Source organism: Salvelinus fontinalis, chromosome 34 (genome assembly GCF_029448725.1).
Source record: "Salvelinus fontinalis isolate EN_2023a chromosome 34, ASM2944872v1, whole genome shotgun sequence".
Lineage (NCBI taxonomy): Eukaryota > Metazoa > Chordata > Actinopteri > Salmoniformes > Salmonidae > Salvelinus > Salvelinus fontinalis.
The window spans coordinates 2591139-2735317 of record NC_074698.1 but is presented as its reverse complement, the minus strand read 5'-3'; the positions used below and the strand labels follow the sequence as shown (position 1 = coordinate 2735317).

General features: G+C 42.3%; 5 protein-coding genes, 1 long non-coding RNA gene and 2 pseudogenes across 6 annotated transcripts; 5 read left to right on the top strand and 3 right to left on the bottom strand.

Annotated features, from left to right (window-relative positions):
- Positions 1–19923: 19923 nt before the first annotated feature.
- On the top strand, positions 19924–34435 carry LOC129833899 (mitochondrial dynamics protein MID51-like; annotated as a pseudogene).
- Positions 34436–38081: 3646 nt separating this feature from the next.
- LOC129832862 (cathepsin D-like) lies at positions 38082–45788 on the bottom strand. The gene is made up of 9 exons (XM_055896933.1): positions 45592–45788; positions 45025–45193; positions 44600–44723; positions 41236–41354; positions 40802–41001; positions 39938–40060; positions 39482–39626; positions 39172–39270; positions 38082–38942 (listed from the first exon to the last, which is right to left on the bottom strand). Exons 1-9 carry the CDS (start codon positions 45699–45701, stop codon positions 38781–38783), a joined length of 1251 nt encoding a protein of 416 aa, XP_055752908.1. The 5' UTR covers positions 45702–45788; the 3' UTR covers positions 38082–38780.
- Positions 45789–61822: 16034 nt separating this feature from the next.
- Positions 61823–64952, top strand: LOC129832861 (cyclic AMP-dependent transcription factor ATF-4-like). Its single transcript, XM_055896931.1, has 3 exons — positions 61823–62002; positions 62903–63286; positions 63605–64952. The coding sequence occupies exons 2-3, from the start codon at positions 62992–62994 to the stop codon at positions 64567–64569; spliced, it is 1260 nt and encodes a 419-aa protein (XP_055752906.1). The 5' UTR covers positions 61823–62002; positions 62903–62991; the 3' UTR covers positions 64570–64952.
- Positions 64953–75251: 10299 nt separating this feature from the next.
- LOC129832860 (GTPase IMAP family member 8-like) lies at positions 75252–92286 on the bottom strand. Its single transcript, XM_055896930.1, has 3 exons — positions 90763–92286; positions 89811–90395; positions 75252–77384 (listed from the first exon to the last, which is right to left on the bottom strand). Exons 1-3 carry the CDS (start codon positions 91559–91561, stop codon positions 77308–77310), a joined length of 1461 nt encoding a protein of 486 aa, XP_055752905.1. The 5' UTR covers positions 91562–92286; the 3' UTR covers positions 75252–77307.
- A 10210-nt stretch (positions 92287–102496) lies between these two features.
- On the top strand, positions 102497–117914 carry LOC129832857 (adenylosuccinate lyase-like). The gene is made up of 11 exons (XM_055896928.1): positions 102497–102719; positions 105185–105388; positions 107125–107169; positions 107352–107431; positions 110036–110254; positions 110387–110477; positions 110614–110683; positions 111059–111297; positions 115367–115456; positions 117224–117400; positions 117608–117914. Exons 1-11 carry the CDS (start codon positions 102573–102575, stop codon positions 117692–117694), a joined length of 1449 nt encoding a protein of 482 aa, XP_055752903.1. The 5' UTR covers positions 102497–102572; the 3' UTR covers positions 117695–117914.
- A 76-nt stretch (positions 117915–117990) lies between these two features.
- On the top strand, positions 117991–125988 carry LOC129832858 (modulator of macroautophagy TMEM150B-like). The gene is made up of 7 exons (XM_055896929.1): positions 117991–119405; positions 120369–120452; positions 122270–122329; positions 123698–123765; positions 123840–123967; positions 124606–124783; positions 125068–125988. The coding sequence occupies exons 2-7, from the start codon at positions 120388–120390 to the stop codon at positions 125262–125264; spliced, it is 696 nt and encodes a 231-aa protein (XP_055752904.1). The 5' UTR covers positions 117991–119405; positions 120369–120387; the 3' UTR covers positions 125265–125988.
- Positions 125989–127456: 1468 nt separating this feature from the next.
- Positions 127457–129877, top strand: LOC129833898 (modulator of macroautophagy TMEM150B-like; annotated as a pseudogene).
- Positions 129878–130651: 774 nt separating this feature from the next.
- On the bottom strand, positions 130652–137719 carry LOC129832859 (uncharacterized). The gene is made up of 4 exons (XR_008756012.1): positions 136791–137719; positions 136121–136177; positions 132379–135799; positions 130652–132057 (listed from the first exon to the last, which is right to left on the bottom strand). It is a non-coding gene; the product is annotated as an uncharacterized LOC129832859 (long non-coding RNA).
- Between the last annotated feature and the right edge of the window lie 6460 nt (positions 137720–144179).

The window sequence follows — 144179 nt, the reverse complement described above, 5'->3', positions numbered from 1 at the left end:
ATTAAGCATGTTCAAAAGAATTATCATACAAGACAAATGTCTAGCTGGTGACATGTAAGCCATTTATTGTTCTAACAACAGTATGGATACTGCATGTGGAACTTTTAAAGTCAAATCATATTAAAGCACAACGATGCCGAGTCCTCAACTGCCTGGGCTGCTGCCACCACAGACTGTAAACATAGTAGCATAACTTGAGCTATTTCATCTAAACGGGAGGAGTAGTAAGCAATAGGCTTATATTTTCCACCGTGTTTTTGAGTTAGCACTGACGTCATGAACCTCTCCCTACAATCCACTGTTTGTATAAAGGGCCTATCATATCTGGGAAACGCTAAGACTGTACTAGATATTAACAGTTTCTTAATACTCATAAACTGTTCTTCTGCTTCCCTAATCCATTCTATCTTGTCTCTGGCTGCCATAGCTTTACCATATATCAACTCACTGAGCTTTCCGGTATGCAATACAAAGTGAGGTATCCACGCACGACAATAGTTAATCATTCCAAGAAAACTCATCATCTGTTTCTTATCGAGTGGTTTAGGTACTTCTAAAATGGCTGTTTTTCTGGTAGAGTTAAGTGTTCTCCCTTCCTGAGTAATAGTAAATATAACTAAATATTATCTATACTAAATAGATAACCTCTTCCTGTCAGAGTTGCAACTTCCTCTTACTTACTTTATGACCTTGTTCTGCTAAAAACACTAACAGGGCCAGTGTATGAGCTTTACAGCCCTCCTGGGAGGGATTCGACACCAATATATCATCTACATATATCAAAATTTGGCACCCTCTTGGAGGGTCAAACTTCCTAAACTACTCCTAATTACTCGTACTAAAAAAATCATATAATGCCCTCGTATATATCCATTTCCTCCCTTAAAAGGTAAAGCCAAACCAACCTTGGCTATCAGGATATACTACTTATACTAAAATAAAAATGCATTAACCAAATCTATCACAGTAAAACCAGTTTTCTCTAGTTTTAATTATGGTTTCTGTTTCCAATTATTGACTAACTGTCTCCCCGTCTCCCTGTTTGCGCTCACGTTTTTTTTTTGAAAAATCAACATGTCTATGGTAGTAATCTCTAAGATTATTACATAGTTAATTAAATTTATCTCGATACTCTCAATGATCCTGGATCACCACAGATGCCATATATCCCTGTCAACTTTCTACTATTTCAATAAAAATCTTCTAATAATTAAATAAAGCCAAAACGAACGCTAAACATAACATATGTTTTCTGTACTAATGAAATCTCTCCTTCGGAAGTCCACAGTATTTTATCTAATAATAACATGGGTTAATGCTAAATCAGTCCCATCAATACTTTAATATATGTTGCATAGTGTGGGATCCATTATCTACAGTAATTTACCATCCCTAAGAACTGCAACATATTTCCTTTCATAATTAATTTTAACGCTTTTAAAATCACTGTTTTTCTTTCTCTATCTATTTCACTGCCCTGTTGGCTTAGAATATGTCCTAAATACTTAACATAAGTCTACCATTGTCAAAACGTACTATTTTATTTATTTAACCAGGTAGGCAAGTTGAGAACACGTTCTCATTTACAATTGCGACCTGGCCAAGATAAAGCAAAGCAGTTCGACACATACAACACAGAGTTACACATGGAGTAAAACAAACATTACATACAGTAGAAAAATAAGTCTATATACAATGTGAGCAAGTGAGGTGAGGCAAAAAAATAAGGGATAAGGGATAAAAATAAGGGATAAAAATAAGGGATAAGGGAGGTAAAGGCAAAAAAAGGCCATGGTGGCGAAGTAAATACAATATAGCAAGTAAAACACTGGAATGGTGGATTTGCAGTGGAAGAATGTGCAAAGTAGAGATAGAAATAATGGGGTGCAAAGGAGCAAAATAAATAAATACAGTAGGGAAAGAGGTAGTTGTTTGGGCTAAATTATAGATGGGCTATGTACAGGTGCAGTAATCTATGAGCTGCTCTGACAGCTGGTGCTTAAAGCTAGTGAGAGAGATAAGTGTTTCCAGTTCCAGAGATTTTTGTAGTTCGTTCCAGTCATTGGCAGCAGAAAACTGGAAGGAGAGGCGGCCAAAGGAAGAATTTGTTTTGGGGGTGACCAGAGAGATATACCTGCTGGAGCGCGTGCTACAGGTGGGTGCTGCTATGGTGACCAGCGAGCTGAGATAAGGGGGGACTTTACCTAGCAGGGTCTTGTAGATGACCTGGAGCCAGTGGGTTTGGCGACGAGTCTGAAGCGAGGGCCAGCCAACGAGAGTGTACAGGTCGCAGTGGTGGGTAGTACATGGGGCTTTGGTGACAAAATGGATGGCACTGTGATAGACTGCATCCAATTTATTGAGTAGGGTATTGGAGGCTATTTTGTAAATGACATCACCGAAGTCGAGGATTGGTAGGATGGTCAGTTTTACACAGGTATGTTTGGCAGCATGAGTGAAGGATGCTTTGTTGCGGAATTGGAAGCCAATTCTAGATTTAACTTTGGATTGCAGATGTTTGATGTGAGTCTGGAAGGAGAGTTTACAGTCTAACCAGACACTTAGAATATGTGGACAACTACAAATACCAAAGTCAGAGCCGTCCAGAGTAGTGATGTTGGACAGGCGGGCAGGTGCAGGCAGCGATCGGTTGAAGAGCATGCATTTAGTTTTACTTGTATTTAAGAGGAATTGGAGGCCACGGAAGGAGAGTTGTATGGCATTGAAGCTCGCCTGGAGGGTTGTTAACACAGTGTCCAAAGAAGGGCCAGAAGTATACAGAATGGTGTCGTCTGCGTAGAGGTGGATCAGAAACTCACCAGCAGCAAGAGTGACATCATTGATGTATACAGAGAAGAGAGTCGGTCCAAGAATTTAACCCTATGGCACCCCCATAGAGACTGCCAGAGGCCCGGACAACAGACCCTCCGATTTGACACACTGAATTCTATCAGAGAAGTAGTTGGTGAACCAGGCGAGGCAATCATTTGAGAAACCAAGGCTGTCGAGTCTGCCAATGAGGATGTGGTGATTGACAGAGTCGAAAGCCTTGGCCAGGTCAATGAATACGGCTGCACAGTATTGTTTCTTATCGTTGGCGGTTAAGATATCGTTTAGGACCTTGAGCGTGGCTGAGGTGCACCCATGACCAGCTCTGAAACCAGATTGCATAGCGGAGAAGGTATGGTGGGGATTCGAAATGGTCGGTAATCTGTTTGTTGACTTGGCTCTCGAAGACCTTAGAAAGGCAGGGTAGGATAGATATAGGTCTGTAGCAGTTTGGGTCAAGAGTGTCCCTCCCTTTGAAGAGGGAGATGACCGCAGCTGCTTTCCAATCTTTGGGAATCTCAGACGACACGAAAGAGAGGTTGAACAGGCTAGTAATAGGGGTGGCAACAATTTAAGCAGATAATTTTAGAAAGGGTCCAGATTATCTAGCCCGGCTGATTTGTAGGGGTCCAGATTTTGCAGCTCTTTCAGAACATCAGCTGACTGGATTTGGGAGAAGGAGAAATGGGGAAGGCTTGGGCGAGTAGCTGGGTGGGGTGCAGTGCTGTTGACCGGGGTAGTGGTAGCCAGGTGGAAAGCATGGCCAGCCATAGAAAAATGCTTATTGAAATTCTCAATTATAGTGGATTTGTCAGTGGTGACAGTGTTTTCTATCTTCAGTGCAGTGGGCAGCTGGGAGGAGATGTTCTTATTCTTCATGGACTTTACAGTGTCCCAGAACTTTTTGGGGTTTGTGTTGCAGGAAGCAAATTTCTGCTTGAAAAAGCTAGCCTTGGCTTTTCTAACTGCCTGTGTATATTGGTTTCTAGCTTCCCTGAAAAGTTGCATATCACGGGGGCTGTTCGATGTTAATGCAGAACGCCATAGGATGTTTTTGTGTTGGTTAAGGGCAGTTAGGTCTGGAGAGAACCAAGGGCTATATCTCTTCCTGGTTCTACATTTCTTGAATTGGGCATGCTTATTTAAGATGGTGAGGAAGGCATTTTTTTTTAAATAACCAGGCATCCTCTACTGACGGGATGAGATCAATATCCTTCCAGGATACCCCGGCCAGGTCGATTAGAAATGCCTGCTCGCTGAAGTGTTTCAGGGAGCGTTTGACAGTGATGAGTGGAGGTCGTTTGACCGCTGACCCATTACGGATGCAGGCAATGAGGCAGTGATCGCTGAGATCTTGGTTGAAAACAGCAGAGGTGTATTTAGAGGGCAAGTTGGTTAGGATGATATCTATGAGGGTGCCCGTGTTTATGGCTTTGGGGTGGTACCTGGTAGGTTCATTTATAATTTGTGTGAGATTGAGGGCATCAAGCTTAGATTGTAGGATGGCTGGGGTGTTAAGCATGTTCCAGTTCAGGTCACCTAGCAGCACGAGCTCTGAAGATAGATGGGGGGCAATCAGTTCACATATGGTGTCCAGAGCACAGCTGGGGGCAGAGGGTGGTCTATAAGCAGGCGGCAACGGTGAAAGACTTGTTTTTAGAGAGGTGGTGTCACGTTCCTGACCTTATTTTCCTTTGTTTAGCTTTGTTTAGTTGGTCAGGACGTGAGCTGGGTGGGCAGTCTATGTTATGTGTTTCTATGTTTAGGTTCATTGGTAATTAGCCTTATATGGTCCTCAATCAGGGACAGGTGTTTGACGTTTCCTCTGATTGAGAACCATATAAAGGTAGGCTGTTCACACCGTTTGTTTGTGGGTGATTGTCTTCCGTGTCAGTGTTGTTACCACACGGGACTGTTTAGTTTGTTTTAGTCGGTTCCTGTTCGTGCGTTCTTTGTGTTCTATAAGTTCTCATGTTCAGGTCTGTTTACGTTGTTTATTGTTTTGTAGTTTGTTAACTTTTACTTGGTACTCATCCCGGATCCGGGAGCACCCTCATCAGTAAAAAAGCTGACTAGCATAGCCTAGCATAGCGCCACAAGTAAATACTAGCATCTAAATATCATGAAATCACAAGTCCAAGACACCAGACGAAAGATACACATCTTGTGAATCCAGCCATCATTTCTGATTTTTAAAATGTTTTACAGGGAAGACACAATATGTATTTCTATTAGCTAACCACGATAGCAAAAGACACAGCTTTTTTTCCCAACATTTTTTTTACTGCATAGGTAGCTATCACAAATTCGACCAAATAAAGATATAAATAGTCACTAACCAAGAAACAACTTCATAAGATGACAGTCTGATAACATATTTATTGTATAGAATATGTTTTGTTCGAAAAATTTGCATATTTCAGGTATAAATCATAGTTTTACATTGCAGCCACCATCACACAATCTCACCAAAGCAGCTAGAATAACTACAGAGACCAACGTGAATTACCTAAATACTCATCATAAAACATTTATGAAAAATACACAGCGTACAGCAAATGAAAGACAAACATCTTGTGAATCTAGCCAATTTTTCAGATTTTTTAAGTGTTTTACGGCGAAATCACAATATAGCATTATATTAGTTTACTACAATAGCTAACCACACAGCAGCATTGATTCATGCACGTTAGCGATAGCGAATAAACCAGCAAAAGATATGACATTTTTCACTAACCTTCTCAAAACTTCATCAGATGACAGTCCTATAACATCGTATTACACAATAGATATATGTTTGTTTGAAAATGTGCATATTTAGCGGCACAAATCGTGGTTATACAATGAGAATAGTAGCCAAACTGCAAACAAAATGTCGGGAGAAATCTTGGGAGAGGCACCTAATCTAATCAATAACTAATCATAAACTTGACTAAAAAATACAGGTTGGACAGCAAATGAAAGATACATTAGTTCTTAACCTGTTTGGTGTGCAAGCCCGACGTCGGTACACTTATGACAACAGCCAGCTCAAAGTGCAGGGCGCGAAATTCAAAAGATATTTTTTTGAAATATTTAACTTTCACACATTAGCAAGTCCAATACAGCATATGAAAGGGACACATCTTGTGAATCCAGCCAACATGTCCGATTTTTAAAATGTTTTACAGGGAAGACAAAATATGTAAATCTATTAGCTAACCACGTTAGCAAAAGACACCACTTTTTTTACTATAACAGTTTTTTACTCCATCAGTAGCTATCACAAATTCGACCAAATACATATATAAATAGCCACTAACCAAGAAACAACTTCATCAAATGACAGTCTGATAACATATTTATTGTATAGCATATGTTTTGTTCCAAAAATTGCATATTTCAGGTATAAATCATAGTTTACATTTCAGCTACAATCAGAAATTGCACCGAAAGCAGCCATAATATTTACAGACACCAACGTCAAATATTTAATTACTCATCATAAAACATTTCTGAAAAATACATAGTGTACAGCAATTGAAAGACAGGCATCTTGTGATTCCAGACAATATTTCCGATTTATTAAATGTTTTACAGCGAAAACAAAATGTAGCGTTATATTAGCGTAGCCACAATAGCCAGAAACACTTGGGCGCCGACGACCAGTTCACATGCACGACAGATATTAGAAATAGCATCATAAAATGTTTCTTACTTTTGGTGATCTTCCGTCAGAATGTTGGACAAGGTGTCTTTTGTCCAGAACAGTCGTTGTTTGGATCTGGAACGGCAAATTTCCCTCTTCATTTAGCATGGGCACTTGCCAAGTGGCACGGATCTCTCCAACGTCAACAAAGTCAGAGAACGGAACACGGCAAAACTCCTGAAAAAAATTCAATAATCTGATTAAAGTATATTGAAAAAACATACTTTACGATGATATGGTCACATGTATCAAATAAAATCGAACCGGAGATAGTAGTCGTCCATAACGGCAGCTAAACAGAAGGCAATCCCACTGTCCAACTGGCGCTGCCAAGAGTACCGGAAATGAGGGACACGTCATACAAAGAGCTTGTATTCCAATTCAGAACAAGATGAACACAACATTTCTTCTCTCACAGCCTCTTGACAACCAGGGGAAGGTCTATGAAGTGTACGTAGACTCTTACGTTTCATGCCCATGTATAGGCAGGAAGTTGAACAGAGCATCGATTTCAGACATTCCACTTCCTGGTCAGGAAATGTACTGCAGAAAGAGTTCTGTTTCACTCAGAGAAATAATTCAAACGGTTTTAGAAACTAGAGAGTGTTTTCTATCCAATAGTAATAATAATATGCATATTGGACGAGCAAGAATTGAGTACGAGGCCGTTTGAAATGGGCATCTATTATCTGGCTACTCAATCCTGCCCCTTGCAGCCATAAGAAGTTAATGCAGCCGCTGTGTTAGATTTTTAAAATTAACGTTACTACGACATACAGCGTGCGTTAAAGCGAGACCGCACCGAAATTAATGGCGAAATAATAGTTTAACATTTTTCAACAGAAATACGAATTAACATCATAAATAGTTCTTACTATTTGATGAGCTTCCATCAGAATCTTGTGCAAGTTGTCCTTTGTCCAGAATAACCGTTGCTCGGTTGTAGATTGTCGTCTTCAACTTTGGAATTAGCAGCAAACATTAGCCATGTGGCGAAGATGTGTCCAACTCACCATAACGCAGCACAAATAAAATACCGAAAATTGCAATATACTGATATAAACTGATATAACTCGGTTTAAAATAACTACATTATGATGTTTTTAACACCTATATCGAATAAAATCAGAGCCGGATATATCTAACGCCTATAACGAGAGCTTTTCAGAATGCAATCCTAAGGTCTGTCTTGCGCCATGACGAACGTTGAAAAGACTGCACACCCTGTTCCAAGAGCTTTTGTACGTCCTCAGATCTACCTAGACACCCCATTCCAATTCTCACTGCTTACTGACATCTAGGGGAAGGCGTATGCAGTGCATGTCGACCCATAGATTACATGCAAATTAATAAACTGACCCTGGAACAGAGTGTCCGATATCAGATTTCTCACTTCATGACAGGATGTTTGCTGCAAAATGAGTTCTGTTTTACTCACAGATATAATTCAAACGGTTTTAGAAACTAGAGAGTGTTTTCTATCCAATAGTAATAATAACATGCATATTGTACGAGCAAGAATTGAGTACGAGGCCGTTTAATTTGGGAACAAATTTTTCAAAGTCGAAATGGCGCCCCCCTATTGAGAAAAGTTTCAGTTTTTTCGTGTTCGTCTTTCTTTAAATGAATCATTATGTCTTCCGTGTCAGTGTTGTTACCACATGGGACTGTTTCGTTTGTTTTAGTCGGTTCCTGTTCGTGCGTTCTTTGTGTTCTATAAGTTCTCATGTTCAGGTCTGTCTACGTCGTTCTGTTGTTTTGTAGTTATTCAAGTGTGCTTCGTGTACGTCTTGTTTAATAAATCAACATGTATTCATCACCAGCTGCGTTTTGGTCCAATCCATGCTCCTCCTCAGACGAGGAGGAGAACAACCGTTACAGGTGGATTTTTAAAAGTAGAAGTTCGAATTGTTTGGGAACAGACCTGGATAGTAGGACAGAACTCTGCAGGCTATCTTTGCAGTAGATTGCAACACCGCCCCCTTTGGCCGTTCTATCTTGTCTGAAAATATTGTAGTTAGGGATGAAAATGTCAGCATTTCTGGTGGTCTTCCTAAGCCAGGATTCAGACACGGCTAAAACACCCGGGTTAAAAGAGTGTGCTAAAGCAGTGAATTAAACAAACTTAGGGAGGAGGCTTCTAATGTTAACATGCCTGAAAAATTGAAGCCAACTTTATAACCTTAGTCAACAAAGACAATATAATAATACTATTATATCAATTTTACAGACTTGTTGTGTTAAATTCCTCACAAAAAATATAATCTACATACAACAACAGCTAATTGCCTAAGGGAAAATAAAACTTAGCTAGTAAACATTACTTAAGCAAAAGTAGTGGGAGTTTCATAAAAATCTTTTATAAACCCACCTTTGCCCCAAAAATAAAATCCAAACCTCAAAGGACCGTATCCTCCCCCATGTTTAACACTTTACTGTCACATTCTGACCAAAGTTCTTTTGTGTTGGTCAGGACGTGAGCTGAGTGGGCAATCTATGTTGTGTGTCTAGTTTTCCCGTTTCTATGTTTGGCCTGATATTGTTCTCAATCAGAGGCAGGTGTTAGTCATTGTCTCTGATTGGGAACCAAATTTAGGTAGCCTGTTTTGTGGTGGGTTTTGTGGGTGGTTATTTTCAGTCTTTGTGTGTCTGCACCAGATAGAACTGTTTTCGGTTGTTTCTTTGTTATTTTGTTATTCAGTGTTCTGTTTTGATGATTATTAAACATCATGTACACTTACCACGCTGCACCTTGGTCCTCACCTTCTTCCACCGACGACAGCCGTTACAATAACTCTCCATGACAGTAATGTATAAAAAAAACACTACTACTGGTCAAAGGATAAAACTACATTTCAAATAACAATAACATAATCAAATTAAAATCACTATTCTGAAAAACTCCACAAAGAAAAATGATTGTACTCTTATGGCCATAAAAGAATAGACTTAAGGAAGCCTACCCTTAGTCAAAGGCTATGCCCTTTCTTTCTTCTCATTGGTTCAATTTACACATATGTCTAAGAACTTTAAACTCCATCATAATTATCAATTACAAAAATGACCTTAAAATCAGTATTACAAATGACCTTAAACCTGTTGAGGACAGAGGGCGCTGTTTTCACTTTGGGGGAAAAATCGTGCCCAATTTAAACGGCCTCGTACTCAATTCTTGCTCGTACAATATGCATATTATTATTACTATTGGATAGAAAACACTCTCTAGTTTCTAAAACCGTTTGAATTATATCTGTGAGTAAAACATAACTCATTTTGCAGCAAACTTCCTGACAGGAAGTGGAAAATCTGAAATCGATGCTCTGTTCTAGGGCCTGCCTATAAATGTCCTTGATATTTATTAGTATACATGCACTTCATACGTCTTCCACTAGATGTCGACAGGCAGTGAGAGAATAAATGGAGTGTATAACTTGATCTGGGGTCGAATAAAAGCTCTTTGTATGACGTGTCACCAGTTTCCTGTTTTCTGGAGCGCGCGCGAAGGGACCTGGTATTGCCTTCTGAAAGGCTGTCGTAATAGACGACTAATATCTCCGGCTTTGATTTTATTTGATAAATGTGACAATATCATCGTAAAGTATGTTTTTTCAATATAGTTTTATTAGATTATTGAAATTTATTCGGGACGTTAGGTGTGTTGCGTTGTGTGCCTTTGTTCAGGAAGGAGAGCTTTGCGCTACTTTGCTAGCTTTCCGTGCTAATTGACTGGAGAAGAGGACATTCTAAATCCAAACAACGATTGTTCTGGACAAAGGACCCCTTGTACAACATTCTGATGGAAGATCATCAAAAGTAGGACCCATTTTATGATGCTATTTCATATATCTGTCGAACATGTTGTACTAGTAGTTTCTACCCAGATTTTGGGCACGCTCTCGCTATAACTAAGCTGGATGTCGTAATGAAGTTATTTTTAGAATTCTAACACGGTGATTGCATTAAGAACTAGTGTATCTATCATTTCCTATACAACATGTATTTTCTAGTAACGTTTATGAATAGTTATTTGGTCAGAATAGTTGGAGTGTCATAAAAATATCCCCACATTCTGGGAAAAAGATGCTACGTTAGCACAATGTATAACCACTGATTTCAGATCTGATGAAGGTTTATGAAGGTTAGTGAAAATTAATATCTTTTGCTGGTTTATTTCCTATCGCTAACGTGCCTATTGCTATCGCTAACGTGCCTTGATGAATGAATGCGGTAGTGTGGTAGGCTATTGTAGTAAGCTAATATAATGCTATATTGTGTTTGCTGTAAAACACTTTAAAAAAATCGGAAATATTGGCTGGATTCACAAGATGTTTGTCTTTAATTTGCTGTACACCAATCGATTTTTCAGAAATGTTTTATGATGAGTATTTAGGTATTTGACTTTGGTGTCTGTAATTACTCTGGCTGCTTCAGTGCTATTTCTGACGGTAGCTGTGATGGTAGCTGCAATGTAAAATTGATTTATACCTCAAATATGCACATTTTTCGAACAAAACATAGATTTATTGTATAACATGTTATAAGACTGTCATCTGAGGAAGTTGATTCTTGGTTAGTTAGGTTGGCTTTGTGCATGCTACCTGTGCTGTGAAAAATGTCTGTCCTTTTTTGTATTTGGTGGTGAGCTAACATAAATATATGTGGTGTTTTCGCTGTAAAACATTTAAAAAATCGGACATGTTGACTGGATTCACAAGATGTGTATCTTTCATTTGCTGTATTGGACTTGTTAACCTGTTGAGGATGGGGGCGCTGTTGTCACTATTTATGCTAATCGTGTAATTTTTGAAACGGCTTCCCACAAAATTCTTGATCGTACAATATGCATATTATTATTATTATTGGATAGAAAACAGTCTATAGTTTCTATTGGAGTTGAAATTTTGTCTCTAAGTGGAACAGAACCCATTCTACAGCAATTTCCCTGACATGGAGTCAGATTTCAGAAATGTTGGCCCCTGATCTGGAGTCAGTTAAAAGGTCACAGTTATTGCTATGAGTATACGGACACTGCTTACGTCTTCCCCTGGATGCCTTTACGTGATGACGATTTGAATGGGGTCGATTGCGCGTTCACAGGCACTACAAATTAAAAAACCCTGTAGCTAGGAACTCTTTTCTTGCTGCGTAATGCGCCTGGAGGACATCGACCCGCACTTGTTCCAAGCATTAGTGGAGGGAGTAATATTACTCTGGTCATGTTTCTACTCGTTATGGGAGTTAAAAACATCATAAGGTAGTTAATTGAAAGCGTTTTATAGCAATTTATATCCGTTTAGTGCGATTTTGGGACATTTATTTCTTTAACGCTGTGAATAGCTGGGCACGCTTTCAGTTCATCCCGAACGCAGTTGGCATTTCCACATGGAAAGAGGACAGCTTTCCACCAAAAGACGATTACTCCCAAGAAAGGATCCTTTGCCCAAGATACTGATGGAAGAACAGCTCAAGGTAGGACATTTTTATTATGATAAATCGTGTTTCTGTCGAAACATTTTAGTGGCTTAGGACGCCATGTTTTTTGACGTAGCTTCGCTTGGCGCAAACTGTATTGAAAAGTAAGGATAAATTAAAAAATGTAATAACGCAATTGTATTAAGAATTAAATTGTCTATCAATCCCTGTCCACCCTATATTTTTTAGTCACGTTTATGAGTATTTATGTATAAGAGTAGATCACTGTCTAAGTGGCGCAAGGACATTTTCTGACCAGCTTGTCTACATTTCACATTGTCTAACCATGATTTTGGTGGCTAAATATAAACATTTGCGATCAAACTCTATATGGATTGTGTAATATGATGTTACAGGAGTGTCATCGGAAGAATTCTGAGAAGGTTAGTGAAAAAATTAATATCTTTTGGCGATGTTGACTTTTATCGCTCACTTTGGCTAGAATCAATGCTGGGCTGCTATGTGCTATGTGCTATGCTAATATAACGATTTATTGTGTTTTCGCTGTAAGACACTTAGAAAATCTGAAATATTGTCTGTATTCACAGGATCTGTGTCTTTTGATTCGTGTATGCTGTGTATTTTTACGAAATGTTTGATGATTAGTAAGTAGGTAAACACGTTGCTCTATGTAGTTTTTCTATTCCATTTGTGACGGTGGGTGCAATTGTAACCTATGCCATCTACCTGAAATATGCACTTTTTTCTAACAAAACCTATCCCATACCATAAATATGTTATCAGACTGTCATCTAATGAGTTTTTTTGTTGGTTAGGGGCTATAAATATCTTAGTTTAGCCGAATTGGTGATGGCTACTGGTGTTGGTGGACAAATAAAAGATGGTGGATTATGCTAATGTGTTTTTAGGTAATAGATGTACATCTTTACATATTGTGTCTTCCCTGTAAAACATTTTAAAAATCGGACATGTTGACTGGATTCACAAGATCTGTGTCTTTCATTAGCTGTATTGGACTTTAATGTGTGAAAGTTAAATATTTAAAAAAAATATTTTTTTTGAATTTCGCGGCACTGGTTTTTCAGTGGGGGGGGGGGGGGTGTGCCGCTAGCGCCACGCTGATCCTAGACAGGTTAAATAAACCCTATGTGGGTTATGAATGTCTTATGAACATGTCTTCAATGACAATCCATCAAGCCACTATGAGGTCTACCTGTGTTGATTCTAAGCTTCCTGGAGCAACCGGAAGTGATAAAATCACCCTAAAAGTGTTTTACCCAACCAGCAGTTTGTGATATATAGTGCATTCAACCCTGTGTAAATCAGTCAGTTCTTAACGTATAGACTTAAAGCTCATTATTCTGTAAAAGCATACCCCGATCAGGATAAGTCTTTACTTATAGCTTCCTGTGCCAACCGGAAGTGCCTTAAAATGGGGACATAGGTGCTGTTTCAAAGGCTTAAAAAGGTCAGATCTTTCCAAAACGTTAAGTGTGTGATTAGGCAACCTTCATGAACTGTAAATCAGTCATTTCTCTAAACAGATGTCAAAGAAAAGCTCTCACACACACACACACAGCAGGGATGGAGTGAAAAAGTACGGTGCTTAAAGACACACAAAGCCCGCAATGGCATTACAATTATCTCCAGGCCGTGCCGAGTTCAACGAGATGCCCCGCTTGACCGTAGCTCGCTCGGTCTGAGCACAGCGACCGTTACAAGAAGACGGACACGAATGACCCTTTGACCTCAATGTCAATTTTATTTGCTTTTGGGACACAGAGAGAGAACCGTTAAGGTTAGAAACCCAATTTGACCTCAGGGATGTTCTTAAGGTCCTCCCGATCTGTGCAAGCCTAACCTTGACCTTGTGGCATTAACCATTGACAGTTAAAAGAAGGTGTTTACATCAAACAGTTTACAATGACATGTCTCCCCATTGGAATACATTGACTGCACCTCTAAATTCAACCTGAGGCCTATGTGGGTTATGAATGTCTTATGAACCTGTCTTTGATGTCAGTCCATCAGGCCACTCTGAGGTCTACCTGTGTTGATTCTAAGCTTCCTGGAGCAACCGGAAGTGATAAAATCACCCTAAAAGTGTTTTGCCATAGCCAACCAGCAGTTTGTGATATATAGTGCTATCAACCCTATGTAAATCAGTCAGTTCTTTAACGTATAGACTTAAAACTCAGGATTCTGTAAGAGCATACCCCGATCAGGATAGGTGTTTACTTATAGCTTCCTGTGCCAACCGGAAGTGCCTTAAAATGGGGTCATAAGGGTTAAAAAAAGTCAGATCTTTCCAAAACTTTAAGTGTGTGATTAGGCAACCCTCATGAAGTGTAAATCAGTCATTTCTCTAAACAGATGTCAAAGAAAAGCTCACACACACACACACACAGACACACACAGCAAGGATAGAATGAAAAAGTATGGTGCTTAAAGACACACAGAGCCTTAAATGCTTTTAGGGGGGATCCAGACTTCCATACCCGCTTGGGAGCACTATACTACGGGCAAAAAACAATGGGTGCCGGCCTGAGTGATTTATGGAGGTTTTCAAAAAAAGTCAGAAAATATTCTGTTTTTTCTTCTGGAATTTTTGTTTTGTTTTTTCTTCTCGAGTCAATGGGGGTCCGGCCTGAGTGATTTAAGGAGGTTTCCAAAAAAAGTCAAAAAATATTCTATGTTTCATGTTTTGGGTTACCAGGCGTCATTTTTCAAAACGGTTTTAAATGCTTCATTTTGGCCATTTAAAAACAAAATGCTTTTTTTGACTATGAAATCCAAAAAGCACTTTTTTAAAGGGGTTGATAAGTTTTTTCTAATTTATTCACATTTTTGACTTCATATTCAATCAGATTGCAAATGCACAAAACATATTCCTTAAGTACAAGTAAACATTTCAAAAAAAATTATGATAATAAAATGTGACTAAAGTATCTTCATACAGTTCTTATACATGTGTAATTGACCTAAAAATCTAAAGAATTTCCAAAAACGGTCCAGAAAGCACTTTTTTAAAGGAGGTTATACGTTTTTTCCAAATTTTTGACATTTTTGACTTTTGACTTCCTATGAAATCACATTCCAAATGCAAAAAACATATTCCTTAAGTACAAGTAAACATTTCAAAAAAATTTATGATAATAAAATGTGACTAAAGTATCTTCATATAGTTCTTATACATGTGTAATTGACCTAAAAATCGAAAGAATTTCGAAAAACGGTCCAGAAAGCACTTTTTTAAGGGGGTGATACGTTTTTTCCAAATTTTTGACTTTTGACTTTTGACTTCCTATGAAATCACATTGCAAATGCACAAAACATATACCTTAAGTTCAAAAAAAAAATTCTAAAAAAATTATGTTAATAAAATTTGAAAAAAGTATTTTCATATAGTTCTTACACATGTGTAATTGACATAAAACTCGAAAGAATTTCAAAAAACGGTCCAGAAAGCACTTTTTTAAGGGGGTGATAAGTTTTTGCCAAAACTTTCAAAATCTCCAAATTTTACTCTTGGGTCTTGACTTGCGTTACATAAGGCCTATGAAAAATTAGCATAGAACGCACTCGCCCACTATAGGAATTTTGGAGTGTTACACAGCTCATTTGCAGTATGGCATTTGCCATCAACTTTGGATGAAACACCGCCAGAAGTAGTGTACTTGTCCGCTCGGTGCCAATAACTTGCCATGTTATTTTGTACAATTGGGGGGGAGACTTCCCTTACACAGGTTTCATGCATCTGTTTTATTATAACCTCCAGCTTGTCCACATCTAGACGCCCCATAAACCCGTATTTCTTTCTCCATTTCGGACCATAATACACATTCCTCTTAACCTCAGACTCCATATACCTCTCGTCCCCGGTTAATTCCGGGACCTCCTTTGAGGATTTACCACCCATGTTTATTCAAATACTGTTATGCTTACTCAATTACTATATTTATTTTCTAATATGTATTCTCACTTTCTACGGGTGTAACCTCCTTCCTCCTGTTTGGAATAATCAGACGTATTTTGCGCGTCTCCGGTAGATCTCGACGATCCCCTCCAATTTATTTAGACAGGCGATCTATATTCATACAAATTATGTCCCTGACTTACTTTATTATTTTTATTATTATATTTTGCCTTCTATATTACGTTTTCCGCCTAATATATGATGACCAGTTATCGTTTAGGTCTCAATATTGGCTCCAATTCTCAAAATCTATGTGTGTGTTTCTATAATCTGTTATTTTTGTATCGGCTCTCGTTGGTGGTATGAAGAGTGGACCAAGGTGCAGCGTGGTAAGTGTTCATGATTCCTTTATTTCAAAAACACTCAAACAAAATAACAAACGTGAAAACGAAAGCGCACAGTTCTGTCAGGCAGAAAACACGAAACAGAAAACAAGATCCCACAAAACCCAAAAGGAAAATGACAACTTATATATGATCCCCAATCAGAGACAACGATAGACAGCTGCCTCTGATTGGGAACCGCACAGGGCCAAAAACAAAGAAACATAAAACATAGACTTTCCCACCCGAGTCACACCCTGACCTAACCAAGCATAAAAAATAATAAGGAACTCTAAGGTCAGGGCGTGACAATTATACTTAAATCTCACAATCTATGTGTGTGCTCTACTGTTATCATACTTAAGAACTAGTATATCTATCATTTCCTATACAACATGTATTTTTTAGTTATGTTTATGAATAGTTATTTGGTCAGAATATGTGAGTGCCAGAAAAATATCCGGACGTTGTGGGAAAAAGATGCTACGTTAGCACAATGTATAACCACTGATTTCAGCTCTAAATATGCACATTTTTGAACAAAACATAAGTGTATGTATAACCTGATGTTATAGGACTGTCATCTGATGAAGTTTATCAAGGTTAGTCAAAAATTATATATCTTTTGCTGGTTTGTTACGATCGCTAGCTTGTGTTTCTGGCTATTGTGGTAAGCTAATATAATGCTATATTGTGTTTTCGCTGTAACACACTTAATCTCACTTACTCAAGTTAGTCCTAGACTAATGTAACTTACTTTACTTCATTTCGCCTTCTATATTATATTTTCCGGATACTGTATATCAACCAGTTTTACTTTTAGGTCTTACAGTTAGATAGTTTACATTGGTAATGGCCATAGATACCTTGGATCATTACGGACCCAAACTTACTTACTTCGAAATTTCTTACTTAGATCTGTGACCCAACACTAACATACATACTTTTGTCTTAAACTTTCTCCCCATTAGATTATATGGACGGTATACCCGATACAAATCTTACTTACTGTTAGTTTTACAGCTAAAATCCTCCCTCACATTAAATTTTTTTGTAAATTTAGAATTTAACCTCAAACTAATAAATAAAGATTACTGACCTTATCTTGCAGCTGACAATTCAATGTAGGTTGGATCTCGTCGCCGCCTCTGTCGTGTATCAGTTCACCACTGGCCTGAAGCAGACCCTCAATCTTAGAGGTCAGGTCTTTGTCTTACGGATCAGTGATCCGCCCGTGCATTGTTTTCAGCAGTTCCTTGGGACGACAGAGGCAAGTATTGAGATCCGGCTCGAAGGACCAAGTTGTCACGAAAATGTCTAGTTCCAATGATATTAACTCAAAACTCACTATATACTTTGACCAGTTCCCCGGAGGCTGTAAGGCCCCAGCTAATAGAATAATTTGACAAAGTCCCAGAAGTCTGCAAAAGGTAAATGCTTTATTCAGAGAGCTCTGAATATCATACAATGCTCCTCGCCTTATATACCTCAAATTAATTACTTAAAAATCATACAATGAGATTTTCTGGATTTTTGTTTTAGATTCAGTCTCTCACAGTTGAAGTGAACCTATGATAAAAATTACAGACCTCTACATGCTTTGGAAGTAGGAAAACCTGCAAAATTGGCAGTGTATCAAATACTAGTTCTCCCCACTGTATGTTAATGCAACCGCTGTGTCAGATTTTTTAAAAACTTTACGGAAAAAGCATACCATGCAATAATCTGAGACGGCGCTCAGAAATACACAACATTTCTCCGCCATGTTGGAGTCAACAGAAATACGAAATTACATCATAAATATTCCCTTACCTTTGATGAGTTTTCATCAGAATGCAGTGCCAGGAATCCTAGTTCCACAATAAATCGTTGTTTTGTTCGATGATATCCCTTACTAGTGTCCAATTAGCTACTTTTGCTAGCAAAAAAACTATCAGGTCTGTGAGATCCCGAATTCTTACTGGTTGGTAGGTGATCAAATACTTATGTCATGCAATAAAATGCAAATTAATTACTTAAAAATCATACAATGTGATTTTCTGGATTTTTGTTTTAGATTCCGTCTCTCACAGTTGAAGTGTACCCATGATAAAAAATTACAGACCTCTACATGCTTTGTAAGTAGGAAAACCTGCAAAATCGGCAGTGTATCGCAAAGAAGTTGTTTTAGTTGTCTGGGAGCAAGACGTTGACGTCTGCGATGGGGATGGTTTTCTTTTTGTAGTCAGTGATTATCTTTAGACCCTGCCACATACGTCTCGTGTTTGTGCTGTTGAATTGCGACTCCACTTTGTCTCTATACTGACGCTTTGCTTGTTTGATGACCTTACGGAGGTAATAACTACCCTGTTTGTATTCGGTCATATTTCCAGTCGCCTTGCCATGATTAAATGCGGTGGTACGCGCTTTCAGTTTTGCGAGAATGCTGCCATCAATCCACGGTTTCTGGTTAGGTGTCACGGCCGTTGTAAGAAGAAGTAGACCAAGGTGCAGCGTGGTCAGCGTACATTTTCCTTTTTTTATTAAAAATGACGCCGAACAAAACAATAAACACTACCAAAACAAACCGTGAAGCTAAAGGCGATGTGCCCTACACAAAGTCAACTTCCCACAAAGACAAGTTAGAAAAAGGGCTACCTAAGTATGGTTCTCAATCTGTTATTATTGTAACGGCTCTCTTTGGTGGTATGAAGAGTGGACCAAGGCGCAGCGTGGGAAGTGTTCATGACTCCTTTATTTCAAAAACACTCAAACAAAATAACAAACGTGAAAACAAAAGCTCACAGTTCTGTCAGGCAGAAAACAGAAAACAAGATCCCACAAAACCCAAAAGGAAAATGAAAACTTATATATGATCCCAAATCAGAGACAATGATAGACAGCTGCCTCTGATTGAGAACCACAACCGGCCAAGCACAAAGAAATAGAAAACATAGAAATAAAGAAACTAGAATGCCCACCCTAGTCACACCCTGGCCTAACCAAAATAGAGAATAAAAGCCTCTCTATGACCAGGGTGTAGCAGAACCCTAGTAGCGGAACCCAGACTGGGCACCCTCGTTGCGGGCCCCGGACTGGGCACCCTCGTTGCGGGCCCCGGACTGGGCACCCTCGTTGCGGGCCCCGGACTGGGCACCCTCGTTGCGGGCCCCGGACTGGGCACCCTCGTTGCGGGCCCCGGACTGGGCGCCGTCGCTGGAGGCCCCGGACTGGGCGCCGTCGCTGGAGGCTCCGGACTGGAGGCCGTCGCTGGAGGCTCCGGACTGGAGGCCGTCGCTGGAGACTCCGGACTGGAGACCGTCTCTGGAGGCTCTGGACAGGAGGCCTTCGTTCCATGGATCATCACTGGAAGCTTAGTGCCATGGATCATTATGCAAGGGTAGTATTCGGTTTGATTTTCGAACACTGTCGCCTAGGCATCTGCCACTGGTGAAGCAGAGGGACAACATGGACCAAGTTAGGCTATACTAATCCTGAACAGTAACTTCAACTAATTGGTGGCAAGATAGCCCAGAAAACCTTAAGTGTTACTACATACAGCTGGGAAAAACTATTGGATATCAGACTTACTAGCACAACCAGTACTACGACTAGGAATACGACTTTCCCAAAGCGGATCCTTTGTCTGCACCTCCCAGGGCATTTGAACTGATTCCAGAGGCCAACCCAAAACCATGCCGTCGGAGGAGAAAGTGCCAGAGAGGTCTTCTAGTGAGGCTTGCTTCAGAGTATATTACTCGCTAATGTCCAGTCCCTAGTTAACAAAGTAAACGAAATTAGAGCAAAAGTTGTTTTCCAAAGGGATATCAGGGATTGTAACACTCTGTTTCACGGAGACAAGGCTAGCTGGGGACTTGTTGTCGGAGTCCATACAGCCAACGAGATTTTCAGTCCACCGCGTCAGTGCATGGGGTCGGAGGAGCTGCCATGCTTGGCATTGCAACACTAGCAGTCAAAAGAGTAAGTGGGACATTCTTTAAGCAATTATTTTCTTGTAAATGTTATTATGTACGTTATTTGTCCCTTGTGCCAGTTCAGTTGTAGGCTAAATGTGATCACCTCTCACTATTTGGCATCTGATCTCTACATCAGTAATTTTACTGTTTTTAACCACGAGTGGAAGACATGTCCATTTCATGAAACATTCTAATGGACAATAAAGCTTTTCAATTCAATCTCCTTTCAGATGTATGACCGTGCCATAAGTGCTCCGACCAGCCCAACTAAGATGGAACCATCAGGGAAAAGGAGCTGGGAGGAGCCCAGCTGGATGTGCTCGTCACAACGGGTACATAGCCATGACATGAAGCCAACAGTGAGCAGGTCACTGCAGACTCTACCCACCTCCTCCAACTCCTTTGAATCAGGTAAGGTACGCTAATGTATTTAGGATGTCACACACAATAATGTTATTCCGCATTACAACTATCAACATTGCTCATATAACAGTTACAATTGTGTCGTTAGCTCACCTCACAGCGTGAAAAGTTGCTAATGGCGCTACCAAATTGGTACTTTTTCAGTGGTGCCACTGGTTAGTACATTGTCAAGAAGGATGGTTATGTGTGTTGGCAGGGCAGAGGATGTGAGATCAAGTACCGGTAAGGATTGGTGAGCAAGGAATCTATACTGCTAAGCAGCACAGGGACGCCTGTTACACTCACACTCGTACACATTGCCTATCTGTGTTCAGAGTGAGGCCTGAATGGTAAAACTTGGGATTGATGTAGTAGCAGGTGGTCACAGTGGGTTAGTAGTGTGTTTCAGATGGTTTGACCTCATCTCTGTGCAGTGTTTTCTAATCCTTGGCTGTGTCTATTGACGACAGGATGGCTGATGGCAGGATGGCTGTACTTGCTCTATTGTGAGTGATGCTACTGACTCTCAGTGCTTGTTGTAGGAAGCTAGAGGGTCGTTCCATTTGATTTCAATCAGTTTTTGACCGCACCTCTTTTGATTTGAACTAAACTTTCCGTACATATTTGCCCATGGTTGAAGTGATCAGAAAATTACTTTTTGGACCTGAATACTAAAACATGCACGAGATAGAGGTGCTCGAAGTTGACCCATTTTTGCATACCCCACCACACCATGAGACGCCCATGTATTCATCACTTGAAAAGATTAACGGTTAAGTTTGATATAATTTAAAAGCTTGAAAACAGGGTTGCCAAACTATGTTATAAATTGCATAAAAAAATACTTAATTGATCTAATGTACACTCAGATTTATTTTCATTTTTGCATATGTTGACGCTTAGACCCTAATGTATATCATCTGAGGTGTACTGTATGTGTTGTGCCTGCCATTGGTTGAGACACAGCACACTCTTGAATACTGGGTAGGTGTCATTATAATCATAGAAATATAATTCATAGAATGGACCCATCCCTTCGGACAGCTGCAATTTAGCTGGTACACCTTTGAAATTAATTAAATTGAAATTTGACATTCCAATTATTACTGCAAAGATGACCGCCGGTCCACCCACCGTCGAATGTCAATTTAAAGGGAATGTCTATTCTATTATCTATATTTAAATTATTTCAGTAGGTTTCTTATGGAAGATTGACATAGTAATTTTAAAACAACTGATATTCCCATTCAAGTCAATATTTTCTGTGTGGACCTCTGTTAGCAGTTGATGTTACTCTTCAATAACACAGACCCCAGAGCAAATTAGGGGGAGGAAAATAGGTTTATTCTTATTCAAAGAGGACGAATCATGCAGGAAGGTAGATGGTAGAGATCATGCTCCCCTGTCCTCAGTGATTCTCCCCAATGATTCTCTCCACAGAACAAAGGGACAAGATGTCGTTTTTTATAACCCAGCCCTAGCCTGTGGTTAACCAATTAGAATTCCTTGCGATAAAACTGGGCCAATGGCCAAATAACAAGTATCCAATCTCAGGTTGGACCAATGAGAACGTGCCACACGTAGCTATAGTTTCAGGACCGACATTCCTAACAGATGTTGAACTGAAAACCAACTATTTCCATTGATAATTCCCTATTGACCGTTAGTACTCTATTGACTTTCAGTACTTTTGACCTCTCGTCCTCTGCGTCGTGTATTTATCTTCGACATATTCATACACCTCCAATCATCTTGAAATGTTGAAATGTCAATGTCATTCCCATTTTAGTGCATTCATTAGCCAAAACATTACACCCACTCTGTATTCAAATGCATGCTGTGTCTCAACCGATGGCGGTCTCAACATAAACCTCGGATGTAAAATAGGATCTAAGCTACAACATATGCGAAAATCTGAGTTCACACATTTTTAGATAATTGAGCTTAGATCCTATTTTACATCCGAGGTTTATGTTGAGACCGCCATCGGTTGAGACACAGCATGCATTTGAATACAGAGTGGGTCTAATGTTTAAAAAAAAAGGTAAAAAAAAAAAAAAAAAGCAATTTTTATTTCCTTTTTTGTTTTAAAGAAATGACCAAATAGTTTGACAATCCTGTTTGTAAGCTTTTAAATGATATCAAACTGAGCCATTTATCTTTTCAAGAGATAAAGACATACAGTGGATGTCCCATGGTATGGTGGGGTGTGCAACATGAATCACATTTTGGGCACCTCTCTCCTGAATGTTTTGCCATTCAGGTCCAAAAATTCCCTTTCTGACCACTTCTACCATGGGCAAACATGTATGGAAAGTTTTGTTCAAATTAAAAGGGGTGCGGTCAAAGCTATTGAAATCGAATGGAATAACCCTATAGTTTTGTTAGTAGAAGCCCCACTAAATATACTCATATGGTTAGTTTCTATTGAGCTCCATTAGATATTTTTTTCATAAGGTAAAAAAAAAATACCTCAAAGTCTGTGGTATTTTGGATGGTTCTCTTATGCCGGGTGTACACTACACAACTTACAAAATCCTAACATTGCTGAGCCTCTAAGATAGTACTGAGGTGTACCACACTGGTTGTAAAGGAAGTCCAGTGGACTTGTCCACCTCCAAAACAAATGGCAACAATAATCATTCTTTGCCATGTGTAGGTTCAAATACAATACAACTAGTAAAATGCTCCAATCATGTGTTCCGGTAGTATAATATTTCAGAATAAATCGGTAGGATAACTGGTCCCTTTGAGTACCAATACCAGCAAGTCAGTCCAGCTACAATCAGTAAGAAGGTTAGAGACCTAACCAATAAAATTACCCTTGACAATAGCGACATACAGTGGGGCAAAAAAGTATTTAGTTAGCCACCAATTGTGCAAGTTCTCCCACTTAAAAAGATGAGAGAGGCCTGTAATTTTCATCATAGGTACACTTCAACTATGACAAACAAAATTTGAAAAGAAAATCCAGAAAATCTCATTGTAGGATTTTTTATTAATTTATTTGCAAATTATGGTGGAAAATAAGTATTTGGTCACCTACAAACAAGCAAGATTTCTGGCTCTCACAGACCTGTAACTTCTTCTTTAAGAGGCTCCTCTGTCCTCCACTCGTTACCTGTATTAATGGCACCTGTTTGAACTTGTTATCAGTATAAAAGACACCTGTCCACAACCTCAAACAGTCACACTCCAAACTCCACTATGGCCAAGACCAAAGAGCTGTCAAAGGACACCAGAAACTAAATTGTAGACCTGCACCAGGCTGGGAAATCAAACCATCGTTTGTAAACCCAATGGTAAAGCAGCCTCTCTCGTGGTACTTGTTCCCATTAGTTGGGTTTGATTTCCTGTCGTCACCTAATATCCATTTTACATTTGTTCTTATTTACCTCCCATGCCCTTTCAACATACTTTAATAATTAAATAAATATATCAAATGTCTTGCATTATCAGAATGTCCAGCCCACATGGACTTATATACACTGTATATGCCGATTTTATTATTATTTTACCCATACCTGCACATTCCTAACATCTGCCTGTCGTGGCTGTATCCCCCTCAGACTGCATACGGAGGGCGACGGGGCGGGGACGTAGCGCTGCAGGGGAGACCGTCCTCCTCTGGGTCAGGATGCGCCTCTCCTTACAGGAGAAACTGTGGGAGTTCTATCAGGAGCGAGTGGCCATCCCCGCTGAGGAGCAGAACACAGCCCGCCGGGCCGCCCTGGAAATCTGCGCTGAGCTGAGGATGTTCCTGCACTGCAAGCTGCCCTACATGCCCCTCCGAGAGACCACTATGATCAACAACACAAGCATTCACAGATACATGGCTCTTACATTACACTCTGTAATTAGTCTACACATAAATATATTAAGTTGTGTTATTCCTACAGCTGTTGTTTGTACGTGTATAAGCTCATAAAATTTAATTTATAAAAGTAGAAACTAGTTACCTCAATACCGAATACACTTCAAGATATGCCCGCTCCGTATGATGCAGCGATAGTCAGTGAACAGCAAGTTTTGTTGTACCACACAAACAAGGCTTGGCTATAATATGTACCTAGTGATTCCAATTAAGGAATTACATTTCCTGTCTCTCAATAGACACTGGGTGAATCTGAGGCAGCCTCTCACTGCAAATACTCTCCCTAATGGAATGGCCAATGTCAATGTTCAACAAACGTTGGAACTCTTTTTGAAGGTTTTTCCTTGGTATTCTTGATTATGATCAATAGTATCCAGTTCTGAAATATTGGAATAGCTCAGTGAATATTTTACTTATCTTATCCCGAGGGCTCCCGAGCGGTCTAAGGCTCTGCTTCTCAGTGCTAGAGGCGTCACTACAGACCCTGGTTTGATTCCAGGCTGTATCACAACCGACCGTGATTTGGAGTACCATTGGGCGGCACACAATTGGCCCAGCATCGTTAGGGTTTGGACGGGGTAGGCTGTCATTGTAAGTCAGAATTTGTTCCTAACTGACTTGCCTAGTTAAATAAAAATCCCTATTTTAGCAAATTGCCAAAAAATGTCCATACCTCCAGTCAAAGTGTCAAATATGTGTGATGAGCCTCCTGAGGTTTCAAACCTATATTTATACTCTGATGCATGTTTTTTCTTATTGTGTACATAGTAAAACCCATGCCTTGTTTCCCTTTCCCCCTTAGTGGGAACTGTTCTTAACATATGGGTCTGGCCAATGTAGTTTCACTTTCAAAACTGGTGCTTTACCAAATCTCACTGACCACACCTACCCGAAGCCCCCTGAACTCAGCTGCCAGAAACCCCCCTGACCTCTGACCTCAGTTGCTTGAGACTCCCTGACCGAAGAAGGCCTCACCAGCCTTAGACAGACACACCTTAGACAGGACTGTGCTGTACATTTTTATTGTAAATCAAATACAATTCTAGACATTTTTTAAAACCTTTTTTTACTTTAGACATATAGTATTCAACATGCCTCCTTTTGTCAGTCTTTCTAATTGGAGTTGTGCTTTTCACAAAGGCACCTAGCCAAAACGTGGGGCATTGGTTTCTGTTTGTTTAAGATTATGATTTTTTGAAAGAATATAATTAATTGTAAGCCTTTGGATAAGATTGCTGACAACGCAGATTATTGAGCCTCACTTTCACTAAGGGTAATTTAGCAGACAAAGTACTCAGACATTCTTAATGGAGACAAACAGTATGTGATTGTTTGCGAGCTGCTAGTTGTGAGATTTCACCACTTAATGGCGTTTGGTTCCCCAATCTCAGAAACAACTTTGATTAGTTATGTGTAATTCCTAAGTAGCTGTTTCTTCAATTACACAACAATAAGAATGTAAGAATATTTATGATAACAATAAAAACAAAATGTTTGTATTTTTTTATTAGTTATATTTATTTGATATTGAATACTGCACTGTTGGGTAGGGAAAGGGCAAGTTAAGCATTTCAGTGTACTTGGGCATGTGACAAATAAAACTTGAAACCACCAGCAACATGGTGCCCAGCCCGTATAGCCATATAAGACATGATTTCAAGTGTCACGTATGTGTGCACCAAACACAAAACAAAATGTTACATTAAACAAATGGAATGCATTTAACATTTAAATGCATAATTAGCCATCATAACAAAGTACAGTTTTCACCTTGTCTCTCTACACAAACAATACACTTCTCCTTCTCTAGCCCAGGAAAATAAATGGTGCAATTTCTGAGAAAGAACTTCATCCTGTCGTTGAACACTTCACGAGTGAGCACCAACAATTTTACTAAATAGAACATGTCTCAAGTCATCATACAGAGGGCAATTAAACACAAAATGGGCTTCACTTTCTATCAACCCAAGATCACATTATACACACATTTTTCTTCTTCGGGGACTCTGTTGAATCTACCCATCTCTGGTGCCAGAGGGAGTGTGCCGTATCTTAGCTGCTCACAAACTGACCAATACATATTAATATGAGTTTGTTTTATTATATGTGTTACATTTATCCTAGTCGTGTCCTTAAGTAATCAGTGATAATGATAGAGGTGATAAAACAATTTCCCAAGTTGGGATCAATAAAGTAATACTCCACTCTCCTCCAGCCTACTCTGGTCTACTCTACTCATATAGTCCTATTATTACTTTGGCTTATGATCTTATTCACATATGTTTCTTATACGACTTCTTTATAAAATTGCTTTATTCCATCATAGAAATGTGTAGGTTTGTAGTCTAAATAAGATTGAGTGCTGTAATCTCACATTTCTCAACCATAAAAATACTTCAAACCGGATGTAGTAACTCCAGTGCAAAAATAGGTAGCCAATATCTTCCTGTTTGTCATGCTGACCCCGGCGTGGGGGGAACTTTGTCTGTTGTACTTTTAAGGATAAACCTTTGAAATAGTTTCTCAAACGTAAGTTCAGCGTTCTATCTTGACAATGTAAAATGTTGTCCTGTCAATATTCTATATTTTTATTTAATTGATTGTGAGTATCAGTTTCTCAGTGTGTAAGGTCAGCGTCGTTCAGCTTTGTTCCCTTTGATTGGCTAGTAGCTAAAAGTATATATTTTTAAAGCAGTTAAGGTTAGTTAGCTTTTTACTGTAGTACTAACGTGATTTTTTTATGTATACTATTAGCCAATTAAAGGGAACAATGCTCATGCTACTGGTTTTGCTATTCTAGTAACGTTATCAAGCTAATTGTTAGCTCACTTATCGTACTGTCTATACGGACAACGGGGCAAAAGCAACTAACGTTTGCTCGCTAAATTGTTAACGTGTGTTCGTTTGGGCTAGTGCTATCGTAAACTATATAGCTAACTAATGTCCGATTTAAGGGGTTAGCTAGCTCTGTATCTTTGGTGTATTTCATGTGTTGCTCTGGTCTGACACTAAATTCAACTCACGATTTCAAGTTGAGTTTAATCGGCTAGGCTGCATGCAGACTAGACAGGCGTAACATAGCTAATGTTAGCTAGTTTGCAAATTAACTTGATGACTTGCTGCTAGCTAGTAGTGCCACTAATCGGTACAACGACCACTGAATCTACAGCAGCAAATGACCAGTTTCATCTCTTATCTTATCATCATTCACAATGGTTATCTAGCTAAATTTGCCCAATCAAATTTTATTGGTCACACACACATCGTTAGCAGATGTTATTGCGAGTGTAGCAAAATGCTTATGATTCTAGACCCGACAGTGCAGCAGTATCTAACAGTTAAAGTTAATATCTAACAATTCCACAACAAAATCTAACACACACAATCTAGTAAAGGAATGGGATGAGAATATATAAGTATAAAATATATAGATGAGCTGTGACAGAGCAGCTAAGATGCAATGAGAATATATAAGTATAAAATATATAGATGAGCTGTGACAGAGCAGCTAAGATGCAATAGATAGTGAAGGATACAGTATATACATATGAGATGATAATGCGAGATCTGTAAACATTATTAAAGTGATTAGTGTTCCATTAATTAAAGTGGCCAATGGTATCAAGTCTGTAGGTAGTGCTAGTGGTGGCTGTTTATCCATCTGATGGCCTTGAGATAGAAGCTGTTTTTCAATCTCTCTGTCCCAGCTTTGATACACCTGTACTGACCTCGTCTTCTGGATGGAAGCAGGATGAACAGGTAGTGGCTCGGGTGGTTATTTTCCTTTTTTTTTTTTTGCCTTCCTGTGACATTGGGTGTTGTAGATGTCCTGGAGGGCAAGTAGTTTGCCCCCAGTGATGCGTTGTGCAGACTGCACCACCCTCTGGCGAGCCCTGCAGTTGTGGGCGGTGCAGTTGCCATACCAGACGGTGATACAGCCAGACGGGATGCTCTCAATTGTGCACCTGTAAAAGTTAGTGCGGGTTTTTGGTGACAAGCCACATTTTTTTCAGCCTCCTGAGGTTGAAGAGGCGTTGTTGCCTTCTTCACCACACTGTCTGTGTGCATGGACCATTTCAGTTTGTCCGTTATATCTACACCGAGGAACTTAAAACGTTCCACCTCCACTTTAATGATGAGTTTGGAGGGTACTGTGGTGTTGAATGCTGAGCTGTATTCAATTAACAGCATTCTTACAAAGGTATTCCTCTTGTCCAGATGGGATAGGGCAGTGTGGTGGCGATTGCATCGTCTGTGGACCTATTGGGGTGGTAAGCAAATTTGAGTGGGTCTTGGGTAGGGTGGAGGTGATATGATCCTTGACTAGCCTCTCAAAGCACTTCATGATGACAGAAGTGAGTGCAATGGGGTGATAGTCATTTCAGTTACCTTAGCTTTCTTGCAAACAGGAACAATGGTGGCCATCTTGAAGCATGTGGGGACAGCAGACTGGGGTAGGGCTGGATTGAATATGTCCGTAAACACACCAGCCAGCTGGTTTGCGCATACTTTGAGGACGCGACTAGGGATGCCGTCTGGCGAGCGTTAACTTGTTAAAATGTTTTACTCATGTCGGCCACGGAGACGGAGAGCCCACAGTCTTTTGTAGTGGGCTGTGTTGGTGGCACTGTATTGTCCTCAAAGCGCGCAAAGAAGTTGTTTTAATTTGTCTGGGAGCAAGACATCGGCGTCTGCAACGGGGATGGTTTTCTTTTTGTAGTCATTGATTATCTTTAGGCCCTGCCACATACGTCTTGTGTTTGTGCCATTGAATTGCGACTCCACTTTGTCTCTATACTGACGCTTTGCTTGTTTGATTGCCTTACGGAGGGAATAACTACACTTTGTAGTTATTCAACAGTTATTCAATACAACTACAGTTTGTATTCGGTCATATTTCCAGTCGCCTTGCCATGATTAAATGCGGTGGTTCGCGCTTTCAGTTTTGCGAGAATGCTGCCATCAATCCACGGTTTCTGGTTAGGGAAGGTTTTTATAGTCACAGTGGGAACAACATCTCCTATACACTTCCTTATAAACTTGCTCACCGAGTTAGCGTATACGTCAATGTTATTGTCTGAGGCTACCCGGAACATATCCCAGTCCACGTGATCGAAGCAATCTTGAAGCGTGGAATCCGATTGGTCAGACCAGTGTTGGATGGACGTAAGCATGGGCGCTTCCTGTTTTAGGTTTTTGCCTATAGGAGGGGATCAACAAGATGGAGTTATGGTCAGATTTGCCAAAATGAGGGTGGGGGAGGGCCTTGTATGCATCGCAGAGTAGCAGTTGTCGAGTGTGTTATTTGTTCGTGTACTGCAATCGATATGCTGATAGAATTTAGGTAGCCTTGTTCTCTGATTAGCTTTGTTAAAATCCCCAGCTACAATAAATGCAACCACGGGATACATGGTTTCCAATTTGCGTGAAGTTCCTTGATGAACGTCTTGGTATCCGCTTGCGGGGGGATATGCACGGCTGTGACGATAACTGAGGAGAGTTCCCTTGGGAGATAATACGGTCGGCATTTGATTGTGAGGAATTCTAGGTTAGGTGAACAAAAGGACTTCAGTTCTTGTATGTTACAATTACACCATGAGTCGTTAATCATGAAACATACACCCCGCCCTTCTTACCAGAGAGCTCTTTGCTTCTGTCGGCGCGATGCACTGAATTTTTTTTTTGCATTAAAGAATATTTAATTGTTCTAAAAACATATAAACTCAGATTTACGTGCCACACGTAGCTATAGTTTCAGGACTGACATTCCTAACAGATGTTGAACTGAACCAACTATTTCCATTGATAATTTCCTATTGACCGTTAGTACTCTATTGACTTTCAGTACTTTTGACCTCTCGTCCTCTGCGTCGTGTATTTATCTTCGACATATTCATACACCTCCAATCATCTTTGTGGTTGGAAAGTTGAAATGTCAATGCCATTCCCAATGTAGTACATTCATCAGCCAAAACATTACACCCACTCTGTATTCAAGTGCATGCTGTGTCTCAACCGATGGCGGTCTCAACATAAACCTCAGATGTAAAATAGGATATAAGCTACAACATATGCAAAAATCTGAGTACACACATTTTTAGATAATTGACGTTAAAGGTTAAAACAAAATTTTAAAAGGGCAATTTTTATTTCCTTTTTTGTTTTCAAGAAATTACCAAATAGTTTGACAATCCTGTTTGTAAGCTTTTAAATGATATCAAACTGAGCCATTTTTCTTTTCAAGTGGATGTCCCATGGTATGGTGGGGTATGCAACATGAATCACATTTTGGCCACCTCTCTCCTGAATGTTTTGCCATTCAGGTCCAAAAATTCCCTTTCTGACCACTTCTACCATGGGCAAACATGTATGGAAAGTTTTGTTCAAATTAAAAGGGGTGCGGTCAAAGCTATTGAAATCGAATGGAATGACCCTATAGTTTTGTTAGTAGAAGCCCCACTAAATATACTCATATGGTTAGTTTCTATTGAGCTCCATTAGATTTTTTTTTTATAAGGTAAAAAAAAAATACCTCAAAGTCTGTGGTATTTTGGATGGTTCTCTTATGCCGGGTGTACACTACACAACTTACACAACTTTCAAAATCCTAACATTGCTGAGCCTCTCACATTTAACGACTATCTTTCGTGTCGTTTCTTTGTCTTCCCAACATATTGGTGCTCACGCTAAACAATGTGGCACAAACCAGGAGGGGTCACACACTACAAGATTCTCCACTTGGTCGTGAGGATTCTCAATACGGTCTGATCTCAACTAAAGAAATGGTGTAGCGTATTCCCGGCTTTAGTAGTAGGTTACTCTCTGTAGGAGAGGATCGTTTGTAAACCCAATGGTAAAGCGGCCTCTCTCGTGGTACTTTTTCCCATTAGTCGGGTTTGATTTCCTGTCGTCACCCAATATCCTTCTTACTTTCGTTCTTATTTACCTCCCATGCCATTTCAACATATTTGATTTATTTATTTCATTACTAAAGTGTCTGGCATTATCAGAATGTCCAGCCCACATGGACTTATATACACTGTATATGCCGATTTTATTATTATTTTACCCATACCTGCACATTCCTAACATCTGCCTGTCGTGGCTGTATCCCCCTCAGACCGCATGCGGAGGGCGACGGGGCGGGGACGTAGCGCTGCAGTGGATTCCGACCTCCTCCGGGCCAGGATGCGCCTCTCCTACAGGAGAAACTGTGGGAGTTCTACTAGGAGAGAGTGGCCATCCTCGCTGAGGAGCAGGACACAGCCTGCCGGGCTGCTCTGGAAATCTGCGCTGAGCTCAGAATCTTCCTGCGCGGCAAGCTGCCCAACATGCCCCTTCGAGAGATGTACCTCAGCGGCAGCCTCTACGATGACCTGCAGGTAATTAGAGGGTAGTAGTAGAACAATTGTAATATCCCCCCGGGGGAAGGGGATTAAGGATAAAGATATCACTTCACAGGCTTAGGAGTGTTGTGACCACAATGCTTTTTATCTCCGTGCTTTTCTCTGGGTTTGAAATGTTGTGGTTTACAAGAATAACACGATTTGCTTTCTCTGACTCTTTCTCTCCCACTCTTTCTCAGGTGGTGACAGCGGATCACGCTCAGCTCATGGTCCCTCTGACCCTGGAGAAGAACCTGTGGTCGTCAGTCCCCGGTGAGGACACCATTATGAATGTTCCCGGCTTCTGGCTGATTCGCAGGGAGAACCTAGAATACTTCCCCCGAGGCAGCAGCTATTGGGACCGCTGCATGGTAAGAGGCTACCTCTCCCCCAAGTCTGTCCTGGAGGTGTTTGAGAAGCTGGTGGCGGGCTCCATCAACTGGCCGGCCATCAGCAGCGTTCTGGACTACGTGATCCGGCCGGTGGTTCCCTCAGAGACGCTCACCCTGGAGGTCCAGTACAAGACGGACCACCATCTTTATGTGGACTTCCTGCCTCTGCTGGTGATGGACGACGGCGCCTCGCTGATCGCCAAACCACACAGGCTGGCCGCCGAGCGCCACAAAAACCTTTGGCGGCAGAGCTTCCGCGTGGCGGAGACTGTGCGCCTGCGGGCGCTGGACCAGGAGGACCGGGGCTGCCGCTGCGCCTGCCTCAAGGTGACTAAAGCTGTGTGCAACTGAACCCCGCCCTGGCGCGCCTGTCGGCCAGTCAGCTCACCAGCGCCGTACTGCTGCTGAGTGAGAAGGAGGGCGACTGGACCCAGGAGGCGCTGGCTGACCGCTTTCTGCAGTTGCTCCGCTCGCGGGACACCTAGAGGCCGGGAGGTTCCCCTGTGCCCTGATCCCCAAGGTCAACCTGTTCTGTGAGCTGACGCCAGTGGAGGTGGATGATCTAGGGTATACCCTTTTACTGTTCCCTCTCTGACCCAGAGGGACTCCTAAGGACTCCTCATTCTGACTGAGTCTGGTCATGGGTTCTAGGGTTTAGGACAGATGGTATATAATTCAAACTAAGGTTCCATAGATTCCATACTGCAGAAAAGGATATAATATGTAATTCATATGTGTTTCAGACATGTCCCCTATGACCACGTTGCTGTGTGATCGATTCAATATTACGTTAATATGGAGTCGCTGTTTCGTCAATCAATATGTTTCTCTTGTACTTTTTTTTATTTGCGTAATTATGTTTGTGATCAAGTAGAAATTCAAAATCAACCACTTTAGTTTGGGGGTTTAACATATTTTTGACATGCAAGCCATATCTGCTAAATTCAAATACAGCATCATCCAAATACCAGTTAAACCTCAGATGATGAAACCAGTCTCTTCATAATGGTGCACGTAAGCCGTTTTATAAATGGTACTGTTCAGAGGGGTATACTACAAAGCATGATCAAGGAGTTAGCCAGCTAACTTGCCTAGATATCCTAAAAAAATATATGTAAAAAAATGTTGAAAGATAATCTTCAAATGGGCTTGGTCTAAGTTAAGCTTTCTTAATGAAACAAAAAATGTTACAATTATTTCTGGTTTATCAAAGTTGAACCTGCTTCATAGTATACCCCTTGGGTTAGGGCTCAGTGTTTGTTGAATTGTGGATTGCTTCATTGGCTAATATTTTGTTACCATAATATTATGTAACCAATTTGGAATGAATGGTGTAGGAAAAATATATTTATTAAATTATATTTATTAAATTATAATTTATGTGGGAATGGAAATTGGGGTCTATTTGAAATACATTTTGTTAGCGCCATCCTCAGATTGCAGGTCTTTCAAATGGTGAGATTATGATGGGTAACATTAGTCTAATGCTAGTTAATATCATGTCTGAACAGGGGCATGAAAAATTTCTGTCAAATGAACAAGCCTCAATAATCGGCTCTAGCATTATTGGTCTCTACATACACTACTGGTCAAAAGTTTTAGAACACCTACTCATTCAAGGGTTTTTCTTTTCTTTTTTATTATTTTCTACATTTTAGAATATTAGTGAAGACCTCAAAACTATGAAATAACACATATGGAATCATGTAGTAACCAAAAAATTGTGAAACGAATCAAAATGCATTTTGTATTTGAGATACTTCAAATAGCTACGCTTTGCCTTGATGACAGCTTTGCACACGCTTGGCATTCTCTCAACCAGCTTCACCTGGAATGCTTTTACAACAGTCTTGGAGTTCCCACATATGCTGAGCACTTGTTGGCTGCTTTTCCTTCACTCTGCGGTCTGACTCATCCCAAACCATCTCAGTTGGGTTGAGGTGATTGTGGAGGCCAAGTCATCTGATGCAGCACTCCATCACTCTCCTTGGTAAAATAGCCTTTACACACCCTGGAGGTGTGTTAGGTCATTGTTCTGTTGAAAAACAAATGATAGTCCCACTAAGCCCAAACCAGATGGGATGGTGTATCGCTGCAGAATGCTGTCGTAGCCACACTGGTTAAGTGTGCCTTGATTTCTAAATAAATCACAGACATTGTCAACAGCAAAGCACCCCCACACCCACACCCTACGCTACCACTGTGTAAATGGATAGAATGTAATATTGACCATGTGAGCTGGCCCTAAAGCAAATAAATGATTGTGTAACGACTGAAATCTTGACATTCTTGGGTTAAAAAAAAGATGTTTGTTGCCCCACTTTTTTTTTTGTATAGTTCTTGAAGTGAGTGTTTTGGTTCAATTCAGTTCAACTTGCAGTTATTTCTGAAATTGTAGCAAACTTTGCAAGGTTGGAAACCAGTGGAGGCTGCTGAGGGGAGGACGGCTCAATAATGGCCGGAATGGAGTGAAGGGTATCAAACACATTCATGTGTTTTGATTCCATTCACTGCATTCTAGCCATTATTGAGCCGTCCTCCCCTCTGCGGCCTCCACTGGTGGAAGCACCCACTATAAGGCCTATTGTATAAATCACAGAGGTTTCTATCTTCACGGGATTTAAGTTGCGGATGATTTGTGTGTTTTCTAGGACTCCTCCCACAAAGTTGTTGAATGAAAGAAGGTTGAGAAATAAGAATATATACTTTCACGTTAGGTAGGTTTGCCGTTTGCATGAGTAAGAATACCAATGTAGAAAGTTAATCATACATTGAGTTATTGTTATACACCATCTTTGTACTGATGAAATGCTTGACCTATATGTTCATTCATAGGTCTTTGTTAGGTAAAACTGGTTGTTGCATACCTTGTGTGAAAATTCTGCCATGACTTTCTCTTACTCATAACACAAAATGGTTGGTGTGCATTTGCAAATTAAACTTTGTGATAGTTGGGATGTTAAGCTGAGAGCAAATTTATCAAAAGCAGAAGCACCTCTGTCGGTCGCTGTGGGGGGGAAAAATTGTTTACAGTTGCACATAGTGTTTGGCTTTCGGGTCTGAACTTGCTTCAGTGGCCCCTACTGGTATAAGGTAACTCTTGCTCAGTCATGATACAGTGTCTTCAGAAAGCAATCATACCTCTTGACTTCTTCCACATTTTGTTGTGTTATAGCCTCAATTCAAAATGTATTACATATATATTTTTCTCACCCATCTACAGACAATACCTCAAATGACAAAGTGAAAACATGTTTTAGAATGTTTTTGCAAATGTATTGAAAATGAAATACAGAAATATATAATTTACGTAAATATTCACACCCCTTAGTCAATACATGTTAGAATCCGTTGGCAGCGATTACAGCTGTGTCTTTTCTAGGTAAGTCTAAGCACTTTGCACACCAGGATTGAACATTTATCTGCACTTTTTGTTTTTTATTCTTCAAGCTCTGTCAAGTTGGTTGTTAATTATTGCTAGACAGCCATTTTCAAGTCTTGCGATAGATCTTCAAGACGATTTTTAAGTCAACTGTAACTAGGCCACTCAGGAACATTCAATGTCGTCTTTGGCCTTGTTTTTTAGGTTATTGTTCTGCTGAATGGTGAATTTGTCTCTCAGTGTCTGTTGGAAAGCAGACTGAAACAGGTTTTCCTCTAGGATTTTGCCTTTGCTTAGCTCTGTTTATTTTTCTTTATAAAAAAAAAACTCCCTAGGCCTTGCCGATGACAAGCAGACCCATAACATGATGCAGCCACCGCCATGCTTGAATATATGAAGAGTGGTACTGTGTGATGTTTGATTTGCCCCAAATATAACGCTTTGTATTCAGGACATAAAGTTGATTTATTTGCCAAAGTTCTTGCAGTTTTTATTCAGTGATTATTGCAAACAGGATGCATGTTCTGGAATATTTTCTGTACAAGCTTTCTTCTTTTCACTCTGTCATGTAGGTTAGTATTGTGGAGTTACTACAATGTTGTTGATCCATCCTCAGTTTTCTCCTATCGCAGCCTTTAAACTCTGACTTTTAAATACACCATTGATAAACCATCCAAAGTGTAATTAATAACTTCACCATGCTCAAAAGGGATATTCAATGTCTGCTTTTTTTTTTACCCATCTACCAATAGATGCCTTTCTTTGCGAGGCATTGGTGGTCTCTGGTCTTTGGGGTTGAATCTGTGTTTGAAGTTCACATCTTGACTGAGGGACCTTGCAGATAATTGTGTGTGGATTACAGAGATGAGGTAGTCGTTCAAAATGTTAAACACTATTCTGCATAGAGTCCATGCAACTTATGTGACTTGTTAAGCACATTTTACTCGTGAATTTATTTAGGCTTTCCATAACTAAGGAGTTGAATACTTATTGACTCAAGACATTTCAACTTTTCATTTGTGGAAAAAGTCTAGGGTTATGAATACTTTCTGAAGGCACTGTATATGTGGCTCATTTCTCAAAGAGCTACCTTGGCTGAGGACACGTGGGCTATATTCCAATATCCACTTCATCATACCACTTATTTGGAATGCATGCCCAACCCTATACATTGCTTCATTCTTAGTGGTATGTTCGTGTGGATATTGGAACAAAGGCGTGTTCAGTTGGGAGAGACATTTCCCTTATGATAGTTCCATTAACTTTACACTTAGACACAAGGTATTTATCTTAGTGCTCACTGTGTGCATTTAAGGGCTCTGGTAAACCCACATTGAAAGACAGCCAGGGTTAATCTGGTGTTGACCGAGTTCATGTCCAGCAGACAGGGATTTAAACCGGGTCAGGTGGCAGCTATAACCATCCCATGCTAAGATGTCCAGTGTTCAATCACAAGCCTTATAGATTGTTATGCAAATATGCATCATTATTCCTAAATTATCACTTTGCTCCTCTGTGATTGATTTTTATTACCACAATATTGTCTCACACAGGTAGTCTCCTGCTAGGAGTGGAGGGTGTGCTTTGGTACAGTAGTGCATTATACAAGAAAATCTTTGACATGTAGAGTTTAGTATTTTACTACTTATTGTACATTTGTAACCAAAAAAAAGTGTTTTGCAATGCTACCACCACAGTAGTGTTCTGAAGTGCTTCATTCTGGATGTACTGAATTCAAGGGACTTTCTAGAAATAGAGGATGTGTGTGTGCAGATTTGTCTTTGTTTGCAGACCTGACTTCAACTATCATTTCTGTGCTGTTGGGGTCATTTTGCCATGCACGTTGTTACATCTTATGAAGACCAAAGTAGACTACATCTACCTTGTGGATTTCAGCCTAGCGACGATGTATGTTTTTATTTGACGGTTTATTTAATTTTAGGTCTGGAACTGAATAGTACACAGCACTTTGTACTCTGATAAATGTTGCAGCAGATGTGGTTTTTCTGTGGAATTTATATTTAGTAATTTATTTCAAATCATGAGACTTGTAGGGAAAATAATCTTTGGGTAGGATACAGCATCAGGTAGCTAGCTGGCTGCAGGCAAAGATGGAAATTAAGCTAGCACTTTTCAGACCAAGCTAGTAGTAAATGTTCAACTAATTGGCAAGTAAAATTTTGTCTAGTCAAAAATGGCATGGCAAAGATTTTGAAACCGGCTAGTAAATCTGGCCTACTAACTCAGTTGACCAGTGCTTAAAATCATACATTTTAATCCCTACACCTGTAATATGGAAAAGGGTGGGGTTGTGACATTTGGTTGGGTCAATTTCCTTCCAAGTACTTAACACACTTCTTTAAGGGCACTTAAACTCTAAGGTTGTCTGCCGAAGCATACAGCCATAAGCAAAACAAATAAAGATACAGTTCATTCTGGAAAAGGCTTGATTTGTATTTAATAAATGCACTTATTTCAATCGGTTAGAATCACCTGATGCTGTCATGCATGAATTTTTAGGCTATAACAGAAGCATTGTGGTCTTGGGGGTCGACATAGAGTAAGTGTACACATGACATTGTTTCACAACCCTTGATAGTATTACTGGACCCTGGACATCAGTTTTGTTAAATCAACAATGATATGCATGCCGTCTTCTGCTTCATCTACAAAGGACATGTATTTTGAGTAAAGACATGCATTCAGTAATCTGCTTTCCAAAAACAAAGTGGTTACGTTGTCAGACAGGAGATAGTGTATCTTTGCTGCAATGTTGCATCACTTTGTCTCCATACAAAACACCAAGCTGAACTGCCTACAGCAGCTCGTATCAGTCTCGTTCTGCAACTATTTATTAATCATTCACCGAACTCACATGAACACCTATTGGTCTTAGAAGAACATTTTAACCCCCCCCCCCACTCAAAAAAAAGGGCCCACAAGAAGCAAAACAGACAAGGAACAACAAAGGTGCCCCTTTGGAGTTTGTTCATTTTGGTGGTGTGCTTTTCCTCATTCAGCGTGATCTGTGGGAACTCGATAGGTACTAGCTCCACCTTGGTTTCATAAGCCCACTATATTGCTTATACTCAAATCCTTTCAAATCTCCACAAGTGGCTAGGGGCTGTTTTTTCTCCCTTCTACTTCACGGGGGCGAACCCCATGCGGTCTGCGTCCCTGTCAAACACGCTGTAGTAGCGTCCAATGAACACATCTCCCAGGATCCACAGCGGTCCAGCTGGAGGAGGGATGTCCATTGCCATGAAGCCGGACAGACAGATTTTAAGACCCATCTGGGACTCCTGCAGCACATAGGGGAGAAGCTTTGAATGATTTGTCACTTCAACCTATCTACACGTATGTCCACAGAATGAAATAGATTCTAATACATTTTCTAGACGTAATAAAAACACCTCTATGCACGCGAACTGTGATTAACCGTTTAATTCATGCTGATTGATGTCAAATTTCACAGACCGTTTTCTCCGGCAGGCAGGCCACAGTGAACACCGGTCAGAAGGTGGAATTTACCTTCAGGATATAGTCATCTCCAGTCAAGTTGAACATCTTCCCTCCCAGGTTGAACGCGATGACGGGGAGAGATGGAACCTTCTTACAGTCAATCCAATACTGAGAGGAAGTGAAAGTAGGTTACAAGTAAATCGCATGTACTTCACAAATCAACACGTAACTTCTGCCAGTACAATACACAAACAACTGAGGTTACAAGAAAATAGAGCCTTACCAAGCATGATTGAAATCTTTAGTTGACCATTCAGGAGAACTAAAACAGAGGTTGGAACAACAGGTAGACATTTAGCCTACAGACTCCTCTACCTACCTCTCCCATCAGTAGAGGCAAGGCTCCGATGGCCTTGTGCAGCGCCCTCACCTCCTCTACAGGCCCGATGATGAGGGACGTTCCCGTGTCAACAATCGCCTGGCAACCGGCCTTGCACAGCGTCAGCTGGTTGCCCACTTCCACACTGCAGAGCACCAATTAGCTGTGACCACTCAAGACTAAATTATCCTTATAACTTCTGCGTGCGGTTTTATAAAACGGTTCAAGGACATGCATCTGGTGTAATAGAAGCAATTATTGTTACCATGATTGTCTTTGATTATTTATATTTTATTTACATGAAGATTGCTATTTTTCCATTGGGACCCTGCTTTCTGGAAACAACATGCAGTACCCAGTCAGCCTTGAACCTCATGGCTTCAATGAGGGGGCAGTTCTCCTCTTGAATGGATATTATAATAGAGCCTCTGTGTAGATGAGAACCAAGTTGCTTACCTGCTCATCTCGATCTGCCAATAAGCCTTGCGTGTGACGTTAACATAGTGCAGGTCTCCAGTGTAGTACAGTGGGTCCGTGCCTCCCAGCATCAGCTCTCCTCCTACAGCAGCCAATGGATCTCTAAGGAACAGGATATCGAAGGGGTTACAAGGTATTAGTTCATTGGATAAATCTACTAGTGCACTGGACGAGGGTCTTGATCATCAATCTAATATCAGATGATAAAATGTATTGCCTCAACCCCATTGAAGCTAGTGACAACAAGAATATAAGGTTGTACAAGTTATGAAAATGAATTACCCTGTGGTGTTCATAGACTTCACCCACAATAAGGAAGCCATTTCAAAGGTGCAATATGTAACTTTTTGGGTGACCCAACCAAATTCACATGTAAATGTGAGTTATAGATCTGTTATTCTCATTGCAAGCAAGTCTAAGCAGTAGATATGTTCTATGTGCACTATTTCTATGCTTCCATTAAGTTGTTGCATCTTACTTTGTTTTGTACACCAAACAGCTGAAAATACAATATTTTTGGTAAAATGGAAAAATTGTTGGACAGCGGTTTAGATGGTACAATGATTCACACTAACGTGCTTGTTGTCACAAACTGAAATTAGGTTAACTATTTCACTTCCTTGTTTCTGAGGAAATATGACAGCAAATGTTTAAAAAATAAAAATCTGGATAACAGGAACTCAAAATATCCCAGTTCAAATACAAGAAACTCCTTTCAGGTGACCTCCAACAGTGAACAGGACATAAGTTTTTAAACAAATCACAAGTCAACAAACCACACATTGACCTAGGGCCCTCAGTAAGAATATATTCAAAAAGATAAAATCCCTAAAACCAACCAACCTGCTAATATAGAAGGAAAATATGTTCTGAGGCAACAGCTTGGCAGCCATGGCGGTGTCAAACACAGGGGTTATTTTGTTGACAGATATGGTAGGGTAGCCCATGCCCAGCACCCCGTCAAAGCGTGCCACTGCAAACGTGATGCCAGGTTGCTTTACGGCCTCACCAAACTGTTGACCAGTGACCTGCATGCCAGCCAACTGAGAGGGATGGAAGGAAGAACAGGAAGTGTGATGTACAAAGCAGACTGTTCTTGAACACTAAAACAGTGAGGTTTACAGACAATACACAGTAAGGAATGTTATGCAGACTATAGTCCACATTCAGTTACTTAAAATCGACAGTGGTAAAATTACACAAAAATGCTGTGGATTTGCCCACTTAAATGAGAGGAATGCAAATGAACAATGGACAACAGAGAACAGTCCACTTACAGAGACAGTGTCTCCACTGATGAACCCAGACAAGCTGCCTCTGCCATACTGGATGGAGAACTTGGTGCCATTCTGAACGTACGTGCTCGACTTCTTGGAGTTATAACGATGGTGGAGCCCTAAGCAGAGGTGTAGAAAAAGTTCACACAATTTCTCAGGTTGGATAAATGGCATTCATTTGCATAAAAAAACAGACAGGTCCTTCACGATGCCTTAACAAGATGAATATGACTTCCAATGCCAAAGCATGGCTGAGCAAACCAGGTATTTGCAACTTTAGCTTTTGCCCCATCTCATGATTATATGATAGGAGACTCAGCAGGTAGTAAAGCCATAATGTTATGAGTGAAGTGCATAGCCACGGGAAGTAGTTTGGGGGTGGGGAAGCTGCATTGACAGGATGCAAAAAAAAAAAAAAAAAAAAAAAAACCTGCGCTGTAGACATCTATATTGTCCACTAATACAGGACTAGTGAAGGCCCAGTGCACTAGTGTAAAAATTCTCTCAACTAAATGTATTTGTATTTCCGTGTTCACAAGCATTTGTAACATGAGTCCGATAATTATCTGTACAAAACAGTTAATCTGATAAAATGGCGCTGACGGAGACGGCAGCATAGTAGCTAGCTCTTAGCAAACTTTGCAGTATTTTTTATTTATGTACTATTTTTTTTACATTATTAGCTCAGGAAATGTTTTGTGTCATTACATACAGCCTGGAAGAACTAATGGATTAGAGCAGCGGTAACTCACCAGAACTACCAGCATTACAAACAGGAATACGACTTCCCTGGATTAGATCTTTGTTCACTCTCCCCAGAGAAATTGAACTTATTCCAGAGGCCGACCCAACACGTCGCCGGCGGAGGAGAAGTACTCAAGGTGACCTGCTGGTTCAACTTAGGAGGCGCACACACCACCCACCGCTTCCAAGTATATTACTCGCTAATGTTCAGTCTTTGGATAACAAAGTTGATGAGCTTAGAACAAGGATTTCTTTCCAGAGACATCTGGGCCTGTAACAAACTTTGTTTCACTGAAACATTTCTCTCTCGGGATACTCAGTCAGAGTCGGTAAAGCCAGCAGGATTCTCACTACGTCGCGCAGACAGGAATAAAAGCTCTCTCCGGGAAACAGAAGGGCAGAGGGGTGTTTAATGATTAACGACTCCTGATGTAATTCTAGGAACATACAGGAACTCAAGTCCTTTTGTTCACCCGACCTCAATTAAATAGAGTACCTCGATTAAATGCTGACTATAATATCTCCTAAGAGAATTATCCTCCGTCATTGCCACGACTGTTTACATCCCATCTCCTCAACAGCCATCAAATAACTTCCCTGGACTTTATGCAAACCACATATCCTGAAGGTGCATTTATTGTAGCTGGTGATTTTAACCAAGTAAATCTGAGGACTAGGCTGCCGAAGTTCTATCAACATATCGACTGTACTACTCGCGCTGCTAAGACTCTCGACCATTGCTATTCAAACTTCCCGGAATTCTTACAAGGCCCTCACCCGCCCTCTTTTCTGCAAATCTGACCACGACTCCATCTTGCTCCTCCCGTCCTATAGGCAGAAACTCAAACAGGAAGTACTCGTGCTTCGAACTATTCAATGCTGGTCTGACTAATCGGAATCCACGCTTCAGGATTGTTTTGGCCGACATGTTTTACTCATGTCAGCCACGGAGAAGGAGAGCCCTCGGTAGCGAGCCGCGTCTGTGGCACTGTATTATCCTCAAAGCGTGCGAAGAATGTGTTTAGCCTGTCCGGAAGCAAGACGTCGGTTTCGGCGATGTGGCTGGTTTTCCTTTTGTAGTCCCTGCCACATACAACTCCACTTTCTCTATACTGACGTTTAGCTTGTTTCATTACTTTGCGGAGTGAATAACTATACTGTATATTTTCTGCCATATTCCCAGTCACCTTGCCATGGTTAAATGCGATGGTTCGCGTGCACATACATAATGAACAAAAATATAAAACGCAAAATGTAGTGTTGGTCCCATGTTTCATGAGCTGAAATAAAAATATCCCATATGCTCAAAAAACGAATTTAACTCAGATTTTGGGCACCAATTTGTTTAAATCCCTGTTAGTGAACATTTCTCCTTTGCCAAGATAATCCATCCACCTGACAGGTGTGGCATTTAAAGCTGATTAAACAGCATGATCATTACATATGTGCACCTTGTGCTGGGGACAATAAAATGCCACTCAAATGTGCAGTTGTGTCAAGTTGAGGGAGAGTACAATTGGCATGCTGGCTGCAGGAATTAATCTTAATTTTCTACCATAAGCCACCTTCAACATTCTTTTAGAAAATTTGGCAGTCCGTCCAACCGGCTTCACAACCGCATACCCAGTGTAACCACACCAGCCCAGGACCTCCGCATCCAGCTTCTTCACCTGCAGGACCATCTGAGACCAGCCACTGGGATTTTCTGATGAAACTATGGGTTTGCACAAAGAATTCCAGCAAATTGTCAGAAACCATCTCAGGGAAGCTCATCTGCATGCTCACCGTCCTCACCAGGGCCTTGACCTGACTGCAGTTCGGCATCGTAACCGACTTCAGTGGGCAAATGTTCACTGGCACGCTGGAGAAGTGTGCTCTTCACAGATTAATCTCGGCTCCAACTGTAGCGGGCAAATGGCAGATAGCGTGTATGGCATTGTGTGGGTGAGCGGTTTGCTGATGTCAACATTGTGAACAGAGTGCCCCATGGTGGCGGGGAAGTTATGGTCTGGGCAGGCATAAGCTACAGACAACGAACACAATTGCATTTTATGGATGGCAGTTTGAATGCACAGCGATAGCGTGACGAGATCCTGAGGTCCATTGCCATGCATTCATCCGCCACCATGTTTCAGCATAATGCACGGCCCCATGTCGAAAGGATCTGTACACAATTCCTGGAAGCTGAACATTTCCCAGTTCTTCCATGGCCTGCATAGTACATTGAGCATGTTTGGGATGCTCTGGATCGACATGTACAAAAGTGTGTTCCAATTCCCACCAATATCTTCACACAGCCATTGAAGAGGAGTGGGACAACATGTCACAGGCCACAAACAGCCTGGTCAACTCGATTTGAAGGAGATGCTGCATGATGCAAATTGTGGTAACACCAAATACTGACTGGTTTTCTGATCCACGCCCCTACCTGTGACCAACAGATGCATATCTGTATTCCCAGTGATGTGAAAGCCATAGATTAGGGCCTAATTTGATTATTTAAATGTACTGATTTCCTTATATGAACTGTAACATCCTTAATTGTTGCATTTTTTCCCCAGGACCCCTACTTCCTGCGGCTATGGTGAAGTGCAGTGAATGCAATAATAGACTGACTCACAGCATGCGACATCCAGGAAGGAGCAGTGAATGGAGGGTACCCACAGGTTGGAGGAGCCAGTGTCAAACAGCACAGTAAAATCCTGGGGTGGTGTGCCTATGCTGATCACCCCATAGTACTGAGCCTGTAGAGATTTGAAACAAACATTCTTATGATAAATACACATGCCTAAGTCTATACTACAGTTCTCTTCTCACTCCTAGGGAGAGAGATTCTGAATGTGCAAGCTTTTATTCAAACAAATATATATACACACTACATGATCATCAATCTGGGCCTTGATTAGAAGACTGGGCATGTCATGAAGTGTTAGACCAAAAGCCTGCACGCCCAACTCCTGGAGAACCCTGGCTTTACTTATTATTGCTTCAGTCAGCCTAGAACAAGCTCGAGTTAACCCAGGCCTAGTGACAATATCCACTTACATCCATGAAGTTGGTGAGTCTCTCAACTGGCACTTTCGGGCTCGGAGTGTTTATTGGTACGTTAGTTCCTGCACCACCAACGGTCTTGGCCATGTCCTGGAGTTGTTCAAAACTCATCCCATTGTCACTCATCAGGCGGCGCATACTGCGCGTCTTGTGGAGGGGAATTCTAGGGGCAAATATGTATGATAAGGAAAATAGAGACAGTTTTTGTCGTAATTTGTTTAACGAATAATTCAGAACTCGTGCGCGCTACTTCCTGTTTTATACAAGTGTTCTACTGCTGACCCCGTTCATTTACGAGCAGCTTGGTTCTTTAAAAAAAAAAGTACAATCTATGTTAAACTCAATACAAACTAGATGTCATGGACATGCCAGCGTTATGTAAACGTTCTACGTGTGCACCAAAATCTGAACTACATGTGCCTAAACAAACATGCATGTAATAATAATTGCATAATGTCAGGAAATTAAACTACCCCAGATATAGCTTATTCTCACAGGATGGCGTGAGAGTAATTCCTTGAGTTATTCAAAAGTTTCCCAAACAGAAGATAAATATTTTACCTTATAATAGCCGAGCTGTGCGCTATCAACAGCGTGATGGTTATATACAATATTTTAAGACACGTCATATTCTGTCTTTGATAAACCAACTGGATGGTAAGTTCTTTCATTTTAGCCAAGAATCTTCGACGTCCAAACCGCCTATCCACAGAAGACCGAGCACTATCAAATCTACGCACTAAACCCAGTTATATCCGTATGTCTTTCGGTGATTTCCGTACACACTCGGCTTTCTTCACTCGGCCCAACCCTGATTGGAGAGAGCACATAATTTAGACGGTCTTAATTGGCTAGTAAAGTGTACATCCTTTTAAATTGGTCAGTGCAATCGGGGATCCTTTGGACGTCCGGAGTGGACGTTTATTTGTTTTATTTATATTGCACAGTTGATTCAAATTATAAAAGCTTGGTGGGATCCCGGATAGCACCGAACATTTTAAATCAGACACCATACTGCGCACTTGACAAGTCGTTGTCTCAGGATCACGATGGTGATACATGGTGAGGGGTCTGATTGCGGCCCGCAATTCGGGGCGTTGCTGCATCTGCAAGAACCCCTCTTAAAGACCGACTGCCATTAAAAAGCAACGCATCATTTTTAAAACAGCCTATCAGACATCGACAGGAGTCGTAAAAAGTTATTATAGTGTCAAAATTTACTACAAAGTGTAAATATAATAATTTTGGTCATAAATCCAGTCTTGTCTAAAACGGAGTTTCGAACATCCGTTTGTCACAACATGAAGGTTGGGTTTTGATTTGAAGATGTCCATTTTCCCACTAAAATGATAATAATTTGTCAATTTGTAATAATTTGTAAATAATAAATTAAACAAAAAAAATGAATAAAAACAATCCAAAACAACACAGGCAACGATCAAAGCTATAGGTGTCGCCAGATCCGGAGAACATGAGAACAGAATTAGCAAGGTCTTGAGCTGTGCCTTAATTAAAGGAGGACAGATTCTTCAGCCCTAATAGTGTGGGTGAGGACACGTGGAGCAAAGTTTTGGCCATATTGTAGCCAGTTTAGGCACTTGGCAGATGCGCCAACAAAAATTACATTACAATAGTCCCGTCGGGATGAAATAAAGTGGATGAGTTGCTCAGCTGCAGGTTTAATATTTATTTAACCAGATAGGCCAGTTGAGAATCAGTTCTCATTTACAACCGCAACCTGGACGAAGTAAAGACAGTTTCAGGTTGGATATTCGAAAGATATTCGTCTGTAGTCTTCCTTACGTCCACCAACAGCAGTTAGGGACCGTCAACATAGTGACAAATCAAATTTTTCACATTTCAATAGCTATTTAACCATTACTCCTAAAACTTTCAAAACTGGTTCTAGCTAACCTGATGGCATAGACACACATTGCACACATTTATTTTTAGTCTATTTACATCTCACACTATTTTAAATTAGTTATTTACATTTTTGAATTTCAAAGCTCTTTGGTCATGTGACCAACTGGACTCAAACAAGGTTCCGAATGTTCACTGACTACCCTTCTATATTGCACACCCTTTAGTTTGTCCATTTTCATCTCACAAGATCTTACATGAACTTTTCTAAATGTAAAATTTCAATAGCTCCTTGGTCATGTGACCTAATGACTTCAAACAAGGTTCAGAATGTCCACTGACTACCCTTCTATATTGCACACTCTTTAGTTTGTCCATTTTCATCTCACAAGATTTTACATGAATTCTTCTCAATTTAAAATGTCAATAGCTCCTTGGTCATGTGACCTACTAACCTCAAACAAGGTTCAGAATGTCGACTGGCTATACCTTCATATCGCACACTCTGATGTTTGTCTACTTTCTTATCATGCTATTAGACTTAAATCTGTAAGCTTTGCGGGCCTTCATTTCACATGGGTGTTAAAAAAAATGTTTTGAAGTTAACAAATGTTCCAGCCTCGCAATAACTATCTTTCACATGGACACTGAAAAGATCCGCAAATGGCTGTATGTGGAATGGATGAAGGACAGGAGAGGTGTTCAAACAGAGGTGCTTAATTAAAGGAAGGCACACAGGTAGGCCTCATGAAAAACAATGTTTCATGTGTTCTTTTTATTCACGGTAATAGGCAGTGATTTGTCAGTCAGAGTGAGCTTGATAAGGTGAAAGAATCCTTTTCATAGCATCACTTTCATATACTGTACATTAAGACAAACCCTTCTACGTTGAGTATTAGAACGCAGTTTCCATAACCTGATAATGACTTGATATTTGAGTGCATTCACAACAAGCCACCTGCAGACAACTTACAAAATGCAATAGTGCATTTGAGGGTTCGTTTTTCTGATGAAAATAGTTATTTGATGCATGGCCTACTATTTCTAACTGGAAAAATACATTCCTACATCTTTTGTGAGTAAAATCCTTTTTCCAAAATTGATTTAGGTACATTTTTGTGAAGAGGTATGAGGGTTGTGATATGGGTCATTTAATAGTAAAATAATTTAAGGGATCAATACATTTCTATATTGCTTCCCCAGTATCTGCATGAGCCATCAGGCCCAAGTGTTTTTGGTTGACCCTGCTGGACAGAAAGAGAAGGAGGAATCGGAACACGCTGCATTCAAATTCAGGTCTTAGTTATTCCATTGTACTGGATCTAATACATATTAGCATTTTACCTACATTCATAAGTGTAATAATTTTTTATGGCATACTGTGAAAAACTCTCTTGGCTGCTGGCTCTGTCACTTTCAGACATGCGCAGAGCAGACTGAAAGGGGAAGGGTAGCTCTTGACTTGAACCACAGGGGTTCTCTGTAAAGAGTGAGTCATCCAAAAGGCAGACACACCCCTTGACATTCAATTGGCACCGTTGACCTGTATGTATTCTCTCCTGATTGGCTCTGTGGTGCACAGTCTGGCAGTCTGACTAAAGTGCCAGAGGTATGAGGAGAGATATCCTCCTTTGTATTTATGGGAACAAATATTTCCTACCACTTTGGATCCTATTCTTGGACAGTTAGAAGACACAATGCATCAATGCAAAAAAAAATGACTAATTACTATCCATGAGTAACCTCAACCTTGTAAGTCTGTGGGTGTTTGGGCCAATAAAGTGCCAACTCAATTCTACCAGAGACGAGTCTTTCATGCTCCTATGAACGGGGACACATGGCAATAGTTTTTTACTGGAGTACACTAACCCCTATTTGGGGCTCTCTTCTTGACACATAGTAGCAGTTTACCAGATAAGAAGTCAAAAATATCAAAAAGTAGATTGTTGTATTACGTCCTGTGCTGGCCACATTGTCATATCCATTCTGGATTATGAGTGGTAAAATCATAGCTGGAAAATGCCTCTATGAATGTGTATACATTTTCCCCCAAGACAGAACTGCCGAAGGGGGTGGAGTTGCAATCTACTGCAGGGTTCTGTCATGCTATCCAGGTCTGTGCCCAAACAGTTTGAGCTTCTACTTCTAAAAACCCACCTTTTCAGAAATAAGTCTCTCACTGTTGCCAATTGTTACAGACCCCCCTCAGCCCCCAGCTGCGCCCTGGACACCATATGTGAATTAATTGCCCCCCATTTATCTTCAGAGTTTGTACTGTTAGGTGACCTAAACTGGGATATGCTTATCACTCCGGCCGTCCTACAATCTAAGCTAGATGCCCTCAACCTCACCCAAATTATGAAATTTACCAGGTACAACCCCAAATCCGTAAACTCGGGCACCCTCATAGATATCATCCTGACCAACCTGTCCTCTAAATACACCTCTGCTGTCTTCAACCAGGATCTCAGTGATCACTGCCTCATTGCCTGCGTCCGTAATGGGTCCGCGGTCAAACAACCACCCCTCATCACAGTCAAACACTCACAAAAACACTTCAGCGAGTAGGCCTTTCTAATCAACCTGGCCCGTGTATCCTGGAAAGAAATTGACCTCATTCCGTCAGTAGAGGATGACTGGTTACTCTTTAAAAGTGCTTTCATCACCATCTTAAATAAGCATGCCCCATTCAAAAAATGTAGAACCAGGAAAAGATATAGCCCTTGGTTCACTCCAGACCTGACTGCCCTTGACCAGCACAAAAACATCCTGTGGCGTACTGCATTAGCATCTAATAGCCCTCGCGATATGCAACTTTTCAGGGTTAGGAACTTATCGGCAGACTCAACAGCCTTGGTTTCTCAAATGACTGCCTCGCCTGGTTCACCAACTAATTCTCTGATAGAGTTCAGTGTGGCAAATCGGAGGGCTTGATGTCTGGACCTCTGGCAGTCTATGGGGGTGCTACAGGGTTCAATTCTCGGGTCGACTCTTTTCTCTGTATACATCAATGATGTCGCTCTTGCTGCTGGTGATTCTCTGATCCACTTTTACGCAGACAACACCATTCTGTATACTTCTGGTCCTTCTTTGGACACTGTTAACTAACCATACAACACTCCTTCCGTGGCCTCCAACTGCTCTTAAATGCAAGTAAAACTAAACACATGCTCTTCAACCGATCGCTGCCCGCACCTGCCCGCCCGCCTAGCATCACTACTCTGGACGTTCTGACTTAGAATATGTGGACAACTACAAATACCTAGGTGTCTGGCTAGACTGTAATCCTTCCAGACTCATATTAAGCATCTCCAATCCAAAATGTAATCTAGAATTGGCTTCCTATTTTGCAGCAAAGCATCCTTCACTCATGCATCCAAACATACCCTCGTAAAACTGACTATTCTACCGATCCTTGACAAAATAGCCTACAATACTCTAGTCAGCAAATTGGATGCGTCACCAAAGCCCCATATACTACCCACCACTGTGACCACTGCGACCTGTATGTTCTCGTTGGCTGGCCCTCGCTTCATATTCGTCGCCAAACCCACTGGCTCCAGGTCATCTATAAGTCCTTGCTAGGTAAAGCCCCGTCTTATCTCAGCTCACTGGTCACTATAGCAGCACCCACCCATAGCACGCGCTCCAGCAGGTATATTTCACTGGTCACCCCAAAAGCCAATTCCTCGTTTGGCTGCCTTTCCTTCCAGTTCTCTGCTGCCAATGACTGGAACGACTTGAAAAATCACTGATGCTGGAGACTCATATCTCCCTCACTACCTTTAAGTATCAGCTATCAGAGCAGCTTACAGATCATTGCACCTGTACATAGCCCATCTGTAAATAGCCCATCCAAATACCTCATCCCCATATTGTTATTTTATTATATTTATTTATTATATATATTTTCATTTTGCTCCTTTGCACCCCAGTATCTCTACTTGCATCTTGCATCTTCTGCACACCTATCACTCCAGTGTTTATTTGCGTAATTGTATTTATTTTGCCACTACGGCCTATTTATTGCCTTTACCTCCCTAATCTTACTTCATTTGCACACACTGTATATAGACTTTTCTATTGTGTTATTGGCTGTACGTTTGTTTATTCCCTGTGTAACTCTGCCTTGTTGTTTGTGTCACACTGCTTTGCTTTATCTTGGCCAGGTCGCAGTTGTAAATGAGAACTTGTTCTCAACTTTCTTACCTGGTTGAATAAAGGTGAAATAAAAAAATACTGTATGTGGGAATGTCTTATGTCCGTTCTACATGTAGTGTTGGTACTTGGAATATTCCTCAACTGCATATATCATAATACTTCTATTTGCAATAGCAATTTATGTACAACAACTGACATTTTCAGATATTATTTTGACAAACACACTTTGGTGCTTACAATTCATTCTCCATTGTCATAGATTTGGTGGGCACTGTCATCTGTGATCTTTGTGATATAACTTTCTTTAAGCACGTACTGATGAAACTGTCCCTTCATCTTTGTTTCTTAAAGTCTACAAACGCTTGGCCCTGTCCGGGGATATCATCGGATGGGGCCACAGTGTCTCCTGACCCCTCCTGTCTCAGCCTCCAGTATTTATGCTGCATTAGTTTATGTGTCGGGGGGCTAGGGTCAGTTTGTTATATCTGGAGTACTTCTGTCTTATCCGGTGTCCTGTGTGAATTTAAGTATGCTCTCTCTAATTCTCTCTTTCTCTCTTTCTTTCTCTCTCTCGGAGGACCTGAGCCCTAGGACCATGCCTCAGGACGACCTGACATGATGACTCCTTGCTGTCCCCAGTCCACCTGGCCGTGCTGCTGCTCCAATTTCAACTGTTCTGCCTGCGGCTATGGAACCCTGACCTGTTCACTGGACGTGCTACCTATCCCAGACCTGCTGTTTTCAACTCTCTAGAGACCGCAGGAGCGGTAGAGATACTCTTAATGATCGGCTATGAAAAGCCAACTGACATTTACTCCTGAGGTGCTGACTTGCTGCACCCTCGACTACTACTGTGATTATTATTATTTGACCATGCTGGTCATTTATGAACATTTGAACATCTTGGCCATGTTCTGTTATAATCTCCACCCGGCACAGCCAGAAGAGGACTGGCCACCGCTCATAGCCTGGTTCCTCTCTAGGTTTCTTCCTAGGTTTTGGCCTTTCTAGGGAGTTTTTCCTAGCCACCGTGCTTCCACACCTGCATTGCTTGCTGTTTGGGGTTTTAGGCTGGGTTTCTGTACAGCACTTTGTGATATCAGCTGATGTACGAAGGGCTATATAAATACGTTTGATTTGATTTGCTAACATAATTGCAAAAGTTATTTTTTGCCTTTTAAAATGATAAACTTGGATTAGCTAACACAACTTGCCATTGGAACACAGGAGTGATGGTTGCTGATAATAGTACGCCTATGTAGATATTCCATAAAAAAATCTGACATTCCAGCTAAGTCATTTACAACATTAACCATGTCTACACTGTATTTCTGATCAATTTGATGGTATTTTAATGGACAAAAAAACGTGTTTTTCTTTCAAAAACAAGGACATTTCTAAGTGACCCCAAACTTTTGAATGGTAGTGTATATCGCCCTACCATTTCCAAAAGGGAATGTTGTGAAAATGATATGGTCGGATATCCTATTCATTGGTTGGTTGTTGTGTTATCATTAAAACAGTGTCCACTTTCAGTGTGAAACTAAAGCCTTAACGCACATTATGGTATTAAAAGTATTTGTCATTGCTCATAGTTAGATGTAATCTTGTATTTCTGAGTCTTGGATCTTCCTCACACAGTAGACTTGATATCAGGGGGGAAGTGCAACATTTCAAAACAAAGCTCTCACTGGAGATTTGCCATGTAAAAAGACAAGCGAGAGTTTGCAGTGATTTGATGTAGTTGTTTCCCATCATTCTGCCCCTAGCCTCCTATACCCCCCAGGAAGTCATTCTTGGTGAAGTCGTCCACGGCCATCGGGTCCTATGACCTCCCATCCTTACAGGTGGATTCAGACAGCCAAGAGGAAAACGCATCAACGGTAAGGATGATGCCAGAAGGAAAATTGCCCATTTTTCAAATCCTTCTTTGACAGTGTTAAAGATTTTTGAATTGCGTTTGATAGAATTATAGGTACAATGGAAGCCCATGGAATAGCCAGACACCAGGGTCTGCCAGGTCAAGGAGCCGGTCTCCCTTTCGGCCAAACTTTGTGACTGCTGGTGACTAACGGCCTCAGATGTCAGAGCCCCAGGTGAGTAGAAGCCAAGTGAGATCAAATGCAGGACAGCACTAAAAATGTATGATTTAAAGACATGAAGAAATGCACCTTATACTGTCGTGCGCAGGAGACCTGGGTTTCAAAACTCTGGTTGGTCACAATAGCTATATTATAATTTCATGAATCCTAATGGGCTGTAACAGTAAAGTACTTATTATTCATATTATAATAATACTACTAATTTGGGGGGGGGGGGGTGCTTATATTTGCCCTGTTACACAAAAGCGTGTAATGGGAATGTATTTATTATTTTTGGCATATCCCAACTTCCCCTGAGACATCCGCAGAGAGTAGGGTCACCATTGTACAGCGTCCCTGGAGCAATTAGGGTTAAGTGCCTTGCTCAAGGGCACTGCGACAAGTATATATATTTTTTCCCCCCCTTGTCGTCTCAGGTATTCAAACCAGTAACCTTTCCGTTACTGGCCCAAAGCTCTATGACACCACAACAGTCTATATACCGTTTAACTGCACATAATCGTGACTTTGTGATTTGTGTCTCAGCTAAGTCTAACAGGAAGAAGTCAATCTGTGTACCAAATCTAGACTCAGCCAGCATTACCCCAGTCTATGTCCCACTCAGAGCCCCTGGACAAGAAACAGAACTCAGGCTTCCCAGGCCTCTCCCCAAGCTACAGCAATGTGATGGATACCCAGGTGAGTCAACAACACCCTCTTCTCGTGTTTCATTACATCTAGGTTCTTCTAATCAGTTTTCCTGTCAGAACCAGCATAGAAGATACACTCACTGCTGTGCAGAGGCCGGGGGCCTCTTCCTCTTTTCCCCTCTCATTCTTCCCTTTCTAGTCTGGCTCACTGTCTCTTGCGGTTAATGTTCCAATTGTTGTTGCTAAATGATTGATGAACTGTTTTGACTGACCTCCAATCAGACTGGCTCCCTAACAGCCTATCAGAGCCCCTGTTTGAACCCCCGTCCTGTTCGCCGCCCTCCAGTTCCTCCCAAGACCTATTGCACTCTTCTGAGGCCCTCTCCATCTGCAGGTGGGGGCTATAATGATAGATCTAAACTTGGAATGACTGAGAAGGTAAACCAAGAGAACCACTGAATGAGCCAGTATATAGTGTATACAGTAAGATAGGTTGAATAAAACAAATCAACCCACTACTCTTCGCTGAGGTTTAACACAGGCCTTCGACGGGTATAGCAAAAATAAGCCTTCCCCTCCTCCTCTCCCATGGCCTGTGAGACCCCCTCGGTCCCCCATGATGTCCCGCTCCTCTTCAGCCTCTTCAGAGTATGAGAGGACGCTACCAGAAATGCACCTACTACAACCTCAGGTGAGAGAGAGTACTTCATATTCATTGCAAAGAAGAAAAGACATCAACGTTCACTGTTTTATCAGTGTAACTTTACTTTCTGTCAATAAGACATCTTTGCTTTCTTTGTATTGGTATAGGATTCCATAGAACGAAAGCACAGTCAGTCCCCTTGCCCTGTTCGACCCCCAGCTCCACCCAAATCTGAACCCCTGTCCTTGTATGGGGACTATGACGTCAATAGATCCCAGAGTCCGGCGGTAAGCACCACTCAATACCAGCATCACTCAAGTTACTTTTTAGGCCGTTATGTCAATTCACAACTAACATCGCTTCTGGGATTTTTCATGTTCAATAGCCCTCAAACACAGACAATGAGAGGTTACCTCACCCATCACGGTCCCCCACCATGGCCGGGAGGGCCCCCCTTCCACACCCTGTCTCGTTCCCCCTCAGGGATTGGCCACACAACTCCAACCCCTGCTGCAGGTGAGAGCCGTACATGCCCCTGTCTCCAACTGGTACAGAAGCACAAACACAGCTCACGACTGACTATACATACACACATTGTGCCGTTCAAAGGATATAGTACAACATTTATTTATTACATTTTACATTTTTACATTTTAGTCATTTAGCAGACGCTCTTATCCAGAGCGACTTACAGTAGAGTGCATACATTTTATTACATTTTTTTATTTATTTTTTACATACTGAGACACTGATAAAACAGCCAATCCCTCCCTAACCCCTAACCCGGACGATGCTATGCCAATTGTGCGTCGTCCCACGGACCTCCCGGTTGCGGCCGGCTGCAACAGAGCCTGGGCGTTAACCCAGAGACTCTGGTGGCGCAGCTAGCACTGCGATGCAGTGCCCTAGACCACTGCGCCACCCGGGAGACACATGAAAGCATATTGTGATATGCTTTCATTGCTTTCATCTGAGGTGAAACAGATACTGTATGTGTGTGACAGAGACAGGGAAGTGTTCACAGTGAAATATAACCACCTCTATTTATGTTCCTTCCTTCCTGAAACTCAAAAAGTCCCCTCATGGTTATTAAATGTACTTGTGTCTTGTTGATTTGTTGTTATTGTTCACATGTGAAAACATGTGTTTTTGGGACACTTCACATGTGCAAGTGAAATCATTTGCAAACATGTTTTTGGAACATTTCACGAGACCATGTTTTCACATGTTGTCGCGTGTTTAGTTTCATGTTAATACATGTTGCTTTTGTGGAAGGACCAGCAGGCGGCAGCCTGGTCCCACGGATAGTAGCCCAGCCCGGTGAGTAAAGGTGATCAAAGGCAGTTAAGCACAGCTGACTGTACTAATCACCTATTTCTATCCCCCTACAAGAGAGAGGAGGGAACCAGCAGTCTGGAGAAAAAGAAATGGTGATTGATTCTCCGAAGGAGAGGATTTACCTGATGAAAGGGAGAAGAAGAGGACAAACTACCTCTTGGGAATGGCAACCACCGATCCGCACCACCACCCCGAAAGGAGCTCTCCACGAATGGATAGTTGAGGCAGTGACACACCCGTGATTTGTGTTATAGTTAAAAGTTACTCACCTGGTGTTCCTTATCCTTGTAAAGAAGAAGATGTGTGTTATCCTTGTGAGATCCTTGATTGTGTGGGATTGTTTGAGAAGAAAGAAAATAGAGAAAAATAGAGAACTTTGTTCAATGTAAGAAAACCTGCTCCCGGCTCGTTTATTCCACCTTTCCGCTTTCGAGCAACCTAAAATTACTTGGTCCACTCACACTTTACATGTTGTCACATTAACATAGCTTAAACACGTGATCAGGTGAAATTCATGTGGTTTTCCGTAATGGGGTGAGGACCATGTTAGGATGTTTGTGAAATGTTCTCAAGACATTTGTTTTACCAGTTGTCAGGACGTCACATGATGGTCCCAGATGATCCCAAACCATTATTAATAAAGTAATGGTATGGTGGTTTTAAAGTAATGGTATGGTGGTTTTAAAGTAATGGTATGGTGGTTTTAAAGTAATGGTATGGTGGTTTTAAAGTAATGGTATGGTGGTTTTAAAGTAATGGTATGGTGGTTTTAAAGTAATGGTATGGTGGTTTTAAAGTAAGTGGTACGCTGTTCAGCTGGAACATGACCCCACCTGGGATTTGAAGTCTGATCTGCACTGATCTTTCTGCTGCACCACAAAGTATGTAGCATTGCCCTTCACATTCATTACCTACAATAAGTCTCTGCACTTAGCAAAAGAGTGCCTTCTGCACTGCTATTTTAGTCATCAGTTAATCTGACTTATCTCAACAATTTGAGGTTTTACTGTTGTCTAATGTTGGTGGGGCATATTATTGTGTTTTAATGTTACTCTGAAATCACTATGATAAATATAATAGTTTTTATTGAGTGTATTATGCAAAGATGAGATTTACTTTGAAATCCAAAATGTAGTAATGCAGGTGAAATCTGACTGTGCTTTTTAGGCTCTCAGTTCACACAGACATTTAATAGAACAGAAATGTCTTACTGTTTAGTGAAGTATATAATCGTCATAGCCAACAAATCAGGTAAATATGTCATTTTTCTATCACAGATACTATGTCAGATATTGAAGTTGCAGCAATAGTTGCTAGTGTCTGTAAAACAAAACTAAATTCATTACATAGCCCACCAACGCAAAAGGAGGCTCTCTGCATGCTCGTCCTCAACTCCCTACCCCACCACCACCACCACCACCTGTAAATAGACCATCTCTGTCGTATCAACCTACCACCATCTTCCACTCAGCGTCAGTCTACAGCGAGATCAGCGAGGTTCAGGACCAATTACCTTCTCTAGAAGTACTGCCTGATGAGAACACATTCCAGGTGAGATACACACACACACAATTTCTCACATTCACGGACACACACACACAAATGCATGCACACACTCGCATGCCACACCGTACCTGACAATAAGTGATATAGTCTATACCTACATTGTGTTCGATTAAAAAAAAAATGTAACAATGGTTTTTGAATCTCTATCATTTCAGTTCAACCCATCTAGCAGCGTCTACAAAACACAGGCAGCACCACAGTTCCAACCTGGTAACCATTATCAGAACTGTGGATTCAATGAGGAAGCAGAGTGATGTCTGATCTGATGGATTTGTATTGTAATGATTGGGGGAATTTTGTTTCCTTCTTTTGTACTGATGTATGTAGTACGTTCTATTCTCAGTGCCTAAGCCAAAACCAGGCTTCACATGAGGTTTCCCCTTTCTGATGCTGTTCACCTGCATTATTAGATTATGCATCATTTCAATTTGATCTAAAAACCTGTGTGTACCTATTTTTGTTTTTCAGCAGGAATTTGAAAATCGAATGAGATGGATGAAGACAGTGGGATGTGAGTTAAACATTACCACAGATCTACAGTACCAGTCAAAAGTTAGGACACACCTACTCATTTCAGGGTTTTTCTTTACTTTTACTATTTACTACATTGTAGAATAATAGTGAAGACATCATAACTATGAAATGACACATATGGAATCATGTAGTAACCAAAAAAAGTGTTTAAAAAATCTAAATATATTATATTTTAGATTCTTCGAAGTAGCCACCCTTTGCCTTGATGACAGCTTTGCACACTCTTGGCATTCTCTCAATCAGCTTCATGAGGTAGTCACCTGGAATGCATTTCACTTAACAGGTGTCCCTTGAAAAAAGTTAATTTGTGGAATTTCTTTCTTAATGCGTTTGAGCCAATCAGTTGTGTTGTGACAAGGTACGGATGGTATACAGAAGATGGCCCTATTTGGTAAAAGTCCATATTATGGCAAGAACATCTCAAATAAGCGAAGAGAAACGACAGTCCATCATTACTTTAAGACATGAAGGTCAGTCATTTGAAAGTTTCTTCAAGTGCAGTCGCAAAAACCATCAAGCGCTATGATGAAACTGGCTCTCATGAGGACCGCCACAGGAAAGGAAGACCCAGAGTCACCTCTGCTGTAGAGGATAAGTTCGTTACAGTTACCACCCTCAGAAATTGCAGCCCAAATAAATGCTTTACAGAGTTCAAGTAACGGACAACATCAACTGTTCAGAGGAGAATACGTGAATCAGGCCTTCATGGTCGAATTGCTGCAAAGAAACCATTGCTAAAGGACACCGATAATAAAAAGAGACGACATCCCATCTGGTTTGCACTTAGTGGGACTATCATTTGTTTTTCAACAGGACAATGATCGAACACACCTCCAGGGTGTGTAAGGGCTATTTGAGCAAAAACGAGAGTGATGGAGTGCTGCATCAGATGAGTTGGCCTGCACAATCACCTCACCTCAACTCAAATGAGATGGTTTGAGATGAGTTGGATTGCAGAGTGAAGGAAAAGCAGACAAAAAGTGCTCAGCATATGTGGGAACTCCAATCAATCAAATGTATTTATGAAGACATTTTTACATCCGCAGATGTCACAAAGTGCTATACAGAAACCCAGCCTAAAACCAGAAACGGCAAGCAACGCAGATGTAGAAGCATGGTGGCTAGGAAAAGACTCATGGGAAAACATTCCAGGTGAAGCTGGTTGAGAGAATACCCAGAGTGTGCAAAGCTGTCATCAAGGCAAAGGGTGGCTACTTTGAAGAATCTAAAATATATTTTGATTTAACGCTTTTTGTTACTACACGATTCTGTATGTGTTATTTCATAGTCTTCACCATATGTGTTATGTCAATGTCTTCACTATTATTTTACAATGTAGAAAATAGTAAAAATAAAGAAAAACCTTAAAATGAGTAGGTGTGTCCAAACGGTTGACTGGTACTGTATATCGCATTATTTGACACTACATTACATTGTATTTAATTCATTTTTAAGGATGAAAGAGTCTTCTGTAAAAAAGTATTCTGTAAAAAAATAATAATAATAAAAATACTGTTCTCAGCTGTTAGGATTCAATATATGACCATAGATTACTGAGGGATAATACATTTGGTTTGTAATTGTGTATGTGTCTTTCAGGCTGGGAAAACATGCCTCCTTCATTTTATGGCCTCAGTCTAGAGGATGAAACCAGGTGAGACCTGGCTAACCTCTTCCTGTACACATGTGGTTAATACACAATTTCAAGGATAGAGGTTTGATCTTACATCTATTACAGGCAGGCATACAATTTAATCAGCCCTCTGTCTTTTATTAAATCTGTCTTTCTATCCCACCAGGGAGTTCAGCCAGAGGTGCCTCTATGTGAAAAATGGCTTCTGTCTGTTCAACTGCCTGCTAATGAAGCGTAATGATACCCTGCGAGGCCACTTCACAGAGCTCAACGACCTCGCCGAGAAGCTGGACAACGTGCAAAAGAAAAACAAAACCATGGCTATCGCAGAGGGCACCAGGGACGCCATGGGAGGGACGGTGGCCGTTGTGGGCACATGACCATGGGTTCCTCCCTCATAGCCACAGCAATTTGGCGGGCATTGTGGCGTCGGGTAGTGGGATAGGCATCAAAGCGGCCATTTATTTTATTTATTTATTTTACCGTTATTTTACCAGGTAAGTTGACTGAGAACACGTTCTCATTTGCAGCAACGACCTGGGGAATAGTTACAGGGGAGAGGAGGGGGATGAATGAGCCAATTGTAAACTGGCCATGGGCAACAACAAAATCAAATCTGTGGACCGGAAGAGGCTGGAGGAGGTGGTGCAGAAGTACAAAGCCGCGAGAGCAGATTTGGAGTTGTGTCTTTGTTTCATTCACAGTGGCATGGCTGAGCGAGGCGGTACAATTTCCGCAGGCTCCATCATGCTGATCCTGAGGCCCTGCGGATGGCCAGGGGGCTGGAGGCAGTGCATCCTGGGTGTAATAAGTCCCAACAGTTGGGCATGAAGTCTGAGATGATCCTAAAGGGTTTGCCAGAGACATGGACCTGTATTATACCGACAAGGATGGCCAGAGGCTGAAAAGGGCTCTGAGACTAAGTTTGCAACCAGGATTTGTGGTGTGACCCAAGAGCTACAGGAGGAGCTCAATGAACTGTACCAAGTATGGCAGACTCTCTCTAGCAGCCAGTAGATTTTGAGGTGTGTGTGTGTGTCGTCGTTAATGCAGTAAAGGTCTGGTAATGTTTTGGACACATACAAGATATTGTTTTTTGGGGGGGAGGCCGGAGGGAGGTGCTCATTTTTGAAGTGGGTTGCCCTAATGAAGCCCACATGAAGCCAGCCTTTGCTGACAAGTTACTGCAATTTCAGCCCCGGTGAACAGCCTTGGTTCAAACTTGCAGTGCTAATATTTGGGAGACTCAGCCATGTACATAGGCTGACAGTATGTGGCTTTCAGATTGCAGGCCTGAATAGGACAAAGGCAAAGCAGCGGTACTGCTCTGTGTCAGCTGTTTGGGCAGCCTTGGTGCTTTCTGTATCCATAAGTCTCCATATATCCATGAACTTTTAAATGTTTGAATCCTCTCAACTGTAATGTGATTTGTGGATTCAAATAAAGTATTTAAAATATACGAGTGTAAATGTGAAATGTTTTACTACGCAGTGTGTACTGCTGAGAATATCCACAAGACATGTTTATCTATATCCTATTTGTGAATTATCTGAATACTAAAAAGGACATGCAATTAAATTTATTGAAAAGTTGTTTGCTCTCATAAATTATGTGAATAGTATAAGACATCACAGGATGATTTCTAAAACTGGCCCCTGTTAACCCCCAATGTGCGGAATGATACGGTTTCCACTAGCTTCTATAGCCACAAAGTCAGATTCCACAGATTTTTTTTGTTTTGGTCTTAATTTAAATTTAGGGGTTAGGCATGTTAGCAGTGTGGTTAGGGTTAATATCACATTTTAAGAAGAGAATTTGTAGAAATGGGTGGGGTTTATGACTTTGTGGCTATAGAAGCTAGTGAGGACCTGTGGAAGGATATCCTAGGTCTGCGTCAGCGATGTATATAAACCCTTGAATGCTATGTATTGGCCATTTAGAGGCTTTGAAGCCACTGGTCGGACATATTGGCACTCCCCGGTAGGCGCAGTCCTCCATACATTTCACTTAAATGTTTCAAGGACAAAATTACATGTATTTAAGTATTTGTTGCGGTAGTGGGGACAGTAACATCAGAAGCCTCAAAGAATCTGACTATTTTTTCACTTTATGTTTATCTCACATAATATAATTTCAAAGTATGCAGTAAGGTGTCTGTAATAGTATAAACGTGACAAAAATGAATGTAGACATTAAATGCTTTTCCATAACTTCCAAAATGTGTTTTACAATGGGGGGGCAAGATGGAAGCACGGTGGCTTCAACACAAAGCCTCCTATAAGTCATCTAGTGTGTATATATACCTCGTTGGTCTTTTTGAGAGTTGTTTATTACGCTGCGCCCTCAGCATGCGTCATTTTCAACCAGCACACAGCAACATTCAAGTGACACCGCTTTCTTGGGCGAAATGGCAGTTTAACGGTTCGCGGCGGTCCTAGCAGCAGCAAATCCAACAGTGCATCAATCCAGTGCACTGCTTCAACTTCATATTTGTCAAAATGACGTAAGTATATATTTGTAGGCAAGTGGCTAGCTAACGTGAATCTGTGACAGGTCAATGACGACAATGAGCTCTAACCTCAATTTGTGAAGCTATTAGCCTGCTTATGTTGTGTAGCGAAGTATTTTTATAAATGCATATAGTATATCTTGCCGTAAGGTTGCCATTCGCCAGACAAATCCTTGGAATGACATTGGATGCAGATGTCACAAGTCAGATCAGAGAATGTTACATTGTATCTCTTTCGGGCAAAATGGTCAGTGAACTGTTAATATAACAGCCCGCGACATTGTCACCAAATTGGTAAAAAATAAAATAATAATAATAATATGGGTGATACGATTTTATTCCAGGAATGCCAACCTGGAACAAAATGGTTCGTGTTCTTTTTCCGAACAAAATGGCGATATAATCAGTGTTTAAGGCGGGAGGGTGAACACAAGCGTGGCTGTTAGGGAGGCAGAAGCAGCCATCTCATTCGCTAGACACACTTCCATCACAGATCGAACAATGTTTAGTTAAACAAATCTTTGCTTCCATTCTGACGATGGTTGCTGTGGAAACTGACTGACCTCATTTGGCGCGTGTGCGAGTCACAAGACAAAGACAGGGAGGGTATTCAGTGCCAGTGCAAGGAGGTGCGTTGTAAAATAGTAGGGGCAGTGTTGTGCACAAAACGCATTACAGATATAAACATAAGTTCAAACTTACAATTTTTTTTTGCCACCCAATTAAAAATGTGCGCAGACAAATTACATTACTCAATCACAACATAACATGACTGACCATGACAAAATATAGAATTAACATAAAGGAGAAAAGGCCATTTCTTTAGGCTACATTATGAGCTTCGGTTTACATTATTCCATGAACTCATCATGTCTTCTCCGATCTCTTTCCCAGGTCCCTTGTGGAAACCCTTAGCACTGCTGTAGTTGACAGCATAAAAGAACCGCTCGACCTCCTACTGCAGTACCCACCGTCTCAGATCTATGACCATGATGAGCTCACCGTTTGGCCTGGACGATATGGAGGCCCTACTCAGTGGGCCTTCCTCTCTCATGGCTGACCCCATGGGATCGCTGCTCAACCATGATGAAGTTACCTTGATAGAGGGGGGGGCGTCACCCCTCTCGTCATCTTCTCCAATTCTCCTTCTATCCCCTCCCTCTCCGCCTTCGCTGCTCCTCCAGGAAGAGAAGGCTGAGGCATACTTGCTGTCCTTCCCTTGGCTATCTGCTGATGTGCTAGGCCACACCCATCACATTGGTGCAGATAATGGGAAAGGTGAGGACCACCACATCCTAAGTCCTCCACACGTATGTTCATACTGGTCGACAGTGTGTAGAAATCCATAGCAATTTATATTTTATTCCCATGATCTGTTTTTTTGCAGTATAGAAAAGGTCATAGGTTTTCAAATCCAATTTTATTTGTCACATGCGCCAAATACAACAGGTGTAGTAGACCTTACAGTGAAATACTTTTATCACAAATATAAAAACTTAGACTTCCATTTTGACATTCATGATCACCACTTGTAATGTGAATATTTGTATTTTAATATTACTTTAGCTATTAACCCGCTTTCTTTGTCCTCCACAGAAGATGCGTTTTCTGGCATGGACTGGATGGCTAAGAAGGTCGACCTCAGTGAGTTTGACCTGGACTCACTTATATGTTCCTGCAGCCCAGACGGTTCCCCCAGCTCCCCTGAAGACCTCATTCCTTCCTTTGAGTGTCCCATGGAGCTGGACTCACTGCCCCTCCCAACTCTCCCTACTCCCACGGACCTCTCCACCACCACTGATCCACTCCTGCCCCCGACCGTCTCACAGCCCCAGGAACACCCTCAGGAGGAGGTCCATTCACCTCCCCCCTGCGTCCCCGATGCCCAGGAGGAGCTGGAGATCAAATCAGAGCCCCAGTCCCCAGCCCCCTCTCTTCTTCCATCTCCCACCTTCACCTTAAAGTTGGGTAGTGAGGTGGATGCCTCGGCGAGTGTCAGCGAGAAGCTGCTTCACCTGGAGGTTCCCCAGCCGGTCCCCAGCATCGTGCTGTCTCTCTCCCCGACCCGCATCGTTGTCCTCCTGGCCCCTAAACACGAGGTTGGCGTGACAACCCCCACCGTCACCATCCCAGAGATCCTCTCCTCTGACAGTGACGGCAGCTTAAGCTCCTCCGGTCAGCTCAACTGGCCCTCCATCGCCACAACTCAGTCAAGGTTCCAAAACAGGAGAAACCCGTACCCAACAACCCCCAAGTCTAGGCCACAACATCCAGACCAGCCCACCACCACATCGAGTGGGACAATGAAGTCCTCCACTGGAGGACCCCCGAAGGAGAAGAAGCTCAAGAAGATGGCGCAGAACAAGACGGCGGCCACGCGCTACCGCCAGAAGAAGAAGACCGCGCAGGAGGACCTGAGCGCGGAGTGCGACAAGCTGGAGCAAAGGAACCACAAGCTGGCGGAGAAAGCAGACTCCATCGCCAATGGGATCCAGTATCTCAAGGACCTCATGGAGGAGGTGCGCCAAGCGACGAGCAAGAAGGGACTCGGAGACCTCTAACCGTAGTGTAACCCACCAGGTATCCTACTATCTATAATGCTTTTTAAATGCATGTATTGAGACTCCCAAAGCTCAAGTTCTATTGACCTTCCTGACTGTCTCCTCCTTTGAGTTTAAAGAGACTGTTCTTGTAGCTTGAGTTTGATGTAGTCCCTGATCTCTTGTATAAAAACCTTAAGTATTTTCCGAACAGTATATTGACTTGTGTAATTAGTCTGATCTTCTGTAGTCTGTGTCATTGTTTATTCTTATCAAGACATGTCTATTTCTGTAGAAGCATGTAGTCTTAAATAGGTTTTGAATCCTATTATTCATATGTATTTTTACTGTTGTCTGAATCGTATCTAATTGTAAACCTTTTATCTATTAAAAAGTAAAATCCATTTGGTTTTGTGCAATTCATTTAGCAAACTCTGGGAATATACAGTATGATCATAATACACTCGTGGCCAAAAAGTTTTGAGAATGACACAAATATTAATGTTCACAAAGTCTGCTGCCTCAGTTTGTATGATGGCAATTTGCATATACTCCAGAATGTTATGAAGAGTGAACAGATGAATTGCAATTAATTGCAAAGTCCCTCTATGCCATGCAAATGAACTGAATCCCCCAAAAACATTTCCATTGCATTTCAGCCCTGCCACAAAAGGACCAGCTGACATCATGTCAGTGATTCTCTCATTAACACAGGTGTGAGTGTTGACGAGGACAAGGCTGGAGATCACTCTGTCATGCTGATTGAGTTTGAATAACAGACTGGAAGCTTCAAAAGGAGGGTGGTGCTTGGAATCATTGTTCTTCCTCTGTGAACCATGGTTACCTGCAAGGAAACACGTGCCGTCATCATTGCTTTGCACAAAAAGGGCTTCACAGGCAAGGAGAGTGGTTCAATTGTTGTGAAGAAGGCTTCAGGGCGTCCAAGAAAGTCCAGCAAGCGCTGGGACCGTCTCCTAAAGTTGATTCAACTGCGGGATTGGGGCACCACCAGTACAGAGCTTGCTCAGGAATGGCAGCAGGCAGGTGTGAGTGCATCTGCACGCACAGTGAGGCGAAGACTTTTGGAGGATGGCCTGGTGTCAAGAAGGGCAGCAAAGAAGCCACTTCTCTCCAGGAAAAACATCAGGGACAGACTAATATTCTGCAAAAGGTACAGGGTACCAGGCAACAGGTACAGGTACAGACTACTGAGGACTGGGGTAAAGTCATTTTCTCTGATGAATCCCCTTTCCGATTGTTTGGGGCATCCGGAAAAAAGCTTGTCCAGAGAAGACAAGGTGATCGCTACCATCAGTCCTGTGTCATGCCAACAGTAAAGCATCCTGAGACCATTCATGTGTGGGGTTGCTTCTCAGCCAAGGGAGTGGGCTCACTCACAATTTTGCCTAAGAACACAGCTGTGAATAAAGAATGGTACCAATACATCCTCCGAGAGCAACTTCTCCCAACCATCCAGGAACAGTTTGGTGATGAACAATGCCTTTTCCGGCATGTTGGAGCACCTTGCCATAAGGCAAAAGTGATAACTAAGTGGCTCAGGGAACAAAACATTGATATTTTGGGTCCATGGCTAGGAAACTCCCCAGACCTTCATCCCATTGAGAACGTGTGGTCAATCCTCAAGAGGCGGGTGGACAAACAAAACCCCACAAATTCTGACAAACTCCAAGCATTGATTATGCAAGAATGGGCTGCCATCAGTCAGGATGGCTAGGGTGGATTGCAGAGGTCTTGAAAAAGAAGGGTGAACACTGCAAATATTGATTCTTTGCATCAACTTCATGTAATTGTCAATAAAAGCCTTTGACACTTATGAAATGCTTGTAATTATACTTCAGTATTCCATAGTAACACCTGACAAAATATCTAAAGACACTGAAGCAGCAAACTTTGTGGAAATTAATATTGTGTCATTCTCAAAAAATTTGGCCATGACTACAGTGAAGACAAAGTATATTATTGGGACCAATTTTGCCATTTTACTGCATCTCAAATAAGTATTGAGATTTCAAAATAGTAATTTCAAAATAGGGTCCTCGGCCTCATTTAGCTAATACCGGTGTGAATGTGTTCAGAAGTGCGTAGGCCAGTTGTTTGAATATAGCCCAGATTTGACCTGCTCGAGTGCCCTCCTGAGCCATACGAAAACCGGTTCCTTGGAGGAACATTATCAGTATGTTCTGGCTCAACATAAAACCATTTACCCAGATAAGGGTTAGGTTTAACAATTGCACCATTTCCCCTATATAGTTAATTTATGTCGTTTTAGTTCATTGTGGGATACTACAGGAACCGGGATACATCCAAGTTCCAACTAATTTAGTATTTTCTGATCATCCTGTGTTGGACACAGTTTACAGCTACCTCACTGACCTGCTCTCTACAGTATATTGTGTGTGATAGACAGAGAGTGTGTTTGTGTGCTGACCTAGGGACTGCTTAAATAATGGAGGTTGACCACAGAGACACTGCCCTGTATTCAACCTAAAACTGGGACTAGGGTTCTCGCACACTTTTTTTTGCTTTGGGGCGTTTGTCCAGATAGCTTGGGGGAAATTCTCTATTTGGGATTGTGCCAAACCATAAGTGTTGATGAGGCACAATGTATGGCTCTCTGAAACCATTCACAAGCTCCCTAAAGATGCTTTGTATTCAGTGAGAAGCACAACCAGTTCCGTAGGACAATTAAACCTAATTTACCACAACTTATGCTAACTCTTGATGTTACAACTGGTCTGTCTGATAGCTAACTTTTAATTCCAACCCTTATGTTGCATAATTTAATAATGGATAATAACTTTCACCGCAAAGCAGGAAGTCTCCTGGCTCCAGGAGTGTCATGCGATTCAATCTTCCTTGGGAACCTCATGCTAAATCCATAGCGGACATGTTACTGGCCAATCTTGGCCAATCCGTTCTTGACCCTTGACTGAAACAGTAACAAGCTGTGGGTTCTGTTGATTCCCCAGTTGCGTTTGGTGTCAGCAACACTTAAAGTTTATATTCAGTTCACAGACATCTTTTAAATATGGGAAGACGTGCAATAGGCCTACATTGGACATATAGACCTACAAAATATCTTTGGATGTTATTTGAATGGTATTGTAAAAAACGATCAATGTTTGTTAAACACAGTTCAGTGGAATAAGCACCTCATTTGTTTTTTCTTCTAAGTTTTCCTTATTTAATACTGAAAAAGGATAGAAAAGTAAAGTATTTCCTTGATTAGCCCCTTGGATCCCTGTTATAATTTTTTAAAATTAGATTGAATAGGAATGGTCTTAAAACTGTCCCTTAAGGCGCTGTTTCTGACCGTTTGAGCAGACACATGCACATTTGTGGCCTGCTGGAGGTCAGTTTGCAGGGCTCTGGCAGTGCACCTCCTTGCACTAAGGCGGAGGTAGCGGTCCTGCTGCTGGGTTGTTGCCCTCCTACGGCCTGCTCCACGTCTCCTGAAGTACTGGCCTGTCTCCTGGTAGCGCCTCCATGCTCTGGACACTACGCTGACAGACACAGCAAACCTTTTTGCCACAGCTCGCATTGATGTGCCATCTTGGATGAACTGCACTACCTGAGCCACTTGTGTGGGTTGTAGACTCCGTCTCATGCTACCACTAGAGTGAAAGCACTGCCAGCATTCAAAAGTGACCAAAACATCAGCCAGGAAGCATAGGAAGAGAAGTGGTCTGTGGTCACCACCTGAAAAAACATTCCGTTTTTGGGGGTGTCTTGCTAATTGCCTATAATTTCCACCTTTTGTCTATTCCATTTGCACAACAGCATGTGAAATTTATTGTCAATCAGTGTTGCTTCCTATGTGGACAGTTTGATTTCACAGAAGTGTGATTGACTTGGAGTTACATTGTGTTGTTTAAGTGTTCCCTTTATTTTTTGGAGCAGTTTATATTAGTCTCAGTCAAAAGACTGGACACACCTACTCATTCAAGGGTTTTTCTCTATTTTTACTATTTTCTACATTGTAGAATTACAGTATAATGGTAAATAATAATTCAACTTCCGACAGTTGAAGTCGGAAGTTAACATACACTTTGGTTGGAGTCATTAAAACTTGTTTACTACCACTCCACAAATTTCTTGTTAACAAACTATAGTTTTGGCAAGTCGGTTAGGAAATCTACTTTGTGCATGACAGAAGTAATTTTTCCAAAAATTGTTTACAGACAGATTATTTCACTTATAATTCACTGTATCAAAATTACAGTGGGTCAGAAGTTTACATACACTAAGCTGACTATGCCTTTAAACAAAAAATGATGTCATGGCTTTAGAAGCTTCTGATAGGCTAATTGACATCATTTTTGTCAATTGGAGGTGTACATCAAATCAAATTGTATTTGTCACATACACATGGTTAGCAGATGTTAATGCGAGTGTAGCGAAATGCTTGTGCTTCTAGTTCCGACAATGCAGTAATAACCAACAAGTAATCTAACCTAACAATTCCACAACTACTATCTTATACACACAAATGTAAAGGGATAAATAATATGTACATAAAGATATATTAATGAGTGATGGTACAAAACGGCATAGGCAAGATGCAGTAGATGGTATAGAGTACAGTATATACATATGAGATGAGTAATGTAGGGTATATAAACATAAAGTGGCATAGTTTAAAGTGGCTAGTGATACATGTATTACATAAAGATGGCAAGATGCAGTAGATGATATAGAGTACAGTATATACATATACATATGAGATGAGTAATGTAGGGTATGTAAACATTATATTAAGTGGCATTGTTTAAAGTGGCTAGTGATACATTTTTACATACATTTCCATCGATTCCCATTATTAAAGTGGCTGGAGTTGAGTCAGTATGTTGGCAGCAGCCACTAAATGTTAGTGGTGGCTGTTTAACAGTCTGATGGCCTTGAGATAGAAGCTGTTTTTCAGTCTCTCGGTCCCTGCTTTGATCTACCTGTACTGACCTCGCCTTCTGGATGATTGCGGGGTGAACAGGCAGTGGCTCGGGTGGTTGTTGTCCTTGATGATCTTTAAGGCCTTCCTGTGACATTGGGTGGTGTAGGTGTCCTGGAGGGCAGGTAGTTTGCCCCCGGTGATGCGTTGTGCAGACCACACTACCCTCTGGAGAGCCTTACGGTTGTGGGCGGAGCAGTTGCCGTACCAGTCGGTGATACAGCCCGACAGGATGCTCTCGATTGTGCATCTGTAGAAGTTTGTGAGTGCTTTTGGTGACAAGCCGAATTTCTTCACCTAAAATAGGTGCCTCTATTTGAGTAAGTACAGTTGTCATGTGAATTGTATATGCTTTCCAATTGGTCTGTTTGAATGAATTGTTTGAGTGTTCTGATTGGTGACAGAAGTGGCTCAGCAGAAAGCACCTCCACCTGTTCTTGCAAAATGGTGGTTTATTTCCTGGAGTGGCAGAAGGGAAAGAGTTGTTGCTGTTTCACATTAGACCTATGGTAGCTTGCTAACATCCATCACGGAGGACATCTTCTATATAGTCTCTGTGTTAGCTGTAAGCATCTGGAGTACACTTGTTTGGCTGTGTAGACTTGCAGGCAGCCAGCGAGGTAATTCTTGTGTTTTGTATGTATTGCTACGTTTAAGGGGCTTACCTATTTATTGCATGTGCACTTTAGTCTGAAGCCCTTTTGATATTTAATCCTTATTGAATACAGGGTGTGCTTTGCTGTGTTTTACACTATGATCTGCTTTGCGTTGTTTTCCACCAGTTTGCTGTGCATACCAGCCATGGTTGTCCTTAACCAGCTCCGCTGCCTTCTCCCGCAGCTCCTGAACCTGTGTCTTCACTGTATTGTCATCTCTACTCTGCTCTGTGTTATGATCCAGGCCATGGTATATGTTACCACACCTCTCCACCAGCCACTGAAGGGGCTCCCCAGCTGTGCTGAACTCATCCACAAATGTTCCTTCCGGTAGCTCGTCGACCCCAGTGAAGAGCACCATGGTGGACCTCCAGGCCCCTCCTCCTAGATGACCCATCTGCTTCTCTGCAGCCTTAATGTGGCCCTCTGAAGGGCTGCGACATGGAGACCCCCAGAAGAAGCGTGTGGGGCCCTGGGGGACAGAGGGTGGCACTGACACACAGTCCCTCCTCGCTCGCCTGCTCTGGTGGTGCCCCGGTGGCATTATTCGCTGAGTCATGGGGTGTAATCCAGGCTGGGTGATCCGCCTTCCGCAGACTTCCTTGTGGCCAACGGTGCTGTGGACAGTCTCTAGGATGGTATTCCCTGTAGATCTACTCTCAGCTCCTGCACCCCCCCCCCCCTCCTGGAGCCGGCTTACCAGGAGATGGGTTCTCTTGACGGAGACAATGCCAACAACCACCGACTGCTGTTTTGACTCTTCCTTTGTGCTCTCCACAACAGGAAGTTAGTCAGGTAAAAGGGACAGTTTCCTGTTTTTAGTTTATATGCTGTGATAAAGTTGACAGCAGATGCTGGGATTGTGCAAGAAGGAGTGCGCATGGATACCTGCCATTCAGAAACTAAACTCAATTACGGTTACCAGATTCAGAGCCAGAGAAGACTGTAGCCATTTTGACTCTAGCCTCTTGTTATCTTTCTTTCTCACTCCCCACCTCCCTTCTACTCCCAGTCCTTCAGGGGATAGTCTCAGTCTGTTAGACTATGTGAACAGAGAGAGAGCTCCACAAGATGCGGGCAGTCCTCTTCTTCTTGGCTCTCATCTCTATCGCAAAACATTTTACTTTATCCCATCTCTGACTCCCTTCCTCTTTATTCCTCCCTCTCTAATGGTCTTTCCCTCACATTCCCAGTATCTCGTCATATTCAGCCTTAAAGAGAGCAGGTTCTACACAATGCAGACGGGAAGTCAACACAGTGCAGCACATCTCTGGAAAGGGACTTATGATTCAGATGAAGCATATTAGGGAGCTGCTCCCACACAGAAAATAACATGTTGCTGAAGATGGTGGGGACTGGCTGGAGCAGGACTGGACTGAAGTTACAATGGTTTTCTGTTGTTAGTCCTGGTATATTTGACAGGTTCTTCATTGAGCATGCAATAGTCCAATTACTAGGCTCAATCTGTGTCCTGGAAACATGAGTGAAAGAGGCTTTGTTGCGAAATAGGAAGCCGATTCTAGATGTCATTTTGGATGGGATGTGCTTAATGTGAGCCTGGAAGGGGAGTTTACAGTAGGTATTTGTAGTTGTCCACATATTCTGAGTCAGAACCACAGTAGTGATGCTAGACAGGTGGGCAGCGATCGGTTGAAGAGCATGCATTTAGTTTTACTTGCATTTAAGAACAGTTGGAGGCCACGGAAAGGAGAGTTGTATGGTTAGTTAACAGTGTCCAAAGAAGGGCCAGAAGTATACAGAATGGTGTTGTCTGCGTAGAGGTGGATCAGAGAATCACCAGCAGCAAGAGCGGCATCATTGATGTATACAGAGAAAAGAGTTGGCCCGAGAATTGAACCCTGTGGCACCCCCATCGGAGAATCCGATTTGACACACTGAACTCTGTCTGAGAGGTAGTTGGTGAACCAGGCGAGACATTTGAGAAACCAAGGCTGTTGAGTCTGCCGATAAGAATGTGGTGATTGACAGAGTCAAAAGCCTTGGCCAGGTCGATGACTACGGCTGCACAGTATTGTCTTTTATCGATGGCGGTTATGATATCGTTTAGGACCTTGAGCGTGGCTGAGGTGCACCCGCGACCAGCTTGGAAACCAGATTGCAGAGTGGAGAAGGTACTGTGGGAATCGAAATGTTTGGTGATCTGTTTGTTAACTTGGCTTTCGAAGACCTTAGAAAGGCAGGGTAGGATAGATATAGATCTGTAACCGTTTGGGTCTAGCGTGTCAGCTTTCCAATCTTTGGGGATCTCAGACGATATGAAAGCGAGGTTTAACAGGCTAGTAATAGGCGTTGCAACAATTGCGGCGGATAAAGAGAGGGTCCAGATTGTCTAGCCCAGCTGATTTGTAGTGGTCCAGATTTTGCCGCTCTTTCAGAACATCAGCTATCTGGATTTGGGTGACGGAAAAATGGGGGAGGCTTGGGCAAGTTGCTGTGTGGGGTGCAGAGCTGTTGACCGTGGTAGGGGTAGCCAGGTGGAAAGTATGGCCAGCCGTAGAAAAATGCTTATTGAAATTCTCAATTATCGTGATTTATCGGTGGTGACAGTGTTTCCTAGCTTCAGTGCAGTGGGCAGCCGGGAGGAGGTGCTCTTATTCTCCATGGACTTTAGTGTCCCAAAACTTTTTGGAATTAGTGCTGCAGGATGCAAATTTCGGTTTGAAAAAGCAAGCCTTTGCTTTTCTAACTGCCTGTGTATATTGGTTCCTAACTTACCTGAAAAGTTGCATATCGCGGGGGCTATTCGATGCTAATGCAGTACGCCACAGGATGTTTTTGTGCTGGTCAAGGGCAGTCAGGTCTGGAGTGAACCAAGGGCTATATCTGTTCCTGGTGGTTATACATTTTTTGAATGGGGCATGCTTTTTTAAGATGGTGAGGAAAGCACTTTTAAAGAATAACCAGGCATCCTCTACTGACGGAATGAGGTCAATATCCTTCCAGGATACCTTGGCCAGGTCAATTAGAAAGGCCTACTCGCTGAAGCGTGCGTTTGACAGTGATGAGGGGTGGTCGTTGGACCGCGGACCCATTACGGACGCAGACAATGAGGCAGTGATCACTGAGATCCTGGTTGAAGACAGCAGAGGTGTATTTAGAGGGCAGGTTGGTCAGGATGATATCTATGAGGGTGCCCGAGTTTACGGATTTGGGGTTGTACCTGGTAGGTTCCACCGCGTTGGTGAAAATAGATCAAATGATTAGTAGCCCATGTGCCCACCCTAATCATTTGATCTATTTTCACCAACGCGGTGGAACCTACCAGGTACTACACAGCATATACTTAGTATACTATTTCTTAGCTACAGTATACATATCTCCCTTGCATATTACATCATTTATGCTGCAGCATTCAATACATTTTTGGACTCACCTTGTGAAAGTGCCACGGCGGTCTTTTTTTTTTCTTTTTTTTTTTTTTCTTTAATAAATTTTATCCCCTTTTCTCCCCAATTTTCGTGGTATCCAATCGCTAGTAATTACTATCTTGTCTCATCGCTACAACTCCCGTACGGGCTCGGGAGAGATGAAGGTCGAAAGCCATGCGTCCTCCGAAGCACAACCCAACCAAGCCGCACTGCTTCTTTAACACAGCGCGCCTCCAACCCGGAAGCCAGCCGCACCAATGTGTCGGAGGAAACACCGTGCACCTGGCCCCCTTGGTTAGCGCGCACTGCGCCCAGCCCGCCACAGGAGTCGCTGGAGCGCGATGAGACAAGGATATCCCTGCCGGCCAAACCCTCCCTAACCCGGACGACGCTAGCCCAATTGTGCGTCGCCCCACGGACCGCGCGGTCGCGGCCGGCTGCGACAGAGCCTGAGCGCGAACCCAGAGACTCTGGTGCTGCAGTTAGCACTGCGATGCAGTGCTCTAGACCACTGCGCCACCCGGGAGGCCCCCACGGCGGTCTTTTGTGGGCAAATTTTGTCATCAAAGTCTGGCATTCTCTGGATTTATGGTGGGAACTCGGGGGTGGAAAAAGCACAGCCACTCCATTGAATAGCAGGCTAACGTTAGTGGTTGCTTTGCAATGCTTGCAGTTAGCCACTGATTCCTTCCAAACGACTCATTGTTGAATTTGCGATTTCCAACTTGTTGTGTAATCTTTATGTCCTATGGCCGATGAGTACTGATACGTTTTATCTATAATTTCTCTTCATTATTTCTCTTCATATGACAATGATTAAAAATGATTTGCCAGTAGATTGTCGACTTGATTCATGATGATGACTGCTAGCTAAGACGTTGACATATTCATTCCAATCAAAGCTACATATAAGGTGATTTGACGCCATTTTATCAGTGGCCAATGACCTTGAGTCTTCTTGGAAGGGCACTTGTAATATAACTCTATGGCAGGACCCAAAGGGCTGAAATGTTGGATGTTGTCACGTTCCTGACCTTATTTCCCGTTGTTTTACTTTGTTTAGTTGGTCAGGACGTGAGCTGGGTGGGTAGTCTATGTTATGTGTTTCTATGTTTAGGTTCATTGGTAATTAGCCTTATATGGTTCTCAATCAGGGACAGATGTTTGACGTTTCCTCTGATTGAGAACCATATAAAGGTAGGCTGTTCACATTGTTTGTTTGTGGGTGATTGTCTTCCGTGTTTGTGTCTGTGCACCACACGGGACTGTTTCGTTTGTTCGTTCGTTTGTGTAGTCTGTACCTGTTCGTGCGTTCTTCGTGTATATGTAAGTTCTCTAGTTCAGGTCTGTCTACGTTCGTTTTGTTGTTTTGTATTTTCCGAGTGTTTTCCGTATTCATTTTTTCCTTAATAAATATTCATCATGTCTGCATACAACGCTGCATTTTGGTCCGACCCTTACTCCTTCTCCTCATCTGAGGAGGAGGAATTAGACAGCCGTTACAGATGTCTACCCTTACTAAGGACTACAACTTGGCGATGACTTACTGTCCCCATGAGTGACAGAACACAGAGCCAATCACGGCGCAAATGCTCCTATTTTCTGCTGGCTCGCCCCACCAACACAGAAAGCACTGAGCTAGGCTGAAACACCTGCATTTTGGAGCTGCCTTCCTCAAGAAAACAAAAAAGAGACCATGCGTGTATGCAGCTTTATTAACGAATGATATATGTATTTTTTACATTGTTTGCAAACTGATATGTAACACGTATTAATACCAAAATAACATGCAAAACAGGGAAGACCCCAAAAAAGTATTAATATATTTTGCCACATGTTGTTTCCATGAATTTCAGTGCAATTAAACATTAAAATAACATCATGTGCATGTATGTTTAAGTATGTGTTCTGCAATGCACTACTGTATAAAACATTCAGTAAAGCATTAGAAGTGTCAGAGTTGCGATATTTCAACTAAAAAGTTAATGTTAGATTTCAATAATACACGGCAGTGTTGTCTCACAGAACATCCATTACTACAGTCCAGTTAAGTATTGTTCTGACGACACAAGCCAAAGTCTGGTAAAATGATTCGATTGATGTGATTGTTTTAAGAGTGCCTTTTATCTTTAGGATGCCCAGCACACATGCATTTCTAAGACAATGTATTCATAATGTGTAGTTGCATTTATAATTACCATAACTCCTTGAGGGAAACAATGACAACTGGGTCGTTCTTGAATTGCTGTGGCATTTGGGGATTTTGGAAACGTCCATTCTCTAGATATTAATTATTTAAATGTATTTGGGTACACCTTCCCATTTCAAATCAACTTTTATGGCAGCTTAATGACTTTAAATCATTTCTACCATTATGATAGAATTGTGCCACCAGTAGGAGCAGTAACACCAATGACGGTAACACCAATGACAGATTTTAGGTAAATTAAGTCTTTAACACTTTAAAAATAATTGACTAAAGTTATATGATGAATAATTTTGCTCACACAATGTAACTGTCCTTCATTTACATTTCAATTGAGGTGACCACATCAGGTGAGGTAACCCCATATCACAGTCATAGTAAGTATGCCACATTCTATGCAATAAAGCCAACATGTATGTAACTATATTTGGAAGTTGAGTTGCTAATTGTTTACATAAAAATGTAACTTGAATGTTGGCTGTATGGTATATATGAGGGAGGTGTGCCCCTTCCTGTCCAATGAGGTCCTTAATGGATTTTTAATGGGGGGGGAAAATCCGCAAGTAAAAAAATGGTCACACACATATTGAGGTACTATGCCCTTGTTAGTACCACATTGAGACATTTTCTTGTGTAACTTGCTATTTATTAACAATAACTATTACTTTATTATAGCTTATGAGGTTATTAAGGATTGGCCAGTATTACATGCCTTATAATGTTTGAATAACAAATCACTTAATTAAGCCTTATGTATGGCTAATAACACAATAAAGGCCTTATAAGCTACTTATATACATACTTATAAACTAGAAATTAGTGGCTAACATGTGTACCTTCAAATAAAGTGTTACCCTTGTTTGAATTGTTGTTACTAATTGGCCCAAGGCTGTATCATTCGTGGGGGGACAACATGTTTACTGTTACCTTGTATAACTTTGTAATGAGTAATGAGATCAGCTTTAATATTGCAGATAGTGTGGCTTCTATCAATGTAATTATCGGCATCATTTCCAATCCCCCATATATTTTGGTGTAAATATAAATTTTTATTATATACATTATTTTCCTTCTTTTAATAGCCTTTGTTTGTTTGTTTTCATTGAACTGTACAATCTAGCATTCAAAATAATAGATATCTCTGAATGCCCAAATTATGTCACTACAACTCTATACTGGGTCGATGTGCTTGCCCTAACTATTGCATGCAGTATAAAGGTCTTGCATTATGTTTTATCATTGATAAACAGTTCAATATATACAAAAACATGAATGATGTACAATTATTTGTGTTTTTCATGATCGCAAATGCCACAGAAATTCAAGAATGACCCAACTACTTTGAATACATGTACAGTGCTTTCAGAAAATCTTCACACCCTTGACATTTTCCATTGAAAAAAGTCAAGTTGTGTGAATAGTTGTGTTCTTTCATTTCATTTCCAGTGTAGTTCTACACCAGGTCACTTTAAAATGTGAATGTTTTGGCTTGGGGTGCGGGAACGTGTCCACCTTACGGTAGGTAAGCATGTGCCCTTGTCACTACTGGAGCTGGCATCCTCTGCTACAGTCCTCTTCGGGGCTGTTGTTCTCAGACGACTCAGGGCTTTCTTCATCCACTGTCAAACACAAAAGATCCCAATTATCTCAAAACTTATCCTCGGGGGGGGGGGGGGGGGGGGGTTAGAATGTTAAAATAATTTGATAAAATATTGAATTTGGCCTTTAGTACTACAGCCCATAGGAACACATTGAATAACACATTCATGAATGGCAAAAAAGACTGGCAAAAAAATAAATCATAAGGAATAAGGTTTTGAAGTGTGTCATTTTTAAGAAACCTCAGGAAATATGTTTGTTTCTTCAACTTATATTTACCCTTTTATTTTTGTTGGCACAAAACTACCTCCATACTTCCAATTGTTTGTACGGGTTACCTTCAGACGAGTCCCGTGACACTTGTGGGGGTCGTAGAGAAAAAACAGAGGACACCATCGGGTTTACAAGAGTCTCCCCCTTCCATACGGTGGTCATAATAGTTAGGTCAAACTCGCTCGGATGCCACAGACGTTTATGGGAGAAGACCGATTTCCGGGATGTCTCATGGTCTGACAAATACCGCTGTAGCTCGGCTACCTTCCACCGCAGATGCGGAAGGCCGACATAGGCAGAAGCGGTGGATTGAGACACATCCCTTGCAAAACAAACTGATATTTCTAGCTTAAACTGACAGATTTTGATGGGATTTTTTTATATGGGTGTGTCAATAGGCTCTTAAGGATTTTAAAGGGCAACTATGCCACTTTTCAACCTCATATTCATTACCTCCGGCAGTGTCTACATATAGTGCTTTCGGAAAGTTTTTCAGACACCTTGACTTTTTCCACATTGTCACGGCTCCTCCTCTGCAGTGCAGGGGGCGGTTCCTCCTGCAGGCAGAGGAGGGTCGTTAAGTGATTGGAGCCACCTGGGCTCAGGGTATAAAACTGCTTACTAATCACCTCTGTCTCTCTTGCTCTCTCTCTCTCTCTGCTCCTCCAGGTATGCTCATGATTTGTTTGTTCCTTTTTAGTTTTGCATAGGTTCCACTCAGTCATGTTCACACACACATATTCATGCACCCATGCACTTTACATACACCTTACATTATGATACATCCACACCTCATTCCTTTTTCTTAGTTTAAGTTCATAGTTTGTTTATAATAAAGAACACTTTTAAATTGGCCTATACCTGTTGTTCGTGTCCCCTCATTTTTGTCACAGGCTATGAGCCGGCTTGTGACAAGTGGGGGCTCATCCGGGATAGTAGTTAACTTGGGTTAGTTTAGTTCAGATGGACAATTTTTTTTGTTTGAGTGGATGTTTTGGTTGGGCCAATTTTGTTTAAGAGAGAGTTGAGAGCCATGTGTTCTTTTGGTTCAGTTAGCTTGGTAGCTAAGCAATTCACTCTGTGTTTTTCTGGGTTTGTTCAGGTGGGAGTCCTCTCCTGTTCAGGCATATCAGCAAGTGTCAATAGGAGGCTTGTGGTGTTTTTGTTTTAGGTGGCAGTGAACGTGGGTAGAGCATCCCTTTCCCTTTTCCCCTACATCGGCTCGGGAGCACCTCCGTGGTTATGGGAGGGCCGCCAGTTTCTGGTTGTCTTTTCCACTCCACTGGTTTTGTGTGCATAAAACCCCACCACATGTGACTGCACGAAGACCAGGGCCAGTTAGTTAGTAGTTTTTGGAGGATAGTGGGGTGTGGCTCCTGTCCTTGAACCCAGACTGACAGCAGGTGAGTTGTGTTTTTTTGAGCATTTGTTATAGTTGTATTGGTTGAGGAAAATGTCTTCCATTTTGAGTAGTTTTGTTCAAGCTCCTTCAGAGGTAGCCTTAGAGTTGTGTACTAAGGAGCAGTTAATTGAAATTGCTGAACATTATCAGATTGAGATTGTTGATAAAAAAATTAAAGAGACTGTTAAAACTAGCTTAAAGCAGGGTCTTAGGGAAATGGGTGTTTTTGGCGGTCAGTCTGCTAGTAGTGAGGGTGCAAATTTTCAGTCTAGCCCTTCATTAACTTTTGAGCAGCAGAGGGAACTGTTGCAAATGCAATTAGAGATGGAGCGATTGAGAAATGCTAATAGACCGGAAAGACTACCACAGTTTGATGTTTCACAGAATCTTCGTTTGTTGCCTAAATTTGATGAGTCAGATCCAGACACATACTTTACTTTATTTGAGCGTATTGCGGAAGCTAGAGCTTGGTCAGATTTGGACATGACTATGTTGTTGCAATGTGTACTTACAGGTAAAGCACGTGAGGCTTTTGCAGCACTGAGTGTAGCTGACAGTAAAGTTTATGCTAAAGTTAAATCAGCAGTTCTGAATGTCTACGAGCTTGTGCCAGAGGCATATCGTCAACGTTTTCGTTACAGGAAAAAGTTAGATTCACAAACCTATTCTGAGTTTGTTTGTGATTTGACTTCTGCATTTAATCGTTGGTGTACAGCTTCTGAAGTTAGTACTTTTGAGGGTCTGTCTAATTTGATTGTGTTAGAACAGTTAAAAAATTCTGTTCCTGACCAGGTTGCTACATACATGAATGAACGTAAAGTTAAGTCTCCAAGTGATGCAGCAATCCTTGCAGATGAGTACAGGCTAACACATAAAAGCCATTTTGAGTCAAACAGTGACATGTACCATAAGAATAACTTTACTCCTAGGAATAGTAGGTCACCTTTCTTGGGGGCATCTTTCCAAAGGCCTCAGCAGAAGTTTGGGTCTGGAGGACTTAAAGCACCGGTTAATGCTAATACTTGTCGCTACTGTTTAGTTGAAGGACATTGGAAGAAAGATTGTCCTCGGCTTCATTCAAAACAGTCAGGTCAAGTTAAACCTGCTATGATGGCAGCTCCTGTTACAGCCTCTGACCACCAGGGTGAGCTATTTCAGCCACTAGTTGAGTTTGATTCTCAGTTTTCCCGCTGTGATTTTTCAGCCTTTATTTCAGATGGTGTAGTGTCCCTGGTAGATGGCAACCAGAATGTTAAAATCAAGATCCTAAGAGACACTGGAGCTTTAGATTCTTTTATTCTGGAATCTGTTTTGCCGTTCTCTAAAGAGTCTGATACTGGCCGTTGTGTAATGGTATGTGGTATGGGTTTAGTTCCATTCTCTTGTCCTTTACATGAAGTTACCCTAAAATGTGGTCTAGTAGAGGGTGATGTAGATGTTGGGGTTAGACCCCAGTTGCCAGTAGAGGGAGTCCACATGATTTTAGGGAATGACTTGGCAGGTAGTAAGGTGTGGGCAAATGGCAAATTAAGCATCTGTAAGAAGCAACCTTCAGTGTCCCCTGCAAGGGAATCTCCGGATCAGAACTGTGTGTCTCCTGAGGTATTTCCAGTTTGTGCGGTTACCCGCGCAGCCTCTCGTAAGGAGATTGAGAGTAGGCCAGAAAGTCTTGAGTTGCCAGTCAAACTCCAGACAGAACAGTTGACTAGTTCTAGAGATTCATTGATGACTGAGCAAAAGGCTGATACTACTTTGGCTGATCTGTTTGATAAAGTGGTTCCTGATTCAGTGGTGAGGAATAGTGCTCAGTGTTATTTTCTTCTTGATGGGCTGTTGGTCAGGAAATGGGTTCCACACTATGATCAGGGTTTAGGAGAACCAGTCTTTCAAATAGTTGTACCTACTACTTTGCGAAATAAAGTGTTGCAAACTTCACATGGTGATGTGGCAGGTCATATGGGTGTTCGTAAAACTTATGATCGCATACTTCGTTATTTTTTCTGGCCACGTTTAAAGCGGGATGTATCTCAGTTTATTAAAACTTGTGATACGTGTCAGCGCACAAGCAAGCCAAATCAGGTTGTAAAGCCTGCACCGTTGTATCCAATACCAGCCGTAGGGCAACCTTTTGAGCATCTTATTATCGATTGTGTTGGGCCATTACCAAGGTCCAAGTCAGGTCATAGCTACTTATTAACTGTTATGTGTCAAGCAACCAGATATCCGGCAGCTTTTTCCTTGCGTACCATAACTTCAAAATCAGTAGTTAAAGCTTTAACTCAATTTATTTCAACATTTGGGATTCCAAAAACCATCCAGTCAGATCAGGGGTCTAACTTTACCTCTCATTTATTTGCTCAGGTTCTCAAACAGCTTAAAGTTAAACACAACAAGTCTACTGCGTTCCATGCCCAGAGCCAGGGAGCTTTGGAACGTTTTCATCAAACTTTAAAATCCTTGCTTCGTGCATATTGTACGGAACTGTCTGCCGACTGGGAGGAGGGGTTACCTTGGCTGTTACTAGCTGCTCGTGAAGAAGTGCAGGAAAGCACAGGGTTTAGCCCAAATGACTTAGTGTTTGGCCATAAGGTGCGTGGGCCTTTAGCAGTGTTGCAGGATGGTTGTTTGCCTGAGGAACCACCTCGGAACCTTATTGACTATGTAAATGGCTTTAGGTTGAAGTTGTATAGGGCTGGTGAACTAGCGAAAGAAAAACTAAAATGTTCTCAGCGGAAAATGAAATTGAAATATGACGGACAGGCTGAGCTGCGTGAGTTTAGTCCCGGTGATTGGGTACTTGCTCTTCTGCCTCTTGTAAGTTCACCTTTTCAGGCAAAATACTGTGGTCCTTTCACTGTGTTGCGTAAAGTGTCAGATTTGAACTATCTTATTGAAACCCCTAGTCATAGGAAGTCCTCTAAATTATGCCATGTGAACCTGTTAAAATGTTCTCACTCCCGTGATCTAAGCAAAGTTGAAGGCACTCCAGCAGTGAGGTCAGTGTTGACTGCTGACCCAGTCCCTGCATCTTGTGGCTTTAATTTGGTGGAGGGGGGAGAAGAGGAAGTTAAAGTTTCAGATGAGGTCCTACAAGGACGGTTGAAAAACTCCCAGACTTTGCAAAACCTTGGGGTTTTGGTAGATCATTTAGACTCTGAGAAACGTGATGAATTGGTAGCTCTTATTAGAAACTACCCTGTTTTGTTTTCTGACACTCCATCGCAAACCCACTTAATTGAACATGATATAGACATCGGAGATGCTAAGCCTATCAAACAGAGATTTTATCGTGTGTCTGAGGAGAAGAGATTGAAACTGGAAACAGAGGTGCAGTATATGTTGGACAATGGTATTGCGGAGCCATGTTGTTCAAATTGGGTTTCACCCTGTCTATTGGTCAAAAAGTCTGATTCTACTTTCAGACCTTGCACTGATTATAGAAAAGTTAACAATGTTACTAAAGCAGACCTTTACCCTCTTCCTAGGATGGAGGACTGTATTGATCAAGTTGGGTCAGCAAAGTATGTTAGCAAATTTGATCTTTTAAAGGGATATTGGCAAGTACCCCTTACCAAAAGAGCTTGTGAGATTGCTGCCTTTATAACTCCATCTGGTTTGTTCTCTTATAAAGTGATGCCTTTCGGCTTGCGGAATGCTCCAGCCACCTTCCAGAGGCTAATGAATCGGGTGGTCTCAGGTCTGGAAGGGTGTGCCGTGTATTTGGACGACGTGGTCGTCTACTCAGACTCCTGGGAGGAGCATGTTCGGAGAGTGCAAGGCCTGTTTGAAAGACTGGTGTGGGCCAGGTTGACTATTAATTTGGCAAAATGTGAGTTTGCCAAAGCTACAGTCACATACCTAGGCAAGGTTGTTGGTCAGGGATTTGTCTGTCCCGTGGAAGCCAAGGTTCAGGCTGTGAAGCAGTTCCCACAGCCCTCTACAAAGAAAGAACTGATGCGCTTCCTGGGAATGGCGGGGTACTACCGTGCTTTTTGTAAAAACTTTTCGGTAGTAGTGTCCCCACTGACCAATCTGTTGAAGGCCAAGGCTGAATTTATCTGGTCCACCCAGTGTCAAGAGGCATTTGATGCAGTTAAGACTTTTTTGTGTTTGGCACCTGTGTTGGCAGCACCAAATTTTGGGAAACCTTTCAAATTGCAGGTAGACGCCAGTCAAATCGGTGCTGGGGCTGTGCTTCTCCAGGAGAATGACGACAAGGTTGAGTGTCCAGTCAGTTTCTTCTCCCGAAAATTTAATAAGTATCAGAAAAACTATTCAGTAATTGAAAAGGTGGCTTTAGGTCTCATTTGGGCTTTACAGCACTTCGAGGTCTATGTTGGTTCGGGTTTGACCCCTTTAACTGTGTTCACTGACCACAACCCACTTGTTTTTCTGAGGTCCCTGCAAAACCCCAACCAGCGCCTGATGCGTTGGGCTTTGTTCTTGCAACCATTCAACCTTGATATTAGGCACATTAGTGGTAAGGATAATATCATTGCTGATGCTCTGTCCCGTGCTCCTTTAACCTAGCTTGTATCTTTTCTCTGCTGACCCCTACGGGCTGTCTGCGCCTCTTTTCTCTTAAATTGCTCCCCAGGTACCAGGGCTGCTGAGTTTGAGGGGCGGACAGTCAGCTGGGGGACACGGGGCTACTGCTAGGAGCCGGGATTGGTATTTTTTTTGTTTATTTGTTTTTGGGGAAATTTGAATTATTTTGATTATGTTGGAGGAAGTTGGGTTGAGGGTGGGACCCTCATTTTAAGGAGGGGGGTGTCACGGCTCCTCCTCTGCAGTGCAGGGGGCGGTTCCTCCTGCAGGCAGAGGAGGGTCGTTAAGTGATTGGAGCCACCTGGGCTCAGGGTATAAAACTGCTTACTAATCACCTCTGTCTCTCTTGCTCTCTCTCTCTCTGCTCCTCCAGGTATGCTCATGATTTGTTTGTTCCTTTTTAGTTTTGCATAGGTTCCACTCAGTCATGTTCACACACACATATTCATGCACCCATGCACTTTACATACACCTTACATTATGATACATCCACACCTCATTCCTTTTTCTTAGTTTAAGTTCATAGTTTGTTTAATAATAAAGAACACTTTTAAATTGGCCTATACCTGTTGTTCGTGTCCCCTCATTTTTGTCACAGGCTATGAGCCGGCTTGTGACAACATTTTGTTACATTACAGCCTTATTCTAAAATTGATTAAATAAATAAAAATCCATGGCAATCTAAACACAAGTAAGATGGCGCCGACATATATGGCAGCTCTGCTTCTAGCTCCTAAGCAACTTCGCGGTATTTTTATGTGTGTTATTTCATACATTATTAGCCCAGAAAAGGTTTTGTGTTATTACATACAGCCGGAAATAACTTTTGGATATCAGAGCGGCGGTAGCATTACGACCAGGAATATGATTTCCCGAATTGGATCATTTGTTCATACCCCCCAGGACAATTTAACTTTTTCCAGAGGCTGCTCCAAAACACCGCCGGCTGGATAAGAGGTATTCGGAGTGGAATTCTAGTCCGACTCAGGAGGCGTGCACACCATCTACCGAGTATATTACTTGCTAATGTTCAGTCTCTGGATAATTAAGTAGACGAGCTAAGGGCGAGGGTCTCCTTCGGGATATTACTGTCCCCGTCCATTCAGCCATCTGGGTTCTCAGTGCATTGCGCAGGCAGAAATAAAGAAAATAGGAGGGGGTGTATGTTTCATGATTAACCACTCATGGTGCGATTGTGATAACATACAGAAACTCAAGTACTTTGGTTCACCCGACCTAGAATACCTCAAACAAATGCCGGCCGTATTACCTCCCAAGGGGATTCTCTTGGGAGTCACAGCCGTTTATGTTCTTCCTCAAGCCGATACCACAACGGCCCTCAAAGAACTACACTGGATTTTGTGCAAACTGGAAACCACATATCCTTAGGCCGCATTTATTGTAGCTGGAGATTTTAGCAAAGCAAATTTGAGGAAAATGCTAACGAAGTTCTAGCAACACATTGAAGGTAGTACATTGGACCACTGTAGTACATTGGATCAAAACATTGGACCACTGCTACTCACCTTTTCGAAATGCCTAAAAGGCGCTTCCCCGCCCTCCCTTAGGCACATCTGATCAGGACTCCATTTTTCTTCTACCTTCCTATAGGCAGAAACTCAAACAGGAGGTACCCGTGCTAAGGTCTATTCAATGCTGGTCTGACCAATCGGAATCCATGCTTCAAGATTGTTTTGATCAGTCGGACTGGGACATGTTCTGGGTAGCCTCTGAGAATAACATCGACGAATACACGGATAAGGTGACTGAGTTCATCAGGAAGTGTATAGGAGATGTTGTACCCACTGTGACTAATAAAACCTACCCAAACCAGATGGTAGGATTCGCACAAAAATGAAAGCGGAAACCACAGCATTTAACCATGGCAAGTTGACTGGGAATACGGCCGAATACAAATAGTGTAGTTATTCCCTCAGTAAGGCAATCAAACAGGCAAAACATCAGTACAGAGACAAAGTGGAGTCCCAATTCAATGGCTCAGACACAAGACGTAGGTGCATGGTCTACAGACAATCACGGACAACAAAGGGAAAACAAGCCACATCGCGGACACCGAAGTCTAAACACTTTCTTCCGCTTTGAGGACAACACAGTGCCACCGACGTGGCCCGCTACCAAGGACTGTGGGCTGTCCTTCTCCGTGGCTGACGTGACTAAGACATTTAAGCGTGTTTACCCTCGCGAGGCTGCCGGCACAGACGTCATCCCTAGCCGCGTCCTCATAGCATGCACAGACCAGCTGGCTGGAGTATTTACGGACATATTCCTGTCCCAGTCTGCTGTCCCCACTTGCTTCAACATGTCCACCATTGTTCCTGTACCCAAGAAAGCAAAGGGAACTGAACAAAATGACTCAATTCTGTCATCATGAAGTGCTTTGAGAGGCTGGTCAAGGATCAAATCACCTCTACCTTACCTGACACCCTAGACCCACTTAAATTTGCTTACCACCCCAATAGATCCACAGACGATGCCATCGCACTGCTCACTGCCCTATCCCATCTGGACAAGAGGAATACCTAGGTAAGAATGCTGTTCATTGACTATAGCTCACAATATAGTCAATGAACAGCATAGTACCATCCAAGCTCATCATTAAGCTTGGGGCCCTGGGTCTGAAACCCCGCCCTGTGCAACTGGGTCCTGGACTTCCTGTCAGATGACCCTCAGGTGGTGAAGGTAGGAAACAACACCTCCACTTCGCTGATCCTCAACACAGGGGCCCCACATGGGTGCGTGCTCATCCCCCTCCTGTACTCCCTGTTTACCCATGACTGCGTGGCTACTCACACCTCCAACTCAATCATCAAGTTTGCAGATGACACAACAGTAGTAGGCCTGATAACCAACAATGACGACACAGCCTAAAGGGAGGAGGTGAGGGCCCTGGGAGAGTGGTGCCAGAAAAAGAACCTCTCACTCAACGTCAACAAAACAAAGGAGATGATCGTGGACATCAGGAAACAGCAGAGGGCGCACCCCCCTATCCACATCGACGGGACCGCAGTGGAGAAGGGGAAAAGCCTCAAGTTCCTTGGCGTACACATCACTGACGGTCTAAAATGGTCCACCCCACAGACAGTGTGGTGAAGGCGCAACAGTGCCTCTTCAACCTCAGGAGGCTGAAGAAATTTGTCTTGGCTCCTAAAACCCTCACAAACCATCATTTTGGGATGTATCACCGCCTGTTACGGCAACTGCACCGTTCGCAACCGCAGGGCTCTCCAGAGGGGGCAAACTACCTGCCCTCCAGGACACCTACAGCACCCGATGTCACAGGAAGGCCAAAAAGATCATCAAGGACATCAACCACCCATGCCACGGCCTGTTAACCCCGCTATCATCCAGAAGGCGAGGTCAGGACAGGTGCATCAAAGCTGGGACAGAGAGACTGAAAAACAGCTATTTTAAGGCCATCAGACTGTTAAATAGCCATCGCTAGCCGGCTTTCACCCGGTTATGCAACCCTGCACCTTAGAGGCTGCTGCCTTCTATACATAGGCTTGGAATCACTGGCCACTTTAATAATGTTTAAATAATGTTCACATACTGCTTTACTCATCTGTCACACCCTAATCTGTTTCACCTGTCTTTGTGATTGTCTCCACCCCCTCCAGGCGTCGCCCATCTTCCCCATTATCCCCTGTGTATTTATACCTGTGTTCTCTGTTTGTCAGTTGCCAGTTCGTTTTGTTTCGTCAAGCCTACCAGCCATTTTTCGATCTGTTCCTGTATCTCGATTTTTCCTGTATTCTAGTTTTCCCGGTTTTGACCTTTCCTGCCTGCCCTGACTCTGGGCCTGCCTGCCATCCTATACCTTTGCCCCACCTATCTGGATTACTGACCCACGCCTGCCCTTGACCTGTCTTTTCCTGCCCCTGTTGGATTAATAAACTGTTGTTACTTCGAAATTGTCTGCATCTGGGTCTTACCTGAAACGTGGTCATCTCATGTATGTACTGAATACTATTCTACTGTATTTTAGTCAATGCCACTCCGAAATTGCTCAATCTAATATTTATATATTAATTCCATTCTTTTACTTTTAGATTTGTGTCTATTGTACTGAATCGTTTTTAGATAATACTGTACTGTTAGACACTACTGCACTGTTGGAGCTAGGAACACAAGCATTTCACTACACCTGCAATAACATCTGCTAAATATGTGTATGTGACCAATAACATTTTATTCGACTTGATTTGAATACCCCATAATGACACAGCAAAAACAGGTTTTTAGCAATTTTTGCAAATATGTGTGTATATATTAATCACGTAAGTATTCAGACCCTTTGCTATGAGACTCGAAATTGAGCTCAGGTGCATCCTGTTTCCATTGATCATCCTTGAGATGTTTTTACAACTTGATTGGAGTCCACCTGTGGTAAATTCAATTGATTGAGGCATGATTTGGAAAGGCACACACCTGTCCATGTAAAGGTCCCGCAGTTGACAGTGCATGTCAGAGCAGAGCAAAAAAACCAAGTCATGAGGTCAAAAGAATTTTCCGTAGAGCTCCTAGACAGGATTGTGTCAAGGCACAGATCTGGGTAAAGGTACCAAAACATTTCTGCAGAATTGAAGATCTCCAAGAACACAGTGGCATCCATCTTTCTAAAATGGAAGAAGTTTGGAACCACCAAGACTCTTCCTAGAACTGGCCACCCGGCCGAACTGAGCAATCGGGTTGGGGGAGGCCTTGGTCAGGGAAGGGACCAAGAATCCGATAGTCACTCTGTCAGAGCTCCAGAGTTCCTCTGTGAAGATGGGAGGACCTTCCAGAAGGACAACCATCTGTGCAGCACTCCAACAATCAGGCCTTTTCAGTAAAAGGCCTCTCAGTCTCTGGTCTGATGAAACCAAGATTGAACTCTTTGGCCTGAATACCAAGCATCACGTCTGGAGGAATCCTGGCACCATCCCTACAGTGAAGCATGGTGGTGGAAGCATGGTGGTGGCAGCACCATGCTGTAGGGATGTTTTTCAGCAGCAGGGACGGAGAGACTAGTCAGGATCGAGGCAAAGATGAACGGAGCATAGTACATAAAGATTCTTGTTGAAAACCTGCTCCAGAGCACTCAGGACTTCAGGCTGGGGTGAAGTTTCACCTAACAACAGGACAACGACCCTAAGCACACAACCAAGACAACGCAAGAATGGCTTCGGGACAAGTCTGATTTTCCTTGAGTGGCTCAGCCAGAGCCCGGAATTTAACCCGATCGAACATCTCTGGAGAGACCTGAAAATAGCTGTGCAGTGACGCTGCCTATCCAACCTGACAGAGCTTGAGAGGATCTGCAGAGAAAAATGGGAGAAACTCCCCAAATACAGGTGTGCCAAGCTTGTAGTGTCACACCCAAGAATACTTGAGGCTGTAATCACTGCCAAAGGTGCTTCAACAAAGCACTCAGTAAAGGGTCTGAATACTTATGTAAATGTGATATTTCAGTTTTTTTCTTTTACACATTTGCAAACATTTCTAAAAACCTGTATTTGCTTTGTCATTATGAGGTATTGTGTGTAGATTGATGAAGGAAAAAAACTATTTCATCCATTTTAGAATAAGGCCGTAACGTAACAAAATGTGGAAAACGTAAAGCGGCCTGAAAACTTTCCGAATGCACTGTATAACAAAAAAATGCTTGACAAAAAAAATCATAACAACATACATTACTGTTCAAAAGTTTGGGGTCACTTTATTTTCCTTATTTTTGAAAGATAAGCACATTTTGTGTCCATTAAAATAACATCAAATTGATCAGAAATACAGTTTAGACATTGTTAATGTTGTTACTGACTATTGTAGCTCGTAACGGCAGATTTTTAATGGAATATCTACATAGGCGTACATAGGCCCACTATCAGCAACCATCGCTCATGTGTGGCACATTGTGTTAGCTAATCCAAGTTTATCATTTTAAAAGGCCAATTGATCATGAAAAAACCCTTTTGTAATTATGTTAGCACAGCGGAAAACTGTTGATCTGATTAAACAAGCAATAAAACTGGCCTTCTTTAGACTAGTTGAGTGTCTGGAGCATCAGCATTTTGTGAGTTCGATTGCTTTTTTTTCAAAAATATGGACATTTCTAAGCGGCCCCAAACTTTTGAATGGTAGTGTACATGAATTTCATCCAGAAGTGAATTAATGACAGCAGGGAAAGAAGATAGCGGGTCAGTATCATCTACTGTATACTTACTCTGTATTGGCAAGAAGGCCTCATCACCGTTCTCTCTGATCATTTCCTCTATTTTGTCCAGCAGATCTGAGATGTTCCTTGTGTCCTTCCCCGGCAACTTGCTGTCCACCACGTGATAATAGTTCCCACAGTATTCCAACAACCTGTGGAGCTCCCGACCTCCCCTCTGAATGTGCTCCTCGACGGGCGTTCGGCCCAGCCAATCCCCGCAGCTGAACAGCACCATGGTGTGGAGACACGCCCTATCACCAAACAGGCACTCCAGGTGGGCCTCCAGGGTCCGCCTCTTGCGTGAAGTGAGGGTGGAGATGATGGGCAGCACCAGGAGAAGGGTGTGGGGGCCAGGCCGGAGGAGGGTGGCCCCTCGCTTTGACTCCTGTCTGACGTGTTTCTTGGTGCGTCTTATGGAGAACCAGTCCCAGCCGGGGGTGTCAACAATGGTGACCTTGCGTCCGGCTACCTCGGCCTGCCTCCTAAGGCTCTGCTCCGTCTCTGTCCCCGACTCAAATTCCCGACGGCCCAGGATGGTGTTCCCTACAGAACTTTTTCCCACTCCTTTCCAGCCCAGCAAGAGGACCCTCAGCTCTGTGAGAGACAGGGAGAGATAGAAAGCTTTATAACGTGTATGTTATTTATTCAAACCTTTATGAACTTTTATGAACTATTATGCCAAGTATACAAAACTCTTAGAAAAGCAGGTTATATTTAAAAAGGTTCTTCAGGTGTCCCCGTGGCAGAACCCTGTAACAACGTTATCCGGTGTTATTAAATTAACCGTTGTTAAAAACCCTTTTAGGTCCCAACCCCTTTAGGGATTCCATGTAGAAACCTTTCCACAGAGGGTTCTACGTGGAATCCAAAAGGGTTCTTCAAATGGTTCTCCCATGGGGACAGCTGGAGAACCCTTTTGAAACCCTTTCTTCTAAGAGTGAAGGCAATAAGAGCTGGTCACCTCTGGGAGGCCCTCCGACCATCCGCAGCCTCTGCCTCTCCCTCTCCTCCCGCTCCTCTCTCATCCGCCTCTCTTCCACCGCCTTCCTTGCCTGCTCTTCCTCTAGCAGAATCAGTTCGTCTACTGCAAAATACCAGCCATGGTTTTCCTTAACCTGCTCCTCTACCTTCTCCAGCAGCTCCTGAACTTGTGTGTTCACCGTGTTGTCATCCCCACTCTGCTGTGTGTTACTATCCAGGCCATGGTATCTGTTACCACACCTCTCCACCAGCCACTGAAGGTGCTCCCCAGCTGCAATGAACTCCTCTACGAACATCCCCTCAGGTAGCTGGTCAACCCCAGTGAAGAGCACCATGGTGGACCTCCAGGCCCCTCCTCCTAGATGACCCAGCTGCTTCTCTGCTGCCTTCCTGTGGCCCTCTGTGAAGGGCTGTGACACAGGGACCACCATCAGGAGCGCGTGGGGCCCTGGGGGACAGAGGGTGGCACCGACACATGGTCCCTCCTTGCTAGCCCGCTCTGGCGGGACCCCGGTGGTATCATCCGCTGAGTCATGGGGTATAATCCAGCCTGGGGTGTCAACCACGGTGACACGCCTCCTGCAGACCTCCCCGTGGCCAACGGTGCTGTGGACAGTCTCTGTCCCAGTCTGGAAGACCTCCTCACCTAGGATGGCATTCCCTGTGGTGCTCTTCCCAGCTCCTGGTCCCCCCAGCAACAGAAGCCTACGCTCCGGGAGATGACAGAAGGGTTCAACTGTCGGAGACGACAACGACTGGCAGATATTTGGACTCTCCATTTGAGCTCTCCAAGGCAGAGAGTAAAAGATAATTTCCTGTTTTAATGTCTATGCTGTCAGATGGCCACAGAAGAGAGAGCTATAACTGACAGTAGCTCCTGTTGGGATTGTCCATGGAAGAGTGCAGATTAATATCTGTAGCGAAACATAGAGGAGCAGAGCTACAGAACTAAACTCACCTACCAGTACCAAATTCAGAGCCAGTGGAGAATGTAGCCATTTTGTCTCTAGCCTCTTGTTTTCTTTCTCACCCCTCCACGCTTTTTCCCTCCTGCTCCTTCAAAGGATACCAGTAGTCTGTCATATGGTGTATCCTGACCGGTCCACAAAATGCTGGCAGTCAAAAAGGTTTCCTCTTCTAGTCTCTCTGTCTCATTCTCACTCTCATTCAATCGCAGAACATTTCACTCTATCCCGCCCCACTCTCTCTCTCGCTCTCTCTCACTGTTTCCCCATTCTCTCTTTGTCTCTCCTTCTCTCTCTTCCTCCCCTTTTCTTTCTCCCTTTCTCTCTGTAGGTCTTTCTGTCTTGCACCCCCTTCCCTGGAACTACGTTTTTTCTCTTTTTTTATTTATCTTCTCAAGAGCGAAGATTGTGCAGACAGGAAGTCAACGCCATGCAGCTTCGGGGAAATGACTGGTCATATTGAGGTGAAGAAAACAAGGGAGCTTCTCCTACACCTAGCACGACATACTGCTGCAGACAGAGACAAAGTGGGGAGCAGTGCTGGAGAGAAGTTACCGTGGTTACAGCTGTGGGAAGAATGCCCCCAATGCTGCACTTTATTTATAATACAGACATTGGAGGAACAATTGTGAGAGAGGGAGAATATGAGGGAGGAGGGAGAGCGATGATGATCATATTGAAATAGGGTATTTACAAAAAAAGACATTTGAAATGCAGACCAGAAATGTGTGGTTATGTACAGTTGAAGTTTACATACACTTAGGGTTGAGTCATTAAAACTCATTTTTCAACCACTCCTCAAATTTCTTGTCAACAAACTATAGTCTTGGCAAGTCGGTTAAGACATCTACTTTGTAGATTTGTCTCCAACAAATGTTTACAGACAAATTATTTCACTTATAATTCACTGCATCACAATTCCAGTGGGTCAGACGTTCACATACACTAAGTTGACTGGGCTTTTAAACAGATTGGAAAATTCCAGAAAATTATGTGATGGCTTTAGAACAGGGGTGTCAAACTCATTTCGCATCGTGGGCCACATACGGCCTAGGGAGATGTCAAGTGGGCCGGACCATTAAAATTATACCATACTCTGCTATAAATAACCAAAATATCATGTCTTTCCTTTGTTTTGGTGTAAAGAAGCACAAGAACATTAGGAAAATATTGAAATTTAATGAACTATCCTTTTACAAAACATTTCATGAAACACCTCATATTTCCTTAGACAAATGTGCAATTTACTTTTATCATTCACAAATATGCATTGCAACTGATCCCACTGATTGTACAAAGGCACAAAACTTTAATTGGTACTGAAAAATATAGTAATGCACTTTAAGATTAAATGAGACTTTTAAAGAAAGGAATTTTTAAACCACTTACACATACGCATATAAAATCTAAATGTAATCCCTGCGTACACCTTACAAACTAAGGAGAGTGATTTTAAATGTGTAATGAAGAAAGTGTTCGCCTGTCCTGTAAATCTGTAAACTTCATACATGAAACATACATACACATACAATACATACTGAAAATTTATGGAGTTGTATGAACAGTAGAATTCCATCACACAACTTTTGTTTTGAAGCTGCTGACTAACATTAAAGTGCACATTTTTTAAATCACCACAGTAAGGATTCATCTTCACAGAGCTGTATTCTTTCAATGCAAACAGTATCTAAGGCAGCATTTTAAAGGTGTTAGTCTAGTCTGGACTTGTATTTGTTCCTGAAACTTGGCATCTTTTGGCCTGTACAAGTGCATCAACACCAGGTGTCATGTCCTGACTAGCTGTCACTTTCAGAATGTCATTTAAGTGCTTGTTTGTGAGCCTTGAACGCATTTTTGTTTTATTGATATTCATCACTGAGAAAATTTGTTCACAAAGGTAGGTTGTCCCAAACATGCACAAAATTTTAGCAGCCAGGGCTGTTAATTTGGGGTACCCTGGTAGTAGATACTGATAAAATCTGTCCAGACCTACAGAGGCAAATTTGCCCTTCAAATCTGCATCACACTGCAAATCAATTATCTCTAGCTGAATTTCGACCGGCAGATCAGAAGCTTTAACTGTGAAAGGTGAGCGAAAAACTGAAAATTCTGTCTCAAGTTCACCAAATACCTGAAAACGTTTCTCAAACTCCCGCAGTAGTCCTGCAATTTTGTCTTTGTACCGTTTCATGTCCGCATCAGGTCTGGTCACACACACATCTCTCAGACAGGGGAAATGAGCAGGGTTGCCATTTGCCAGTTGCATCTCCCACAAAGTCAGCTTCAACTTAAATGCATGTATGTTGTCAGAAAACTGTGTGACAACTTTTTTGCGGCCTTGCAACATTTTGTTCAGATTGTTCAAGTGTTCAGTAATATCAACCAAGAATGCAAGGTCCCGTAGCCCTTCCTGAGATTGTAATTCCAACACCGGTTTTCCTTTTTTCTCCATGAACTGTCCGATTTCCTCTCGTAGATCAAAGAAATGCCTCAGCACAGCGCCTCGGCTTAACCATCTCACTTCAGTGTAGTATGGCAGGCTGTGGGTAATGTTGCTGTCGCTGAGAAGTTTGTCAAACTGACGATGGTTCAGACCTCTGGACCGGATGAAATTTACAGTGCGAACAACCACCTCCATGACGTGGTCCATTTTCAGCGACTTGCAACACAATGCCTCCTGGTGCAAAATACTGTGAAATGTCCAGAAACGATCTCCTCCATTAAGGGCTTGTACTTTGTCTTTGAACTTTGTCGCGACACCTGCTTTCTTTCCGACCATGGATGGCGCGCCGTCTGTAGCCAGGCTGACAGCGCGGGACCAGTCGACTCCAACTCTGTCCAATGCAGCAACGACAGAGCCGAAAATGTCCTCGGCTGTTGTGGTGTCCATCATTGGCACCAACTCAAGAAACTCTTCAGTAACAGTCAATGTCTCATCAACTCCTCGAATAAATATGGCCAGTTGGGCCACGTCTGTGATGTCAGTGCTCTCGTCAATTGCCACGGAAAATGCAATAAATGACTTGACTCTCTGTTTCAATTGACTGTCTAAATCTGCCGATAGTTCCGAAATCCTCTCTGCTATAGTATTCCTCGTCAGGCTAATATTGGCAAAAGCTTGTCGCTTCTCGGGACATACAAGTTCAGCCGCCTTCATCATGCATCGTTTAACAAAGTCACCGTCGGAATACGGCTTCGATGCTAATGCTATTTCGCTAGCAATTAGGTAGCTGGCTTTTACCGCTGCTTCACTGACTTCTCGGCTCTGGATGAAAGTTGACTGCTGTTTCCTCAGACCCGCCAGCAATTCGTTAATCTTATCTCTTCTCAGTTGTCCTTGCAAGCCGTCATATTTTTCGCTGTGATGAGTCTCGTAGTGGCGTCAAATATTATATTCCTTCAATACCGAAACTTGTTGCAAACACACCAAGCACGAAGGTTTTCCGTGCATCTCTGTAAATAAATAGGACGTGGTCCATTTTTCTTTGAAAATTCTACACTCCTTATCTACTTTTCTCCGTTTGGATAACGACATTTTGGCTAATGAGGGTGTAGCGGAGAGGTAGAGACCAAGGTATTAACAACGTCGTAACAAGCAGCAGATGGCGCATTGATACCGTCTGCTGTTTTCAGTCTGTCTCAGTGATGCGGCTTGTCTTCTACTCTGATGGAAAGAGTGCGCCCCTTAGCGGATAATCCATGAATTGCAGCGAATTAAAAATATTAATTCCATGTCTTTCATGCATTTTTTCCACTTTCAAATTATCCTGCGGGCCTGATCGAACCTCCTTGGGGGCCGGTTCCGGCCCGCGGGCCGTATGTTTGACACCCCTGCTTTAGAAGCTTCTGATAGGCTAAATGACATAATTTGAGTCAATTGGGGGTGTACCTGTGGATGTATTTCAAGGCCTAAATTTTCAACTCAGTGCAAATTTGCTTGACATCATGAGAAAATCAAAAGAAATCAGCCAAGACCTCAGATTCTTTTTTTTTTAGACCTCCACAAGTCTGGTTCATCCTTGGGAGCAATTTCCAAACGCCTGAAAGTACCACGTTCATCTGAACAAACAATTGTACGCAAGTATAAACATCATGGGACCACGCAGCCGTCATACCGCTCAGGAAGGAGACACGTTCTGTCTCCTAGAGATGAACGTACTTTGGTGCAAAAGTGCAAATCAATCCCAGAACAACAGCAAAGGACCTTGTGAAGATGCTGGAGGAAACAGGTACAAAAGTATCTATATCCACAGTAAAACAAGTCCTATATCGACATAACCTGAAAGAACGCTCAGCAAGGAAGAAGCCACTGCTCCAAAATCGCCATAAAAAAAGCCAGACTATGTTTTGCAACTGCACATGGGGACAAATATCGTACTTTTTGGAGAAATGTCCTCTGGTCTGATCAAACAAAAATAGAACTGTTTGGCCATAATGACCATCGCTATGTTTGGAGGAAAAAAGGGGATGCTTGCAAGCTGAAGAACACCATCCCAGCCGCGAAGCACGGTGGTGGCATTATCATGTTGTGGGGGTGTTTTGCTGCAGGAGGGACTGGTGCACTTCACAAAATAGATGGCATCATGAGATGGAAAATTATGTAGATAAATTGAAGCAACATCTCAAGACATCAGTCAGGAAGTTAAAGCTTGGTCGCAAATGAGTCTTCCAAATGGACAATGACCCCAAACATACTTCCAAAGTTGTGTCAAGGACAACAAAGTCAAGGTATTGGAGTGGCCATCACAAAGCCCTGACCTCAATCCCATAGAAGATTTGTGGGCAGAAATGAACAAGTGTGTGCGAGCAAGGAGGCCTACAAACCTGACTCAGTTACACCAGCTCTGTCAGGAGGAATGGGCCAAATTCACCCAACTTATTGTGGGAAGCTTGTGGAAGGCTACCTGAAACATTTGACCCAAGTTAAACAATTTAAAGGCAATGCTACCAAATACTAATTGAGTGATTGTAATGGGATAATTATACTGGATGTTATTATAAATGTACATTCTGCCAATGTCGATGTGTATTAAATAGAGTTTTTACTTTGAGTGATAGGACCAATTTGAATCATTGATCAATGTCATTCTACATTTTGGTTGGATAATTAGTTGGGTTTTTAATTATGATTTGGAAAATGAATTATTTCCCTGACCTTTTCTCTAATCCTGACTACATCTCTGATGGTGAGTACCCCAATTCTGAGCATGAGGACTCAGAGGGATGACTGTCCTTTCTGTTGTGATGAGGCCTGTGTTTAGACACTGGTTCTCCTGTAACTTAGGGAGCATTCCTATGTTCAGTTTTTTATTTTTTATTTTCCTCAACGATGTATTATTCTGTGTGATTAAACATGTGCAAGTCTGTCTTGTAGAATAAAGGTTGTAAACTTAGTTTCCGAAGGGAGAAAGCTTACATATAAGCTAAGGTACTCGACATTGAAGGGATTTGATTCTTTATTTTCTTTTAAATATTGATTATGTATTTTTTCCAATTACTTGTCTCCACAATGTCTGTGCGCAAGTCACTCCCTCCTTTCGCATTGGGGGGAGGTGTAGGGCAGTGTCTGGAACCATTGTATGTCCTCTGATGTTGCACTTATGCTGGGATAGTGTATGACCTAGAGGCTCACTCCCCTCAGTGAGTTTGTCTAGAAGAGGGGTCAAGAAGGGGTTTACTTGAGATGGACGTATCTAGAGTTGACAATTGATTTATGCCATTGGATGAGATGGTGTTTTTGTGCTATGAAATACCAGGAACGGGATTAGAACCTCGTCTAAGGTGAACTGAACGATAATTTATAGTGAATGTTATCTGGCTAAGGGATACTCCTTTCTCAATTATAAAGTCCCTTTGTGAACTGTTCCTAAGATCTGTGGTTCGTCATGTAAGTTGAGAAGGGTGTATCTTGGCTATAAAAGATCTTTGTACTTTTCTGTTGTCACTTTCAATGGTTCATTAGAGATGGCGCATCATTGAAAGTCAAATGCTATTACAAGGTCTTAAACCACAGTGCAGTTCAAGAAGAGTTAAGAAAATATTTACCAAATAAAATAAAGTAAAAAGTAACACAATAAAATAACAATAGCGAGGCTATAAACAGGGGTACCGGTACTGAGTCAGTGTGCGGGGGTACAGGTTAGTTTAGGTAATTTGTGCATGTACTGTAGGTAGGGGTGAAGTGACTATGCATAGGTAATAAACAGCGAGAAGCAGCTGTGTACAAAACAAAAGGGGGTGTCAATGTAAGTCTGGTGGCCATTTTATTAATTGTTCAGCAGTCTTATGGCTTGTGGGTAGAAGCTGTTATTCAGGAGCCTTTTGGTCCTAGACTTGGCGCTCCGGTACCGCTTGCTGTGCGGTAGCAGAGAAAACAGTCTAACTTGGGTGACTGGAGTCTCTGATGATTTTATGGGCTTTCCTCTGACATCGCCTATTATATAGGTCCTGGATGGCAGGAAGCTTGGCCCCAGTGATGTACTGTGCCATACGCACTACCATCTTGAGCGCCTTATGGTCAGATGCCGAGCAGTTGCCATACCAGGTGGTGATGCAAACGGTCAGGATGCTCTCGATGGTGCAGCTGTAGAACTTTTTGAGGATCTGAGGACCCATGCCAAATCTTTTCAGTCTCCTGAGGGGGAAAAGGTTTTGTCGTGCCCTCTTCACGACTGTCTTGGTGTGTTTGGAGCTACATCTCATGCTTGCTTGAAAAATGATGATTGAGATTATATTCCTTAAAAACTGCAACACTTTCTTGGCATATCAGCCTTATGTCCAATATTAGTAAAAAAGTATTTTGCTCTCAATTCTTCTTTAAACACACAACATTCAGAGTCCACTTTTCTCATTTTCGCAGCACTCATTTTTAAAGTCAAAAGTCGTCAAGTAATGAAGTGGCTATGATGACGGAGCGCATTCTGAATCTGACTGTAGGCCCAAATACAGAGCACGCTGCCAGGCTACAGCGCCATTGGAGGTTGTTTGTTTATCATGGAATGAGTAATTTTAGACCAAAAATCGTAAATCAAGTATAATAATCTTTAATACTGTAGTGTCTTAGCTCTTATTACTTATTTATATAATAAGAAAGACTCTGAATACAAGAATGGTACTGGAGCTTCACATTTTACTGGAATCAGTTAGTACCAGAATAACATAGAACAACACTGAGCATGACCAAGGGTGCTCCATTCTTAAAGGGGACATCAGTAATTAACAGAACATAACATTCCTTCTCTTATACAATCAGAGTTACTTTTACCAAACCACAACTGAAACACTTCCCAGAACTTGTTGTAGTTATTTTACATCTTTTAAATTGAACTTGAACAGTTAGTTTTTGTTTGTTTGTTTATAAGTCCAGTCTGTCTGGTGGATGGTGCCTTCGTTCTGGGTAGCGCCTAGGATTGTCTGGAGGCTCCTGAACATCCTCAGTGTGTGCTTGCTCCCTTATAGGTTCTGCTATAGCAGCACCTTCATCAACACGTTCCCTTCTTTCAGCCTGGGGTCTCTTTAATGCTCCACCGCCCTCTACAGTTCCCTGTGTGTCACTCTCAGGAGCTCTCTGTGCCTGTTCTCTCTCGATTGTTGTGCTGTTTTCCGTGGAATGCATTTAGTTAATGTGACGCCGCCACATTATGTCTGGGCTCACTTGAACCTGGTAAGTTCTGGGTCCCGTTTGTGTATGTACGGTCCCTCTTGTCCATTTCCCTCCTCCTCTGTAGTCTCGCACCATCACTTCCTGTCCTGTTTGGAGATGGCGCTCCCGGCCACCGGAGAGTTGTTGTTTGCTTGTTTGTTCAGCACTTCATTACGCCTGTTAGGCTTCATGATGTTCGGGAGGCCTCTCCGCCGTGTGCGGAGAGGCCTCCCGAACATCGGTGCGGCTGGGCTTTCATTTGTCGTGGCATGTGGGATGTTTCGGTAGGAGACCAGGAACTTGACCAGTTTTGTTTGCAAAGTCCCTTCGTCTCGTTTTGCTGCACGGAGTCCTTGCTTTAGGGTTTGCACAAAGCGTTCTGCCAGCCCAGTGTTTGGTGGCAGGGTGGCAGGGTGGTACGGAGCTGAGGTTGAGTGTCTGACCCATCTTTTAGTGTGTGTGAAAGGACGGCCCCTAGGCCATAAGGGGACGCATCACAAGCCAATTTCACTGGCAGTTCAGGGTCGTAATGCATCAGGACCTGTTCAGATGTGATGAGCCGTTTCGCCTCCAGAAATGCATTTTCACACTGTTCTGTCCACCGCCATGTCCTATTCTTTTCCAGGAGCTGATTTAGAGGCTGGAGTACTGCTGAAAGGTTTGGGAGGAATCTTCTGTAGTAATTGATCAGTCCCGCAAAAGATCGCACTTCTGTGATATTTTGTAGTCGTGGTGCCTGTACCACTGCCTCGATTTTGTCCTGTGTTTTGTGCAATCCATTGCGGTCAATTTCATGTCCACAGAAGACAATCTTGTCTTTGAAGAACTCACACTTCTGTAAGTTTGCCTGTAGACCATACTCTTTCAGTCTTTTCAGGACCTCTTCCAGGTTAGCCAGGTGTTCTTTGTCGGTGCGTCCTGTTATGATCATGTCATCCAGGATACACTGGGTTCCTGGGATTCCTTGCAAAATCTGGTCAATAGTTCGTTGCCAAATGGCTGGGGCCGATGCGATGCCAAAACCCAGGCGGTTATACCTGTATAGACCTTTGTGTGTGTTTATTGCCAGGTACTGTTTGGAGCTCTCTTCAACCGGTATCTGCAGGTAAGCCTGTTTCAGATCGATTTTACTGAAGTGTTTCCCACCAGCTAGTGCAGCAAAGATGTCCTCCAGACGTGGCAAGGGGTATTGGTCCACATGCAACATTGAATTCACAGTTACCTTGAAGTCCCCACACATTCTAACAGACCCGTCTTTCTTCACAATAGGAACTATGGGTGTGGCCCATTCGCTTCTGTCCACTTTCGTCAGGATCCCTGTATCCTGCAAGCGATCAATTTCCGCGTCCACCTTTGGTCTCAGGGAGTATGGAACAGATCTGGCTTTGCAGAATTTTGGGGTTGCGTCATCTCTCAGTACAAGTTTTGCTGTGAAGCCTTTTACTGTTCCCATCTGATCACTGAACACTGTGTTGTATTTCTTCCGCAAGTGTTCCAGTGTTTGGTCTGTGTCTTTCTCTTTGGACTGGAACGTGTGGAGCATTTTCAAATCACACCAGTTCAGCTTTATTTTTGAAAGCCATTCCCTGCCAAATAATGGGGGGCCAGTTCCGGGCACCACATACAGCTGTAACTACTGTGTTTGCCCCCCATAACTCACTCTGACCTGCAACGCCCCCATTGGGCTCAATCTCTCTCCTGAGTAGGTCTTCAGCAACACATTTTTGTTCTTCAGCTTGATAGCCTTGTGCTCATTGTAGACAGTAGTGGAAATTATAGACACTGCAGATCCTGTGTCCAGCTCCATTTTGAGGGGTTTGCCTTAGATATCTGGTGTCACCCATATTATGCTACTGCTGGGAGAAGTCACTGTGTTTAACTCCATTGTACCAATTCATCGTTCATCTGAATCACTGCCACTGTTCTCTGCTAGTGCATTCACAGACCCTTTAATTTTCTCAGTTTTCCTGTTGTGACTGAATTTTGCTCTGCATGCTCTTTGAATGTGCCCCCTTCTACTGCATTTGTGACAAATTTTGTCTTTGAAACGGCAGTCCTCTGCTCTGTGACCATCTCTGTCACACCTGTTGCATTTTTCGGCCAAACGGGGGTGCTGTCGGCTGCGTGAAAACTTGTGCAGGGAAGTTTGTGATAGGTCAGTATTTCTTTTACTTTGCAAGTCAAATGCATCTTCATCGCGAGGAAATGTAGCAGTAAATGTAAAAGTTGACCAACTGAAGGGGAAGATTCCCAGTGTTTGTGATGCTTGTAATTTTGTGCGACACAGACAGGGTGGCGTGAGTGGTGAAACAGAAGAGCCATTGTTTTTTCTTTTGAGTTTTGATGTTGAGTCTTTGCCGTACAAAGTGATATTAGGTTATCGTGTATGAGATTTTGTGCCGAATACATTACACTGTTACAGGTGTCAAGCTCATGGGCATGTGGCAGCAGTGTGTAGGAGGGAGGTTTGTAGATGTGAGAAGTGTGCAGAAGGGCATGAGACAAAGGAATGTGTAGCATTGGGGAAGGTAGTGGTATGTGTTAATTGTAGGGGTGCCCATCGGGCTGGGGATCAGAAATGTCCCATGTGAGAGAGGAAGGTTGAGGTTTCCAGGGTTAGAGTAGTGCAGAAGTTGTAATATGCTGAGGCAGTGAAGAAAGTAGAGGAAGATGGGTCAAGAGGGAGGGATCCTGAGAGGAGTGGTGTGAGGAGTAGATCTGTACAAGTACAGAGGAATAAATAAACTAGTGATATGTTTCAGTAAGATTGGATTTTTTTGCATTTATAGCAATGGTTATCAAGTCGCAGAAAATTGAGGTTGTGGTGGCAGCTGCAGAGAGGTATTTGGGTGTGGGAGACTTGACATCAGAAGAGTGACAGGGTGTGTTAAGTGGTGTCCCATCCTTTCAGGTTGTCAGCCTTAGTTAGGACTAAATAGATGTAAATAGTCGAGTAGGGTTGTGTTTTTCTTATTATATTTTTTTTTTGTTAGTGTTGTTAGATGGTAGGGTATTTGTTTATTTATTTTTTCAAGCAAAGTATAAGGGAGTTATACTCCAGTCTAGTAGATGGCGGTAATGCAAAATTTATTGAATGCCAACCGCCGTTAAACCTCATCGAAGAAGACGAGGTTTACTTACTTGTGTGCTGGCTGCCTGAGGCTTGCAACATACGTGTCAGTCATGGAAACACTTGAAGACAAATTTAATAAGTATCTTTCGCCGCTGGTGTCACGATATGCCAGCAAGGAAATGGCCTATAACTTCAGTGACAGGAAGAAATTCACAACGTGGAGGAAACTGTGGATCTACTTGGCCAAAGCTGAGAAGGTGTGCGCTCTAAATAGCCACTTAGCTAGCTAGCTGTAATCTTGGCTAGTGATCATGAATGAGTATGCATGTTATTTTAGTTATCTAGCTATAGCATGTTGCAGTAGCTATCTAGCTATAGTTTTCCAAATTATTTGTGCACTTTCTGCTACAAAATGAAGTCTATTTTAAGTTTGCGACCTTGAGAGATCCTTCTCAAGTCCTCTGCTCTAAATATAGGAAGACCTTATAGTAAATGAACAGCTTCAGAATATAACGGTACTGTATTTGCCTTACAAGACAGAAGATGCAAACCAAACAAACGAGCTAGTAGGATGCAGTGTCTTGTGATAAGCTGTGGAGTATTGATGCATGGTTGTGGATGTGACAATGCATGTAGTTATTCATCAACAGTACCCAGTTGTTGGCAAAGTCAGGAAAGTGACTGGGAGGGTTGGTAAAGTAAGTTACGCTAGTCAATCAACCTTGTAGAAGTCCCTCAGATATGTACCCCTATCTTCCATAATCTAGCCTCTCTTTAACTTGATGTCAGGGTTCCAAATCTCTTTCAGCTAGTTCAGGGACTGCACTGCAAATTCCAATATTCCACTGCAGTTGGCCTACACTGTTTGGAACCTGGATATGGATTTCCAGCCATTTCCACATGATAAACAAACCTACAGAGAGTGAAACCTGGATAAGAGTTGTCCAGCAAAGACCTTTTTAAGAGAAAAACACTAGGCTATTTTTGAAGACAAAAATGACTTCCACATCTTTTCTAATTTCCAGGGAGGCTGTGTGTTTGTAATTAACCTTACTATCAGACCCTCTGTCACATGCAACAGCTCAGCTGATCTGTTAGTGGAGGGGAAATGGACTACACAAATGTAAGGAATAAGGATATAGGCAGGGCCTAGCCTAGCCTAGCCTATGGGCAAAAAGTACAAAATACAGATATTTTGTATCAAAATAAATGACACAATTCTTAGACAAATATATTTGCAAGTAGCTGGCCCGAACAGCATAAACATTCTCGGTAATGGTTTTACATTGACTGTATTATGTTTTTGTTGAACTACCTTAGTTGAGCAAGTCCACTCTGGTAAGGGTGTCTGCTAAATCACCTTAATGTATATGTGAAAATGAACATACCAAAATGAACTACAAGGCACACAGTGTATTGTTTTGGGGCAGAGCTATTAGAATAATACTCAGCATGCTTTGCAATTGTTACAATTTGTATATTTAGTTAATTTAGTAAAATCAGACTTCTGATACCAATGCAGGGTGAAAGGTGGGCCACAAAATGTGAACCGCTATACAAAATGGTATAGAAAAGTATTTTGAAAATACAAATTGCAGTATTTTGAAAATACAAAATACATTGGGGTGTAGTTCAGCCCAGTGTAATTCAAATGACGAAATACTCAGAAGTAATTAAAATACGTATTTCAAATACATGTAACAGAAATACTGCATTTGGGGCTTTTTAGCAGCCACACACACACACACACACACAGAAAGAGCAGGGCTATGGTGGTGGAATCTGTCTCTTCTCACATTCGCTAGTCGCTACTATAGTCTTGTGCCCTCGTGAAAACGAATGTACAGACAGTGTTCCCATACAAAATGTTGTTTCGTCAGATTTCAAAGAGCGAGTTTGTCTCCAATGTCTCTCTGAAATCTGCTGGGGGGTGTTTGTGTCAAAAAATAGCCAGGCCAAAATGTCAAGGTAATAGGACACTAACCACCCTGAGAGTTAGCCTAGCCTCTTTACGCTCTTCACTCTCCTTCCTTGGCCCTAAATAACCCTTCTATGTTTTCAGATATGTAAGTTGCATGTGATATTAGTGGAAACTCCACCACTGCACTGCTTATAGCCTACCTATCCAGATTCAAGTAAAAAAAAACATTTAAGTGTTACTAACGGCTAAGGGGAAGGAATGTCGCTCGCTATTGTCATTAACACAGGGCCAAACTCCTCTGCTCTGCTACTCGAACAACACGTTCTATTTTTCAATGGTTTTAAATAGACCTACTACCATAACGAAGATTGTGCTGGAATAGTTTTCCTAGTTTCTGTGCGAGATAGATATGGAGCAAAGCAACCACCTCTAGCTATCTGTTTGAAAGTGATCTGAAAATGTTGACCCACTTTCTGGACAGTTCCACCACACATCCCATTGACACAATTGGCTTACTTTTATGATATAGTACCATACAATGTGCAACTACTGCAATGGAGCAACAATGTTTCAGCTTAATAAAAGCCAGAGAACACTTGATGAAGTAGCTAGCGCTTACACTGAATACATATCCCAGAGTATCAGTTAAAAACCTACAATGACAGGCTGCAGTGCTTTCACTACGCCTCCAGGGTACCAGCTCTAACTTTCTCCGCTCCTCTTGTCCTTCCTGTTGACCTCCAGGCTCTTGGTCTGCTCCTTTATAACTCCCATCTCCTCTTCTTATTCTCCCTTCTCCAGGCTCTTGGCCTGCCCGTCACCGACGCCCAGGTAGCAGAGATGGAGAGCCACGCTGAGGACATCGACTTTGCCATGGCGGCGGAGGAGGAGAGCAAGCTGAGGCACGATGTCATGGCCCACGTGCACACTTTCGCCCACTGCTGCCCCACCGCTGCTCCAATCATCCACCTGGGTGCCACATCCTGTTACGTGGGAGACAACACGGTAAGAGAAGCCCAATCCCAAATAGACCTCTAGATCTGAGATGGTTTGACAGGTGTAGGCATTGTTACTTAGCCTCTGGTAGACTAGGTGAAAGTTTCACTATATTGCTTATACCAATCAAATCCTCTTAGATTTCCACAAGGGCACAGGGCTTGGGGGATAATTTTGGGTTAGGCCATGTATTGTACATGCAACAGACTGCAGATAGTTACTTTTAGACCAAAAGGACAACGTTATTTTAGGATGAGTGCTTAATGGTTACGTTTGTTTCTCATGGGTATATATTAGAGGTCGACCGATTAATCGGAATGGCCGATTAATTAGGGCCGTTTTCATAATCGGTAGTCTGCATTTTTGGACACCGATTATGGCCGATTTACATTGCACTCCACGAGGAGACTGCTTGGCAGGCTAACTACCTGTTATGCGAGTGCAGCAAGGAGCCAAGGTAAGGTGCTAGCTAGCATTAAACTTATCTTATAAAAAAACAATCAATCTTAACATAATCACTAGTTAACTACACATGGTTGATGATATTACTAGTTTATCTAGCTTGTCCTGCGTTGCATATAATCGATGCGGTGCCTGTTAATTTATCATTGAATCACAGCCTACTTCGCCAAACGGGTGATTTAACAAGCGCCATCGTGAAAAAAGCACGGTCGTTGCACCAATGTGTACCTAACCATAAACATCAACGCCTTTCTTAAAATCAATACACAAATATATGTTTTTAAACCTGCATATTTAGTTAATATTGCCTGCTAACATGAATTTATTTTAACTAGGGAAATACTTTTGCGTTCATTGCACGCAGGGTATATGTCAGGGTATATGCAACAGTTTCGGCCGCCTGGCTAATTTGCTAGAATTTTACAAAATTATGACATAACATTGAAGGTTGTGCAATGTAACAGCAATATTTAGACTTATGGATGCCACCCGTTAGATAAAATACGGAATGGTTCCGTATTTCACTGAAAGAATAAACGTTTTGTTTTCGAAATGATAGTTTCCGGATTTGACCATATTAATGACCTAAGGCTCGTATTGCTGTTTGTTATTATATTATAATTAAGTGTATGATTTGATAGCGCAGTCTGACTTGAGCGGTGGTAGGCAGCAGCAGGCTCGTAAGCATTCATTCAAACAGCCCTTTCCTGCGTTTGCCGGGCAGCTCTTCGCTGTTTATCACTTCAAGTCTATCAACTCCCGAGATTAGGCTGGCAATACTAAAGTACCTATTACATCATCCAGTAGGTATATAAAATACAAATGGTATAGAGAGAAATAGTCCTATAAAAACAACCTAAAACTTCTTATCTGGGAATATTGAAGACTCGTGTTAAAAGGAACCACCAGCTTTCGCTATGCTCACCAGAGTGAGAGCACCGCCAGCATTCAAAAGTGACCAAAACATCAGCCAGGAAGCATAGGAACTGAGAAGTGGTCTGTGGTCACCACCTGCAGAATCACTCCTTTTTTGGGGGGTGTCTTGCTAATTGCCTATAATTTCCACCTTTTGTCTATTCCATTTGCACAACAGCATGTGAAATTTATTGTCAATCAGTGTTGCTTCCTAAGTGGACAGTTTGATTTCACAGAAGTGTGATTGACTTGGAGTTACATTGTGTTGTTTAAGTGTTCCCTTTATTTTTTTGAGCAGTGTATATACAACTTTGAGATTTCTATGCATAATGACTGTTATGCCTGCTGTTTTTTTTCCCCCCCTTCAGGATTTGATCATGCTTCGTGACGGTTTTGACATTCTCCTGCCGAAGGTAAGTTAGAATGGTTATAGACCAGGGAGGATTACTTCTACTACCCCCAGGCCAGCACTAGATACGGATAGTATGCTGTAAAGTTATGTGCAACTTGAAAATGTCTGAGGAAGTCAACCAAGTATGATCCTGTATATCCCTCATCACTTCCGTAAACTAAAAACACATTTCTGTCTTTATAGTTGGCCAGAGTGATCGACAGACTATCAAACTTTGCTGAAAAATACGCTGGTCTCCCCACCCTGGGTTTCACACATTACCAGTAAGTATGAACACCTCAGAAGGTTCTAACTGTTAACTCGAAATGACACGACAAGGTTCCAATTTAACAAAGTTTACTATACCGTATGAACACACTACAAGGTTAGCCATTCCACTCAAGGCTAGGTCCATCAACAACCAAACTTCCCGCGCAGGCGCACTCTTGACAGAGTGATAGGCCCGTAATAACAATCTTCCTCTTTTCTTTAAAGACAAATAAAACCTCAACAACATAATTCAAGTTCCCCATTACAAATGGGTTGTGTGACAGTTTTTATTTGTATTACTCAAGCTGCCACTGTCCATTACTGAGAGCCTGCTCCTTTTTTAGTGACAGTCAGCAAGCTGTTCCTTCCTCTGCTGGATTCTGTGGTCGACCATGTGCCGAAAAGCTATCTGAATTGCTCATTTCTGAAGATGTCATGATCAATAATTGCAATATTTTATTTTCAAACATGTAAAATGGATATGTACAAGTGAATAGTCATGGATGTGAGCTGATTTAAAATGATATACAATGTTATCCTATTAACTATTGGTAATGCCCTTTCAGAACCACTTGTCAAACAAAGATGAAAATGTATCAGGGTTTCCTTTTTATTAGCAATTTATACAGGTAATTGTGATATGTACCATAGAGGTCAAAGGTCAAGGTTATGTTCATCTGGGGGAGAAGAAAGTGTCTGATTGGTATCTGTGAATCTGAGCTTTTCAATGATATAATTAAAGGTGAGCATATAACTTGTATACTGACATTGTTGTATACCGACACATTTCCAACTCTAGGGACATATATAAAATTATATGTTTTTACCTTTATTTAACTAGGCAAGTCAGTTAAGAACAAATTCTTATTTACAATGACGGCCTACATGGACTTTCAAGGAAATCAAATCACTTTATTTGTCACATGCGCCGAATACAACAAGTGTAGACCTTACCGTGAAATGCTTACTTACAAGCCCTTAACCAACAGTGCAGTTCAAGAAGAGTTAAGAAAATATTTACCAAATAAAGTAAAGTAAAAAGTAACACAATAAAAGAACAATAACGAGGCTACAGGTTAGTTGAGGTCATTTGTACATGTAGGTAGGGGTGAAGTGACTATGCATAGATAATAAACAGCGAGTAGCAGCAGTGTACAAAACAAATGGAGTGGGGGGGGGGGGGGGGGGTTTGTCTTGGTGTGTTTGGACCATGATAGTTCGTTGGTGATGTGGACACCAAGGAACTTAACTCTCGACCCGCTCCACTACAGCCACGGCGATTTCAATGGGGGCCTGTTTGGCCCGCCTTTTCCTGTAGTCCACGACCAGCTCCTTTGTCTTGCTCACATTGAGGGAGAGGTTGTTGTGTTCTCTGACCTCCTTCCTATAGGCTGTCTCATCGCTGTCTGTGATCAGGGCAATCACTGTTGTGTCGTCAACATACTTAATGATGGTGTTGGAGTCATGTTTTGGCCACGCTGTTGTGGGTGAATGGCGAGTACAGGAGGGGACTAAGTACACACCCCTGAGGGGCCACAGTGTTGAGGATCAGTGTGGCAGACTTTTTGTGGCCTACCCTTACCACCTAAGACCAGGATCCAGTTGCAGAGGAAGGTGTTTAGTCCCAGGGTCCTTAGCTTAGTGATGAACTTTGTGGGCACTATGGTGTTGAACGCTGAGCTGTAGTCAATGAACAGCATTCTCACATAGGTGTTCAGGTGGGAAAGGACAGTGTGGAGTGCGATTGAGTCATCTGTGGATCTGTTGGGGCGGTATGCGAATTGCAGTGGGTCTAGGGTATCCAGGAGGATGCTGTTGATGCTGAGGATTCTTAGCGGGATTTTTTGTAAACGTCAGGATTAGTGTCCCGCTCCTTGAAAATGGCAGCTCTAGCCTTTAGCTCGATGCGGATGTTGCCTGTAATCTATGGCTTCTGGTTGGGATATGTACGTACGGTCACTGTGGGGACGACGTCGTCGACGCACTTATTGATGAAGGCGATGACTTAGGTGGTATACTCCTCAATGCCATTGGATGAATCCCGGGACATATTCCATTATGTGCTAGCAAAACAGTCCTGTAGTGTAGCATCCGTGTCATCTGACCACTTCCGTATTGAGCGAGCCACTGGTACTTCCTGCTTTAGTTTTTGCTTGTAAGCAGGAATCAGGAGGATAGAATTATGGTCAGATTTTTTCCAAAGGAAGGGCGGGAGAGAGCTTTGTATACATCTGTGTGTGGAATAAAATCACTATGAGACATTGTCAGCCTAAGTGAGTCCGACCAACCCCCCCCTAGCTCATGGACTATGTGCAATTGTGGATATATCCCATTTGTCTATGAACACTTATGTTTCTCTCAGATTAAAGAGTAAAGTATTCAGTGCTTCTGAGTCCACTTTAATCTCTCTGCCTTATATTTCTCAGTCTTCATCTTTCTGTTTTATTTTTATATGAATCTTTATTTTTCCCCTCCACATTTTATTTGAACTTTTCTTCTCCTCTCACCATTTTATATTATTTTCCACCTCTCTCATTTTCTTTTCATCTTTATCTCTCTCGCTCTCTCCCGCTCTCATAAATTCATATATATATATATAACCTACCTACCTCTACCAGGCCGGCCCAGTTGACCACAGTGGGTAAGAGAGCATGTCTGTGGCTCCAGGACCTGGCCATGGACATGCGGAACCTTCAGCGCGCCCGCGAAGACCTGCGTTTCCGGGGGGTGAAGGGTACTACGGGCACCCAGGCCAGCTTTCTGCAGCTCTTCCAGGGGGACCATGATAAGGTGGAGGATCTAGACAGAATGGTCACGGAGATGGCAGGCTTTAAAAAGTGAGTTAAATGTATAATTTATGTCAACAGTCTCTTGAGTTTCCTATTTGCCACACGGTTTGTCATTTGAGTACAAACAAATCCCTGAAATCCCTTTATTTTTTTTTCAATCCTGTACATTTTTCCTCCCAGGGCTTACATGGTGACTGGACAGACGTACAGTCGTAAGGTAGACATCGACTCCCTCTCTCCCCTGGCCAGCATGGGAGCCACCATCCACAAGGTTGAGATGAGATTTGACAGTTTGTTTTTCTTACTACCGTAAATCACAAGTCTGTCTATGGCGAAACAATGCCTCCTGGTGGTCTTTGACAGTAGTGGAATGACCCACTGGTAATATATTATACTCTCTTCCTCAGATCTGCACTGACATCCGCCTGCTGGCTAACCTTAAGGAGATTGAGGAGCCTTTTGAAAAGGAGCAGATTGGTGAGTCATATGAAGGAAATTGGTCCACTTCCTACCCAGGTATAAAGGAATCTAATGCCAAAACTAGGGTTAATATACTTTGTATTTCCTTGATTCCTCACATCCTCTCTCCTTACCTCTCAAAGCAGATTGGAGCAAAATATCAGAAGAACCTTCACCTCTGATCTTCTGCTCCAATGTACTTTGAGAAAGAGGCAAGGAGAGAGGATGTGAGGAATCAATAAATTACAATTGAGCCCTAGATTTCACTTTGATTAAGGCACCAACTGGTAAACCATCCGGATGGCTCAGAGTAAACAGCTAGTTTAAGCTATTTCCTAAATGCCAACCCATTGTTACTTGTCTGGGTCCCACTGACTGCCTCTCCCCCACTAGGCTCCAGTGCCATGGCCTACAAGAGGAACCCAATGCGTTGTGAGCGTTGCTGTAGTCTGGCCCGCCACCTGATAGCGCTGCTCGCTGACCCCCTCCAGACCGCCTCTGTCCAGTGGCTGGAAAGAACACTGGATGACAGTGCCAATAGGAGAATCTCTCTCCCTGAGTCTTTCCTTACCGCTGACATCATCCTCAGCACCCTGCAGAACATCACCGAAGGCCTGGTGGTCTACCCCAAGGTAAATTCCTTGGATTTATTAGATAATTCGAAGTAGTAGGCTTGTCCAGACAGAAATGAGTGAGGATAAAAACGCAATAAACCAGGAGGCTTATTTCCATTGTTGTCCTCATAAGGTATTATCACCACCATTTTAAACCTTGTCATTTCACGAGTAATGCACACACAACTGCACTTATCCCACAGTACGTCTGTTGGCTATAACACATCACAGAGGAACAACATTCAACTCAAACTGTCTTGTATGTTATGTAGGGGTGTAACGGCTGTGTGTGGAAGAGAGAGCGCTCCTCCTCCATCATCATTTAAATCTCCAGTCTGGGAACATTTTGGCTTCCCAGTAGATGCAAAAATGTATTGACCTTAGGAGGAAATCAACTAAATGTATTGAATTTATTAGGACATTAATTCATTTGCCCAAGAGGATGATAAGACATGAACAAAATGCACAAGTAATTCTTATTTTTTCTTCAACTTTCTGAAGAGGTAATGGCGCGAGAATGCCCCAGTCTGTGTATAGCTGTACACAAGGATGCTAATGACAACTGTCTTCTGGTAGATGGGAAGTCTTTCCCATAAACCTTCTCAATGAAATGTTAACCATAAAGTATGCTATGGACAGTGCTGTCGGAAAGTATTCAGACCCCTTGACTTTTTCCACATTTTGGTACGTTGCAGCCTTATTCTAAAATGGATTAAATAAAAATCCTCAGCAATCTACAACAATGCCCCATAATGACAGAGAAAACAGGTTTTTAGAAATGTTTGCAAATGTATTCAAATTAAAAACCGCTACCTTATTTACATAAGTATTCAGACCCTTTGCTATGAGACTCGAAATTGAGCTCAGGTGCATCCTGTTTCCATTGATCATCCTTGAGATGTTTTTACAACTTGATTGGAGTCCAGCTGTGGTAATTCCAATTGACTGGAGATGATTTGGAAAGGCACACACCTGTCTATATGAGGTCCCACAGTTGATAGTGCATGTCAGAGCAAAAATCCAGCCATGAGGTCGAAGGAATTGTTCATAGAGCTCTGAAACAGGATTGTGTCGAGGCACAGACCTGGGGAAGGGTACCAACTTATTTCTGCAGCATTGAAGGACCCATAGAACACAGTGGCCTCTCTCATTCTTAAATGGAAGAAGTTTGTAACCACCAAGACTCTTTCTAGAGCTGGCCGCCCGGCCAAACTGAGCAATCGGGGAGAAGGGCCTTGGTCAGGGAGGTGACCAAGAACCAGATGGTCACTGACAGAGCTCTAGAGTTCCTATGTGAAGATAAGAGAACCTTCCAGAAGGACAACCATCTCTGCAGCAGTGGCCAAACGGAAGCCATTCCTCAGTTAAATCACATGACAGCCCACTTGGAGTTTCCCTAAAGACTCTCAGACCACGAGAAACACATTATCTGAACTCTTTGGCCTGAATGCCAAGCGTCACATCTAGAGAACCTGGCACCATCCCTACGGAGAAGCATGGTGGTGGCAACATGCTGTGGCAATGTTTTTCAGCGGCAGGGACTGGGAGACTAGTCAGGATCGAGGCAAAGATGAACAGAGCAAAGTACAGAGAGATCCTTGACGAGAGCCTGCTCCAGAGCTCTCAGGACCTTTAGACCGGGGCGAAGGTTCCCTTCTCAACAGGACAACGACCCTCAGCACACAGCCAAGACAACGCAAGAGTGGCTTCGGGACAAGTCTCTGAATGTCCTTGAGTGGCCCAGCCAGTGCCCGGACTTAAACCTGATTGAATATCTTTGGAGAGACTTGAAAATAGCTGTGCAGCAACACTCCCATCCAACCTGACAGAGCTTGAGAGGATCTGCGGAGAAGAATGGAAGAAACTCCACAAATACAGGTGTGCCAAGCTTGTAGTATCATACACAAGAAGTCTCGAGGCTGTAATCGCTGCCAAAGGTGCTTCAATAAAGTACTGAGTAAGGGTCTGAATACTTCTGTAAATGTAATATTTTATTTTTAATAAGTTAGCAAACATTTCTAAAAACATGTTTTTGTTTTGTCAGTATGGCGTATTGTGTGTCGATTGAGGGGGGGGGGGGGCAATTTGATACATTTTAGAATAAGGCTGTAACCTAACAATGTGGAAAAAGTCAAGGTGTGAATACTTTCCGAAGGCACTGTATACCTGGCAGAATGATATCATGATTATTTGCATCAATTCAGTGATTTGTTCATCAAACTCTGCAATCACATGTGTGCTACATAAACACTGTTAACCAAACAAGGCACTTGCTGGTGTGCACGTTAATGAAAGGGTATCTACACCCAAAAAATGAAAATGTCTTTGTTTTTTGCCAGACCTAAAATGTGATTGTGGTTTAAGCATTGTTGTGGGCTTTAAACCTCCAATGTTGTTTTTTTCTATTAAAGTGATTTTGACAGTGGAAAATCAGAAACCTGGAAAAACAAAACGGAATTGGGCAAAAAATAAAGCCATTTTATTGGGCTCTACATTAGTGGCAAGAAAAAGTATGTGAACCCTTTGGAAATACCTGGATTCCTGCATAAATTGGTCATAAAATGTTATAGACAAACAGTCTGCTTAAACTAATAACACACAATTATGTGTTCATGTCTTTATTGAACACACCATGTCTGGTGTGAACTGCTCTCTTGAGGTCATGCCACAGCATCTCAATCGGGTTGAGGTCAGGACTCTGACTGGGCCACTCCAGAAGGCATATTTTCTTCTGTTGAAGCCATTCTGTTGTTGATTTACTTCGGTGTTTTGGGTCCTTGTCCTGTTGCATCACCCAACTTCTGTTGAGCTTCAATTGGCGGACAGATAGCCTAACATTGATAAACTTGGGAATTCATTTTTCCGTCATTGATAGCAAGCTGTCCAGGCCCTGAGGCAGCAAAGCCGCCCCAAACCATGATGCTCCCGCCACCATACTTTACAGTTGGGATGAGGTTTTGATGTTGGTGTACTGTGCTTTGTTTTCTCCACACATAGTGTTGTGTGTCCTTTCTAAACAAGTCAACTTTAATTTCAACTGTCCACAGAATATTTTGCCAGTAGCGCTGTGGAACATCCAGTTGCACTTTTGTACATTTCAGACATGCAGCAATGTTGTTGTTATTTTAACAGCAGTGGCTTCTTCTGTGGTGTCCTCCCATGAACACCATTCTTGTTTAGTGTTTTATGTATCGTAGACTCGTCAACAGAGATGTTAGCATGTTCCAGAGATTTCTGGAAGTCTTTAGCTGACACTCTAGGATTCTTCTTTTACCTCATTGAGCATTCTGCGCAGTGCTCTTGCAGTCATCGATGGATGACGGCCACTCCTAGGGAAAGTAGCAACAGTGCTGAACTTTCTCCAAATATAGACATTTTGTCTTACCGTGGACTGATAAACATCAAGGCTTTTAGAGATACTTTTGTAACCCTTTCCAGCTTTATGCAAGTCAACAATTCTTAATCTGAGATCTATTTAGTTCGAGGCATTTTTCACATCAGGCAATGCTTCTTGTGAATAGCAAATTCAAATTTTGTGAGTTTTTTTTTTTATAGGGCAAGGCAGCTCTAACCAACATCTCCAATCTCGTCTCATTGTTTGGACTCCAGGTTAGCTGACTCCAATTAGCTTTTGGAGAAGTCATTAGCCTAGGGGTTCACATACTTTTTTCCAACCTACACTGTGAACGTATAAATTATGTATTCAATATAGACAATAAAAATACAATAATTTGTGTGTTAGTTTAAGCACACTGTTTGTCTATTGTTGTGATTTGGATGAAGATCAGATCAAATTTGATGACCAATTTATGTAGAAATCCAGGTAATTCCAAAGGGTTCAAATACTTTTTCTTGCCACTGTATATGATCTATTCCTGGGTTAGTTTTGCATATTTTGCCCAAACTAAAATTAACTACAGTAACTTGGCAATTAATTTTCCTGCTATACCGAAACAACCGTGACCGCAATACGCACCGGAACCTGGGTTTGGTGAACCGTTACACCCCTAATGTTATGTATCCCTATAAAATTTTCATCTATCTCTTTCCCTCTCGCTTTCTCTCATCCTCTCGCTCTCTCTGTCAGGTGATCGAGAGACACATCCATCATGAGCTTCCCTTCATGGCTACAGAGAACATCATCATGGCTATGGTGAAGGCTGGAGGCAACAGACAGGTACGCACCCTTCTAGTACAGCATGACACCACAACCTATTAGAACAGAACGTGTTTCTCAGACTCCACGTTGCATAATGAGTCGCACGTTGCGTAATTAGTGTAGCGCGTCTATTCTATCAGTTTAAATTATAATTTAGCTGTGGTGGCGAGTGGAGATGCAGACCTCGATGCGTCTTCTGTTGTTACATGTGCATTTTGTACATTGGAGCAGGGTGAGCAAAGTTGATACATTGTGTCATTTCATCACCTGGTATAACCAAGGGCACAGGCCAGTCTGAGTAGGCTTTTCAGTTGCAAGTTCGCTGTCGTGTAGCCTCTGAGTGACATAGAGGAACAATGAAGCACCATTTCGCGACAGGCATGCTTGCAGCTTTACAGCAAAGAAAATGGCTCGTCTCTAGCTTAAAAGGTTAATAAAATATGGCCCATATTACTGGAGCAACTTTTTTTCTTCTTCCGGTGTCGATTTCATGCACATTTTAGATCATTTCACAAACCATGAGTCCCTTTTTTTAAACTAATCCCAGGTTGCTAATTATTAGTTTGATAACAAACGATGTTGTTCAGTCATGTCATGTTAACTAGCTGGCTAACAACCTGGTGACTTGACAGTAGGTCTAGTCAAATGTGATTGGCACGAGCAGAAAGGAATAGACTCTGCTATTTCTGATATATGCTTCAAAGGTAGGATTCATACAGGCCTAATGTAAGCATAAACTATACCAAAAATCGATCTCTTTCTGGTGCTCCTTAAATTCTGTTTGTCGCCTAATGCATTTAGTTTGGTGCCTAAGTTGTGAACTGTGTGTGTGATAGAGGCCGATGGATACTTGTTATTGTGACAATACTGCTTGCTACCTTCTGTATGTGTGCTTATTTTCTTAAACAGCACAATAACTGAATCAAATGACATTTTAATCCCCAGATTGCATGTATACTGAACTAAAATATAAACCCAAAAAGTGTTGGTCCCGTCTTTCATGAGCTGAAATAAAATATCCCAGAAATATTCCCATAAGCACAAAAAGCTTATTTCTCTATACATTTGTGCACAAATTTGTTTACATCCCTGTTACTGAGCATTTCTCCTTTGCCAAGATAATCAATCCACCTGACAGGTGTGGCATATCAAGAAGCTGATTAAACAGAATGATAATTACACAGGTGCACCTTGTGCTGGGGACAATAAAAAGCCACTCTAAAATGTGTAGTTTTGTCAAACAACACAATAACACATGTCTCAAGTTTTGAGGGAGCATGCAATTGGCATGCTGACTGCAGGAATGTCCACCAGAGCTGTTGCCAAAAAATGTAATGTTAATTTTTCTACCATAAGCTGCCTTCAACGTCATTTTAGAGAATTTGGCAGTAGGTCCAACCAGTCTCACAACCGCAGAACACGTGTAACCACGCCAGCCAGGACCTCCACATCCGGCTTCTTCACCTGCGGGATCGTCTGAGACCAGCCAGCCGGACTGCTGATGAAACTGTGGGTTTGCACAACCGAAGAATTTCTGCACAAACTGTCAAAAACACTCTCAGGGAAGCTATGCGAAGATGTGTCGCGCTACACGAGGCATATGGTGGTCACACCAGAAACCGACTGGTTTTCTGATCCACTCAACATCTGTGACCAACAGATGCATATCTGTATTCCTAGTCAAAATCTTTGAAATTGTTGCATGTTGCGTTTGTAATTTTGTTCAGTTTATTATTGTGTAATCACACAGTAACAGTTTCTCTCGTGTCTGTGTTCTTGCACCAGGACTGCCATGAGAAGATACGTGTGTTGTCCCAGCAGGCTGCAACCGTGGTCAAACAGGAGGGGGGGGACAATGACCTCTTGGCCAGGGTCCAGGCTGACCCCTACTTCGCCCCTATCCTGGGCCATCTAGACAGCATCCTGGACCCCAAGACCTTCATCGGCCGCGCCCCCCAACAGGTACTATACAGAACACATACCTTTGTTTTTCTCAACTCAGAGTTTTGTAATATAATTTTAAAATACCTGATGTTAAACAGATTTAGTACATTATACTAAGTAGTACATTATACTTATACTTTGTATTTAGTACATTATACAGCTTTTCTCCATGTACCTATAGTTGACGCAACCTAACTCATCATTCTCTCTCACTCACTCACTCAGGTGGCGAGGTTTCTCTCTGAGGAGGTACGCCCTCTGCTGGAACCTTACAAGGCCGAGATTGATGTCAAGATCGAGCTGGAGCTCTAAAACGGGGGACAATCCTGACCTGTAAAACGACTAACCAAAATACTTAAACTGACCCTTAATTTAACCCTGACTTAATTTAAACAAATTCTGAAATATTGTTTCGCAAGTCAAGAGTGGCCTTTTCACTAAAACAAACACATACTGTTACACAACAAAATAAACCTCTTCATGACTGACATTGCATGTTTTACTGTAAGACAATAAAAGACTGAAATCAGAAGTCAGTGAGTTTGTAATGATGTTATGCTAAACTAGCAGGGTTAAAACATATACCTGAAATATTTCAGAGATTTCATATGTATATGTATTTCATACTGTTCCAACACTGTATTTTCCTAAATTAATGTATGATTCACTAAGTAAAACATCAACATTGTTGTTAATGAAATTCCTTGTTACCTATTTGAGGCACAGTAACCCTTTTAGACTAAAGGACCCAGCTTCCTCTTCAAATGGTTGGGGTCAAAGGTCCTTTGTCCCAGCAGTCTTTATTACCAAGTGTCATCATATGAAGTTGATAATATTGGTTCAGTGGAGCCATTATTACTCATTTATTGCTTTGTATTTGAATGATCTAATGCTCACCAGCAGACGCCCTGTTACACCTTTCAGTCTGGAGAGAAAGAAGACTGTATTAAGTCCTGTGTTTGATATACTTTGGTTTCACTATGTTTGTGGATGTACAATATGAATTATGTATGACAGAGTTAATATTTAGAAAATAGGTACCTGAAATGGAAAGAAAAGGGTAATGTGCGAGAACGAGGTGTGCAGAGGAAGCCCACAGCTGGTACAGTATGTTACTGGCAAGCAAGTAGTTGTAAATAAAAAAAAATGTTGGCCACGCTGTTACCGTAATGTCTTGCATAGCAAACCCCTTCAAAAATGTACTTTAAAAAAGGATTATTCTAAGTAGAATAGTTACACAATTTAAAAAAAATAATAGGTTTATTGTATATAGCGCTTTTCATTACAAAGAGAATTTCAGATACGCTTTAAAAAATAATACATTTAGGGGTCTGGCAGTGGCAAGTGATGGTGTTCCACTGCAGTTCAGAAATGCTGTGGTTAGTGGAGGGAGTGTTGATGGTACAGGGAGGGAGAAGTGTCAAGTCAGATACTGTAGACAGGCCCGGAGCTCTTCCTCGGGCACCTTTGCCGTATCCTGCACGATGTTTTTATTTAATTTTGTATTTATCTACAGATATACACAACACACATGAACAGAAAACATCCCTGTATTACCAAGGAAACTCGCGTACGTGTCTAAACCCAAATTCCCCAGATCCACTCACTTGGGCATGAACCGATGCTCAAACGAGCTTTGTCCTTCCCTTTTTATTCATGGTGATTCGTGGCAACTTTATTTGAATGAATCAAAACACTGTCATGGTCAAAATCACTATCGGGTCACATCTTCACACCTCAATACTGTCATCCTCGTACCAATCTTCATTATCACCATTAAAATAATTTAAAATATCTAAACCCCGGGGCATATTTCTTAATCCAGCCCTGACCCAACGTAATACTTGTACCATACAACCTTCTCTCTGGAAAAGCGAGTGAGAAATAACTTACTACTGGTGTTATTACGGTATATTTGACAGTGAAGGCCAAGGGGGAGAGGCATTTCGAATTGAGTTAGATGTGAAAAAATCAAGAGCTTGTGTCAGCTTTCCCTCCCAACTGTACATACCAGAAAACCTCTGTGAGTTTAAACCACTTTTTACTAAACTTCTCTTTCTCTAGCTTAAATATTCTTCTCTTGTATGTTACTATGACATCTTGTCATAGAGCTTGCAGGAAAGGTGTTTCACTGTACTTGTGCATGTGACATTAACTTGTAACGTGAAACTTGTCAATGTATCTTTATTTGTGTAAATTGTGTCTGTCGTTATTGCGGTAGCCTAGTGGTTAAGAGCATTGAGCCAGTAACCGAAAGGTTGCTAGAGAGAATCCCCAGAATCTGTCGTTCTGCCCCTGAACAAGGCAAATAAGAATTTGTTCCTAACTGACTTGCCAAGTTGAATAAAAAAATACAAATTGCTCTTTCTGTATCTTGCTTTCCTCTCACTTTCCTTTTCAGTAACAATTTTTATGGGTGTCATTTGATGAGGTTTTAACAGTCTTTTAACATTCTCTTCCTATCACTCAGTGATTTCTCAAGTGGGTAGCCTATAGCTTCAAACTGTCCTTTTCACCTCATCAGCTTTGATCCTGTAAGATGTGTATGAACATATAATCAACCGATACTAATGTTACCGGACCTGGGTTCAATTACTATTTCAATTACGTTCACATCCATTTCAAATGAAGTATTAAGATATTTGAAAATACAAGAAGTTGAATATTGGGAATGTATTTGGAAGTATACTTGGAAAGTATTGGCATGTATTTGAAAATACTCAAATACAACTAAATACTCCAGTGCATTTGAACCCAGGTCCTAGGAATATTTAAAATAATGAATTTGCTTTGTATATGAAATTATTTGACAATAGATTCAAATAGTTGATTTGACCACATTATTTGAAAATACTAAAATACATAGAAAATAAATAAAGAATTAAAATTAAATAAAAAATAATTAAATACACATGTATTTAAACTCAGGTCAGGATACTACATGGCATTCAAATAAACTACAAAGGAGTAATTGTGTCTTTCCCAGGTGACCTCCGTGTACCATTATGTGGCTCTGGGCACTGCTTCCGATCTGCTTGGCGGTGTTTGGCACTGTGGGCATATGGGTGGTGTAAGTATTTATCTGACATCCACGTGTGCTCTCCTCTTCAGCCACTTCGTTATTAGCGATAGGCAGAAGAATACTGTGGTCTCTTATGCTACAATGATATGGCGATGATGATGAGGAAAATGTCCATGTTTACTTGCTTTCAGTAGAAGTAACAAACATAGAACACTTGTGCTCTGAGTGCAAGAAACAAAACAAACATCAAATGATTGCCTCTGTCACCCTCCACAGGGTTTGGTGCCTTCGGAAAGTATTCAGACCCCTTGACTTTTTCCACATTTTGTTATGTTACAGCCTTGTTCTAAAATTATTTTTTTTTAAATACTAAAATCCTCAGCAATCTACACATTATACCCCATAATGACAAAGTAACACCCCCCCCCCCAGAAATACCTTATTTACATAACTATTCAGACCATATGCTATGAGACTCGAAGTTGAGCTGTGGTGCATCCTGTTTCCATTGATCATTCTTGATGTTTCTACAACTTGATTGGAGGCCACCTGTGGTAAATTCAATTGATTGGACATGATTTGGAAAGGCACACACCTGTCTATATGAGGTCCCACAGTTGACAGTGCATGTCAGAGCAAAAACCAAGCCATGAGGTCGAAGGAATTGTCCATAGAGTTCCGAGACAGGATTGTGTTGAGGAACAGATCTGGGGAAGGGTACCAAAAAATGTCTGCAGCATTGAAGGTCCCCAAGAACACAGTTGCCTCCATCATTCTTAAATGGAAGAAGTTTGGAACCACCAAGACTCTGCATAGAGCTGGCCGCCTGGGCAAACTGAGCAATCGGGGGAGAAGGGCCTTGGTCAGCGAGGTGACCAAGAACCCAAAGGTCACTGACAGAGCTCCAGAGTTCCTCTGTGGAGATGGGAGAACCTTCCAGAAGGACCACCATCTCTGCAGCACTCCACCAATCAGGCCTTTATGGTAGAGTGGCCAGACGGAAGCCATTCATCAGTAAAAGGCACATGACAGCCCGCTTGGAGTTTTCCAAAAGTCACCTAAAGACTCTGACCATGAGAAACAAGATTGAAGTCTTTGGCCTGCATGCCAAATGTCACTTCTGGAGGAAACCTAGCACCATTCCTACGGTGAACCATGGTGGTGGCAGCATCATGCTGTGTGGATGTTTTCCAGCGGCAGGGACTAGGAGACTAGTCAGGATTGAGGGAAAGATGAACGGAGCAAAGTACAGAGAGATTCTTGATGAAAACCTGCTCCGGAGGGCTCAGGACCTCAGACTGGGCAAAGGTTCACCTTCCAATAGGACAACGACCCTAAGCACACAGCCAAGACAACGCAGGAGTGGTTTAGGGACAAGTCTCTGAATGTCCTTGAGTGGCCCAGCCAGAGCCCGGACTTGAACCCAATCAAACATCTCTGGAGAGACCTGAAAATAGCTGTGCAGTGACGCTCCCTATCCAACCTGACAGAGCTTGAGATGATCTGCATAGAAGAATGGGAGAAACTCCCTAAATACAGGTGTGCCAAGCTTATAGTGTCATACCAAAGAAGACTTGAGGCTGTAATCACTGCCAAAGGTGCTTCATCTAAGTACTGAGTAAAGGGTCTGAATACTTATGTAAATGTGATATTTCTGTATTTTTGTTGTTGAAATTAGCAACAACAAAAAAAATCCTGTTTTTGCTTTGTCATTTTGGGGTATTGTGTGTAGATTGATGATGAAAAAAAACGATTTAATACATTTTAAAATAAGGCTGTAACCTACCAAAATGTGGAAAAAGTCAAGGGGTCTGAATACTTTCCGAAGGCATTAAAATACTAACTACAGTTCTTGTTCTTGCCAGGTTTGGTATCGCTGTATCGAATGAGACTGTTAACATCACAGATAGATTCCCTTACATCAGGTAAGAGTCACACTGGTCTTTCAATCAAGTCAATGTCTCACAGTACTCCTTAAATATTCCCAATGGCATGGATCAAAATGAAAAGTGATAACATTCAAATTGCATTTAGTCGTATGTACCGGATATGCATTGTATACATCGTCCAATTAAAAACATACTTGCAGGTTCCTTCTCGACAACGTAACAACAATAAAAAATAATAAAATATAAATCAAATAATAAAAAGTACATTAATAAAATAAATTTTTTAGCATACACAGAACAGCCTCAATTTGTTGGGACATGGACTCTACAATGTCAAGTTGGCTGGATATCTTTTGGGTGGTGGACCATTCTTGATACACAGGAAACTGTTGAGCGTGAAAAACCCAGCAGTCTTGCAGTTCATGAAACACTCAAATTGGTGAGCCTGGCACGTACTACCATACCCCTTTCAAAGGCACTTAAATCTTTTGTCTTGCCCATTGGCACACATACACAATCCATGTCTCAAAGCTTAAAAATCCATCTTTAACCTGTCTCCTCACTTTCATCTATACTGATTGAAGTGGATTTAAACTGTCTCTGACCCTGTTGGTATCAGATCTCATGCTCCGATACCGTCTTCCCGACGGTAAGGGATTGAACAGCTCGTGTGTGGGGTCCTTGATGATGCTACGGCCTTCCACAGAAACCGTTTTGAGTAGATGTCCTGGATAGGTGGGAGCACGGTCTCAGTGATGTACAGGGTCGTCTTCACCACCCACTGGAGGGCCTTGCGGTCGTGGCCGGAAGACGGTATCGGAGCATGAGGTCTGATACCAACAGGCTCAGAGACAGTTTCTATCCACAAGCCATCAGACTGCTGAACACTTGCACTGGACTGACCACCTGATCTGATTCTCCACACCGTAGCACACATGCACAGACATACACAGTCCCAGGCCCAGACGCAACCCATCAGGACGTGCTCAATGGTGCAGTGGTAATATTTGGAGAGGACCCGTGGCGGCATGCATAGCTAGCATGGAGCATTAAAGTTCACCCAAATTACAAAATGACATTGGTTTTCTATGGACAAGGTAGGACAGCAATCCATGCTTTGGTTGTGTTTACCTGTCTGCATGTCAATGGTACTTATATTAGCTTTTTTGCCCTTCATGTCCAAATCATGTATAAGCAACTTCATTGAGTTACACTATAATTTATTTTTTATTTTTTATTTTTTGCTTCAAATCATCCTAAACTAAGACACATTTTTTACATAAAGTATGAGAAGGGAAACTAAGGTTTGTATTGTTACAATAACCAATACACATTATGAGGCTGTTATGTCTGATGTTGTGTTTCTAATCGTAGAGAATTGAAATGTGAATTTGTGTTCCACAGTGAGTGTGGCACCTATAATCCACAGAGCTGCATCTTTGCTCAGATCTGCAACGTCTGTGCTGTCTTGGGTAAGTGAATAGATACACACACACACACACTCACTCCCACTCTTACTTAATACCCCCTTCTCTCTCTGTGTCAGCCCTGTGGGTTGTGGTGATCCGGTTTCAGCAGGTCAGGGACTATGGTCAGAACAGCAAGGTGAACATCGCCAGTATCGTACTGGGCTTCATCTCCTGTGTGGGCATCTCCCTCATCGGAAACTTCCAGGTATCGTTTAGAATCTCACTTCAGTGTAAACTCTTGTGATGAAGGCATTTATCGCAATACTATTATAATATCTCCCTATTATTGTGATACAAGTCCTATTATAAACTGGGTGGTTCGAGCCCTGAATGCTGATTGGCTGACAGCCATGGTATATCAGACCGTATTCCACAGGTACGAAAAAAACGTTTATTTTTACTGCTCTAATTTCGTTGGTAACCAGTTTATACAGTGCCTAGGCATGTTGTGTAAATCAAATGATACAAACCCCAAAGAAATATATTTTAATTCCAGCTTGTAAGGCAGCAAAATAGGAAAAATGCCAAGGGGGTGAATACTTTCGCAAGCCACTGTAATAGCAATAAGGCACCTTGGGGGTTTGTGTCATAATGCCAATACATCACGGCTAAGGGCTGTGTCCAGGCACTCTGCGTTGCGTCGCGTGTAAGAACAGCCCTTAACCGTGGTATATTGGCCATATACCACACCTCCTCGGGCCTTATTGCTTAAATATCCTCCACCCCTTGCATGTACACATAAAAAGTAGACATATTGTTATACCCTGATAATTGCTGACAATATCTCCTTCATTCCATCTTCTCTCCCATCCCTCCCTCCCTCTCTTCATCCCTCTCTTTCAGCAATCTGTAGTGATGGGGATCCACTTGTTGGGAGCGTTCCTGGCGTTCTTCGTGGGCCTGGCCTACTTCTGGCTGCAGGTGTGGCTCTGCTACAAAGCCCATCCCTTTAAAGACCGTCACTGGGTTGGACCTCTTCGAGCTACATTCTGTAGCATCTGCACCGTCCTGGTCATCACCAGTATCCTTACAGATATAACTTCACGTAGGAATAGATAAAGCATCTATTACTCACTGTTGATGCATGCTGAACCGTGTTTGTGCTAAATATATCAACTTGAATACCGGTGAAAATATGACACACAAACAATGGAGGCTGTAGTGTACATTCCCTGACCAGACTGGCAGAACAGAGGTGTACACTACACTTAGCTGGGAATGAGACTGTATACAAACTGTATCGTTTAGACATTGACAGGTCATCTGCTTGTGTTGTTGCTCCTTCACTGGCCTTTCCCTCCCCAGTGGCTATACTTCATAATACCGGCTACAAATCTGGAGCGGCCATTTGCGAGTGGGCCTTGGTCATGTCCTTCTTTGTCCTTTTTGGCCTCTTTGGGTCCGAGTTCCGTCACATCGACTTCCACCAGCTCACCGTGCAGAAACAACGTCTGAAGACACAGAGCATCAACGGAGTGGTCAGAATGAATGATGTTTCATAGTACAGCCAATGAGGCAGGTAGCCAAGTGGTTAGAGCGTTGGACTAGTAACCTGAAAGGTTGCAAGATCGAATCCCCGAGCTGACAAGGGGGGGGGGGGAATCTGTCGTTCTGCCCCTGAACAACCCACTGTTCCTAGGCCGTCATTGAAAATAAGAATTTGTTCTTAAATGACTTGCCTAGTTAAATACAAATACAAATGAGACCGTGACAATGATCATGCATTGATACACTGTTCTTAACATCTAAAGACACACACTAGGTTATTTTGACTCAGCTAGTTTGGTTGCGTTAATAACCTAACATGTTGGGTTGTTTGGAATACCCAAACATGGGTTAATTTAAACATTGGTAGTTTAAAAAAAAATGTAATCCAGGTTATTTTCATGAGGCGTGGCCTATTAGGGGCGTGGCTTCCAGATAATGATTTTTGTATCACAAATCGAATTGTCGTCTTGTACTGTTATTCAGTCAAGCAGATCTAAGATTTTCTCCCCTTTTGGTTTTTATTTTTGTACCAACAGAAATGATTTAAATGTCACATCAAGACATGAACACTGTAAACATATCCACACTATTTATGTAGAAGGAGATATGATACAGGAATGGATACTTTTTCAAGTCATGCGGGTTTACATAAGTGTCTGATGAGGGTTTACGTAACTAAGTGTTTTTAATTTTGCTGATGTTAAATAAAATGTTACTTTAAACATACTGTACAGAGAATATCGAGCCTTCCATCCAATGTCTGTCATCAAAAAAACAAAACATGACATTTGTTTTCTCAGTGCAAACACATTTAAAACAGAATTTAAAAACATTTTAAAACAGCCGTTATATCAGATATTTTTTTTTACAAGCATTTAAACAATCAATGTGCACTGCAAAGGTCCATATTGTTGATATATAGTACCAAATCTGTTTTCAGTGCTATTGTTAGTGTTTCTGATTAAATAGGCATATTAGCACTATGTGTCCAAGCCTTTAGGACAAGCAGCCTTGGGTGTGGGTTTCTAAAAAACATAAAGAATACCTTTGGGAAACTCACCACTTCCTGATTTACTCTAGGTAAGTGCTGTTTGCAGGAGTTGGCTGTCAGCTGTGCTGCCCTTCATTTTCCTCAGAACTACCCATTAAGAACGTTGCAGATAGAAATACAATTTATAGACGTGGCATGACACCCAATTCTATGTGACATAAGTATAGCTGTTCTACATAACCAATTTCTATCTGAACGTTTTTTTTAACATTGCACTCTCCTGAACACAGCCAGTCCTCCGCCGTTGCAGCCGCACAGACTGATTGACTGCCTGCCAAGGAGAACACTGCAGTTTTTTCAGGCTCTGTTTTTGTCAGTCCGTTTAGCCAGGCTATCGAGCTGAAGGTGAAGACTGACTGTTTCACACTGCATTAGAAAGACAGCATGCTACATGATGTCTCAGTCAACCCCGAGCGTTATTGCAGAAAATACAGGTCAAGATTTGCCTCGGCTCAGTCAACCCTGAGTGTTATTGCAGAAAATACAGGTCAAGATTTGCTTCGTCTCAGTCAACCCCGAGCGTTATTGCAGAAAATACAGGTCAAGATTTGCTTCGGCTCAGTCAACCATGAGTGTTATTGCAGAAAATACAGGTCAAGATTTGCTTCGTCTCAGTCAACCCTGAGCGTTATTGCAGAAAATACAGGTCAAGATTTGCCTCGTCTCAGTCAACCCTGAGCGTCATTGCAGAAAATACAGGTCAAGATTTGCTTCGTCTCAGTCAACCCTGAGCGTTATTGCAGAAAATACAGGTCAAGATTTGCTTCGTCTCAGTCAACCCTGAGCGTTATTGCAGAAAATACAGGTCAAGATTTGCTTCGTCTCAGTCAACCCTGAGCGTTATTGCAGAAAATACAGGTCAAGATTTGCCTCGTCTCAGTCAACCCTGAGCGTCATTGCAGAAAATACAGGTCAAGATTTGCTTAGTCTCAGTCAACCCTGAGCATTATTGCAGAAAATACAGGTCAAGATTAGCTTCGGAGTAAGTAGTCTGCAGCATCTATTCACCTAGAGCCTACATCTTTGTTTCTGTTGAAAGGGGAGAATTTGTCTTCAATGTTTTGACTGCTGCAGTGATGGATGCTGTGTTTCGTTCCTCTGTTGGTTGTCACATAGTATTTTTTTCACTGTTACAGAAATCTGTGTCTGAGGGTGATGGAGGTGCACTTAATCGATTCTACCACATGGTGGCACCACCAAGCCTATACTCACTTCAACATACAATGATTAACCTTAGTTTTGTTTGACTATTCTTGGGACACTCCGTAACCAGGTTATAGGTGCCTCTGACAGTTTCCTGTCTAAGGCTCTGAGGCAGGTGTCTGACATGCCTGATTGTAAGACGGTGTGTTTGTCCCGTCAATAAACCTCAAAGATCATTTCAGACATCTGTGTTTCTTTTTCTGGGATAGTCACCATTTGAAGTGTCCTGGGGTGTAAGATGTTTTTATGAATTCCCGAGTTCCTTAGTTGAGGACCTTTGTCCCTTTTTATTGAAATTGGTCTAAAGTGTATCTGGGTGTCTCAGTTGTCTCGTTTCATCTTTCCCAGGTGACGTAAGTAAACAATAATCTGGGCGCTGCTTCCAATCTGTTTGGCGGTGTTTGGCACTGTGGGAATGTGGGTGGTGTGAGTATCTAACAGACTGGTCTCCTCTCCAGCTACTTCTCTAGATAGAATAATAGTGTGGTCTTATGCTACGGTACAATGAGATGGTGTTGATAAGAAACCTACTACCAGTGCAAATTGCAAACAGAAAATCACTGAAATATTGATGTACTAACGACAGTACTTGTTCTTCCCAGGTTTGGTATCGCTGTATCAAATGAGACTGTTAATAACACAGCGAGATTCCCCTACATCAGGTAAGAGTGACGCTGGTCACTGTAAAGGGTTTACCCCGAATTCCGCTGTGTATTTGGACTCTGTCAATAGAGGCACTACCACAGTTAAACTGGAACGAAACATGCTGGGAAATGTTAATGAGCCCACAATGGCACAATACCATATACACACACGGGTGGCTCATTGTCTCAAAGTCAATATTTCATTACCAAGTCGTTTCCAGGTTTGTAAATAATTCAAATGTGAATTTTGTCTTCCAGTGAATGCGACACCTATGATCCACAGAGCTGTATCTTTTTTTACCAGCTCTGCAACATCTGTGCTGTCTTGAGTAAGTGAATTTATTCAGCACTTACACGTTGGTTCATACCACTTTATTACTCTTTCTTGTCTTTCGTATGTCACTTCAACCTTCTTCTCCCTTATATCCTCCCTCCTCTACACCCCTCTCTCTCTTTTTTCTCTCTCTTCCTCTCCCTATCAGTCCTGTGTTGATCCGGTTTCAGCAGGTCGTCTCACCTCTGGGCATCTCCATCCTCGGCAGCGTCCGGGTATCGCTTTTTACGATTACAATAGGATACTATAACTACAGTATTATCTTCATACGAATCCCAATAGCGCCCCAAATCCTAGCATGTTCCCATAAAAAGATGACATGTTGATATGCCCCCATATATGGTTGACAATATCCTGCCTGGCTCTTTCCCTCTCACCACCATTTCTCTCTCCATCCACCTCTTTCAGCAATCTGTGTTGTTTGGCATCCATGTGTTCGGGGCTTTTCTGGCCTTCTTTGTGAGCCTACTTCTGGTTGCAGGTGTGGCTCACCTATAAAGTCCAGCCCTCTAAAGACCGTCGCTGAGTGGGGCCTCTCAGAGCTGCCCTCTGTAGCATCTGCACCATCTTGGTCATCACAAGTGTCCTTTAACGTCAGATCTATCAGCTGAGATAAATCAGAGAGAGGGGAGAGCACAAGGGGAGTGCTCGACGATCCAAGATCAACAGAGCTGAATGGTGATCCAGGATCAACAGAGCTGAATGGTGATCCAGGATCAACAGAGCTGAATGGTGATCCAGGATCAACAGAGCTGAATGGTGATCCAGGATCAACAGAGCTGAATGGTGATCCAAGATCAACACAGCTAACTGTAAATTATTTTAAAAAACAATAATCCTAAATCATGCTTCTTTACCTGAATATAAAGTGAGAACATTGCACGTAAAAAATGATATAATAAACTGTATGTCCTCCCTACAAACGACTATATTTTAGACATTGTCACCTGTTTGCCTTGTGCTCCTTGACTCCCCTTTCCTCCTCAGTGACCATGGGTCTACTCTTTGATACTGGCTACTGCTCAATGGCGTCCATTTCCGAGTGGGTTCTCGTGATGTGCTTCTTTGTCCTAGTTGGCCTCTTTGCATCCGAGTTCCGTCATATCGACTGTCACCAGCTCACCGTGCAGAACCAAGGCCTCAGCGAGACACAGAGCATGGGATCATAATGGGAGCATAATGGGAGCATAATGGGAGCATAATGGGATCATAATGGGAGCATAATGGGAGCATAATGGGAGCATAATGTACATTAAACAGAACAGTAATGTAATAATGATATAATAATTGAACATTCAGCTCTGACTAATGAGCTCTACATAAGTGTACATGTTTTAAACCTATTGTTGAATAAACTGCTACTCTTTTTAGTTAATAAAATACTACTAACTTTGATGCGGCATCTCCTTAGCTAAACCTCTTTGTTTGGTTTCTGTTGAGTTTACGGGAAATATTGATGAGATTCTTCTGATCTTTATTCATTTTTTGACTACAGCAGTGGTGGTTGCTATGTTTCCTCTCTCTGTAGGTTGTCTCATGGTATTGCTTTCACTGTTCCAGGAATCTGTAGGGTGAGGGTGAGAGAGACGCTGTACTGTAGTTAGTCCATTCTACCACATGGTAGCACAAGCAGGCCATGTTTGTCAGCCTGGCCTCAGAGCCATATGAAACATACTTTATGTATTTCTTAGCACCTCCAAGACGTATGATACCTACTAAAACAGAAACAAAAGGAGCGGGGGTCGGTCAGTTGGGTGGGGTGTGTAATCGCACTACCATCTAGCGATCCAAAGGTTGCGTGTGTAACGGATGTGAAATGGCTAGCTAGTTAGCGGGTACGCGCTAGTAGCATTTCAATCAGTTACGTCACTTGCTCTGAGACTTAAGTAGTGTTGCCCCTTGCTTTGCAAGGGCCGTGGCTTTTGTGGAGCGATGGGTAACGCTGCTTCGTGGGTGACTGTTGTCGATGTGTGCAGAGGGTCCCTGGTTCGCGCCCGTGTCGGGGCGAGGGGACGGTTTAAAGTTATACTGTTACACGTGTTCGAGTTGAGTAGGGGATAACTGATGCATTTGAGTTAACCCGTCCTGTAACCCTTACTCAAAACCTGAAGGAAATCTCCACCCAAAAAGTATCGTTTGGTATTTGTTTTATTAGTACATTGTAGACGTAGTCCCACAATGTTTCGCTTGTCAGGAAATCTTCCCTGTATGATGCATTTTGCATAATTTTGCATTTTGAAAGTTACATGTCTTGAAAACTAACCTGCTACTTAAATTCACCTAACCTTTGTCATTTTAGTTCTCCTAACCTTCATGTAAAAGATCCTAACCTTTGTAATTAGTTTCCCTAACCATCAACGTAAATTCTCCCCAGAATTCAAATTTGTTGTTACAGCGCATCAAGCAACCTGGTCTCATCCAATTCATATGCTATTGTGCGACTGGGTAAGACGTATGATACTATGCATCCTCTAATTTGGATGATATTGTACAAGCGTTATTCCATTCATAATGTGACCTAACCTAATTAATAACGTAACCTAAATATATCATACTAAATGGAGTGTTTCACATTTACGAACATAGTCATATGAACTGAGTGGCAAATATTTTTCAGCTTACAGTTTTGAACTTTTAAAGTACATTATACTGTATCTTTGTGTTCCGAAACAGAGTAGAGAACATATGACATATTTAGCCCATAGCTTGTGTCTATATGTGATTAGATACTCATTAGAAGAGCAAAGAGGATCATTTAATGACTCCTGGGTGTCTAGTTTAATTTATCCCAGGTGACCTAAGTTGATCATAATGTGGCCCTGTGTGCTGCTTCCGATCGGCTTGGCGGTGTTTGGCACTGTGGGCATATGGACGGTGCGAGTATCTGACCGGCTGGTTTGCTGTGGTCACTGATATCTCAAGCTAATGTACAATGAAATGGTGTCTATAATAAAACAAGTACTGTTGGTGCAAGTAACAGACACAGAATAAACATACGTTCTGCCCGCATCCCGGAGTTAAATGTTTTCTTTAGTTTATTTAGTAAATATTATTTTCCTTAACTGCTTTGTTGGTTAAGGGCTTGTAAGTAAGCATTTCACAGTAAGGTCTATGCTACCTGTTGTATTCGGCGCATGTGACAAATAACATTTGATTTGATTTTCTCAAATGTTTACTCTGAGTTAAATATGCTGTTGCCTAGCTGTTTTGTATAGTGAAGTGTATATGATTCCATGGCAGCACAATCACATCAAAATCTGTCTATACAGAATGAGGAAGATCATGTAGCTGTACTGTCAACATGGAAACCAATATCTTGACTGCCCTTTCCCTCCTTAGTGTCTACAGGCATGCCTCTCTCATTTGCGCTTCCGCTCTGGAGCGGCCATTTCCGAGTGGGCTCTGGTCATGTCCTTCTTTGGCCTGTTTGACCTGTTTTGCTCCGAGTTCCGTCACATCGACTGTCACCAGCTCATTATGCAGAAGCAAGGTCTCAGCGAGACCAAGAGCAGCAACGGTCTCATCAAAATCGCAGGCGGCCGGTGGCACCTTAATTGAGGAGGACGGGCTCATTGCTGGAATGGAAAAAATTTAATATTATTAAATACCATTCTATACACTCTGAGGGGAGGACGCCATTATTATAAACCATCGTCCCCTCAGCAGCCTCCTGTGATAAGAATGTATGTTAGAATGTATGGTAGCACAGCTAGCAGGACGGTAATGGAAAAATGACCCCTGATTCATATTCAATATACAATACATCTTGGAGAGTGTCATGTGAAATTGTTATTTATCTCCATATTTATTTATGTGAGGATGAGGTAGAGGTGCTGGACTGTATTTAGTTCATTCTACCACATGGTGGCGCCACCAAGCCATTTACGTCTACTGACCTGCACTCACTTCAGCGTCCTGAATACTTTTGAATCTTCACAGTATACGACATCTTTCTGCGTCACAAAAAAAAATCAGGTCAATTCATTAAATATAACATGTCTTACAGATTGGATGGTTTGGATGTTCTGCAACCTTATCTATGGAGAAATCGTGCGTTTGTCTAATGTTGTGTTACGTGTGTATTGAACCCGTGGCAGTAGCATTTTGTCACCACATCAGGAAAAGTCTGGCCTTTGTCTATCTCTCCACCTGTCAGCTGGCTAACAATGAATGAGAGAGTGAACCTGTCAGCTGGCTAACAATGAATGAGAGAGTGAGAGAAAGAAAGAGAGGATGGAGGGAGGCTTGAGCCTGCAGGAAAGGAAAAGTTCACAATGTTCATAATGTGAAATGTCACTGTTATATAAATGTAATATCACATTTCCTTTAGCAGCTAGGGGACAATTTTGTCATAATGTAGAAATACAGAATGTTGCGTTTATATCAGGTATTACAAAAATTCTAAGGTTAATACAACACTGAGTTGTGGTCTTATCTCCCATGTCCTTTACAGCCCGACTATGCCACACAACTTACTTCTGTGGGTACAATATATTCTGTGAGCTATTTCAAACAGCTAATGAAACACAACGTTTTTTAATGTGAGGAAAGAGTTGCGCATATCGCCTTTAAATGCTCTCTTGATTTTATGGTTGCACCACCTCGTCTAGCGTTAGTTTTTGCGCCTTCTACTCCGCTCGATAGATGTTCTCTGTCAGCCCTGTAGGGACAGACATGGCCACCGGAGGCGCTGCACTATGGAGCACCATGGAGCTACGTTGCATTATCATACTGATGGGAAAATGTCGTTCTGGTGACATGCCAAAACATTTTGGAAGATACCCCTGATCGAGCCAGACATTTTGATTCCTGGAACAGGTTCTGAGAGAGAGAAACAAAAAACATGAACTGAATAGCTCCATTCTGTTCGTGTCAAACTCCACAGTGTGTTCTGGTAAGAGTTTTATTTTCACTGAAGTGTTGAAATACTAAACACAGTTCTTGACTTTTAATATCACAGAGAGATTACCCTACATCAGGTAGGAGTCACACTGGTCTCTACAACACTGTAAAGGGTGTCATGACTCCAGAGTAACGCAGACCTACAGTACACAAATCATGTTGCCACAAATAATCCAATTTAAGTGGAGATTAAGTTTATGAATTCTATGACTGGGCATAGAGAGGAAAAGTACAATGGCAATACTTCTATTTTGTATCTTATTTGATGTGGTGTACCAAGTAGTGATACCTCGGACAGAACAAGCTTTTGCGGTCATTTGTCATCATGAAATAAATTACGCCTGGAAAGTTATTTCAAACGGCAGTGCGGCAGGTAGCCTAGCGGATAGTGAGGCGTGCCAGCAACCGGATGGTTGCCAGTTTGAATCCAGGTCTGGTGGGAAGTGAGCTGGAAACCCGGAGGGTTGCTACTATCCAATCCTAGATGCCGTTGCCTGCTGTTGTGCACTTCAGCAAGGCACCTAACCACCCACAACAACTGTTCCATAGGCGCCCAGTGTGGCAGCCCCCTGCTCCAACCTGTACATGTACACTACCGTTCAAAAGTTTGGGGTCACTTAGAAATGTCCTTGTTTTTGAAAGAAAAGCACATTTTTTTTGTCCATTAAAATAACATCAAATTGATCAGAAACACAGTGTTGTCACGTTTTGACCTTTAGTTTCCTTTGTTTTGTCTTTAGTTAGTATGGTCAGGGCGTGAGTTGGGGTGGGCAGTCTGTGTTCTGTGTTTCTATGTTTAGGTTTGTCAATTTGGCCTGATATGGTTCTCAATCAGAGGCAGGTGTTTTTCATTGTCTCTGATTGGGAGCCATATTTAGGTAGCCTGTTTTCACTGTTGGTTTGTGGGTGTTTGTTTCCTGTGTCAGTGTTTGTGCCACACGGGACTGTTTCGGTTCGATTCACTTTTGTTATTTTGTATTGTGTCTTGTTCAGTTCATTATATTAAAACATGGACACTTACCACGCTGCGTGTTGGTCCGATCCCTGCTACACCTCCTCTTCAGATGAAGAGGAGGAAATCTGCCGTTACAAGTGTAGACATTGTTAATGTTGTAAATGACTATTGTAGCAGATTTTTTTTATGGAATATCTAAATAGCAGTACAGAGGCCCATTATCAGTAACCATCACTCCTGTGTTCCAATGGCACGATGTGTTAGCTAATCCAAGTTTATCATTTTAAAAGGCTAATTGATCATTAGAAAACCCTTTTGCAATTATGTTTGCACAGCTGAAAACTGTTGTTCTCAATAAAGAAGCAATAAAAATGGCCTTCTTCAGACTAGTTGAGTATCTGGAGCATCAGAATTTGTGGGTTTGATTACAGGCTCAAAATGGCCAGAAACAAAATAACTTTCTTCTGAAACTCATCAGTATATTCTTGTTCTGAGAAATGAAGGCTATTCCATACAAGAAATTGCCAAGAAACTGAAGATCTTGTACAACGCTGTGTATTACTCCTTTCACAGAACAGTGCAAACTGGCGCTAACCAAATTAGAAAGAGGAGTGGGAGGCCCCGGTGCACAACTGAGCAAGAGGACAAGTACATTAGAGTGTCTAGTTTGAGAAACAGATGCCTCACAAGTCCTCAACTGGCAGCTTCACTAAATAGTACCTGGAAAACACCACTCTCATCGCCAACAGTGAAGAGGTGACTCCGGGATGCTGGCCTTCTAGGCAGAGGTCCTCTGTCCAGTGTCGGAGTTCTTTTGCCCATTAATATCTTTTCTTTTTATTGGCCAGTCTGAGATATGGCTTTTTCTTTGCAACTTTTCCTAAAAGGCCCGCATCCCGGAGTTAAATGTTTTCTTTAGTTTATTTAGTAAATATTATTTTCCTTAACTGCTTTGTTGGTTAAGGGCTTGTAAGTAAGCATTTCACAGTAAGGTCTATGCTACCTGTTGTATTCGGCGCATGTGACAAATAACATTTGATTTGATTTTCTCAAATGTTTACTCTGAGTTAAATATGCTGTTGCCTAGCTGTTTTGTATAGTGAAGTGTATATGATTCCATGGCAGCACAATCACATCAAAATCTGTCTATACAGAATGAGGAAGATCATGTAGCTGTACTGTCAACATGGAAACCAATATCTTGACTGCCCTTTCCCTCCTTAGTGTCTACAGGCATGCCTCTCTCATTTGCGCTTCCGCTCTGGAGCGGCCATTTCCGAGTGGGCTCTGGTCATGTCCTTCTTTGGCCTGTTTGACCTGTTTTGCTCCGAGTTCCGTCACATCGACTGTCACCAGCTCATTATGCAGAAGCAAGGTCTCAGCGAGACCAAGAGCAGCAACGGTCTCATCAAAATCGCAGGCGGCCGGTGGCACCTTAATTGAGGAGGACGGGCTCATTGCTGGAATGGAAAAAATTTAATATTATTAAATACCATTCTATACACTCTGAGGGGAGGACGCCATTATTATAAACCATCGTCCCCTCAGCAGCCTCCTGTGATAAGAATGTATGTTAGAATGTATGGTAGCACAGCTAGCAGGACGGTAATGGAAAAATGACCCCTGATTCATATTCAATATACAATACATCTTGGAGAGTGTCATGTGAAATTGTTATTTATCTCCATATTTATTTATGTGAGGATGAGGTAGAGGTGCTGGACTGTATTTAGTTCATTCTACCACATGGTGGCGCCACCAAGCCATTTACGTCTACTGACCTGCACTCACTTCAGCGTCCTGAATACTTTTGAATCTTCACAGTATACGACATCTTTCTGCGTCACAAAAAAAAATCAGGTCAATTCATTAAATATAACATGTCTTACAGATTGGATGGTTTGGATGTTCTGCAACCTTATCTATGGAGAAATCGTGCGTTTGTCTAATGTTGTGTTACGTGTGTATTGAACCCGTGGCAGTAGCATTTTGTCACCACATCAGGAAAAGTCTGGCCTTTGTCTATCTCTCCACCTGTCAGCTGGCTAACAATGAATGAGAGAGTGAACCTGTCAGCTGGCTAACAATGAATGAGAGAGTGAGAGAAAGAAAGAGAGGATGGAGGGAGGCTTGAGCCTGCAGGAAAGGAAAAGTTCACAATGTTCATAATGTGAAATGTCACTGTTATATAAATGTAATATCACATTTCCTTTAGCAGCTAGGGGACAATTTTGTCATAATGTAGAAATACAGAATGTTGCGTTTATATCAGGTATTACAAAAATTCTAAGGTTAATACAACACTGAGTTGTGGTCTTATCTCCCATGTCCTTTACAGCCCGACTATGCCACACAACTTACTTCTGTGGGTACAATATATTCTGTGAGCTATTTCAAACAGCTAATGAAACACAACGTTTTTAAATGTGAGGAAAGAGTTGCGCATATCACCTTCAAATGCTCTCATGATTTTAGGTTGCACCACCTCGTCTAGCGTTAGTTTTAGCGCCTTCTACTCCGCTCGATAGATGTTCTCTGTCAGCCCTGTAGGGACAGACATGGCCACCGGAGGCGCTGCACTATGGAGCACCATGGAGCTACGTTGCATTATCATACTGATGGGAAAATGTCGTTCTGGTGACATGCCAAAACATTTTGGAAGATACCCCTGATCGAGCCAGACATTTTGCATTCACAACAATGCGTTAGGGGTATTTTAAGATGAACTGAGTAACTTGGCTGAGTATAGCTTCCAATTGGCTCATTTATCCCCCTCCTCTCCCCTGTAACTATTCCCCAGGTCGTTGCTGCAAATGAGAACGTGTTCTCAGTCAACTTACCTGGTAAAATAACGGTAAAATAAAATAAATAAATAAATAAAATAGGGCCAGCCATGGTGATAGCAGGGGTCCAGTCCTTGACTCATCTCCATGTTTATCCAGTTCAGTCTGTGTGGACAAGATGTTGATATTAGATTACCTTTGATTCTACTTCTTTGTACTTCATAACTTTTACTGCCGTTGTAAAATATCTTTGGCATCAATTTTAATGCGGAGTAATCGGTTTTAGATGGGAATCTCAAGCCCTCTAGCTCTTTTGCCCCGTCCCCTTGGCATTCTTTCACATACTACACGCTGTGTGATCTCTAGAGGGAGCCTTTGACGAGAGGCGAGGGGATCAGACATGCTGGAATTCTATGGGAATTTTCCCCAAGTAAAAAAAATGTGGTTTCATTTCAAACTTGGTTTATTGTTTATAGTGTGCTAAGTAAGACACTGGGGCACTGCAGGCCTAATACCGTGAAACATTGTAAATAGAGTGGGAACATAACTTGGATTAAGTAGCATAGATTACTAGATATTTTCACTAGATGAGATTGAAATTGTGTACGGTACATCTAATGAGGAGGAATTCCTAAACTAGTCCTGGTGCCACAGAACCTTGGGTCCTGCTGTTTTCATTAAATGGCAAAGGAGGCCCCTGATAAAGCAATAACACCTAATAAAAAAAACGGAGTCAAATACAGAGAGGTCATCGATGAAAATCTTGCAAACGGTTGAGAGTGAGACATTCTCTTCCAGTGAAAGAGAAAGGTTGATGAAATGCCTGATTTGTTAGTCTTGACTTTGATTCAAAAGGCCGCCATGCTGCAGCCTACTGTAATCTCAATAAACACCTGCCTCGGCTCAAATTGCTCTTATCTCACTAACAGCTCTTGACCAGCAACAATAGTGCTGCTCCACTATCGCAGAACGGAGCACTCGCCCCAGGCCCTTGGACCATGGTTTCGCAGTGTGCCCTAACCCTTATCTTCTGACTCCCCAAATCCTGTTCAAGACCCAGCGAAAGGCCACATCTGTCCAAGAGCAGTGGCACGAACCTGGAATTCTACGGGACAGATAGAGGGATATACTGTATATATAAAGAGAGAGAGAGAGAGAGAGAGAAAAAGAGAGAACGAGAGCGAGAAAACGGAATGGGGGGGTCGGGAGAGTAAGAGAGAGAGAGATACAGAGTGGGCACTAACAGCTGTGATCTCACCCTCCTCTCATTGGCACAAGGTTCCAGAAAACTGCCCTTTTGCAGAAAAATGCCATGCGCACCACATTCCATCCATCGGCACACAAAAGCCCTCGTCTCTTTCTTCCCCCCCGCGCGCGACAATCACATAATTATATAATTGCACTAGTGTGCAGACCCAGACACTCAGAAACGGTATATTTGCGAATGTGACAATGGAGGAAGTCTGGCTCAAAAGACTGTGGTCTGTGTAGTTAGGGAGGGAGATTGTCGTGTCGGAGCATGAGGGCGAGGGAGTGACCTTCTGTCTGGTCTGTCCCCCACTGTAATGGGGTGCATTGTGATTCTATGTAACGCGGGTGGGGACTTTTTTTGGGTCAGCGGCCCAATCGGCACTAGCTGCTGGACACGGGGGCCCATGTAATGTACAAAAAGAGAGAAAGGAAGGGATTGAGAGAGAGAAAGAGAGACAGAGACCACATTAGAGACATAAAATACCCACAGATCACACAGACCCACAAAGAATTTGAAAACAAATCAAACATTGATGAACTCCCATATCTGTTAGGCGAAATACCAGTGTGCAATCAAAGCAGAAAGATTTGTGGCACATTTGAAATGTCTATATTCTTTAACTTTTGTGTGTGTAATGTTCACTAATGTTTCCCTTGTTTATTTCCATTGTGTTTATTGCCTACTCCATTTGCTTTGGCAATGTAAACATATGTTTCCCATGCCAAAAAATACCTTTGAATTGAACTGAGAGAGTGAGTGGGAGAGAGAAGGGGAGGGATTGAGAGAGAAGGAGAAAGGGAGGGATTGAGAAAGAGAGAGAGAAAGAGAGAAACCAAGTCAGTTCACAGTGAATTAAAAATGCCCCATGCTATAGATGTACTGGGCTGATGTGAACAGACTGAGACATAATAATGACACACACACGCATGCACGTAGGCATGCCTAAACACACACACTATCTCTCACGCTCTCTCACTCAAACATACCAAGAGAATCAGCATGTGACAGTTAAGACAGACCACCGCCCCCTGTCGCCTGTCCACGCTCCCAGACGAGAATCGAGCCACTGTCCCTGATGACTGGCCACCTCCCAACTCTCTCTCCCTGCAGCACGGCCTTGGGTTGGGTGTGTCCCTTCTTGCACGGGGCGCCACAGAATAGACTATTGTTAATATGCACAAGACAGGGAGTGGGGGGGGGGGGGGGGGTAGGCTGATGATGGTGGTGGAGAGCTGACTGAGTGGAGAACTTAGACAATGCAGAACTTCCCCCTTCTTGTAGTGTGTGCAAAACACACACACACACACACACACACACACACACAGGTTGCACACTGACGCATTAGGAGGAGAGTGGAAGGCAAGAGTAATGGAGAGGCAATGAACATCTTGTTCCTTTATATTGGCTTGACTCTCTTCTCTGACACTGTTATTCACATGTCCATCCCTGAGTACTATACCGAAGTCCACGTGCAGTAATAATCCTTCACTCCTTCACTGCCTTGTCTTCTTGCCAAGCCTTGCTATTTGGACAATGTACCTCTCCCATCCATCTCTCTGCCTTCTGTCCCCTCCTCTTGTCATCCCACAACCCACTGCCAATGTGCGGGTTGGAGAGGCACAGATTCATTGCAGGTCTAAGTAGATCGACAAATCTTTCCAATACCTGGTGAATCATTTAACCCAGTGCTTCTTAGTCCTGGGGACGCAAATGGATGCACATTTTAGTTTTTGCACTAGCACTACACACCTGATTCCACTAATCAACTCATCATCCAACCTTTGATTAGTGGAATCAGGTGTGTAGTGCCAGGGCAAAATGAACAAATCAGGATTAAGAAACACTGACATTTTAAACGATCAATTTGCAGTAATAATCCTATATTCTGCTCTGGTCAGATATCATACTGTATCAATTTCTCTACTTGTCTTCTCATTCACACAAATCTCCCTCTCAGTCTCAGTCTTGACTTAGCCTCCGTTGTGACACGCTGGCAGTCAAACAGAGGCTGAATTCCACACCTCACCGTAGTTCACACAAAGACAGCTGTTTGATCTAATGAGAAGCTTGATGAGTGCGCGTGCGCGTGTGAGTGTACGCGCGTGAGAGAGAGAGACAGAGATCGAGAGAGAAAGAAAGGGTGGAGATGAGAATGGAGCCAACACTTTATCTCCTCCACTGTTCTTCCTTTATTCCTCTGGTAATGTGCCATTGTTGTTGTCTTATCACCATGTAATTAGAACTAGAGAGGCTCCAAGAAAGAGCGTCTCTGTCTATAGGTCGGATTTCTCTGAGTACCAGCCTCCCAGTAGCAGCAGGAGTAAGAGTATGGGATCAGTCATTCTCTGAAGCTCATCAAAAGCTGGCTTTAAAAAAACAAAAAACAATGATGAAATCATAACCAACCAGTTATAGTTGGGGTTACATTTGTTCTTCCGAAGTTTGTATTGTGACGCACTGCACGCTGTCTTTGTGTGCAATGCGAAATTGCAGTCATTACCCGCGATCCTTCAATTACAGACAACTGATGATTGAGATATAATGGTCAACAATGGCCTGATGTCCATACGGTTCCAGTTAAAGGTTAACCTGTATTATGGTATTGACAAATGAGTGCAATCCATTCATTGCCGATGAAAACATAATTCACGAATCACAGACATAACATCAGGGGGGGTAAACAGCCTCCAAAAACGCACCCCCGGTCATCATCTCTCCATGCTAACCTTTGCATGATGCCAGTGGTCAGCGACAATACCTCCTTTTTTTTTTTATATATACCGTGACCTTTCCGCTGCATCGGGAGTGTTCAGAATGGAGAATGTTAGTCGTATATGTGCCATAATGGAGAATAGAATACAGTGCTGGCTTATGTAACGGGAATGACATTTGGGTGGGCTGTCGTGCTCCTGCTCCCCTCTCCTTTGAGGATAGAGCAGACAGATGCTGCTACAACGGCCACTGTTGTCCAGAAGAACTGCTGTCTTTCTCGATCCGGTCTTACCGAAGTTAAGACGGGTCCTCTCTCTGCGTTCTGTCTATAGGGGTGATTCATGACTAATCTAAAGGGAAAGTTTCACTCCTCTGTTTAGGCACCCCTTTTAGGCTCATGAGCACCCCCAGAGGCAAGCGCTCCGTATATAGTATCTTTATATAGTATCTTGAAAAGTTGGATTTTGTAATCAACTGTAGCTACTCTGAAACATCTGAGGTTAAAAGATGGACACAATTCATTGTCTTCTCCTGACATTCAGCATCACCACACAAGACGTTCTACTGTGCTGTATTCAGTCTGAATACTGGAGAACTCATAAAACACAACCTTCAAAACTGCCCCATGCATTGTCCAGTGATGGGTATTGTTCCGTTAGCTGCCCAGACAAAGACAAAAGGACTAAGGGCTGTTAACCTGGCAGCTCACCAGCGATCCCAGCAGCAGCAGCAGCCACAGAGCTGAAAAACTCCCAGGCAACGGGAAGCTCGACGTCAAACACATTCGCCGTCTCTCTTTTTTATTTTTTTTCCTGGCCTGCATTTTCATATTTCATTGGTATTTCCGGATGGTTCCACATTTGCAAAATAAAGACCATCAGAGTAATCATTAGAACGTTCAACAATAATAACGTCGGGAGCCGAATGAAAGCCTGGAGAGGCTTGTTGACCTTTCAGAGCTAAACTGGTCCTGGCTCTGTGTGAGCTCTGCTGGACCCATTGTGTTCTGAGACCTTATCGTTGTGTTGCAGTTTCCTCTCCCTGCCGCGCCGCGCGCGTGTGTGTGTGTCTTGGTGTGTGTGTGTGTGTGTGTATGCGCGTGCTGGCATGCGTTTGTGATGTGTGTCTGTGCACATGCGTGTGTATGTGTGCGTGTGTTTAAGGGAAGATAGGACAGGGCTAGTGTGAAGGCAGAAAGGGAGGGTACTCACACTCACTTAGCACATGTTTCAGAGGAGACCCGAGGTACACCTGTTGACAAGACAATCCATCGTTCTCACAACTCAATAAACACTCGGTTTCCTGTACGAGGGCACAGATGGTGATACCAAGGGACGACGTCAATGCCTAACAGAACTGTTACGCATGGCAAAAAAACAAAAAAAAAACAAGTAGTGCATAGTAACACGTAGCAACACATCGTAACACATGAAGGTGACAATCGTCAATTATTATTATGACGTCGTCAAAACGCCAGGACATGCGGCCACATCACAGAACAGCTAGTTGTATAAGGAGTCTGCCAAGGATTCTGATTTTCAAGGCCATTGTTACAAGACACCTCACACTCCTCAATGTGTACCGTCTGTCAGAATATCCGTTTGTGCGATTATACAGTACATATCCATCAATCCTGCTAAATGCTCCTGAAGTTAAACAATGGAGGGCATTGATCGAGTACGAGGTAGCCTATCGCCGTGCGTACAGTAGAAAGAACAACACACTAGTTCCCACCTGTGCCCCCCCCCCCCCCACTCCCGCCCCGCCCCCCTCCACCCCGGCCACATAAACCAAAGAGGTGAGTGTTATGTCCTGTTATGTGATGTCATGTCTGCACTCTCTAGAGACAATACACCCACGCCGCGGGGTTTCCCATAACCATCAACAGGGGGTGCTGTTGTGCCCTGCAGGGTGGTATGTGGCATGAGTCATCGCCTCCCTCCCCTCTCTAACCTTCTCAAACACCCCTCAAAATCCACCACTCCCTCCGTCCGTCCACTGTGTGTGTGGACAAAAGGGACAGGGACTTGGTGCGGAGGCGGGATGATCAAATTGTTGCCACGGGCAACTCGGAATCCTAACACAAGGATGACCCTGGGAGGACTCGGGCCTAATCGAATAAATGGAGGCATTGATAGATGGAGAGAATGAGACAGAGGAAGAGAGAGAGAGAGCGAGAGAGGGAGGGAAAGAAAGATGTTTATGACTAACACATCAGAGAGGCTCTGTGAGTGAACTGAGTCCACTGGCTGTCCAGGACCTGTGTCCGAAATGGCTCCCTATTCCCTATGTAGTGCACTACTTTTTACCACGGCCCTTAGGGCTCTGGACAAAAGTGGTTCACTATATAGGGAATTAGGGTGCCATTTCAGACATGCATAGCTGTTTTATTAGGGAAAGTCCAGGAGAGGTAATGTCCAGGTTCATTGTGCTAGTGGGACTGAAGGCTGAAGGCTCAGCGCTGGAGGCCGGAGGCCAGAGGCCGGAGGCTGGGGGCTGAAAGACCCATATGGCAAAGGGAGAGAGCTGATGCAGTATTCCGTGTTCACACAATAGTCTCCTGATGCACTTATTAATGACTACCTCTGTCATCTGCAGCACCTGCCTAGCCTGCTGTCTGTATCCTAACACATTACACCTCTTTGTGCTTCGCTGGGGTTTGTTTCATAACACATACACAACTCCAACTAATCTGTACAGCTGTTGTTAGGCCACAGTTGGTTGGAGCAGTTGTGGGTTTCATCCCTTGTACACTGGATCTATGTGTTGACTGAAATATAGTGTCTGCTACAATAAAATGACCACATCATATGAAAAAAAACTATTTATTTCAAAGATATTAGGAACATAAGAAAAAACAAGATTCAGTTTGACTCCAGATCTATGACTCAGGTTGTGATTTCAGTGTTGATAAGCCAGCACCTACAACAACCTACCATACGCCATCAAAGCTATCCCACTATTGTTCCCGTTCTGACAGGAAGTGGAGTTTGTTGTGTTATTGTTGGATGTGGAGAAAGAGTGAGGAAGCCGGGAGCAGGGTCCCGGGGCGGGATACGGAAGGTGTAGGACCACGGCGGTGAAGGAGGAGAA

Coding starts and splice junctions, on each gene's coding strand:
- LOC129832862 (XM_055896933.1), bottom strand. CDS start 45,701: ATGAAAGAACTTACCATCCAGTTGGTTTATCAAAGACAGAATATGACG. Junction 39,627..39,937: donor TGGCAGATCGAGATGAGCAG/GTAAGCAACTTG, acceptor GGTGCTCTGCAG/TGTGGAAGTGGGCAACCAGC. Junction 38,943..39,171: donor GAGATGACTATATCCTGAAG/GTAAATTCCACC, acceptor TATGTGCTGCAG/GAGTCCCAGATGGGTCTTAA.
- LOC129832861 (XM_055896931.1), top strand. CDS start 62,992: ATGACCATGATGAGCTCACCGTTTGGCCTGGACGATATGGAGGCCCTA. Junction 63,287..63,604: donor TGGTGCAGATAATGGGAAAG/GTGAGGACCACC, acceptor TGTCCTCCACAG/AAGATGCGTTTTCTGGCATG.
- LOC129832860 (XM_055896930.1), bottom strand. CDS start 91,561: ATGGAGAGTCCAAATATCTGCCAGTCGTTGTCGTCTCCGACAGTTGAA. Junction 90,396..90,762: donor GGTCGGAGGGCCTCCCAGAG/GTGACCAGCTCT, acceptor TGTCTCTCACAG/AGCTGAGGGTCCTCTTGCTG. Junction 77,385..89,810: donor GGCCTTCTTGCCAATACAGA/GTAAGTATACAG, acceptor TGTGTTTGACAG/TGGATGAAGAAAGCCCTGAG.
- LOC129832857 (XM_055896928.1), top strand. CDS start 102,573: ATGGAAACACTTGAAGACAAATTTAATAAGTATCTTTCGCCGCTGGTG. Junction 110,478..110,613: donor TGGGAGCCACCATCCACAAG/GTTGAGATGAGA, acceptor TCTCTTCCTCAG/ATCTGCACTGACATCCGCCT. Junction 110,684..111,058: donor TTTTGAAAAGGAGCAGATTG/GTGAGTCATATG, acceptor CTCCCCCACTAG/GCTCCAGTGCCATGGCCTAC.
- LOC129832858 (XM_055896929.1), top strand. CDS start 120,388: ATGTGGCTCTGGGCACTGCTTCCGATCTGCTTGGCGGTGTTTGGCACT. Junction 122,330..123,697: donor GATAGATTCCCTTACATCAG/GTAAGAGTCACA, acceptor TGTGTTCCACAG/TGAGTGTGGCACCTATAATC. Junction 123,968..124,605: donor CCCTCATCGGAAACTTCCAG/GTATCGTTTAGA, acceptor CCTCTCTTTCAG/CAATCTGTAGTGATGGGGAT.